Here is a 144,179-nt window from a genome sequence, read left to right as displayed (position 1 = left end):
CAGGAAGGTGAAGATGATTGCAGCTAAATGAAACCCCCCGGTGGAGAAATGTGGTACGGGTCAGGGTTGGAAAAAGAGTGTCAAAAAGCTGAACGCAGGTGGCAGAAAACTAAATTACAGGTTCATTACGACATCTATAAAGAAAGACTGAGCACAGAGCTGAGGAATGCAAGTCAATCATCATAATGCACATACCTTGTTCACTACTGTTCAAACAGTGGACCTGGAACGTCTGTCCAATCATGCCTACAAGTTTGTTTTTAAACTTATTTTTTGAATGCATCTATTTTTTTTATGTGAAGCACTTTAAGTTGTCCTGTACATGAAACTTGCGATATAAATAAATTTGCCTTGCCTACACTATGCCACATCATACCAGTACCATACACAATCATGCAATGTACTGCAGACGTTTTACCAGAAATATGCATTGTTAATGTTTAATCCGAACCCAAAAAAAAAGAGTTGTTCTGCCTATAAAACCAAGACCAAATATCACGTAAAAAGCAAAGGAGAGACATTGGACAGTTAGGACGTTTCAGAAAATCTTTGTCAACTGCTATTACTTTCAGTTGTAGACTTCATCAGTTGTTGTTATGGCATTATGTGTTATTTATTTGCATATTGTGGAAAATTTGCTATGTGTGTCACAGTGCCAGATTCAAATTAATTATTTAAAACTACATTTATATTTTTAGGCACATGTCCACACCATATACACTCATTTATAAGTTTTACACCAATTTGCAGATCGGGGGAAACCTTGGGTTCAGAATCTTTCCCAAGGACACTTAAACAAGTAGTAGGGAGAAGCTAGAGTCTGAACTGAATAAATTACCTAATTAGCATACAGCTGCAGTATTTCAGAAATGCTAATAAAAGTTACAAGAACAAAGGTGAGAACATTTCAGTTCCAAAGTAACACATAGCAGAACTTCAAGAACTTGGAAATGTTTTTGCGCCGTATCCCCAACAACAGCACAGTTTGCATCAACACAATAACTAGCGAGTTGTGAGAATAGTGTTGGAAATCTAATCGGAAGCTGACAAGCTGATGGAGGAAGAACACATTGTATTTAGAGAAGCAGCATTGGTTTAGGTTGACATACAGCTGAGAACAATGAAGATGAGACAGAACATAAGCAAGCTGGCAGGTAGCTGCTCTATGGAGATTCATTAGGCTTGTCAGAAACACTGCCTGAGAATATGCTTGCACAACCCCTTTGTGGGCACACACAAACATACACAGACATACTCACATTAGTGTGGACTGCTGCAGGTGTAAGGAGCTCTGTCTGCTGACAGGTAGCACAGTCGGGACAGAGGGATTTGGAATCACACTGTGAAGACAGCAGGTGGCATGTCTCCAAACGGCCTCCACAGGAATTAATGTATTCAGATCAGTCATGTGTTTTGCAGAACACAGAATCCCAAGTCTTAAATTAAATATAGATTTTATCTAAAGCACTGAATGTAAGAATTTTATGGAGATTTTAAAGAATGTTACAGCTTGTATTGTTTTAAAAACTGCACATCTGTGTGGTAATTCTTGACTGCATTTGATCATCTCAAATTCAAACTCTTATAGTGGTCAAACCTGAACTAATTAAATATACACTGAACAGATTCCTTAAAAGTTTATTTACTTTAATTTTATTTGTGAAGAAAAAAAACAAAACATACAGTGGAGTGTTTCAGTGTTATTTGGCATTATGACCACCTCAAAATAAACAAGTATAAATACCTCAATAAATGGACTAGTCATATCTGGATTGAAAAAAATCTTAGTGATTATAGATTCTTAAAACACATTTTTTGATTTGTACAATCTTTAGAATACTTTCTATGTGAAAATAAAAAACCAACAGGTATTTTTAGGTTTCCCACAAGTATTTGTTTTAGGACAGTTGAAATTTCTGAAAAAGCTTGCTCTATAATCTTCTCTGGCTTCCCAACTGGTTCTTAGTGGAAACAGGGTTTAAGGATCTGTAACAGCAAACACCTTGCTATATCACAGGTAAAAAACTGACCTGGAGAAAATGATTTGTACACAACACACACTGCTTCTTCTTACCCTCTCTGAATAAATCAGTGAGTATCTTGTATTTGTTTAAGGTGAAAAGCTTAGGATGAAAAATGACTAACAGATGATGAAACAATCTGAAACCTATGATGCAAGCTGTGCAAGCAGCAGAGTTCTTTGTGTGAAAGTGTGCACATGATTGCATGCATATGCATGTTCGCCTTGGCATGGAATACTGTGTGCCTGGGCTCTGGGCGGTGTGTAAATCCAAGCGTTTAGAAGGCAGACAGAATCGCCGTCTGATTCCACAGCTGTTCTCACAGCTCCTTCTCTGCCTTCCTGCTCACTCTGCACACCCAAGGACCTATGGAGACTTTAAGGCATAAGACACAAGCACACTGAGAGAGCTTTCCAGTGATGAATAGGAGGCTTTCTTTACAGGAAGAGGCCAGAAAGTGAAGAGGCAGCCCCCAGATGCAGCCTCTCATCCCAGAAAGCATCTCAGAGGGAGATTGAGAGAAGCCCCATACCAGCAGCTGGAAGCTTGATGACTGTTCCATGTGTTCATGTCTCACAAGAGATCCATAAAATTTGACCATGACAGCCTGGGGAGCCTTGTGTGTGTGTTTGTAAATGTATTCTGACAAAGTCAGAAAATAACAGAGAACAACATGCATGAACACATTTGTTTTAATACTGTATATCCTCTTCACCTACTTCTCTAATGAAAACTGAATAAAAATGGATATTACATCAGACCAAAAAAAGCTAAGTTTTTATTAGAGAAATGTGGGCTTCATGAAAAACATGTTTAAAACCAACTCATGGGCTGTTATTTTAAAAAGGTAATTTTAATCTGACCAACAAACCTCATTGGAACACCTATCTTAATTTATTGAATACCACTATATATGCAATTATTTAACTTGATAGACTACCACAAAGTGACACATGTTTGTGAAGTGCAAGGAGAGAGCATGTAGAGGATAGATCTGAGAAGCAGAATAGAAGAAAGTCATTGTTCAAAGAAAGCCACAAGAAGGCCAACTCAAAGATCACCAAAAGCCATATAGGGGACACAGCAAACATGTTGATGAGGAGAGCATTTATTTAAATGAAGGCAAACTAAAAAAGGAACAGGTGCACCCAAGACCAAAACAACAAACAAGGATGGCAGGAAGTCAGGAAAAATAGCAGGGAGGACTGCAGATGACAGAGAACATATGAATGTGATGAAAAGGTGAGGAAACTAAAAGGGTTTTAACAACTAGGATGGTTGATGAGTGGCATCAGAACCAGTTACTATTCAGAAGAATGTAAAGCAGCTGCAGAAGAGGCTAAGCAAGGATCTGAGAGAAGGTAACTAATAAAGAGAGAGGAAACTAAACAGGAAAAAAAAAAGATCTAATTAAACCAAAAGTTGGAAGCTAACATAAGAATTCAAAAGTTCTCTGACTGAGGTTGAGCTCTTTTGCATAGAAAAACTGGCAAAAATTTCAGTGTCTAGATGTGAAATAGTAATAAAGTCCAAAGAACTTGCAGCAGTAATATGAGATAGTGAGTCAGATTTGATCTGAAAGAATTCTGAAAACTATATGGACTTGAAAACCACTTCAGTTATGCGCTGTGCTGTGTGTTGGTCTAACACATAAAATCACAATTAAATAATTTATTCTTTGGGTTGTAACCTTACTAAATGTGAAATTGTTTAATAATGTTTTGTCTAATGCACTGTAGTTTCTTACTGCCACAGATGCACATTACACAGTCTTTATAATTAAGAGAGACATTTTACAAAAACTCATTCTGTTTTCACAGTGGAAGCTAACTTTATATTTTAACCTCATCTTTCTTTGAAATGATCCGGCTGGCACAGGGGCATTCCTCCCTCTTCCTGCTTCCAGAAGGGAACTCAGCTGTGGCTTGGGGATCATGGGACTATGTTTCCGTGACAACCAGACATCATCCCTGAATGGTTACGCTAAAATAACAGACTGAATAATTTAGACAGATCCCTTTTTAAACAGCATGTCAATTCACATGAGCGGCCACAGACACCACCATTGGCACCCTGCAGAGGCCCACCCAGGCTGGATGAAAGGTGCGGAAAAGTCGTTTAACAACAGTGTTACTGTTGGAGGCAGCGAGATCCTAATATGTCGATATTCAGTCCTGAGCTTTGTCTTTATTAGCAATACTCCAATCCCATTTGACAAAAAACAAATTCATGCTGAATTAGTGTCACAATTAAATTGGTAAAAAAAAAAAAAAGAGGCCAGCACATACAGCAGGGAACACCGACTAATTAATCTCAGCCCTGTTTGTTTGGTGTCTAAGGCAGATGAGAGAGGACCAGTTAAAAAGGATGAAGCACATGGATTCTGAACCAAATTCAAAAAATACCATCCATTAAAGGTAATCCTCGTGGTTGATTGTCTTCTTTTTTTTCCATTTAAAACCAAGCCAAGGAAACTGGCAACAATGACTGAACATTTATCAGCATGAGGCATCAAGCAAAATGATAATGAGCATGTTTAATTAATGTAGACAGATTTTTTCCAGAGGTTGCAGAAAGTACAGTCTGGAGAATATGAAAATTTAATAGCTGATCTGGCATGAAAGCACACTTTTATTTCTCTCATCTTTGTTTCTCCTCTATTTGACATCATTTATCTCTATTGTTGCATTAATAATGTAAGCCAACATCAGGATCAGGGAGGCAACTCAATGAAACAATGCTCATAAATCCATAGTTTTATATTTGCACAAAAAAAAAAAACGTGTCCAGAAAGCAAGAGACAAGCATGGGCAGACATCACAACTCCCGTCGATGGCTTGTTCATATGGAACCAAATATTTGCACACTTGATTCATCCTGATTTCCTCATGGCTCTGGTGTTGGGAAATACTCAGACACCATTGTGTCTGCATGCATTAATGTGTGGTTGTGGGTGGGGAGGTGCATGCGTGCATGCATGTGAGTGTGCTTTCCCAATATTTATGAGTTCCTACACAATCTCACACACACACACACACACACACACACACACCCAGTCACAAGAGGGCTAAACTAAATAATGTGGCAGGTTAGGGAAAGACCCTCACAGATGTCTAAGAATGTCTCTAACTAAATTAACCTATTTTGCAGTTTATTTTCGTTTCACCCTTTATATAGTTTTTATTTTACTTATGCCTTTAGGAACTGTTATAGCACATTAAATATGTAACAATGTAAGTATGTATCATTTTTAAGCAGAGATTATTGATTTAAGGAGTAAAACCTTCCACATTGTGCGTGAAAGCATTCAAAATAACACAGTCATGGGAGACAGAAATCTTTTTAGTTTTGTTTTTCTTGTTGAATAGAAAGTTAAATATTTATTTTAATGAAAAAGGCTAGGATAAAAAAGATCCTTAATTTATATTTATTTATTCATGCTTACAAAGGGCCTTCTAGCTGGCTAATTTACAGACTAAGTCCTTGGTTGAACTTTTCTGTTGAAAAAAACAATATGATACACAAAAATATGAGCCAAAAGGCTATACATTAACAAAATAAAACATTGAAATGTAAGGAGAAAAATATCATGCGTTTACAGAACTATTTGTCAGAGTAGACTGAACAAAAGCAATTACTTTACAAAATGTCACACCAAAACCAAGGAAATCATAAAATAACACTCAAAAAAGAAACTAGAAATAATTGTGCATATTTGCTGCTGAATAAAGTCTCATTAGATTTCCTAAAAAAAACAACATCTACAGTAGATTTTGAATAGGAAGGTGACCTGTTCCAGACTCTCCTGCTTTAACTGGGAAAGCTGTCTGGGCCGAAGATGTTTTACAGAATGGGAAAGTTACATTTTTACTTCTAGTTGCTTTAGTACATTTGCTCCAATTTTGTAGTTTCCTGACATATTAACAAAAACGTGGTGGCACAAGTCTTTCAACATCAACGAGGTTCACAAAAACTCAGTAGATGTTGATGTTTACTATCAGATAGTTTGCCCAACTCATCCTGAGCAAACTACTCAAGATGTTTCAGCTTTGAAAGGTGGGGTCTCCACACTGCAGCATTCCTTAGGTGTTAAAAGGATTAAAAGAAATGGGCTCTTCAAGCCCACAGTCCAATGTTTTTTTTCAGCAATGTTTGAGTGCTTTAGCTGTAAGTTTTGTATGTTTTTGTATGTTTTGAAGAGCCCCTGATCTGTAACTGAGTATGAGCCTTTGGACACTGGGCAGTGTTGTGTTCCAGGTAGTCTTCAGGCTTTGTTGTACCTGACACAGATTCAAGATTCCCTGATAGAGCAAAGCAGCCCCAAAACGAAACCGAGCCCCCTCCTGTAAACATGAAATTGACGTGACTGGTCAAAAAGTTTTGTTTCACCAGCTCTAGCAATATTCTCCTTACTAACATTGGGGCTTGTCAGCATACATTTAGCAAAATTTCATCCTGGCTGTATTGTATTTTTCTGTCAGGTGTGGAGCCCCCTCAAGTCTTCTTCAATAGAGACCATTATGGTTCAAAATGGAACATACGAACATGGGCTGATGTACTTTAACCTCGGTGACCTCAGAGTTCAGCCTGAATAGAGTTGGATGGTTTCTTTAGCTTTTTTCTACTATGTGCATGAACATTTACCTTTCATGTTGCTATACTGTCACAGTTTATGCTTAATGCTTTGATCTGATCATGTCTTTGCAATTACTGCAGTTTGTGGCTGTAGCCTTGCTCCTCTGCAGCTGATTAATTCATGGCTTGCATCAGCTGTCTAACCCTCATATATACTCTCTGTTCATTTGTAGCCTTTGGTCTCAGCATTCCAGTATTCATGTTTCAAAAGCTTTTTCTGCTTTCACATCAGCCTCTCATCCCTTATGGATTTAGTACCAAGAGGATAATCAAGTGTTTGCCTGCCTTGTTTCCACCTTCAGTCCTGCTCTCACCCAGTCTATGGAGGATTTATCTGTTTGACAGCTGCTTCCCCAAGAATGGGCCTACTGGGTTTTGGGTTATTTTGGATTATTCTCACAACATCACACTCTTGTATTGGTTTTTTTTTTTTATCTAGGTGTGTTAAAATCAACCTGCTCAAACTCTCTTATCATCACTTTAGTGTATGAATCCCCACTGACCAGCCTTGGAAGCACTCTCTTAACACCCAACGAACTATCTCCGAGTTGCTGCCCCTTTTTAAGGATCACCTTTAAAGAGAAGATCTCTTACCACTGTGATTCACACATAGAACCCAGTTGCAGAGATGAATGCAGCTTCTTACTTCAACCCACCACAGAATCTTTCAGCAATTCACTTTGTGAACTTATCTCGTAGAAAGTTAATTATTGAGTCTAACCAAACTAACTTGGTTCCTCACATATACACCTGATCTTGTAACTGCAGAGACCATTGGAGTAGAATTGACTTATTGTAAAGTTCAGAAAAGCAGTTTTAGAGGTTTTTAGCTGTGCTGGAAGTAGCCATTGGAAGATGGGCACTGTGGTCACAAACAGATAGACATGGTCAGTAAAAATACTCAGATAGGCTGATGTGTTTAAACAAAGCTCAGATGGTACTACAGGGACCGAAGTGTGTCAAATATCTCCCTTACTTTCACACAACCACCAGTTTGAAATGTTGACACAAGGCTAGATGGATCCCTGCTGTCACTTTGTTTGACCCTACTCTCTGAATTTTATGGCTAAAATCGAGACGCCTTGAACCAAACAATTGTCCGATCTGTTATTGTCTACCTTTGACAAGTCTGTGTAAATCATAGCTTTAGTTTCCTGCTCATGGGTGACAGCAATGGCATCCGGTGTGGTCGTCTGTTGCTGCAGCCCATCTGCTTCAAGGTTCAAGTGCTGTTCATTCAGAGATGGAGTTTTGCTCATCTTGACTGCAACAATTGGTTAAATGAGCTACTGTTGCCTTTCTAGAGAATTTCTTAACAAGTCTGTCCATTTTCCTGTGATCTCAGACAACAACTTGGCATTTTCAAGCATACAACTATGAATTACAACCAGTTGTCTTATATCCAACAGTTTGAAAGCAACAGAAGACAGGTCTATGGCAACAGATGATCTGATACTAATGGACAAAACAGAGAACTATTAATGCTGGGTAGTATGATCACTGGAATGTTACACAGGTGACTTAATTCGTGAATGAGAAACAGCTTAAGAGAGCATGGAGCTCAGGCACTGAGGAAAACGTACAAACAGAACATGAGTCAACACTATAACCAGAACACAAGAAATAACTGGAACACCACAAAAACAAAAACATTTGAAAACTAAACTTAAGCCTAAATGAGCATGATAAGCATGGGAAAATCCTAGTATATCATCAGTTTATTAAATACTTCCATTTTCTTCTCCATTCTGATGCTCAGCAAGTATGCTTCAACATATCTAGATGCCTAAATGAATTAAGTTGCCTAATAAAATGGAAAAGGAGAGCAGTTTGGACAGTTGCTTTAAGCAGCATCCCTTTTCAGACAAAATTAAAGAGCTGTTACAACAAACTATAAGGGAAACAGTAAAATTTGTCCACGTCTACACACAGGAATCTCCTATAACTGTACAGTTAAATTTGGTTAAAAGTTCTGGCTTCAGCCCTGCTGCCCCAATTTAATGGTGGTGGTTCTAATTTTAATGAAATACCCATGAGTTCTCTTTTTCCTTTTCTTCTTCTGACTCAATATTTGGAATTTGACCTCATTTCTTGTTCTGGGATTTTGGGAAAAGAATTCTCCTGACACACCCTGTCATCTCTTGGCTCACATATACTCCTCTCTCACCCCACCAACCTTCAGGCAATGCACCTGGGTACAACTCACGCATGCAAAGACACATAGATACCGACATCCCCCCCTGCATATAAAAAAATACTAAATGTATACCTTTACACACAAACTACACCACCTCGTTGATTAACAGCCGGCCAGACTTTGTGTTAACCCCTGAGTTTCCTCTTTACAGGTCCCAAACTGTCGTCAGGTGGTCTCCCATTAGGTGCTATAAAAGCTATAACACCATGGCCCCATGGGGAATGACATATACGCACACTCAACTTGAAAATCTCTGAGAGACACGCAGCGGGATTGATCTCCCTCTGCAGTATTGATTAGCCAACCCCCAACTCAGACCAGAAGATACCAGCTGTGTTGAACCATTTGGTTCCTGAAGCATCCCCCTCCTGAGAGGAAGATGAAAATAATGATGCCGCAGGCTTCTTCTTTCAGAGAAATTCTGCAGGCTGCAAAAGGGCAGGAAGTCCACAGGGACACCACTGAGGAAGGTCGCTCTAAGCTCTTTTTAACCTCAGCCCTCTGTCCTGCTTATGTATCATAGTGCTTTTTTGGTGCACTACATACAGTAATAAGGATCACTTGTGTCTTTTTGGTGTTTTCTCCAAATTTACTTTTGTTTCTAAGCATTTCAGAGCTCAATCTCCAATAACATCAAGGTCATACTGTTGGTTGGACAGTTTCATTATGTTTTATAACTCCAGAACAGAGCAGTTGTTTTCATTTTTTAATAAAAAAATAATTTTACTTTTTTATGCGAAGCTACAAGTTGAATCTCATCATAAGACTATATTGCAAAGCTATCTAATCTACACCACTATTAACTTTCCTTCACTGTTCAGGTTAATTACCAGCCTTTTATATTTTCTTTTATTCAATAAAATCTGAATATGTTGCCAAAGCTAAAACCAAAGTAAAATTATAAAGGGATGGTAAAGGAAATAGAAAATGTTTATTTTTATTTATTTTCAGAAAATCCAGATCTTAATGAGGCAAAGACAAATAAAACCAGTTATTGGCCATAGTCAGAAACTAGCATAGGCAAAAAAAAAAAAACAGACTGGGTGACAAACGTTTTTTTTATTAATGTCCTTATCAATATTTTATTGATTTTATTTTATTTTATTGAAATTTCTCACGATTAGTTATTTGCCACTACATGTCCCAGTTCAATACTTAAAAATATATTTTTTTTAAATCATGACCTAATGATGCTTGAAGGCCCAGTAGCTAGTGCAGAGAAATAACACACTATATTCTATCAGTAGGTATTGCATGTTCTAAATAAGTATTGTGACTGAGTTAACTCATCCATGTTCAAAATGCTGCTGGATCATTTTTTCTCTACAGGTATTTTGCCCAAATCGCAGATTCTACATGCCAGCCTCAATATGCCTCTCCAAAATTGGTTTAATTGTTAAAAAAGCTGCTGTTATATCCAGACAATGTATCACCTAGAAGGTGTAGTTTTGTTGTTTGTTTTTAAGATGTATCTTACTCAGCAAATACAGATACGGACTTCAATGAACTTCCTCACGCTGGTGATGTTGTCCTTATTGGCTGTTAGCTGAAGTTCTAGGCTGATGCTAGCATGTTTACTCTAAGTTTTGATGTTACTCATTGCTTCTAACATATTTAACAGCAGTCAGTTAATTGTTGGTGAACACATCTTAAAAAGCTTCTTAAACTAGTAGACACCTACCTCAACACATTGCACAAAGCAGGTTACATGACACAGAAAGACAGGAAGTTGTGGTCGTCTGTTGCTGCAGCCCATCTGCTTCAAGGTTCAAGTGCTGTTCATTCAGAGATGGAGTTTTGCTCATCTTGACTGCAACAATTGGTTAACTGAGCTACTGTTGCCTGTCTAGAGAATTTCTTAACAAGTCTGTCCATTTTCCTGTGATCTCAGACAACAACTTGGCATTTTCAAGCATACAACTATGAATTACAACCAGTTGTCTTATATCCAACAGTTTGAAAGCAACAGAAGACAAGTCTATGGCAACAGATGATCTGATACTAATGGACAAAACAGAGAACTATTAATGCTGGGTAGGATGATCACTGGAATGTTACACAGGTGACTTAATTCGTGAATGAGAAACAGCTTAAGAGAGCATGGAGCTCAGGCACTGAGGAAAACGTACAAACAGAACATGAGTCAACACTATAACCAGAACACAAGAAATAACTGGAACACCACAAAAACACAAACATTTGAAAACTAAACTTAGCGACCAATATAGTCTCTCTTTCATTATGAACATTTTTGTAACAAGTGAAAAATACTTAGATTGTTCAGGAAAACCATTTGTTAGAACAAAAAAAATTTAGCAAAATATAACGCAGTTTTAAAAGCCACACATGCAAAAACAGACAGTTCATAACAACAGGTAGTGGGTATTGAGTTATGTCAAGTAGGTATTCTTTACAAAAAAATGCGGTCATATTTGTGCATTTTTAAATGATACTGATCATTTAAAAATATCTTGATCAGGGATTGACACATCCTTTATTTTTTTCCATTGCTGCATGAGATAAATGCGAAAAGTCTGTAAATGCATACAGGAATGTTGGACAAAACCTAAATAGAAATAATGATACAGTTATATATTATTACTAATTAGTCATATGAAATTAATCAATAGTCAATTAAAGACATTTTCAAGGAATTTGCATACCCGTTTAGTCTGTATGCATTATTTATATTATATTTACATCTGACAGCCACTTGCAAATAATCTGACAAAGGCATGAATGTGTCTGATAGATATCATGCAGGAGAAGAATTCCTTCAATGTTTCTACTTCATAAAAAACAGCTTTAGCTTGAAATAAAATACAAGGAAATAAGGCCATATACAGAATATAGAACACATTCTCCTTTGGTATCACCACTGTGGATATCTAATGAGTATAAAAAGGCAATTAACACATCTTTTTATGATGAGTATGTCACCGTTTTAGTCAAATACAGTGAAAAGCAGAATTTGTGCATATGATGAATGAAAAAAAAACTGTAATCAAAGAACAAAAATAAAAACCAAGAGATTGGCATTCAATCTGGAAAAAGGAACTGGACAAAATGTAAGATTTAATATAAGGCTGGGATTGGACAAAATAAATTGGATAGAAAGTATATGCAAAGGTAAAAATAAACTAAAATGAAAAACAGGTGCAGAAGAAAGGGCAAACTGAAACTAGGTTTAGGAAAAAAGCCACAAACAAAATTATAAAAGTAGAAAATATTCCAAAGTAAAACAAGAAGTCAAACAGTATCCTAAAACCAATGTGTAAATAACAAAGTTCATATAAAAACAAAACCTAAAGCATGAGAGAACACGTGCAAAAACCCTGGATACAGAATTAGCAAGAATGCTTTTCACATGCGAAATTTGCTTTCTCTGTCCAGGTGCAGCTTCCTGTTCCACCTGAGCTCCTCAAACATCTGTCTGATCTGACAGACTCCTGCTTGGGTTTCAGACACCCATCCATTTCCTCTCACTGCTGCGCTGCAGAGTTTCTTTCTTCCCTTTGGCCTAGCTGTGTTTTTGACAAGCTAGCATGCTCAAAAGGCACTTTCAAGCCTTCAAACTTCATAAAATATAGAACCAGAAAAAGATATAGGGACAGTAATGGAGAAGGAAGAGAAGATGAATCGTGGGTATATGAGAGAAGTGTAAAAAAAAAAGAAGTAGAAAGACAGATTGAGAGCTTGAGAAGAGAGATATGAGCTCTCTGTGGTAAAAGACAATAAAGTGTGAAAGGTTCTTCCTTTGCAGGATGTCCACCCCTCAGGGGTTCTGTGACAGAGAGTGCTGCAGAGTCCTACTTAAAAAGCGCAAAATGACAGGAGCCATTTCTATCTTTCTCTCTCTGTGGCCCTTCAGGAAAAGATGAGTAAAGGGGTTTGTGTCAGAGAGCGACAGAGAGAAAGAAGGACAGGATGAAGCAAAAAGAAAAAGAAAGAGAGGGGAAGCCCCTGGGGTCAAGTAAATCATGCTTGCATTGAACAGGAGAGACCCAGAGGATCCTGAGTGGGAGGACAGGTGTCCATAGTACTCTGGGACAAAGGTTATTTTCAAGCACAGCTCATCCTACACAAACCACACACACACATGCTTGCACGCAAACACATGTGCAGACAGAGGTGGAGCTGAAATGACCCAGAAAAAACAGCTTTCTCCTGCAGTAGGCTACCTCATTACAATGTAACAGCTCTATTCTCAATATTCAGTCTACTTTTAAATGCAGAACACCGTAGTAACCAAATAATGGGAACAAGAGGCGAAGCGAGCTACGTTTATAAACAAAATACCTCTGATTATTCTGACACCTATTGTCTCTCACTGTGTTTTCTGTTCAACTCATAAAGAAGACAGGCAGCTGTCTCAATGCACTCCCCAACAACATTAGCATAGTAATAATTCAATGAACACAGTTATGCTGGAGAAATAAGACATTTCGGAGCTCACAGAGAAATTCTACCAAGACATTCAGGTATTACACATGAAAAATATGAAAAAGGGCAACATTTTATTCACAAATGTTTCAAGAAATCCCATTTAAGCCACCATCACTTTGGTGTCTGAGGGAGAATCAGCATGTGCTTGCTGTAGTATTTGATTAAAGTTGTAAATAAACAAGAGAAGGATAAAAAAGCATGCAAAGCAATGGTAATTAACCACAAATTTTTACATAAGGATTTTACACAAATACGTTTTTAAAAAGGGTACTTAAAAACAAAGTATTTGGTTAATATAGTTACACAAAGCAACAAGGGTTAACATAGAACTGAAAAAGTCCTTGAAAAACAGACAAAAAAAATCCTTAAGCACTTCACTCAGACTCAATGCATGGCTTTATTGTGCTTTGTTTAGATTTCATCATGCTGGTGTTCAACAACATCCCTCTGTTTACATTAGATGTTACAGATTAAAACAAATCATAAAAAACTTACAAGCCGAGAAAAGGATCTAGAATGTCCTAACTTTAGGAATGTATAAAACAAAAGACAAGCAATCATACTCTGTAGAAACTGAATTAGCTAAGTGCAATTCTGCAGCGTCAACAATGCAGATGGATGCAATTTCTGATTCTTAATATGGAAAATCCTATCTAAACCAACCTGCCCCTATGCGAAAAAATATAACTGCTTTGTTTCTTAAATCATAACTTTACTATGATTCACAACATGCTTAGTTCCATTCCATTAGCTAAACTCAGGCCTTGTTATTGTATTGTATTGTTATCAATGTGGGCTACATTGATAATTGGTGAACATTTTGGGGAAAACCTGGTTTGATCCGTAGAGACGGCATCCATCGCACTTTGGATGGAGCAGCTCTTCTTTCTAGAAATCTGGCTGAATTTATTAGTTCTCCAAACCTCTGACAACCCAGGGTTCAGACCAGGAAGCAGGGTCGTAGTTTAATACTCCTCTCTGCAGCTTATGTACTGCTACCCAGCCATTACCCTATTAAGACAGTGTCTCGCCCACGGCCAAAATTGAATGAATTAAAAAATAATCTAAAACGAGGAAATCAGGAAAATCTAATAAAAATAAACACAACTCAGACTAAAAATAAAAATAAAACAATTAAATGTGGCTTACTGAATATAAGATCTCTCTCTTCAAAGACTTTGCTAGTTAGTGACCTGATTTTTGACTATCAGATTGATTTATTTTGCTTCACAGAAACCTGGCTGCAGCAAGAGGATTATGTTACTATAAATGAGTCAACTCCTACTAATTATTTAAATTTTCACATTCCTCAAAATACTGGGCGAGGAGGAAGAGTAGCAACCATCTTTCAGTCCGATTTATTGACTGGTCCCAGACCAATCAATAGCTACAACTCTTTTGAATATTTAATCCTTAGTTTTCCTCATTCAAATTGCAAAGCACTAAAACCACTTCTATTTGTTGTTTTGTACCATCCACCAGGTCCTTACTCTCAATTTTTAGATCAGTTTTCAGACCTTTTATTTGATTTAGTGTTAAATACAGATAAGGTTATTATAGTAGGGGATTTTAACATTCATGTTGACACTGAAAGTGATAGCTTAAATATAGCCTTTAATGCTATCTTAGCCTCAAATGGCTTTGCTCAGAACATTAACAGACCTACCCACCTTTGTCTTCATTCTCTGGACCTTGTGCTGACATATGGCATTGAGTGTAAAGACATAACAATATTTTCTCATAACTCTTTCCTGTCTGACCATTTTATAATAACCTTTGAGTTTAATTTAACCGAGTACTCCACACATGAAAGAAAATTTCATTACAGTAGCTCATTATCAGACAATGCTGTAAGAACCTTTAAAAAATCTGTTCCACTTTTGATTTCCTCATTATCACAGAAAAGTAAAGTGGAGAGCAATAATTTTGTTTCTTCCCTTTCACAAATTGATTCTCTTGTTCATAGTGTGACTTCATCATTGCGTGGTGCATTAGACAATGCAGCCACCTTGAAAAAGAAGGTAATTATTCATAGGAGGCTAGCTCCCTGGTTTAATTCAGAGCTGCGTACTTTAAAGCACAATGTTAGACAATTGGAGAGAAAATGACGCTCTGCACACCTAGAGGATTCCTACTTAATCTGGAAAAATAGCTTACTGTTGTATAAAAAGACACTTCACCAAGCTAGAAGAGCTTATTTCTCATCATTGATAGAAGAGAACAAGAATAATCCTAGGTTTCTCTTTAGTACAGTTGCTAAACTTACACAGAGTCATAGCTCTGTTGAGCCATCCATTCCTTTAGCTCTCAGCAGTCATGACTTTATGGGATTCTTCTTAAATAAAATTGATTCTATTAAAAAGAAAATCTTTGACATACTCCCGAAGATGATTACTTCATCCTCAGCAAGTGAGACGACATTGGAAGTAACTGTAGAACCTGATCTGTGTTTGGACTGCTTTGATTCTGTGGAGCTTCCTGAGTTATCAGAAATATTACCTTCATCTAAACCTTCAACTTGTATGTTAGACCCAATCCCAACCAAATTATTAAAGAAAGTGTTCCCTCTGATTACCAGCCCCATTTTAGGTATGATTAACCTATCCTTAGTAAATGGATATGTACCACAGGCTTTTAAGGTAGCTGTAATTAAACCTTTACTTAAGAAACCTTCGCTTGATTGAGATGACTTGAAAAATTACAGACCTATATCCAATCTTCCATTCTTATCTAAATTCTTGAGAAAATAGTTGCTAATCAAATGTGTGAGCATTTACACAGCAATGACCTGTTTGAAGAGTTTCAGTCAGGCTTCAGAGCTCATCATAGCACTGAAACAGCTCTGCTGAAAGCCACTAATGATATTCTTATGGCCTCAGATAATGGACTTGTGTCTGTTCTGGTTCTGTTAGATCTCAGTGCTGCATTTGATACAGTCAATCACAATGTTATCTTAGAAAGGCTGGAATATGCTGTAGGGATCAGGGGAACAGCGCTAGGCTGGTTTAAATCTTATTTGTCTGACAGATTCCAGTTTGTTCATGTAAATGATAAATCATCTTTAAACTCCAGGGTTAATTGTGGAGTACCACAGGGTTCAGTACTTTCTCTTTACTAATATATATTCTCTTTACTATATATATGCTTCCAATAGGTAAAATTATCAGGCAGCATAGAATAAATTTTCACTGTTACGCTGATGACACTCAGCTTTACTTATCCATGAATCCTGATGAGCCCAACCTGTTAGATAGACTACAAGAATGTCTTGAAGACATAAAAAGTTGGATGACTTTACATTTTCTGCTTCTAAATTCAGACAAGATAGAAGTTGTCGTCTTTGGACCAGAGTCTTTAAAAAAGAAACTGCTTTGTCAATCACTTAACCTGGATGGCATTAAATTAACCTCCGATAATAAAGTAAAAAACCTTGGTGTTATTTTTGACCAAGACATGTCATTTAAATCCCATATTAAACAAGTTTCTAGTATTTCCTTCTTTCATCTCCAGAACATTGCCAAAGTTAGAAATATCCTGTCGAGGAGTGACGCTGAAAAACTAGTCCATGCATTCGTTACTTCAAGGCTGGACTATTGTAATTCTTTACTATCAGGATGTCCACAAAATGCAGTTAAAAGCCTTCAGCTGATTCAAAATGCTGCAGCAAGAGTTCTGATGAAAATTAAAAAGAGAGATCATATTTACCCTACTTTAGCTTCCCTTCATTGGCTCCCTGTTAAATCCAGAATAGAATTGAAAATTCTCCTCCTCACATATAAAGCCCTTAATGATTTAGCTCCATCATACATCAGAGATCTGATTGTTCCATACGTTCCTAACAGAGCACTTCGTTCTCAGACTGCAGGTTTACTGGTGGTTCCTAGAGTCTCTAGAAGTAGAATGGGAGGCAGATCTTTTAGTTATTAGGCTCCTCTCCTGTGGAACCAGCTCCCAGTTTTAGTCCATGAGGCAGACAACCTGTCTACTTTTAAGGCTAGGCTTAAAACTTTCCTTTTTGATAAAGCTTATAGTTAGAGTGGCTTAGGTTATACTGAGTTGTCTTCCTGATTTTTCACCTCCGTCTTCTTCCCTCAATGTTGGATGGAGTAAGGGGGAGTCAGGTTTAGGCTAAACCAGCTCAGTTATGGTTGAGGTGCAAACACACCCTCCATTTCTGCTACCTTTATGACCCCCTCTCTTTTCCAATGGTTATGGTCAATCTGACAGAGAGAGGTATCCCAATCGTTGTGGTTTTTAGTATAACAATGGCCATGAGTGGGCTCTAGATGGACAAACTGTGTACTTTTAAGGCTAGGCTTAAAACTTTCCTTTTTGATAAAGCTTATAGTTAGAGTGGCTTAGGTTATCCTGAGCTATCTCTGTAGTTATTCTGCTATAGGCTTAGGCTGCTGGACGACATAATGACCACTTTCACCCTCTTCGCTACATTCTCACACTACTCTCCAATTTTGCATTATTCGCTGTTATTTCAGCTTTTAACCTTGTTCTCTCTTTTTTCTTCCTAGAAGCTACACCTGGCCTGACTGTGTGTCTACCTGTGACACCTTTCTGGAGAGGGGCATCGTCCAAGCTTCTGCTGGCAACAACTTAATGCTCACCCTCTACCGATGATACACTTGGCCCTGTCTTTTAGTGTTTAACCCTTTCTCTCTCCTAGATATGGCAATTGAATGAGCTTTACTGTGGCTAACTCTGTGCTCTTTTTCAGACTCTGAAAACTGGCTCTGAGTTTATCTGTTCTTTCTTTCTAGGTGAAACGACTAAAGGAGCTACATCCATTAACATTTACTTTTCCTTCCCATAGAAAGGACCCCTGGATCAGTGCTTCTTTGTTCTCTTTGTATCTCTGCTCTGTTCTCTCAAACCCCCAGTCGTTCGTGGCAGATGGCCGCTCACACTGAGCCTGGTTCTGCTGGAGGTTTCTTCCTGTTAAAAGGGAGTTTTTCCTCTCCAATGTCGCTACATGCATGCTCAGTATGAGGGATTGCTGCAAAGTCAACGCCAGTGACTGTCCACTGTCTCTACATGCTCATCCGGGCGGAGAGAATGCTGCAAGTCACTGACTGGATGCAATCTGCTGGGTTTCCTGAGACAGAAAACCTTTACATCCAATTTGAATAAATAACTGAATCTGACTGCACTGTTCAATGATTAGGATTAATTGGAATGTATGTACCTGACTTTTGTGAAGTGCCTTGAGACAACATGTGTTGTGAATTGGGGCTATATAAATAAACTGAATTGAATTGAATTGAATTATAGCTTAATCTTTGGAATCAAGAAATCAGTTGAAAAGAGCCTCACAACATGAAATAGACTGAAACATCTCCAAAAGCAACACAGCATTCCCTGATCTAAAGAAATTCAAGAACAGATGAGAAACAAAGTCATTGATATCTATCAATCTGGAAATGGTTACCAAGCTACCGGTGAAATGGAGTGTGTGTAATTATCCACTAATGGAGAAAACGTAGAACAGCGGTACCTTTCTGGGAGTGGTCAGTCCACCAGAATTACTCCAAGAACACACTGACTTTTTGTTTTTCCACAGCAAATGATAACCTGACCATTTTGGGATTAAGGTTGAATGCTCTATAGACAGTTTATGAGCACCCCAGCGTGGTTAAATGTTTATTAGCTGAATTACACAAAAAGAAAATGGGTCAAACCGGCCTGCTGTTTGAGCCACTTCAAGCATGCTAAGGCGAGGGAAGCTCTCATGTGCAATGTAAAACAAACATGTGTACCATTGCTAAGTAATTATGAATAAAGCTGAATAGACCTCTGTCTCAAACCTCACCCAACATTAGTATTGCAAAATCTCACCCGATGCTACAGGAAGATTTGCTCACCAGGGGCCGTTGGATTTTCCAAACTGAAAGTGGAACTTAAGACTTCCCTCACTGTCTGATTTATTATATTCTAACTGTAACTATATTTGTGATTTGTCAGAATACTGAGCTCTGAATAATAACACTGAACCTTTACAATAATACTGCACAAAGCCACATTTATAACACTTAATTAGGTTATTGCTGCTGCACTATGTGTATTTTTTCTTTAATTGCATGCTGTTAGTTCTTTTTTTTTATACCAAGTCAAATGGTTCTTTTTATCTTAAGCATTTCATTGCAACGTGGACTTTGTTTTACCTCCATATGACACATAAAGCAAATAAATAAATAAATACAATGAATTACAGTGTTATAACAGCGTAGGGTGCCAGTAAAACTATAGGAATTGAGCAGCAATAATAAGTCACACACAGAAATTAAAGTTGAGAAGCAACTCTTACACTGATACACAGCAAAAAGAAAAATGGCCATGGCGTAATTCAGATTACCCCAAAAGTGGAAAAAAAAAAAAGGTGTTCACACACAATTTCCATTAAAACTGGGGCCCTTATTAAACAGGAGGTTATTGCAGGTGCACCTTCTTTGTAAAGTTTGTGCATATGGTCTGTGTCAGTATATCTGTGTGCACTTGTTTATCTCCCTCTCTGCGTATCTTCTCCAAGGTCCTCTTACTTCACCATCTGCCTCAATCAGGATCTCGTTGGGTCCTCCGTTTTTTTTACTATCCACTCATAACCCCCCCTATAGATAATACATCTATTGTTTTCTGTTCTTGGATCCATCATGATATGGTTCAATATCTGTCAAGTGTTCTAGTGACTTTGAGGTGCCCACACTTGAAGGACCAGTACCAGACTTCAGATTTCACTAAGTTTAACTTTATTTGACCAGTGCAGACGAAATAATGAAACAGGTGAAAAACTTTCAAAACAGAAACCACAGATAAGTTAATTTAAATGCAATGCAATTGATAAAGATAAATATTTCAACAAGATCATGTTAATACAATAGTATGTTTAATCTAAAACTGGATATGTTTTATTTCTAAGCAAAATATATTAAATTCTATAGGAAGTATATTTAATTTATAAAGAAAAATATATTTCTTTAAGTAAAGGTTTTTTCTGCACACACATTTTTAGCTAAATTTGATAAATTTTTATACATTTTACGAATTTTAACTAACGTTTAAAGATGAATTTGGGTTTCCACTTAATTTATACCAACCAGGTGAAAACTCAACTGATGTAGCATTTTTATCTCAACTGAATACTTATTTTATGGCCAAATACATATATATTTAAACCTTTACTCAGAACACAGCATTCAAACTTCAAATATTTCCCCAATAGAAAAATACAACTACATTTTTTTCACCCAAACAGAGATTCTAAAGTGCATTAAAAAAACCTTACCAATAGTCCTTTTAAAATCAAAGTCCTATTTTTCCTCGCAGTCTTTGTGCCCTTCTTGTACAGGAGTTGGACAATGAAACTGAAACACCTGGTTTTAAACCACAATAATTTATTAGTATGGTGTAGGGCCTACTTTTGCAGCCAATACAGCGTCAATTCGTCTTGGGAATTACATATACAAGTCCTGCACAGTGGTCAGAGGGATTTTAAGCCATTCTTCTTGCAGGATAGTGACCAGGTCACTACGTGATACTGGTGGAGGAAAATGTTTCCTGACTCGCTCCTCCAAAACACCCCAAAGTGGCTCAATAATATTTAGATCTGGTGACTGTGCAGGCCATGGGAGATGTTCAACTTCACTTTCATGTTCATCAAACCAATCTTTCACCAGTCTTGCTGTGTGTATTGGTGCATTGTCATCCTGATACACGGCACCGCCTTCAGGATACAATGTTTGAACCATTGGATGCTCATGGTCCTCAAGAATGGTTTGGTAGTCCTTGGCAGTGACGTGCCCATCTAGCACAAGTATTGGGCCAAGGGAATGCCATGATATGGCAGCCCAAACCATCACTGATCCACCCCCATGCTTCACTCTGGGCATGCAACAGTCTGGGTGGTACGCTTCTTTGGGGCTTCTCCACACTGTAACTCTCCTGGATGTGGGGAAAACAGTAAAGGTGGACTCATAAGAGAACAATACATGTTTCACATTGTCCACAGCCCAAGATTTGCGCTCCTTGCACCATTGAAACCGAAGTTTGGCATTGGCATGAGTGACCAAAGGTTTGGCTATAGCAGCCCAGCCGTGTATATTGACCCTGTGGAGCTCCCGACGGACAGTTCTGGTGGAAACAGGAGAGTTGAGGTGCACATTTAATTCTGCCGTGATTTGGGCAGCTGTGGTTTTATGTTTTTTGGATACAATCCGGGTTAGCACCTGAACATCCCTTTCAGACAGCTTCCTCTTACGTCCACAGTTAATCCTGTTGGATGTGGTTCGTCCTTCTTGGTGGTATGCTGACATTACCCTGGATACCGTGGCTCTTGATACATCACAAAGACTTGCTGTCTTGGACACAGATGCGCTAGCAAGACGTGCACCAACAATTTGTCCTCTTTTGAACTCTGGTATGTCACCCATAATGTTGTATGCATTTCAATATTTTGAGCAAAACTGTGCTCTTACCCTGCTAATTGAATCTTCACACTCTGCTCTTACTGGTGCAATGTGCAATCAATGAAGACAGGCTACCAGGCTGGTCCAATTTAGCCATGAAACCTCCCACACTAAAATGACAGGTGTTTCAGTTTCATTGTCCAACCCCTGTAGCTGCCATGTGCCATGGCCTTTAAATAGGAGCTGCTGATTGCCCAAATTCAGCACACCTGGTGGAGTGTTCATGGCACACTGCTGTGCAACTGCTTACAGCATGTGTGCTTGTATGATGGCACGTATTTCCATATAGATAAGAAGACCGGTCACCGCGACAATATTAAACACAAACACCTCATTCCTAAATCTTCAGTCATCAAAATGTGTTGTGAGGACTATGTATTCAAGTACTCCCATCACTTACTGCTCATGTTAACAGTGTTTTACACATTTACATTACTAAACAATAATATGATGGGTTATCATAATCATAAAATGCTGCCCTTTCCTTCACGTGTTAAAGTCAAATGAGAAAGCAAGCAGAGAGAATATCCCTCTACCTTGTCTCTGCGCTAATAGGCTGAGCATGACCTGCGTGGTCCCTGATTGGCTGTCTCACATACGCTTGTGTTGACTGAGTGGTTTGTTTAAATGCAGTGGAACGTCTTAAACATAGAGGACAAAATTCAAGAAAATAAAAACACTCCTTTTAGTCTGTTTTAATTAGTGGATTTTTTCAACCTGGGCTACATAACCAATTGGTGGCACTGAAATATAATTTTCCGATGGTAGGGAATCCTTTAATATGAAAGAATAAATTAAATTAGACAGTGGCATCAAGGAAAAGTAATGTACCTGGCCATACCGCAACAGAATACTACGTATTTCACCCCACAGATCTCCAGTACACAGAGAATATACAAAACAGGAGCGCATGAAAAGCAACACACATTTCATCACAGGATTTGATGTTCCTCAAAATCTCTTCATCTTCCTTGAGTTAAGACCTGGGTGGTTTTCAAAACATCAGCATAAAGGACAATATGGGAAGCATGACAGCAGCTTTACTAAAGGCATCGTATTAATGTTAGTTGTTGTTATGGTAACTTTAAAGAAGAAATTATTCTTAAGGTTCAGGTAAATATCTATCTGTGGCTTGGGGTTACAGATTTGGGAATATTGTGTGTCCCTCTTCTTCGTCCTCTATTTTACCCTCACCAATTCTGACAGTCAGACAGTCAAAGAGTGAAGGGTCCTGTGGAGTTCATCAGCTAGTGAATAATAAAAGCTCCACATTGGACTAGGCTGTCTATCTGCTCTAAGAATGGCTTGTCTGTGACATGAATATGATTTCTGCTGCATGTGTGTATGTGTCTGTGCATGCATGCAAATGTGTCTGAGTGTCCTCTCTATGGTAACGATATGAATTATTCACTGCTTACCGAAGAAGCATTTAGGCTCCCTGGAGTGGAGCTCAGAAGGATGCCTCACCTCTATCTTCAAGCTCTTTCAGTGTCTTCCACATTTCCTATTCACCTACTTTACACTTTCGTCATCATTCTCATCGATTTGGTTGTTGATGCTACCAAAATGCTTTTCTTTAAATATTCCTTTTGTAGAGCTTCTTTTATCTCTGTGTGTCTGATTCTGCTGAACTGGATGAAAAACCATGAGTCCAGCTGCATATGATAAGTTGAAGGTTGGGTTTCAGATCTTTCTCTTTGAAGCTACGATTGTTTAATTATCATCACTTCACTGACTGGACTCAGACGTTCACAAATACCCACACAAGCACAAATCCCTAAAAGGCAAATTAAATCTTCTTATGTGAATAGAAAATGTTGCATACAAACGCAGACACACATATTGGGTAAAACAGAGTTAATACACCCACTAATCAGACTCCCATTAGCAAGAGGGGGATTTCACACCTGGGGACAAAACTCCCTTCATCTAATTGGTCTGCTGAGAAAAAGGCTAAGCACTTCACATCTGCTGAGATACAACACACACACACACACACATTCACTATTACACACACATGCAATAACCCTAAACCAATTGCTGAGCTCCTTGGGCAGTGTGCACAGTACCATTCTTTCTTTATCCATCCTTTATCCCCTGGTTCATCCCTCGCTTTCAGCTCCATCGGTCCCAATTACCACAGCCAGGGACCCTGATCCTTGGAACACTACCCAAACACACCAGCACAGACGTTTACACACCTAAACACATGAATACAGTGTGCAAAGTGTGTGTGCTCTTTCCTCGCCATAACAACACCAAAGGTCAAAGCTGTTTTAGCCTATTCGTTTGAGCTCACAGTGTTTTGCTAAGTTTTTGTATGTGAGTTTTCGGAGGAGGGTAGTTTCCCATCCGGAGCAGCCGTTGGGTTGCATATTAAACAAAGCCTGTTCATAGCTACCCTAATCCTTTCCCATAGCCATCCCTGAATGCACACTCTCTCTCACACATGTTTTTGAACAGATGTTGGAGTCCAGTGCTCAGTGCCACATTTTGTCCTCTGATAAAAGAAAGAATTGAAGATAAAGCACACATACAGAAAAACACTGCTGCAAACACTAGTTTGCTGTTATCTTCAGTCCCAGATGGCAAGTTGCAGTCAGACCCTAAAAAGCCTTATCTAACTACCATGTAAATCTTTTCAATGTTATGTTTATTTTCACCCTATGAATAAAATTTTGATTGTAGTTGAATGGTTTGTGAACTGGGTTTGAAAAAAAAAGAAAACAAATCTGACAAGGACACAAAAACAGAAGAGGATTTTCCTGAGGTCACCAATGGGGTCCAATGTACCACAGGGCAGCACAGCTGTGAACATGACATGATAATGGCTTTCTGTAATAAAGATAGTAAGGAGGAGAATTACAGCCAGAATACCATGATTTGTTTGAAGGGTGTGATTAAGAGAATGTTAATATTGCTGTCTTCACACATGAGGGGGTGCAGCTGTGCATGTTTGAAACACAACAGTGGCAAGCTTAATCTGACTGAGCAGATGAAGGCTGTGGGGATCCAGATCAATATGACAGCATTATTATTTTAATTGATCATTTTTACTGATGCATAGTTATGTAAATAAACAGCATGGAGTCTTCTCAAACAGAGATGGTATTTGCTGCATGCTCCTAAACTCGACAGACAAAATTATAATTAGAGCAAATGAAGCCAATGTCATCCTTTTTCTAGGATTTTCATTCAGTAGTTAAGCTATTGCTTAATCAGCCCGTCAGTTGTTCACCTCTGTTTTTTAGACATTATCTCGTTTGCAAATAAAATGTCTAGCATTGTCTAGCTTCAGTGACATCCCTGCCCCTTTCATGTAGAACCAGCATCAAATCAGTACATGTGCCTCCATCTAAATGGATGTACATTGCCTTTTTTGACTGTAAGTAAACTGAGTGAGTGCAGAGAAGATAGATGCTCTGTAGAGCTGTTTCTGAAACAGATCTGCCTTTGTGCTGTTTCAGTATTAGAAAGACACACAAAGCACAGGAAACACTATTCTTAAATCAATTTAAGTTTTTTCTACCCTGATTTCTGAATTTTTGTTTAGCTTGGTAAAAGATGACGCATAATAGGGAGGTAAGTGAGAAATAAAGTTTTGGGTCATCTGTACACAAGCAAATGAAGTCACTGCAATCAATCGTTTAACTCTCTGTTTAAAAATAAGGAAGGTAAATAATAATAAGTATTACAGCTTGTGTTCGTAGCTGTTTCTCATCAAATTATGAATGAGCTGGAAAATTGTAAATTATTTATTGCTTTGCTATTGCTTACCTCAGGTTTATATGAGTATGACTGACCCCTTGTAGATTGATGCACCTTCACTGTCATGGAGGTCTGTGTGTCTGTGTGCGACACTGAGCAATAGCCATAATTACCTCAAAATAGGTCTGCACTCTCGAGTCATCACTTATTGAGATTATGTCCCCGAACAATTTTATGCATTAATACATGTACACACACATGAAAACACTCATGCTGAAACAGAAGAGATTTGTGAAGGGTTTGGAGCTTTTTAACATAGTGTTTCAGAAACTGAAAATAATTTCAATGCATTTCAATGAAGAGTCCTCAACAGGGACGCAGCTGCCAAGCGCAAAAACATACGTTACTCACTAACTCTAAAAGCTATCCATGAAATAAGTGTGTATTGTGTGCGTAGCAAAGAGTGGGGTCTACAAATTGCTACAGACATCTGTGCCAGACTTAGATGTTCCACACAGGCCTCCAAAACTGGGATCTGAGTGACCTTATAAGCATATGAAAGGGTGAGGATTGTAACATAAACAGAAAACAAGCACATTTTACCACAAATAGTCCGACAGATCAACAACAAAATCACCTTTCCACGAAGTTTCACAAATTCTTCAACTAAATCCAAAGCTCACATATTGCACCTACACAATGGCTAGTTTGTGAACTCTTTATCTGACCTAAACAATGACCAGAATCAGGACATTTTCAGTCAATGTAGTAACAAAAACTGATCTCTAAATGCACTGTAAAAAAAACACAACTTCCTTTTTTGGGATGAAAAACTATTTTCAGTTGTGAAAACCTGAGTGTGACATATTAGGGACAATATCTTAAGTCAGTCCAGTAAAGCAAGGTAGTTGTAATCTTTAACATTATTTAGTGAGTGGTCAGTACTTATATCTGTAAGTTGTAGGTCATTGCAAAGGGGGAATTTTGAGCTAACTTTTGTATTTTTGTTGTAAAATGCGAGTAAACTAACTTTTGGAGTTGACTTTTGAATTAGAGACTGAGTGTAATGTTCAGTTTTAACAATAACAATACTGCTAAAGAAATGCAGCCAAACAAAAATTCCTTGTACTTTCTGTATAATGATAGTAAAGCTTCCTATTTATTTAAGTTACTACAACTCTTTGTTAAATTAGCAGTAGTTTGTATTTCTAATTGTTAGATGGTGGCCCGAATAACATTTTCCAGTGGCAGTCTGGTAAGATGAGGCCTAATCACATAAGTCCATTAGTTTTAATGGGCCTTAAGTCTGAACACCATCATTAAGTCTCCCATCATGTAATGCGTCTAAAGCATGCATTATGATGTGCCAGCATTTTGCATAGTGTGTGTATTGTGATAAGGAGTGTGGAATTCACATGGTACTTTACTTTTCCATATTTAAGAATCAAGTCACTCAGTTTAATCCTCGCTCAATGCCCTCAAGTTATAAAAAAACAGTTGAAAGATTCAGAAAATTGGTTGGGTTGCCATTAATTGGAGCCACCTTGAGCATTCAATGTGTGGAAATGAGCGAATAGGTGCAGACAGAGTACCTGCATAGTGTACAATATCATTAAGTGATATAAATGGGTCGTTGCATTTGAGTAGCACTTGCATACATTTTACACCAGTGGCGTATATGTGGAGTAGGTATGGCGTCTCAAAGTTGTGACGATCATGTCACAACTTCAATGCCAGTCCTCCAGTCTGACATACTATAGTTGCGGATCACATTGTGTTTGCTGCCCTGTTCAAATGTGTAAGATGGCGATCCTTGTGCGATATTTACAAGGTGTGGTATATCTTTGCAAGGGAAATACTCTATGGTGTAATAGGGTTATTAGTTATAAAAAAAAATATCTACACGAACAATACTAGTGGGTTAACAAAGCTCTCCAAACTTTGCTCAACATTGGTTTTACTTACATTGACACTCTAGTGTTCAGTCACTCTGGCACAGTCTACACATAAAACAAAGAAGTCTTAAAGCGTCTGAGTTGAAGCATTTGGTGCCTGATTTTATAATAGGGGTCCCTTCAATCAATTTAGTTGCTTCAACACATTCCCGCTAGTTGGTAAGCTGGATATCAGTTTTTATTGTCACACAGTGTCTTGCTTTGCATTTTTCTACCTTTTTTGAAAGGTATATGTTTTCTGTATTCTTTACTATACTCACCTGTCCTGGATTCTGCTGATGAGTGCAGCCGGCATTTAAGCTCTGGGTTGTGATCCATTCCTCGCTGGATTATTCAGTGACACTGGTACTGAATAAGACAGCTGACAATTCTCCCTGGAGATCTTCTCGAGTAACCTTGTGTTTTGTGTTTCTGAAGGACACTTTGTGGAGTCTGGAACTCACCTGTTGCTGGAGCTTAAGGACCTGTGGATGTGGACTCACTCTCCTGGAAACTCTCACCCGAAGATCAACAATCCTCCGTCCTGCCACTCTCACTCTCCCTCGCGGACCTGGAACACAAACTTACCTCGAAGACGGAATCACTTTCCTCCTGGATATTCTTTGCCTCCTCCTCCGAAGCTTACCTCTCTCCCAAGAGCCTGTAAGAACGACAAATACATTCTCCTCTTCATTCTCACCCATTCTCCTGTGGATTACTCAAGTAACGTCATCCTATTCCCTTACAGGACGAATCTACTTCCACCCTTTGTAAATAAACTTCACTTAAACTTTTCATCGGTCTCTGCCTCAATGTTCTGGTTTTGCCTGTACTTGAGTACTCCTCCTGTTACAACTCAACATTATTTTATTCTGTTCTGGGTTTTTTCTGCATGACTGCATGGTAAAATCCCATTCAGACCAAAGGAATGCTTCAATATTGTTCTGGTGTCTGAGTCTGTACACAGAGACTTTGCTTTAAAAAAGGACAGCAGCTGGTATGTAATCACACAAAAAAGTAAAGCTGTTTTGGTGTAAGCCCTTACAAATTGGAGGCCTTTTGAAAAACCACCGTAGAGGAGTGACAAAGAAGAGATGTTACACCTCCTCCGCCAGCAACTCTCTTCCCCTTCCCCCATTGTTCAGTCTCAGACATCAAGGTCGGACCGTGTTTCCAATGAAGCTCTGTACCACCCAACTCCCATCCACTCCACACAACAACACACACCCACACAGGTTGATGAATGCCTGCTGCTGTGTCCAGCTTCTCACTGTGACATCATTAATACAACATTCTGTCCACAGTGACATTGTTAGCAAGTGCCAGGGTGCAGACTCCTCTCTAATGATCCTCTAAATTTGACAGGCTTGACGTGCTGTCATGCGGTTGTCTTGTGCTGGTGTGTGCGTGAGCATCTATGTGTTGAGCAGAGTAGCCTGTGCATACAGTGGCACCTGATTTACTCAACGGGCCGCTGTTCACAGGGTGCAAGCAAATATGCTCCAGAGATGACTCCCTGTCTTTTTTTTAGAGCAATTAGGATCACAATTTCTGTCTCATCCAGAGACATATCCTCACACAAACACACATCCACAGACTGGGCTGATCCCTTCCACCTCCCCCACTTCGATGACCTACACTGAGCTAAAGATGGATTGCAAATAATTAGGCAGATAATTCCCCAGGCTGGGGAGAAAGATCAATGACTGATCTTAAAGCCAGGTTTAGTGTGTTTTTAACACAGTGGAGAGGACTGAAAGTTGAAGGAGCAAATTTATAGATAAAGCTTTGTTGTTTAAAGTTGCCTTACAATACGATGCATATGCTGTCAGAACTTGAGGCAATGTTCTAAACAAAAGTTCTCCAAACGAAGCTGGAAAAAAGCAGCAGTGTTGTCAGCAAAGTGAAAATGGAAGAAAGTAATCATAAAAGACAACATTTCCAAGACTGAATGTTTCATCCTGTGTCTTTGTTTAGCCCAACATCTGTCGAAACAGACTTCCTTTTTTTTTGCTTGGCAGTGGGAAGAGATTAAAAAAACGCAAAGAGATGTAGAAGAGAGGAGAGAGTATGGCAGGTCAGGCTGCACCTGCTAAGCAACGGATATATAATGTCGCTAAAGCTTCGTCTCCCTCCTCCTGTCTCTCGCTCTGACACACAGACAGGCTCACAAATCTCTTGACAAAGACTCGATCAGAGCCTCCTGCTCTTTGTTCAACTTCCTGCAAAGCTGCATCTCTCTTGTGCTCCTGCTGCTCTCCTTCTGTGCTCCTCCTCTTCCCTCCTTCTTCAGACAAAGGTGAGCACATGCCAGACTGAAAATCAGAGCAGAGCTTGGAGGATGCATATAATTGGCACGTAGACACACAGGAATACAAAGACAGACATGCACAATAAGACGTCTTTCATGCCAGCTAGACACTAAAACCTTCACATTTGACCCAATCATATTTATCTGCAAGCAGAAACAAAGGTTGCTCCTGCTATTTAAGGCCTTTTTAATTTTTAAAGCATTTACTTATTTTACTGCAGATTATCAAGAGTAATTGCAAAACTTGCAGCAGACAGAGAGGATGATAATGAAGAGGAAGAAGAAGGGAAGTATGTCATGCATTTGTATTCAGGCCCTTTACTCTGATGCTCCTGAATAAAAATCAATTGCAAACAACTGTCCATACAGGTTACCTGATTAGAGTCCACCTGTTTACAATTTAATCTTAGTATACATCCAGCTGTTTTGTAAAGGCTTCAAATGTTTGTTAGAGAATAGTAGTGAACAAACAGCACCATAAAGACGAAACACTACAGCAGACAGATCACATAGAAAGTTGTGGAGAAGTTTAAATCACAGTCAGTTACAAAACAATATGACCTACTTTGAAGATTCTTACGGAGCACCTTTCAGTCCATCATCTGAAAAAAAGTGTGGCACAAATGCCAACCTACCAAAATGTCACCTGTCCATTTAACTGACAGGCTGGCCAAGGAGTGCAATGATCAGAGAAGGAGCCAAGAGCCCCACTGCAACTCTGAAGGAGCCACAGAGATCCACAGATCAGATGGGAAAATCTGTTAACAGAAAATCTAGTAGTTCTTTGTTCCAAAAACGTAGACTTTATTGAAGAGTGACATGAAAAGCCTACACTAAAAGAAAACCATGTAAAAATCTCATTTGCAATTTGCCACTTTACAGCCCTCCGTGTAGGAGGCACAGCATACATGTGGAAGAAGGCGCTCTTGGTCAGGTTAGACAAGGGGTCAGCAGCTCCACTGCTCGAGTGCCACTGTCCTGCAAATTTTGTATGCATCCCTGCTCCAACACACCTGAATCAAACATACCACTCCATGGTATGTCAGCAAGTTTATAGCCTTCCATTTGATTGTTTTTGTTTTGTACCCAAATCTAACAGAGTCTGATGTAAAACGTCAGACTGATGTTTACAAGCTTTTCATCAAATCTGATTGAGCTTTTTTTGGAAAAAAAATAATTTCAGCCTCTAAATATAGAAAGCTGGGGAAGACAACCCAAAAGACTTACAGCTGTAATTGCAGCAAGAGGTAGGTTGATTGATTGATTGATTGTTTTTTTTTTTTTTTTCATTTGTACAGGGAGAGTGCACAACAATACATTGACCTAAAATAGGAAATATGCATGGTGCCAGGTTATAGCAAAAGATGCTAATTTCCACCTGTAGTCCCTTGACTGGTTGATGTTAATCATACCACACAATCGTAACAGACCTCGCCCCTCAGTTACACCAGTTATTAAAGACTTCCAGGGATTTATCATTTCTCTATCACACGCTTGCACCTATACAATAAACATACCTATTTGTTCATACACACATACACTTTCGCACTCTTACATACTTTCCAAAAGAACCAATTATACTTTTATTTACACACATTCATCACTAATGAGTGCAGACCTGCTTTGATAAAATCCATTTCTTTGTCAAATGTGCAAACACGTTATAATCTCAGTTAGTAATGTATTCCACTGATTCATGGCAACAATAGAGAAGGCAGATTTAGCAAAAGATGTCTTACATTTTGGAATGCTGCACTCTCCTCTAGTCTGCAACCAATGACTCAAGGGGGGCTGAATACACATGCACAGCACACTTTTTGGATATATATATTTTAATTTGAAAACCAAGTATTATTTTCCTTCCACCTGAAAATGCTGCACTACTTTTTGATATTCACAGAAATCCCAGTAAAGCACATTGAAATTTGTGGTTGTAATGTGAAAGTGTACATTTTTTTTCCTACAAGTCGTTTGTAGAGCATATTATTGAGGATTATTAAAATACATGGAACAGACCCAAATGAAGGAACAGCCTAAAAAAGGAGGAGGAGAAGAGCATAATAAGAGAAATGTATTACACACACGAGGGGCAGCTGTGGATTCAACGTTGTAAGAGGTAGGCAATCACAGGTTGAAGCCTTTAGTCATCAGATACATCTCCATATGAAAAGGAGCTCTGTGGGCCTTTAAACACCATGCATGCATTTCTAATGTAACTCAAACACAGTCCTGTGAATTCATCTCATTTTCAGAAGCAGCTGCTCAGGGTACAAGAGATAATCAGTCTGAATTTGACCTGTCCTCCAACCACCTGCCACGCAACATATTGACCATCAGAAATAAAACAGTTATTTTTTTTTTTTTTTTTTATTGAGCCATTTCATACACACAAGGAGCTGTGATAGTGGGGTGCCCATCCTTGTAATTACACAATAAAGTAAGATTAAGTAGTGTCACTGTGACTTCTGCGTTTGCTTCTCACAGAATACCTCCAGCCCTACCTGAATAACAGAGCAAGTGAATTCCAAGCTGCGCAGACCGGTGTGCTTGTTGGTGGAACGAAGCTTACAGTAAAAGCTGGCATCTGACTGACAACGCAAGTCACAAAACATAAAATATGTTAGGTTAAGTTTAATGATTTGTTTAGTTTGGAGGCATGGATGTGTGTGCATTTGTCTGTGCGTGTTTATTTTGAGGCATAAGGGGCATTGATATTGAAACAGGGCTGGGTGGGAGGATGAATTCAGACACAATTAATGGGCCAACTTAGTTATTTGTGGGCAAACTTATTGACAGAGTCAGTTCTCAATCTGCTGCAAGAATGCAGAAGTTGGCCAGAAACTACATAAAGACAACTTGAGGGGTTGTTCAGGATGTTACTTCCTCTGTCCAAAAGTAGCACTTTCCTACAGCTTACAGGTGCACCTCAGTAAATTAGAATGCTAAAAAGTTTTTGTTTGTTTTGAGTAGTTTAATTCAGAGAGATGTAACTTTGAAGATTATGACTTTTGGTTAAGCAAAACTCCTCGTTTTATTCCTTTGATTAGTACATTACTTTGATTAGTACATTACTTTAGATGAATAAAAAAAATATGTATCAATACAGAAATGTTATGCTTTGCTGACTTGGCATTTTTCCCAGCAGGCAGTCATTGACACCTTTCACAAGCCACAAAATGACATTACTGAAGATGCTGGCTGTTCACAGTCAAGCACATTAATGGAAGCTTAGTGGAAGAAATAATTTTGGTAAAAGAAAAGTGCATACAACAGGGGTAAATTCAGTTCTGACATGATTGTAAAAATAAGCCCTGTTAGTCAGGTATTGAAGAGTTGTTGGAGGATCCAAACACCGCCAGGAACCATGGAGTTGCATTTTAAGGTGATTTATCAAGGTAGACCATAAAAGTCCCGGAAGAGCAGTAGACAAGAAAGCAACTGAAAAATCACTAGGGAGGAACACATGGGGAATAACAGGCTTGTCAACGAAAAGCAGGCTGGATGATGGAATAATCTAAAAAAAAGCTATCTCAATAGAGACGTTTATAAATGGTAGGAGGTGAATAATAGAATGCCACACAGGTCATCAACAGAATCTATAGAAGCTGTGTGGCGACATAAATCAGTGCTACTATGGGAGAACAAAAATAAACACAGAATGAATACACCGGAGTCTTGCAACGCAAATATAACAATAAACACCAAGACAATTAGCGGCAAAAATTCCACAAGAATGAAAACCCAAATGGCAGCTAAAAGATTCAAGAGTTTGTGGGCGGGAGTTTGTGATTTAGGATCCACCATCCAGACTTATCCAGGATATGTGCTACAACTGTCACATTCCTTGTGTTAAGCCACTCCTAAGTCAGAGGATATCAAAAACTTCTTACTTGGGAAAAACTGTACTGGACTGTATTTCAGTGGTCCAAAGTCCTCTTTTCACATGAAAGTAAATTTAGTGTTTTATTTGCCTTATCTGCTGGTGTTGGTCCACAGGGTTGTGCCAAGGTCAAAGTGAGTGCAGTCGCCTACCTAAGAGCATTTTTGATTCCCTCTATTGACAAGATTTATAGGGATGCTGATTTAATTTTGAAGCATGGCATGGTACCTGTCCACACTGCCAAAGGTACCAATAACTACTTTAATGACAATCATATCACTATGCTGGATTGGTGAGAAAACTACCCTGACCTAAACACCATAGAGAATCTAGAGTATTGTTAAGAGGAAGGTCAGACATAACAGAGCGAACAATGCAAGCAAGCTGAACCCGGGCTTAAAGCAAAATGGGTTCCCTCAACAGAGCCACAGTAAAATACATCACTCTTTGTGCAACAAATCTATATAATACAGGACATTCTCATTCTTAATTGAATTAGTGAAATAAAATAACATTTTGGATTATATTGTATTTTAAAGACATGTACCTGTGCAAATACACCTCCATCAAAATGTTGCGGGGGAGAACAAGTCTGTCTGCAACAAACAGAGTACAGCTACAGCAGGCAAATTATCATAAACTGTTTCCTGGGGAGTTTTATTTTACTCTGCTTATAAGATATGTCGACCTGAAACATTTTCTCCAAAGTAACATAGCTGAGATTAAACCATTACAGTAGTATCTCTGCAAACTCTATCAGACTTCATGGAGAAAATAGCTATGTCAGTAGCAGAGTTCACCGACAACTGTGTGCAACCAAAAGTAGTAACAACACGCTGTGACAAAAATGAGAAACAACACCATTATGCCTTCTCAGCAGAACACAGAGCGCCATAATGGAATAATCTGCTAAACACATTAACTAAACATTACACTGTCACATGATGGTTGATGTACTATTAACAACTGGTACTGTTACTGAGCTGCAGGGGTGGAGTGATCATCTATAGGATTGTTGCTTGTGCAGATGTAACATTCCTCATGGGTTTCTAAATACGTACACCTGCATGCTCTGCACTGCACTTTATTGTCTGCTCGTGTTTTTTCCTGTTTCTCTTTATAAACAGATCTGACAGGAGAACAGAACACGACAGTCTGGTAAATCCAGTTACCCTCCATCCACAGAGGAAATGACCCAGCTCAGGCCATCTGTGATTGGAAGTGTGTGCATGTGTTTGTGTTTTTGAAGAGAATACTTTTGCCATGCTCATGTTTTATTCATGAGAACAAAGAGAATTTCTGGAATAAAAGCCTTTTTTAAGCAAAGGAGAGCCCAGTGATGTAAAGCAGGAGAAGGAAACAGTGAGGCAAAAAGTATGACTTCACTTGTTTTTTTGCTATTTTATCTCCCTCCCCTCCATCTTTCACTTTGTCCTTTGTTTCCATTCAGAGGCTTTCAAACAGAGGAAGCCAACATAAGGGACTGAAAGAGTCCTTGTAGAGAAGAGAAGAGCAGTGGAGGAAAGTGTAGCACACTCAGGAAAACTTGAGGAGAATAAAAAGGAACGGAAATAAAAGGATAAGATAGAATATTGTGGCGTAAGGAAGTAAAGGAATAGAAAAGATAGGAAAGGAAAGGAATATAGGAAATGTATTACTATATACAAAATAAGAAAGGAATAAAAGAAAAGGAAAACAATATGATCAAAAAAGAAAGCCATAAAAGGAAAGGAAAAGGAAAGAAAGTTGTGCAAATATTAATATGCAAAGATAAAAGACAGTAGTTGCAAACAAACCAGGTCTAACCACAGCCACAGATTCATTTTTCATTCGTGGGCAGCGGCTTTAACATTAATAATGTCATGGACCAATGAGCAATGATGCCATTTTCTTAAAACGAACGTTATTTTAAAGTTTATCTTGTGGCCTTTCTGAGCTCCTTTTTTGAAAAAGTGCAATTAATTAAAATCTCATTAAATTTGCAGCAGCTGATTTTTTTCATCTCTGTAATGGAATTTTTAATTGCAATAATTGGTCCCAAGTGATTGCTCCAGGGCATATGCTTGTGATAAAAGTTCTTATTAACGCTTTTTCCACACCGGAAAACACTCAGTGATCAGATGCACAATCATGTTCAATTACGGCTAAGACCAAAATATGTTCTAAAGCAATTTTAACTTCAAATTTGTCTGAGTTTAATCTTTAAAGTTAGTGATTATGACTCTTGTAATATTTTCACTGTAAAAAATCTGAACAAAGCTTTTAGATGTACTGTATTACCAAAAGTATTTGTAGTCCATCTTCCAACAAACATTAAATTTAGTGAGATCCCTTTCCTAATCTGTCGGGTTTAATATGATGTCAGTCCACCCATTGCAGCTACAAAAGCTTCAACTCCTCTAGGAAGGCTTTCCACCAAGGTTAGAAGTGTTTTCATTGGAATTTAAAATTCTTGCCTCAAAGTTGGAAACATACTGTAACTGCCCAAAATGTCAATATTTGCTGTAGCATTAAAAGTTTCTTTATCTGGGACTAAGGGGCCAAGCCCAACCGCTGAAAAACAGGCCCACACCATTATACTCTCTGTACCAAACATTACACTTGACACAGTTCACTCAGGCAAGTGCTGTTCTCCTGGCAACTGCCAAACCCAGACTTGTCCATTGGAGTGCCAGATAGAGAGGCATGATTCATCGCTCCAGATAACATGTCTCCACAGCCCTAGAGTCCAGTGGTGGCCTGTTTTACACCACTGCATTGGATGCTTTGCATTGCACTTGGTGATGTAAGGCTTGTTTGCAACTACTCGGTTATGAAATCCCATTCCAAGAAGCTTCGTTCTTGAGCTAATCAGAAGGCCACATGACGTTTTGAGGGTCAGGGGCTGTTGACTCTGCAAAAAATTGACAGCCTCTGTGCACTAAGTGTCTCAGCATAGGCTCAACCCCTTTGTAATTTTAGGAGACCTACCACTTTGTGGCTGAGTTGCCATCGTTCCCAATTGCTTCCACTTTGTTATAATACAACCAACAGAGTCCTGTTGCACATGCTATCACTGTACCACACTGGAACCACTGGAACCGCTGAGCTCCCGGAAGCAACCCATTCTTTTCCACATATGCCCCTGTACTGGTTTTTATGCACCTGTGGCCACTGAAGTGATTGAAACATCACAATTTAATGATTAGGATGGGTGAGAAAATACGTTTTGGCAATATAGTGCAGCTTCACATGATGAAATGAAATAATACACTCTTACAAAGGAGCTTTAGATAATTGTAAATTAACTTTAAATGCCTCACATTTAGAAAGGCATTGCATAATTTTGTCTTAAAAATAATATGTTAGTTTGCACATTTTCCTCTTTTTTCCTTTGTGAGAGAAAATTAGATCTGATTTCTCTCTACCATAATATAACCAAGACACAACAATTCTTTATTCCTCCAATCAAACTGATATTTTTGTTTTGACGTTATGTTAATAAAACGTTTTGACTGTATTAGTCACCTATTACATCACTGGCAGACATTTCTGTTGTCCAGGTCTGGTTTAAAAGCACATGCATTTTTTTTTTTTTTGTTCACCTATTAATAATATCAATAAAAAAACATAATTTATCCATATGTATGCACGTCGGCCGACAGCTGTAAATGTGCAGCAAACAGCAAAATATGGATAATTTATGAATGATACTAACTCCATCATTTATAAATGGTGCTAACTCCAAAATACACAAACATGAAAAACAATGCAACAGAAACGTACTGCGAAAGAAAAATGCTGCAGTCACATAAATACACAGAAGCAAAAGGGGAAAATGCTGCAATTAGCAAAAACAACAGTGAGTTAAGAAAATCTGCAAACTCGCTCCACAAAACGGAAGTGCACCAGACCACTAGGGGAGTGGACCACCACATAACAGGGGACCAGACCCTCAGTACAGACATTCAGTGGATGCCCAGAAGAAACTTGGAGAAGAGGAAGAAAATGTATGTTTTCCTTAATGTCTTTTTAAGTAAGCGGTTGTAATATTTCACAATATTATAGAACAGCAGCAGTCAAACGCTTGATAGACAGTGAGCTCTAAACTGCAATTCCCCTGTAGAATGTGACCACCCTGCACATACAGTGTGTAGAGTGGGTGCACCAACTTTAAATGTCCCAGAATTCCATATTGGAGATACAGTACAGACCAAAAGTTTGGACACACCTTCACATTCAAAGAGTTGTCTTTATTTTCAAGACTATGAATATTGTAGCTTCACACTGAAGGCATCAAAACTATGAATTAACACATGTGGAATTATATACTGAACAAAAAAGTGTGAAACAACTGAAAATATGTCTTATATTCTAGGTTCTTCAAAGTTGCCACCTTTTGCTTTGATTACTGCTCCACACACTCTTGGCATTCTGTTGATGAGCTTCAAGAGGTAGTCACCTGAAATGGTTTTCCAACAGTCTTGAAGGAGTTCCCAGAGATGCTTAGCACTTGTTGGCCCTTTTGCCTTCACTCTGCGGTCCAGCTCACCCCAAACCATCTCGATTGGGTTCAGGTCCAGTGACTGTGGAGGCCAGGTCATCTGGTGCAGCACCCCATCACTCTCCTTCTTGGTCAAATAGCCCTTACACAGCCTGGAGGTGTGTTTGGGGTCATTGTCCTGTTCAAAAATAAATGGTCCAACTAAATGCAAACCGGATGGAATAGCATGCCACTGCAAGATGCTGTGGTAGCCATGCTGGTTCAGTATGCCTTCAATTTTGAATAAATCCCCAACAGTATCACCAGCAAAGCACCCCCACACCATCACACCTCCATGCTTCACGGTGGGAACCAGGCATGTAGAGTCCATCCGTTCACCTCTTCTGCGCCGCACAAAGACACGGTGGTTGGAACCAAAGATCTCAAACTTGGACTCATCAGACCAAAGCACAGATTTCCACTGGTCTAATGTCCATTCCTTGTGTTCTTTAGCCCAAACAAGTCTCTTCTGCTTGTTGCCTGTCCTCAGCAGTGGTTTCCTAGCAGCTATTTAACCATGAAGGCCTGATTCACACAGTCTCCTCTTAACAGTTGTTCTAGAGATGTGTCTGCTGCTAGAACTCTGTGTGGCATTGACCTGTTCTCTAATCTGAGCTGCTGTTAACCTGCGATTTCTGAGGCTTGTGACTCGGATGAACTTATTGTCCGCAGCAGAGGTGACTCTTGGTCTTCCTTTCCTGGGGCGGTCCTCATGTGAGCCAGTGTCTTTGTAGCGCTTGATGGTTTTTGCGACTGCACTTGGGGACACTTTCAAAGTTTTCCCAATTGTTCGGACTGACTGACCTTCATTTCTTAAAGTAATGATGGCCATTAATTTCTCTTTACTCAGCTCCTTTTTTCTTGCCATAATACAAATTCTAACAATCTATTCAGTAGGACTATCAGCTGTGTACTGTATCCCCCTCTGACACAACACAACTGATGGTCCCAACCCCATTTATAAGGCTTGAAATCCCACTTATTAAACCTGACAGGGCACACCTGTGAAGTGAAAACCATTTCAGGTGGCTACCTCTTGAAGCTCATCAACAGAATGCCAAGAGTGTGTGGAGCAGTAATCAAAGCAAAAGGTGGCTACTTTGAAGAACCTAGAATATAAGACATATTTTCAGTTGTTTCACACTTTTTTGTTCAGTATATAATTCCACATGTGTTAATTCATAGTTTTGATGCGTTCACTGTGAAGCTACAATATTCATAGTCATGAAAATAAAGACAACTCTTTGAATGAGAAGGTGTGTCCAAACCTTTGGTCTGTACTGTACAATGAAACACAAAGCACTGTTTTGGTGTGTATGCTTGCAAATTAATACATTTTTAACAACAGAAACATAACAGTAAGTATTGAGGCAGCTTAAAATTAATTTCCATTTTTAAAACATTAAATGGCAAATGTTTCTCATTCTTTCAGACACTCTTTTGTTTATGGTAAATGGCCTGCAATGATTTGGCACTTTATCAACTCCCCAGAGACCCCAAAGCGCTTTACACAACAATCAGTCATATGTGAATCCAAAACTAACAGATCATTTATTGTCATGTTTGAGCCTGATTGTAATGAAAATGCATAAAAGCAACAGAGCTCTCAGAGTCTGTAAGATTGAATGAGGGGACCTGTTTGCACAAATAACCTAAAATGCACGGCTTGAGGCAGCATGGGCTATTTTTCCATTTCACTACTAACAAATGGATGCATTAAAACCTGGGGCACAGCGAGAGTGCGTCTGTGAGGTCAGGCCCATAAAATGTGCAACAGCAGGTGCCTGCTGCACTGCTTCGCACAGAATTATGCATTCAGTCATACACAGACACGACTGAGGAGGCACATCCAGACGTCTGACTCCAGGTTGCAGCGCTACCCGTTTCTTACCATCATCAAAAAGCAGGGTATCCTTGATTGTTTGATTTTTCAGATAAAAAAATGTGTTGCATTTGCCATTAGGGTCTCTGTAACAGATATGAACAGTAGTCATAAAAGCCCAGAGGTTGAACAGATACATGTAGAGCTGCAGATTCACTGTGCAGATGTCTGTCTGATTTAGATGATACACTGTTATGTTGTGTGCTGCTGCCAAGGGGTTCTGTTGAGGCCTACACTGCAAGCCCTGTGATTGGCCGGCCTCTGGGTGACCTGCAGCTGATGTGAGTCTCAAGATAACTCCATGGAGAGCTGCACATGGAGCATGATTTTCCGAGGTTAGTGGAACGTTGTTTGGGTCCGTGTTGATGGTTTCCGTTGACATGCCAGAAAATGGGTCAAGAACCTGTATGTGGTTGTTTGGTTAAAGTTTGTCATTGTGATTCCTGCAGTAATAAAAATGTGGAACTTTTGCTGTGCAATTAGGTGAATCAGTCCTGCTTTTTCCCATCCTGAATGATTCATTTGCTGCCCTTCGTCTTCTCAGTCAATATACTATGACAGTCAACCATTAACTCAGCTACAGTCATGAAAAAAAAAACGTATTTAGACATTACGAACATTTTATTTAAATTTTAACACTGAAAAGGTCAAATAATACAATAGCATCATAAGAAATCTGGATCAAAACTTATTGTAAAATGGAATAAAACAATGCACATTCTGGTGAGGAACGAATGAGGACACTGCCATATTTATTCCAGCCTAAAATGGCTAAAATTACACATCTGTATGACATTAAGTGCAGATGATGAGAACATGATTACTCAGCATTTTGAAGGAGTTTTGCCCTACTTAAACCTTAGAGCCGATGTGAGCTGAGGTGAGCAATGTGGTGAGATTGATAGAGCTGTCTGAGGCCTTCAGACAGAAGATTGTAGCCTGATAAAGAATTTAAAAAGTTCTCAAAAGAATCCGATATCAGTGGAAAAGTCTACAAGGGGAAGATATTCAAAACAACTGACATTCTGGCCGGGCCTGGCCGTCCAAGCAAGTTCACCCTGAAAGCAAACCGCAAGATACTAAAATAAGTCTAAAAAATGTCATCAGGTGACCTTCAGCTATAGCTGTTGTGAAATTGAATATTTCTACAATCAGAAAGAGACTGCACTTGTTTAACTCAGTGAATACACAGGTGTATACAGGGAGGTGCAGGCCAGCTGTATACACAGCAGCATAATGGCTTTTTGCGCAAAAGATAGAAATGAGACTTAAAGAGTGTTTACTAGAGACAGACAATTAGCAATTATAGAATATTAATCCTGTTTTACGACAACAAGCTGGAGCTCCCAGCTTGTTGTCGTAGACACCCCTGCCACACCTCGTTACCAACCCTATCTCTGTGTTTCCTTGGAATATGCACTGGTTTGGTAATTTTCTGTCTCCATCTTGCATTAGGGCCCCAGTTTCCTTCTGCCTTGACAGCTGTTTTATGTCACTTAATCACTCACCTGTTCCTTGTTCAATCACCTCCCCAGTATTTATATTTCTGGTTTGTTCACGGTTATTGCCTGTTTCTCCTGTTAAGCTCTGCATGTCTCATTTCGTCTTCTGTCTAGTGAGTTTGTTTTTTGGTTCATTAAATCACTCAGTGTGTGCCTGCCTCCTGCATTAACATTGTCACTCTGCGTATATTTCCTTTTTTCAGTTGCTCGAATTTATCAACTGTGTCAACACAGCAGATATCCCTGGTCCGTGTTTTAACTTGCCATTTAATGCCAAAGTGAAGCAGGACGTTTAAACTTGACAATGGACTGTTATGACCAGACTCACTGGAATGCAAAATAAATGATGTCTGAACAAACCAGCTTCTTCTTAATGGGGATTGAAAGTAAAAATCTATACAAAATGCGACCCATCTATACATGCCTTCACATGTGCAGTCAATAAATCCAAATAGGATAACAATGCTGCTGTAAAACCAATGGAGATGCAGAGGAGCACTTCACTCTCCAAAATGACTCTGTCTAGAGATGACAGTCATGTCAAAATATAACTTTTATGTCATGGTTGAGGTGAAAGGACCCAAATGTAGGCAAAAGAAAGGCAGTGTCAAGGTGAAAGAACAATTTGATGAAACAACAAAAGGTCTAAAACATTGGTGTCCAAACTTTTACTGGCAGGCTGGGGTGGTGGTCCCCCTTCAAAAGAAAGGTGACTGGAGGGTGTGTTCCAACTACAGGGGGATCACACTCCTCATCCTCTCTGGTAAGGCCTACGCCAGGGTATTAGAGAGGAGAGTCCGCCCGATAGTCGAACCTCGGCTTCAGGAGGAGCAGTGTGGTTTTCGTCCCGGCTGTGTGAGGAGTTCAAGTATCTCGTGGTCTTGTTCACGAGTGAGGGAAAAATGGAGCGGGAGGTCAACAGACGGATTGGTGCAGCTGCCGCAGTAACGGGGACACTGTGCCGGTCCGTTGTGGTGAAGAGAGAGTTGAGCCGAAAAGCGAAGCTCTCGATTTACCGGTCGGTCTACGTTCCTATCCTCACCTATGGCCATGAACTCTGGGTCATGACCGAAAGAACGAGATCCCGGATACAAGCGGCTGAAATGAGCTTCCTCCGTAGGGTGGCTGGGCACTCCCTTAGAGATAGGGTGAGGAGCTCGGCCATCTGGGAGGAACTCGGAGTAGAGCCACTGCTCCACCACATCGAGAGGAGCCAGTTGAGGTGGATTGGGCATCCATATCGGATGCCCCCTGGACGCCTTCCTCGGGAGGTGTTCCAGGCACGTCCCACCGGGAGGAGGCCAAGGGGACGGCCCAGGACATGCTGGAGGGACTATGTCTCTCGGCTGGCCTGGGAACGCTTGGGCTCCCCCCAGAGGAGCTGGAGGAGGTGTCTGGGGAGAGGGACGTCTGGGTGTCTCTGCTGAGTCTGCTGCCCACACGACGGAAGACGAGCAAAACGATGAGTATGAGTATGAATAATCTTTTGTTCTTACGAGAAAGAACAAAAGGTCTACAACAGTGGTGTCCAAACCTTTAGCCACATGGGCCAAAATCATTTATGTAAAAATACTTATGGGTCACAGAAATTCAAATTCTTCAAAAATTGAAATAGTAATTAATTTTGCTTTACCTGTTCAACACCAACAGAATACTTTGATCAAAAAACAACAAAGTAGCCTGATTTTTTTTAGGAAAGGGATCTGTATTATCATCATGCTAGATTAAATACTCTATGTGCATTGTGTTGCTCAAGTACAGTATTAGCAGCTTAATTCAAAGATTTAGTAAACATTTCTGACCAAAATAAGTTTCATCGCACTTTTTATTTTCGAAAGTAATGTGGAGAATTATAAAAGCACTTTTGATTCCCATACAGGTGCATCTCAAACATTCCCACAATCCGTCCACTCATCCACACAGAAAGCTGCTCTCTTCTGGGAGCAGCTTGGCTGCCTCCTGTAGCCTTCAGACATGTTTTAATGGTGAGCCTGAACCTTTGGCTCCTCTGGTTCTCCTGAGATGTACACACACACTCAAAAGAACTGAGTGGCATATACATCAGCACTAGTCACACAACCAATGCCTCTATCTCATTTGTATTCTTCTGCTGTTGCTTATCATCCATATTTTTATTGAAAACCCATTTTTTTTCTCATAACAAGTCTCGTACTGCCCATAAATTCAAGTTATTTTTCTCTCCTCTTTGGTCATGTGCTCTCCTTTGTTCCTCATCTTTCTCTGCACCTATTCTGTCCTTGTGTTTCTTTTACCTCAACATCACTCCACCTCGTCTTTTTCTCTATTTTTTATATTTCCTCACTTTCTGAGGAAAATGTCATCCTGCCCGCATTCAGGAGTCTTTGTGATTACATGTGAGAACACAATGTTTCTTTCTAAAAAAAAAAAGAGAGGAGGAAGTTAACTGTGATCAGAGCAGATGGAAGGACACCTGCTCAGTAATAATGTTTTGTTGCACACTTTGTCTCTTTTATGGCCAGTGGCTCAAACACACACACACATGTACCTCAGGGAGAGAAAAATGGGCTCAACATGAAGGGACAGCCTCCTTCTCCCATTTGGGCTGCAGTGACTGATGGGATGGGGATGAGAGTCGGATAAAAGAACAATGAGGAGGCATGGAGGCAGGTCTGACGGGAAAAGAGGAAAGTGAGAGATGGAGAGTGACAAAGGACAGACAGGGTGTGGCCACACATTTGGAGAGAGAAACCAGCAATAATTAGTCCTTTAGACTGATAATGTCTGTGTTGAGATTTGTGCTTGCCAGAGAGACTTTTGGTGACAGCCCAGATCTGTCTAGCTGCAGGACTGAGAGAGACTCTTAAGTTAACCAAGGTGGCTGAGGCTGGTTCTTAACCTGGTCTGCATTTGGTTACCTTGGATAGTTAGGGTGTTTTGAATAATAGCTTCCAGAAATAAATAAAAAATGGTAAATGTTTATTACTATTCAGACCTTGGAAAGTAACGCAAAAGATGATTAAAATAATGTTTATTCACAAAGCAAGGAAGAAAATTAGAAGTGCAGAATCTTGAGGTTCTTTGACTCTCTGTTCAAGGGAGGCATCTTGAAAAAGTGAGACTTGGTGACAATTGTATAATTAATAGTTAGAGTAATGTTTGTAGTTGTATCTCATACTGACGAGAGAGGCGGGCTTCAGTAATGTTACTGGTCCATGTGGTGCAGGCAGGTCAATTTAAGAAAGGATTGTTAATTTGAAACAACACAAGCTGCTCTGAGGAGTCTTGGAGTGGTGGGGTTCACAAATCTATGCAAGGCTTTGAGCAGAGTGAAGCTGGCTTGACAAGGAAAGGCTTAATCTTAAAGATTTTCTCAAGAACTCAGTAAAAGTTTCCCTGTCGCTAAGGGAACACAGAAAACATACAAGGGGAGTCCAAGGAATCATCGAATGAGGAAACTGAGAGAAAGAGCTTGATTAAACCACATAATCAAGATTACTTAATGATGTCTTTTAGGCATGTAATACTTGTTACTATGCTGTCTTAGTTCTGCTTACCTAACTGTTGTCTTTGACACTGTGGACCACAACATTTTAATATCAAGTTTAAATCACTTAGTGGGCATTCAGAACACACCACCTGATTGGTTTAAATCTTATCTGGTTAATTGGTCTTTCTGTGTCAACATTTTAGACTCGAATCCTGTGTTTCTGTGGGGTCCCGTAGGGCTTAGTTCCAGGACTATTGCTTTTTTCCCTGTATCTTTTAAAGATTTTAAAGTTTTAAAGATTGGCTGACCCTAAACTTCCTAAGGAAAAATCGGGCATGAAAATGGGTAGTGTAACGGGAGGATCTGGCGGAGAACAATGACCAACAGAGAACCTAAATACTTAGGAACAAATAGAGAATGACATTGGATGTCAGTGTGTTAATCAAAAGAGGATGAGGAGCAGCTGGCAGAAGGTAAGCTGGGAAACTGAGAAAGAGAGACTAATTAACAAAGAGGAAATGAATGAAGATACACAGAAACACTAAATTCAGGGGAAAAGACAAACATTAACCCAAGGGGAAGAGACTACAATACCCAGGGAACGGAACACAGCAATAAACTCAGAAAATAAGGCAAGAATATAGAACATAATAGGCAACAGGCAAATGATCATAAGGACCCTAAGGATCATAGCAATGAGTCACAAACTGCTAGAAGTACAAATGAACAGCTTCCTAAAGAAATTAACACTTTATTTTAGACAAACAACAGTCGTGTTAGAATATGAGGTCAGGTTTGGTTAAAAATAGTATACATTTAATGTCAGAAATATGTCTTAAGGGTACAATCCAGTTGTTTTTTCTGATTTCAAACTGAAAAATGTTGACTTCTGAAACAGACTTCTGACAGTCTAGACATGAACAAATATTGCACAGGACAGCTGATAAAATTACTCTGCAAAAAACAAATCTACCTTTTTTTTTGTTTTTTTGTTTTAATCAGTAATTAATACAGGTTGTCGCAAGTAAAATTGCCATAGGTGTATTTTAATTGGCACTAGCTTATAAAATTAGTTTAGTCCACAGTCAAATATGAGAAGAGGGGTAAACAATGCATGAGTTTTCAGAGACAGAGCAGTACAGCCTGGCAAGCAAGCAAACAGAGCAGAGCCTGTAACCAGCGGTACAAATGAGGTTCTTGGGACTATGCATGTCAATGAGTAGAAGATGAAGCCCAAGTGGGTAAAAACACACACAAGCAGCCACTCTCTGAACACAACCAGTGAGAGCAAAACATCATGAGGAGTGTCACCAAGAAAGTCTACTAACTCTAATACCAACAAACACATGCACACCTCTCTATCTCATTTCATTCACTTATAAGCAGATTCACCATGACATAGCCTGCAGATGTCATTAACATTTCAAACATGTAAAATTATGCAAACAGTCCACGTGCTGCAATGGCGAGCAGCTCCGCTCATTTAATCCGGTCGTCTAGCCACTGAGGCAAACTGTTTTCTCATCTTTCAATGATCCGAAAAAACAAACAACTTGTCAACATCGTGCACTTTCACATTTACATCACCATACATACCAAACATCGGGGGGGCTGAAAAATAGCTCGACTGATGCTTCTACAAAAAACCAATTTCAGAGAAAACATACAAGTCGGCATCTCGCACATGAAAGATGGTATCAATGAACACTTTCTGCTCCCATCATCTCTTCTGACCTGTTTCGATAGACTGTCCAACCTGGTCGCCTGCAAAAGCAATCTACTCTTATTTTATTTCATCCCAATCAATTCGTGCTTGGATGAACTGACCATAGTGTGTGTGGGTGTACATGTGTTAGCGTCCATCTCGCCTGGTAGAGGTCTTGGTGCAGGTTCTCAGAATATTAGGTGATCAATCATTTCATACAGCTTTAGATTAGAGCCCCATCGATCTGGTCTCAGCTCTGACAGTCTGACTCAGAACACATCTACCTGGACATGACACACACACACACACACACAGACACACACACACGTACATGCATACAGAGTCTTTTCTTCTGCTGCATTTCATGTAGTGCCTCCCAGAAGCATACAGTACCACATACACACATACCTGGTATATTTACTGAGAACCGCAGTCTCACACAGTGCGGAACCCTGTGCAGTAAACATCCAAGGTGGGAAGAGTTTTTACCCTGTGGGTGGCTGCTCATTTGTATGCCCCTTTCACTTTGGGTCAGCTCTCCTGCCCCCGGTTCAGAAAAGTAGACATACACTGTCACAGCTTGATGTTCTCGTCATAATTTTCAACTGACAAAGGAATGTCAGACATTTTTCTACCTGTGTGAGTATGTGCACTGCATTTCACTTATTAATGCTGCGTATCGTCCCAGTCGATGGTGATGTGTGATGAAGGTCCTTGCCTGAGGGTAGAAAGACCAAACGGTGAAAGCTCAGAGGTGTGCACTGTTTGCACAATCACTAAGTCCAAGTTCCTGCCTTTATGTTTGTAATGTTTCCTATGTGCGTGCATGTGTGTATGCATGTGTGTATTCACTGAGTTTAGCCTGAAATCATTAACACTAGATATGCAGTGAGGATGTCATCGTGTTATCCGTGTATTGTTTGAAGATCTCAAGTTGTCTGTTTTGTAGAGCAGCATTTGGAAATATCAGAGCAATGAACATCTAAAGCTTGTCAGCCTGCTCTTGGTTATGTATGGGTGACTTCTCCAACCACTGCAGAGTAGAGACATAAACACAGGTTACAGCTGAAAAAAAAAAAATTTTTTAACACCTCTTATTTACATAAACTGAAACGTTTGGTGAGCAGTGCAGAATTACTGGGAAATACGTAGGTCTATGAATTACTTGAAACTTGTTTCTCAGAGGCCGAAAGGAAAAGGTTTTATGGCCTAATTCTGAATTACGTCATCCAACTTTGATCTTAGACAGTAATGTTGGGAATGGAGATGGAGTCAGTTCTCAGAACCACCTTTGTGATCAGTCAACTTTGTCAGCACAAGACAGCTAATGCCGTAAAAATAAAGAAAATAGCACCTTGCCTGGAGTCAGACACGTTGCTGTTTGAACTCACATAGAACTGATCTTGGTTTCTGTGGCTGTGCCAGGCGGGTTGAGTCTCAGCACAAACAGCTATGGGATCAGTGTGGGGTCACTCTGAAGTGGTAAGGCAGCCCAGTCGCTTCTAAGGATCGAAGGCACTTTATTTTGACTCAGGCCATTGGATGTACAAATGGCACCCACTTTGTGTCACGATAGAACTGATTTGCTAATACGAAGAGGAACACAACCTAAGTAAGGTCACCGGGTAAAGGTAAGCACATCCACTGTGTGGACAAAAATAATCTTACACCAATTTCACAAAGAATATGCAAACAAAATGTATGATGCTGACAAAAAGAACATTTAACACAGCCAAACTGTGAAATAAATGATCGGCCCCTTACCTGTGTCAAATGAGAAGGCTTTCAGACGAGACATGCATTGAGTTCAATGACATCAACACGTAGACAAGTCGTCCTCAACTCCCGTTAAGAACTGGGAAACAGAAGAATTGAGACCTTCCTTCCTCAGTGTATAAAAAAACTGCAGGACCATACCATGCTGCATGGGGCTGGTGGTTTTGGGACTGGAGGTGAAGCTCTAGGAATGACAAAGCACCAACTACTTACAATGATGGCCTTGGAGTAGTTACAAGGGACGCTGAAGGCCTGTGATGAGGCACTGATTCAATTATTGATTCCCCGGTGCCTCGAGATAAGGTGGACATGACTGGATGAGGCATTGGCACGTGCTGAGGCTGCGGCTGGGGAAGGGTGCAAAGAAATCTCTGAGGGCTCTTCTGTGGTCCATCTCCACCTCATCAAGCAGTCCTACAAGGCTGAGAGAGAGAAGAAAAGATGTACACTTCTGTACCACATCCATGCAGTCTGCTGCAACCCTCAGTTGCCTCCACATTGTGCAGGGCCAAGTAATTTCTCTGCTGGGTCCTTATTGTCAGATCCTTCGATTGTAGAGGATACAAATGCAGAGGAGACGCAGCAAGGCTCATGATAAATAAGGACTTTGATCATGGAAAAAGTCAACCTGGATATTGGCTTAGGACAACTGCAGAGGATAAGAAGGCTGACTGATTGAAGCAAGGAGTTTCAGTAAAATGAGAAAGCATAGTTCGCGGGATGGTGACAAATATATCACAAATATATCACTTTAGCCATAATATTTATACACATTCAGTCATCATCCACATTGGATAAGACACATCATTAATCTTTATATTTAAATTGAGGCTTAATTCTAAATTATTTCAAAGGATTTTGCGTGGGTTCTCACCGGGTACTCCGGCTTCCTCCCACAGTCCAAAGACATGCCTGTTAGGTTAATTGGTCTCTCTAAATTGCCCTTAGGTGTATGAATGAGTGTGTGCATGGTTGCTTGTGTGTTGCCCTGCGATGGACTGACGACCTGTCCAGGGTGTACCCCGCCTCTCGCCCATAGACTGCTGGAGATAGGCACCAGCTCCCCCGCGACCCACTATGGAATAAGCGGTAGAAAATGACTGACTGACTGACTGATTTTGAAATTAAAAAATATAAAATTACGGGGCACCAACCCTAGAGACCTATGCTGCATGTTTTCTCCCTCTCTCCATCCCACAAATAAAGGCCAGTAGTGGCATAATAAAAAAAAAAAATTATAATGCTCAGTCTCATCAAAGAGAAACTCCCCTGTGTGTCTAATGGCACACTAGAGTCTAAACAAACTGCACAAAGCCAACCAGTAAGGTTATAGACTACTTATATATTTAAAATAGTTTGCTTTCACTAAATCTGTGGTCCTACAAGGCCATTAGAAGTAACTTGAAAAAGGATAGTTTTGTTAAAGTTTGCATCAAATATTGGATTTGGTATACTTTATACAAATATGGAAAACTAACCATTTCTGAGTGGTGACCATGGAAATTACCCAAGAAGACCTTTTTACTGTTTATTTTGATGTGTTAAAACCTCTTGCTTCACTGAGAGTTACTTCTTCTATTAATGTTTTTACAGTCTTAAGGGAAAACTTTCATTTGTATCCTGTTGCAATGCAGCTAAGCAGTGAGTGTTACTGGGGTAGACAAGTGACCAACTGAGATATACTGAAGGAGGGCAGTTTGACCAATGAGAGAGCTGGTCCTATTGTAAGTGATTTACGCTACTGACATCTTTAACCAAATTACCCAGCATCCTCTGCACTGAGATTACTGTGATGTAGAGTCACTGCTTGTGTGTAAAGTGTGTGTTAGTGTGTTATTATCCTTTTCCCTGAGCTGCAGCTTATGGAGAACTGCAAGAGGAATTTGGAGAAGGGGGATTTAAAACTAAATAGAAAATGTGTCTACTTTGGGGGATCTTCTATAATCAGTTTTTACATTATCGTGCAGTTATTGTACCCGCTGTTCAAAAGGACAGGCTTAAACAAGATGTTCTGGGTTTATTATAATTGATTATGAGTCTGAATTATTGTTGGGACACCCAACAAGCTTCTTGGTACTTTTCATAAATCCATATGAACTGTAACACACACGGACTAATGCAAGCTATGGTAGAAAACAAAAAAATAAAGAATGCTCACATGCATTGGATTACCTGACTTCCCAACAACTAAACAACTAGGTAAAGTATTTTAAACTGAGAGGGGTTAAGTCTCACTTATCAGCTATAATTTGTCTCCAAACAATATGTAAGCAACAATACAACAGATACTACATGTGTTAATTTCTGCATCTTTCCACTGAGACTAACATAGACTGTATAACTGAATAAGGCAAGACCTAAAGAACGCTAATAAACAGCAAGGAAAAAGTCAAAACACAACCCCAAAAGAAAACACAAACCAAACATCTGTGAATCGTGATAAAAACTGTCACAGGGGTTGTCTCTGGGAGTAAGGACCAACTGCGGACAGGCGGGAAGCAGCAGAAGATGGTAAAAAGGGTTTAATAAATAAACAAAAACTTATAGGAGGGCAGGAAGCAGCAATAGTAGCAGTAGTAAACCCAAAAGCACTATGAACTGAAAACATCCACAAGAAAACAAATCTAAACAACTACAGCACCACCTCTAAAACAATAAACAGAAAGAGATTTCAAAACTCCAATGTGAGAACAAAATGAGAAAAACCCAAAACCAATCACCCCCAAATCATAACATAAATCACCTTAAAGGCCCAACTAACTGCAGGGAGCTGGGTAGAGTAGTCAAAAATTGTGCTCAAGAGTAGCATTACTTTAAAAAAATAATAGTCATGTAAAAGAAAAAAGTATGGTGCAGTAAAACAACTCCTTAATGTAAATGTAACAAGTTGCTACCTTCTTCTGCCATATGATCCATTATTTAATTTTAGCTGCTGCTCTCTTGGCCTTTAAAGACAGATAGTGGAAGGCTGTCTCATTTCACGCTTGCAATATTTAATGCTATTAAACTAGACACACAGAATTATTCAAATGCACAGCCCTACTGATATATGTGCAAATACATAGCAGCAAGATGAGGGAACTATCTGATGGCCTGAGTAACTTCTGTAAATAGGAGCAGCCTTCCTGTAGCAGTGGCATGCAGTCATGCTCTGTGCCTATATGTATGAGGACACATTTATACCTTTGGTGTGACAGATGTTTGACCAATCCCTAGTGATCCCATTACAAGACCCGAGGAGCAAGGCATATGAGTGTGTGCGTGTTTGATGGAGAAGATAATCTCAGGACTGTAGTTATTTAGCAGCACTCTCTATCACTGTGGCATGTTATTATCTGGCTAGGGTCTAAGTCACATCACTCATACTTACACACAAATAAACAGCATACACTCTCACAGAAACACAAATCTGTATTGGTTTTTCTGTGTTTTCATTCTTCACCATCAAGCAGCAACCTCCAGGTCTAAAAAAGCTGCAGATCTTAAAAAAGGGCTGCACAACAAATAGAATAAACAATTTTACAGAAAGGTATAAAAATAATATAAATAAAATAAATAACGACTATAGGGGTAAAATTATACATCCAACTCATCAGAACGAGATGGCACAAGATTGTATTAGTATTTCTGGGGAGGAAAGTAAAAAATGTTTCTTTTACCAGAAATCAATTGTTTATTAAAGATTCTGTAATAATTATAGAGTATTCCAGACAAGGTTAAACTAGTCAATTTGTTCCTATATGCTTGGATAGTACAAGGTGGTCCTAGCCCCAAAAAGGCAAACATTGAAAAGGCTAACCTTTTTTGTTTTCCTCTAAAGATTTTATGAATCTCAAATTGTGTTCTATTTAGCGTAGAACAGGGGTGTAAAACTCCAGTCTTAGAGGGCAAGTCTCCTGCTAGTTTTAGATTTGTCCTTGGTCCAACACACCTGAATTACCTCCTCAGTACAAAGTCAAGTTCTACAGAGTCCTGCTAATGACATAATTTGTGTGATTCAAGGGGTGTTGAAGTAGAGGCACTTCGAAAGGTTGCAGGACACCGGCCTTCGAGGAGTGGAGTTTGACACCTGTGGTGTATGAAGACGTTCAGGTTTAGAGCTAATATCACCTAATAAAGTGACTGGCTAACTATTTGTGATTGTCTTACCATTAAGAGCTAATGGTTAGCTGCTGATTTTTAGCTACTAACCGATTGGAGAACCACCAATTTTTCTTCCACCACAGTTTGAGAACCATGGGTTTGGACAAAGACAAACCAGTTAACACTGATGTGCATTATATCGCAAAGTTTTCACTGGTCTAGTACATTTCATGCTTTCAGAGAACTTTATGCTTCCTTCTGCTGACAAACTTTGTGAGGATGCTGATTTCATTATGCTGTGGGATGTAGGATTGTCACGAGGAAGATAAGAGATGATCAGAACCAACAATGCAGATGACCTGAAGGCAGCTATCAAAGCAACATGGGCTTTACACCTCAGCAGAACCATAGGCTGGTCATTGATGCAGTAATTCATGCAAAAGGAGGCCAAAAAAGAATTGAGTGCAGTAAAATGAATATACTTTTCAGAAGCTTGACATTTCTGTTTAAAATATTGTTTTTTATTTGATTGTATGTAATATTCAAATATTCTGAGACACTGAACTTTGGGTTTTTCATTATCTTTGAGCTATAATAATTAAAATTACAAGAAAAAATGCTTGAAATATTTCACTCTATATGTAATAAATCTATTTAATATATGAGTTCCAATTATCCAATTTGAATAAATAACTAACTCTGACTGCACTGTTCAATGATTAGGATTAATTGGAATGTATGTACCTGACTTTTGTGAAGTGCCTCGAGACGACAAGTGTTGTGAATTGGCGCTATATAAATAAACTGAATTGAATTGAATTGAGTTTCACTTTCTGTAATGGGTGACAAAATATATTGAACTTTTTCACGATACTCTTAAGTTTTTGAGCTGTAAAGATGCAGTGTAGTTGTCTTTAAAGCCATAGTAAAAGACCACTGTCTAAATTTTTAACAGTATTAGAAATAGTTGTTTTTTTTGACCCGAGCAGCGTTATTCCAGATGGTTTGATTGTAGGTGATGATCACACTTGGCTGAGATTAAATGACAAAATGAATTGCCCTTGTTAACTTGTCATTTAAATAGTTTAATCACCATAAAAAAGAAACATACACCCTGTAAAGCTTGCCAACTTGACTTCAAGGGAATCGAGCATTGCATAGCAAGTCAGTTCAGCGCATGGCTGTAAACTTACACCCAACTGCAAACACACTGATACATCTATACTCACAATATGCTACATTTTGAGTGGTTTGTGCATATAACATTTCCTGTACACGTCATAATGTACCATGCATATTTATGCCAATTTTGATGACAAAACTCAAATAATGTCACTTATACTGGCAAAAACCTAAAAAAAATTCACAGGTAATACCGGTGATTTGTGAAAGCTATCTGGTTTATTATGAGGCTGATCAAAGCTGTTCATGCTTGCAAGCTTTTAAATGTTTATAGAGCTCAACCTGAAAGAGAGATACAGAGATAACAAAGGCCATCTTGCACAGGTGCCTATGTGTGTCTTTGTGTATCAGTGTCTTGCAGAAGTTTATGCTTCCCCCTGCTCATATTATCCTCAGGCCCCTCGTTTACAAGCCTCTTGTACCGGCACCTGAGAGCAGATTATTGTTTAGAAGACTGGCAGCAGAGCAGGCAGAGAAAGTGGATCCCATCTCCTCTTTTCTAATCTAATCAAATTTGATGTTTCCAAACACACAGCGGCAGGCTGAAGGCACTGTGATGATAACCCAGGAACAAAGCCCACGCTTGTTGCTGCAGACTTACCTAAGCTTCTCCAATTCCTGCCTCAATTTAGCATTCTCCCCCCGAGGCTTAGAGCTGGAAAACAACATGAAAGCAATTTAACCGGGTGACACCGCATACGTGTGCTGTGCTTAGTGTGTGTGTGTGTGTGTGTGTGTGTGTGTGTGTGTGTCTGTGTGTGTGTGTTTGTGTGGGTGTGTGTGTGTGTGTGTGCGTGTGTGTATGATATTTTTGGTGGAGCAGACTGTTGGGTTATGGGGGCATTTCCTCTATGTCACCACTTTATAACAAAGAGACATAGAAATCAAAGCTGAAATCCACAAACATCCCTGCAGCTTCTCCATAAAAACTTCATTTTTTTAAAAACAGCTGTCACGCCCATAGACTGCTGGAGATAGGCACCAGCTCCCCCACGACCTACTATGGAATAAGCGGTAGAAAATGACTGACTGACTGACTGACAACTTCATGCTTTTATAGTATGTTTTTTTTTCAGTTATTTTTAAATACAGTGTTCTAAGAATATTCATACCCCATAAACTTTTTTCACATTTTGTCCTGTTATAAGCACAAACTTCAATGTATTTTGTTTGTATTTTATGGGATATCTTTGTGGGCCAAAGAGTTAAATTTTGATCTCATCTGACCAGAGCACTTTCTCCCACATGTTTGATGTGTTCCCTACATGACCTGTAGCAAACTTTAACTGGGCCTTCTTCTGGCTTTCTTTTAACAATGGCCTCCTTTTTGCTTCTCTTCCATAAAGACCAGATTTGTGGAGTACATGACTAATAGTTGTCATGTCAACAGATTCTCCCATCTGGGCTGTGGATCTCTGCAGCTCCTACAGAGTAACCAAGGGCCTCTTGGCTGCTACACTGGTGGATGGCCATGTCTTTGTAGCATAGCAGTTGTGCCATAATCCTTCCATTTGCAGATGATGGATTGAACATTGCTTTATTTGTAAAACATTTTTAAAACCATATATAATTTTCAATTCAGGTTACCATTATCCACTACTTTGTGGTATTCGGTTATAGAGAATCCGAATAAAATACAATGAAGTTCATTGAGCATAAATACTTTAGTAAGGTTGTATGTCCTGGTTGTCAGTACAGCATGACAGTAGATATTTCACTACTTTAAAGCTTTTTTACATTATTAAAGCATTACAGAGTTTTTTAAAGTCAATGTGGTAATATGGGGGAGGGCTGACTGCTTTGATATACTATGTGTGCATCAGATGTAGCGATTCCCTCAGTCAGTGCTGCAGAGATCCTTTCATCACTTTGACCTGCCCTACTCTCACTTTCATCTCACACCAACAAGGGGCTCATTAATTTCTTATCAAAGGAGGCTGATTCACTGCAGGTCTGTGGACAATATTCAACCATTTATGCAGAGAAAAGGGACGTTCCAAACAATATGGAACAGTGAGAGCGACAATAAACACACAAAGTGGAGCTAAATCCAATTTTTCACTCCCCTTGGCCAAATTTTAATCTACCTGGAGATGAAGACTGGAAACAAAGCTGCTCAGAGCTGAAGCATAGTAAAAAGCTTTTTTTCAGCACACTTGGAAAGAAGACACTCACTGCTTGAGTGTGCATAGGTCTGTGTGCACATGCATGCAGGAATGGCTGTTTTGCCACGTTCCAGATAATTCCACACACGGGCGGGGCCCCGTTCTCCCTGTGTACCACCAGCACACCGTTCTGCTCTACCCTGGGTCTGAGAAACAGGCGACTGAGCCTCGGTGTGTGCCTGTGTCAGAGGCTGCAAAACATAAGTTTTTGCATCAAAACTTTATTTCTGCATTAGCTGAGGGGTGAGACTTCTTTCTTGCATATTAAAGAATCAATCAAATTTCTGTCTTGATGGAAAGAAACAGAAAAGTAAGATGCTTTACTGTTTTGTGTTGCCAAAGGCCCATCTGGGGATGTGCATTGCAAATGAGCGAAGGCTGTAAAGGGTTCAGTATTTGTTTATACTTAATGCTTGTCCCAATGCAAATAAACAATAAAGAAAGGAAGAACACTGATGAGAAATTGAGTTAGAGGATGGTATGATGATTCAATCTGAATCAGACGTGGCCTCTAATTACTTGCAGCCAATCAAGTTAGAGAATTATCATGTGATCCAGCTTCCTATGAAATGAGAGACAAAACTATTGGAAATTAGAAATGAGGCAAACAGGAAAACATAGTTATAAATACTTCAGAGCACAGAGAAATCAACAAAAAGAAAAGCTTTCTAACAAGTTTATTTAAAAAAAAGTGTAAAAGGAGCAAAATAGCCCTAGTAATCTTTGCATGATATTCATCTAATATGAGATTACAGGTGATGTTCTCACTTTTTAGCTTCTGAACAACAAAATAGCTCTGACTGAGCTGTGAAAACTGAGAGAATTAAACAAGAGGACATGAACCACCATGTTCCACAAATATTGCAAAATCTTGTTTTTCAAATCGGTTTGATTACAGAAAAACCTTATGAAGACACTCCAACCCCCACCTCCTCCATCGCTCAAATTGGGCTCAATCCCATTAGCAATGGTAGTCCAAATAACAGTATTTGAAATTACCACTAAACAACAAGCATAACCTAATTTAGGACTGAACTGCATTGAAAAATAATACAGTGTTAAAAAAATGTTTGTTGATCTCTAAAAACGTGCGTAATAAAGCAGCAATATTTAGGACAAAAGCAACATTCATATGATTCTTGTTGTGTTACAGTGCCATCTAGCTTCAAAGTGAAGAGTTTCGCACTATCTGCTATCTGTACATACAAGATCTGTACATATTTCCTTTAAGCCTGAACATGTTTTTAAGTTACAGTTGCTGATTGTATGTTTTCAATCTATCAAAAGTTGGATGGCTGATAACTTTCTCCAACTTAATGATGAAAAAACTGAAGTCCTTGTTTGTGCCCCTGATAGATTTATACCGAGGATAATGGAAGCTCTTGGTCCTCTTGGCAAATTTGCTAAATCTTCCATCAGGAACCTTGGTGTAACCTTTGACTCTGCTTTCTCCTTAGATACCCACATCAAATCTCTGGTTCACTCTTGTTTTTATCATTTACGTAACCTTGCTAAGTTAAGTCCCATTGTGTCACGTTCTGAACTTGAGATTACTATCCATGCATTCATTTCCTCACGTTTGGATTACTGTAATGCTTTATTTACCTGTCTTAGCAAAAACTCCCTGGAACGTCTCCAGGTTGTTCAGAACGCTGCTGCTAGACTTCTGACAAAATCTTCTAAGTATTCCCACTCCACACCGTTACTCATCCAGCTGCACTGGCTCCCCATTAAATTCAGAGCTCAGTTTAAGATTCTGGTCCTGACTTATAGAGGTCTTCATGGTCAAGCCCCAACTTATATCAGTGAACTCTTATATCCGTACAATCCCCCCAGGTCTCTGAGGTCATGCGATAAAGTCCTACTGGCTGTACATCACACAAAGCTGAAAACTAAGGGTGATAGAGCTTTTGCAACAGTAGCTCCCCGACTCTGGAACTCTATCCCCTTGTGTATAAGGACTGCGGATTCGGTGGTGTCTTTTAAAAAACAGCTAAAAACTCATCTTTTTAGGCTTGCGTTTGGTTAGTTTATTTTTGATTTTATCTTATCTTCTATTTTACATTTATAAATATATTATTCCAATTGTGTCTTGTATTAGTGTTGTGAAGCACTTTGTGATCTGTGTCTTGAGAGGTGCTATATAAATAAAATGTTACTTACTTACTTACTTACTTACAAGATGATGACCCGTTTAAAAATCATTTATCTCAACCCTCCACTAGTTGTTCTCTACATACTGTATCAGGTTTTTGAATTTTGGATTAAATAATCATCTTTGCAATCTTAAACACCCTGTGGCCATGTACTGGCACATAATCATTCAGTACAAAATCAAGTGATGCTGCAAAAGTAATGTAGGTAAGTAATAGTGCTGTTGTGGTTTTGTGGTTTTACACAGTTATGGTGAAGGCTGCTGACTACACAGTATCCCTTCAGCTGTTTTCAAGCATATTAATAGAAGTTTAGTGGAAGGAAAAAGTTTGGTAGAAGAAGGTGCACACACACAAATGTATCAAGGACATGGGCTGCAGCAGTCACATTCATTGTGTTAACCTCTCCTGAGCGTCAGACAAAATGAGAAGCATCGTATCTGGACTAAAGGGAAAGTAAATTTTACATTTCATATGGACATTAAGATTCCAGAGTCTGGAGGGAAGGTGGAGAAGTGCAGAATCCGAGTGGCTTGAGGTCCAGTGTGAAGATTTCACAGTAACTGATGATTCTGGGACCCATGTCACCTGCTAATATTGGTCCACTGTGGGTGTTTTTTCAAGTCCAAAGTCAGCACACCAGTCTGCCAGGATATTTAAGAGCATTATATGCTAGACTTTGCAACACCCCACACTACCAAAACTACCAATACCTGGTTTAATGACCAAGGTACCACTATGTTGGATTGGTCAGAAAGCTCACCTCGCCTAAACCCTATAGAGAATCTAATAATTTAGATAATATTTTCAGGAAGAAGATGAGGAGCTTCAGACCAAACAATGCAGAGGATCTGAAGGTTGTTTTCAAAACAACATGGGCTTCCTTAACACTTCACAGCAGGACCACAGGCTAACCTCAAAGCCACGCTGCACTGATGCAGTAATTCATGCAAAATAAACTCCAAGTACTGAGTGAAAATACATTAGAGTATCTGGACATACTTGTTGGTTGACATTTCTGTATTAGATTTTTTTTGGTCTTATATAGTGTTATAAGTTTTTGAGTAAGTGAATTTTAGGTTTTCATCACTTGTAAGCCATAATCATCTAAATTAACAAACAAAATGCACTTGAAATACATCCCTCTGTTAGTCTGTGTGTGTAAGAAATCCATATACGCATCTTTTTAGTGACTAGTTAGCAAACTAGACAGAAGCAGTAAGACAAAATGTGATTGGCTAAAGAAACAAGCACCCCCGTCACCTGTGTGCAACTTAAGCTTTAACCCATGTAATTTTCTCACTCTCGCTCACCACACGCTTATGGGATTGCTGCAGTTAATAAACTTTCAATGTTTGGAAAGAAAGTCAGAAACATAAAAGCCAAAGCTATGCGCGAGATAGAAAGTGTACTCAAGAGTGTGCTTTCAGAGACAAGCAGTCACTGTACTCCCACCAAAACACACACTCACACAGTGTTTGGACTACCTGCCTCTGGAATGTACAGAATCCAGCTGCTGTGGCAGGAGAAAGTGGCCGGTTACTCTGTTAAACACCCTCGATATGCCTTCCTCATAAACACACACACATATCTGGCTTTAAAATATCATCTGACTAATGGAGTGCTCCTTATAGTGTCATTTTAGCTACAGTACATCTGTTTTATTATCTTGCATGGTACTGTTTATTTTATCGCCCCCACTGGAAAGCTTCTATTGTGATGATCCATCAGTGTTGCAGGATTCTGGAAAACTGCAGAGATATTAGTAGAGCAGAGAACCATTAGCTGAAAATATTTCATACATCAGTGGAGTCCCTTATGATATAAAACAGGTTTATACATCATCACACCAACTTGTTGTAGGTAAATAGAACAAGAAAATATGTGATGTAACTAATGACACTAGGAATTTGTTCTCTCCAGAGTTAGTTCAGTTCAGTTAAGTGTCAAAATAAATATTAAATATCTGAAATGCTTTATATGTTAGGGCACAAAATTCAGGCTCAGGTCCTGGTTTTAGGAAGCCGAATACCTAAGTAAAAAAAAAACTAAGTATAACCTAAAAAGTTAAATATAACAGTAAATAGACTAAATGTAAGAATAAAAAAAGACTAAATATATAGTAAGACAATAAAAAAAGCTAAGTATAACAATAGAGTAAAAATATATGCAGCAAAGAGCAAAGCATATACGCAGTTAAATAGTGAAGCTGAAATTAGCTTCGCAAAGTATTAAATACATATGTAAAAGCACAAGGTAGTCCTTAATATTTTTTACCCTTTTCTTCTTTTCCCGAGCTTCCATCTTGTCAATTTTTTTTTTTTTTTGTGGAGTTGTGAGGGACAAGGTACTAATAATCGATTGATGTTCTGGTGTTGGATGTTTTAAGTCTGGAAAATGATCATGCAACCAATATATTTTATGGGAAATATTTCAGGCATCAAGCCATCTGCAAAACAGAAACATATCAGTGTCTCTCTTTTGGATCCCTACACAGGAAAGTGTCACGATGGGGTTTTGGGGTGGACCAAAGTGCAGACAAGAGCTTGGAAGCAGCATTTTGAATTAGTCTTCAGTTTTATTTAGCGATTTCAAATGTAGCAAAATACACTGCAGGTTCAAGTATGAGAACAATGAAAAACTTATATGAGTTCTCTCACTGCAGGCACGTAGCAAAACACAGAACTTAATTAGGGTTTTGAACAGAGGAACCAGCGAGGAAACTGAGAACAAGACCAACTAAAATAGGGAGAACAAAGGCAGGTAATCCAAGGAAGACAGGGAGACAGGGAGGCTGAAGGGACAGGTGGAACTAATTAACAATAAAGAGAAACATAGAACTAAGCAAAACTATAGACTACGATAAAATAACCAAAAGCATAAGAAATCTAGAATAACCAAGAACTAAAGGAAACAGAGAAACTGGAGGGAACAGAAGAACAACAACAACAACCTAAGGCCTAAACAAAATAGAAACCATAAGGGAACCCAGACTACAAAAGTAAACAAACCTAAAGCAACACTAAGGGAACAAACTGAGAATGGAAAGGAGGAAACGAGGACTGGAATAAACGTAAAAAATAAGTAGAGCTAACTTAAAAAGGAAGGCTGAATTTATAGAAACAAAGCTGAGGACTAAACCGAGAGGGAGAGAACAAATACCTAACAGAAATACTAAATGAGAAACTAAACCAAAAGAATCAAAGGAGAACAAAGAACCATAATAATAATTATAACAATAATACTAATACCATACAAAGTAATAAGGAAACAACCATAAAGGGAACTTAAGGGAAGAAAACAACAAAACACCAGAAGGCGGTAGAGGGAGCAAAACAAACTAATAAACAAGATACAAAAACCAAAATAGAAACATCTAGACAAAATAAACCATCACAAGAGATCATAAAACAAAGTCCAATATGTCACAGCGTGACAGAAGGTATAAATGGCAATAAAGAAGAAGATATGTTCTCCCCACCCAGAGGGCAATTTAGAATAACCAAGTAACTTAATATGCCTGTTTTTGGACTTTGGTGGAATTCAGAGATAACCTAAGCATACTGTGGATTTGGCAACATGCAAGGTTAACACAGAAAGGCATCAGCAGGGAGTTAAACCCATGCTCTTCTCTCAGTAAGGTAACAAGGAAATGTAATAAATATACCTATCAGATCCCTTAATAAAAACAGGAATCAAATCAATGGTTATACACAATATACAAAGGTCTGTGAACAGCACTAAGACCCTTTAGAATAAAGCAAATCATTCTGGTAACAGTCCAGTTTAGGGCAAGAATTGCCAGTAGAAAATAGTCATAAGCTAGCTAAGAATACACATAGCTAAAGGAAACACACCTCATAAAAGGAGAACACTTCCACTTGGTCTAAAAAAAAAAAAGACTTGCCTATGCAGATGAGAAAAAAGCTTGACATTACTCTGGGAAACCTAGTTAAGGATACCTCTCCAACTATACTGAGTTTACTCATTATGGACAAAGAAAAAGCATGACTGACATTAAAATTAAGTAAATATGTCTTACTTTCAAGTACTCCAGTACAGTAGGTGGCGTAATGCACTCATGAGATGGTTGCCAACCGCCGCTGCGGAAAAAGAAGAAGAATGTCCGCCTTTCACGTGTGTTTACTAAAACTGTGTTCAGTGTACTGGTGGTAAAGAATCTGTTATAGTATTAGTCCATCCACATCATTAGGTGTAATATGGGGAAGCTCAATGTTATTATGCTGAGATATTTATCTCGAGATGATTTCCGGGTTCTCACTGCTGTAAGTAACAAATTAACCGCTTCGTTTGCTTTTATAAAGAGTTAGCATGAGTTAGCTTAGCCCCGTTTGTGAGGATATCTAACCCACAATGAGCTAATGTTTTAAAAACACTGTTACTGATGTTGCCATCTTAAATGACTTGCCTAAAGTCTAAATGATTTATTTCCAACTTTGATTACACTTGTCGTTTATGTCATTCAGTCGGACTGAATAAATAAATTCAATGAGAGAAGAATTTGATTCATTAACAGAATAATAAGAGAAATTACCATTAGAGACAATAGTACCCTCCAACACTAATTACATGTCTCTCTAACCAGTAACATCTACTGGTTACTACAGGTTTTTATATGGTCATCCAGAGATCGTTTTCTTAAAGAAACTTTATTGTAGGTAGTATTGATGATAGGAAGTATTGATGATAGTAAAATCCATCTTTTACTTTAAATTAACAGGGAAAGTGAGTAACAAAGCATGGAAAGCAGTTAGAATCACAGTTAGTTAGATGAAGATACTGTTTTAATCCCCGAAAAGTACAGCTTAGTTTCAGTGCAATTATTTGTTTTGTAAAATCCCTTAATTTGTGCAAAGGCTCCAAATATTTTTATAATATTCATTGCTCAAACTGAAAGACGGTATGAGCATACGCTACCCAAATAATCTGTATACTACGTTTTGTTTATACAATTCTAAATGCAATCAAGACATTTTAACTATTGTTAGCATTAGGGGTGCACCGATGGATCGGCCCTGATTTCCTTAATTTTGGGAGGTCTGTGATCGGCCACTTCTTACATGTGAAACTGATGTTATCCACCGATCTTATCTACTTGTCTAACCGGTTGTCCAAGTCTTGTTTCTTTTTAAAATTTTAACAATTAAAGACCAAACAAACTACAATGTTCCAAACTTTTCATTTATATTTGAGCACAGCCTCATGTGCAGTTAAAAGAAGTTTGTATTATTTCACAGGTATTGTTCAATGTTTCTCAATAAAACGTTGAAGGTGTGTTGTGACCTTATAACACCTACACCCGACAGTGTCAGTTTAAAAAAAAAAAGAAGAAAAATCGATATCAGCCAAAATCTGAATCGGCAGGTCAGGCTTTTTAAAGATCGGTGAATGGCCAGAAAACTGCAATTGGTGCTACGATAGCATATTTTTCAGCTGCTCAGCTACAAAAGAAGGTATTGATAAGAGTGAAAGTGTCATAAATAATATGAATAAATGGTTGCTAAAGTTGCCAGTAGTAGTTTCTATGCAACCATCTAATTACCCACTCTGATGGTAACTTTCTGCTTCTCTAAATTCTTCTCTCACAGGTCGAGATGGGGATGAAGAACCATGAAATTGTTCCAGTGAGTCTTCTGTCATCCATTGCCAGCCTCAAACATGGTGGCTGCAACAAGATCCTCAAAGAACTCGTGAAACACAAACTTGTGGTTTACGAACACTCCAAAAGTAAGATTTTACATTTTTGTTTCCCCTATAATGGTGGAGATGTTTACATGTGGGTCATTTATTCCTATGTGCACCGTGTGTCGGTTTTAGCCGTGCAGGGCTACAAGTTGAACTACGGAGGATATGATTACTTGGCTTTAAAGACTTTGTGCTCCAGAGAAGTGATTCTGTCAGTTGGCAACCAGATGGGCGTGGGCAAAGAGTCAGGTGAGAAAAAAATAACAATTATGTCTGTTAGTTATTATATTACCAAGAATTAAGTTTTGCTGTAGTGATTTTGTGGAATTCAGTTATTCAGATTAAAAAATACTTTATTCATCCCAAAGGGAGATTAAATTGTAAATTGTTACACAGCTCATTTATTTATTTATTTTTTTTTTAATATATATTTTATTTTAACACTTTTCATATTTCTGTATACTGTAAATGGAAAACAAATCTTACATAATCATAGTTTTTGTGAGAAGTATTTTGTAAACTCTTATCTACACATTAAAATTAATTTTAAAAAACAATCTAAACTTTTAGTCAAGGAAATGAAAAAAAATGTATTGCATCTTTTCTACAACCTAAATGAATGAAAGAATTTTCCTTCCTCTTGTTTCCGTTTACTCTGTGTAGATATTTATATTGTTGCAAGTTCAAATGGGGACCAGTATGCTCTGAAGCTGCACAGGCTTGGTCGTACCTCGTTCAGGAACCTAAAAAACAAAAGGGATTACCACAAACACAGGAGGAATATGTCCTGGCTTTACCTCTCACGCCTTTCTGCCATGAAGGAGTTTGCCTACATGAAGGTAATGGGATGAATCAGAGGAAGGTGGAGTGGAAGAAATGAAAATGTGAAAAAACAGCAACTTGAATTATTTTCCTCTCCTTTTCCAGGCGCTGTATGACCGAGGCTTTCCTGTTCCCAAACCTGTGGATTACAACAGACATGCTGTAGTGATGGAGCTCATTAATGGCTATCCTCTGTGCGTAAAATGACTAGCCTCGACTTTCTTCTGCGTACAACAATAATTATGATATAATTACCTGTGTGTTCTTCTCCTTTCCCTTTGTTGCAGATGTCAGGTGCATGAGCTGCAGGATCCGTCAGCGCTGTACAGCGAGTTCATGGAGCTTATTGTCAAAATGGCCAATCACGGCCTGATTCACGGAGACTTCAATGAGTTCAACCTCATGCTGGACGACCAGGACCACATAACTTTGATTGACTTCCCTCAGATGGTGTCTACATCTCATACCAATGCTGAATGGTGTGTCTCTGTTCCTGAAGATTAAGATTAATTGTCAAAGGATAAAGTTGGTTCACATTCCCAACCTTTTTCTGCAGGTACTTTGACCGTGACGTGAAATGCATCAGAGATTTCTTTGCAAAAAGATTTAATTATGAAAGTGAACTCTTTCCAACTTTCAAAGATATCAGGTAAGTCCCCATATTTCACCAGTTAACTCATTTAACAACCTTCATCTGAATTTCGCTGGAAATTCACAGAATATTTATAGTTTAGGTTGAAGTAAGGCTGCACAATACATTACAAATATAAAGAGTAAGTGAATATTATTGCGTTCAATATCAACAGGACTGTTCGGAATGCAACATTGGTTTATTATGTTCAAAGTGTCCCTCTTTATTCATTCCTAATCCCATTTTGATGCGTGTTTGGGATTTTGTCCTTTTGGACACCCAACTGTGTCCGAGTTTCAGCCATCTAGCCCTTGATTTAGAGGGAAGTTGACAAATTTGGAGGTCCTCCTTTATTATTCTGTAGACTTTATGCAAAGCAAACCCCTCAGCTTGATGCTGCCACTGCCATGCTTAACAACAGGTACAGTGTTCCTAGGTTTGAAAGCATTTTGTTTAGCTCAACCTTTAACCCCCTTTTCCCATTATGGTTCTGCAATAAACAAACAAGCACAAATCCTCCATTGTGGATTACTTTGTCCTTTCAAATTATACAAGGCAATCTGCCGAGATCGTGGGCCCTGTGAGTTTTCAAATGATTCTCCTCCTATTGTGGAATCACAGGGGAATGGCTTACAACTTCCAGCCTTCATCTGTGTAAGGGGCTGTTCCCCAGGACTGAGCTCTGTGTTGGTCCTCATTCAGTCTGTCCAAATGTATTCGGTTTTTGACCTGCAGGCAAAGTTGTTGCACACCAACCTGAGCCTGTTATCTTAATCAGGTTCTACTGATCAACATATTTGTCAGATCAGACGGACACTGGAGCACGATACGATGTGTTTCTTCTGTGCGCACCAGCAGACTAAACACCTTCTGCTGATGTCTTTGTTTTTGTACCACGTCTCACTAGTTACACAATCCAGTATTTCATAGTGGTTGCAGGTTTATGGCTACCTTCTGAGGTGGATCAGTGTGTATTATCGATTGGTCAATTTCCACGTCAGATCCAGGTTAGGACCTTTCAGTTGATCACAGGGTGTAAAAACAACGTGTAGATCACTGAACCAAAGGATGATCTTGTTGTCTCAAACAGCAACGCTTTTGTCCAGAAGTCTTTTGTCTTGCCCATGTGGGCAGCTTCAAATTTCACTGGATCTTTACGGTGTCTGGAGAAGGTGCTCCTTACTCGCCACTATCTAGGCCCATGTCGACATAATCCTGGCTATACTGCGAACAATGGAACTGGAGTTTTAGCATTTTCTAGCTCAATAAATGCTTGAGCTACTATGGTACATGGGTTGTTTTTAAACACATTGGCCAGTTTCCCTTCAGCTGAGGGGCACAGTTTGGGTCTGGTGGTTGAATTCAGGCACAGCGAGGTTTTCTAAATGGGACATTGATCCCAAACACAGATCAGAACTGGTTTTCAAATGGATAACCCCATCTAGTAAGCATGTGGAATGCTTAAAAATAAAATCTTCGGTGGAGTTTTTTTATAATTATTTACACCACAAAAATGATCCAACACTAATATGGCATTGCTATGATGAGGGTAAGGAAATGTATTTATTGTGAAAATTGTCCAGCCTGTGCTGAGTATGGGTAGCAAGGTACAAAGTAAGTAGTTGTTACTGAAGCTTGGTTTATTTCCTCAGGCGCTCCTATTCTCTCGATGTTGAAGTGTCAGCCAGCGGCTTTTCCAAAGATTTAGAGACTAATTCTGAATTACTACATCCAGCCGGACCGGAAGAAGAAGAACTGGAGGATGATGATGAAGAAGCAGCATCGGAGGAGGAGGAAGAAAAGGGGGAAGAGGGTTTTGACATGGATGAATATAAACAGGCAATGCTGGAACTAGAGGGACTGAAAGTCAATGAAACATCTGCAGGGACACAAGATCAGGAGGAGGAAAGGATAGAGGAATCAAAAGAAGACATTCCAGAGGTGGTGACCACAGCTGGAGGCCACAAGGACATGGGAAGAGAAATTGAGAATGAGCTGAAGGAAGCAGATGATGATTGTCCAGAGCTGGCTGAGCTTTCTCCCTCCAACAAAGAGTTCAAACCATTCAGGTAAGTGCAGTTATATGCTGAAAAAAATCACACATTTGACATGAAATACCTCTTGGATAGAGACCTGATGTTATTAATAAAGTTTGGAGTGCCAGCTTATATATCTTAAAATACTCTAAAATACATTAACTATTAAAATATTCCCAATACTTAATGCTTAAATATATCAGCTCTAGAGTTACAGTTTCAGTTTTTACTAAAAGTTGCTCTTAGTTGTAGTTTCCTGCTGAAGGTAAAGCAACTCTTCCACCCAAACTGTTGCAGATGGAAAGCTGAGGTAAAAAAGATCTGTGAAATGGATTTCCAAACAGTGTTAATATGTATATTCGCTGACCCAGTTACATATTTACTGTATTATTTCATACTGTCCAAATTTATTTAGACTTAAATTTAAGCGTTCCTTTAGCGTTTGTTTTAACAACCATGATTTTGACTTTGAAAACGAGGGACAGAAAAGCCTGAAACAACTGTCTGCTTTTCCATAAAATACATTATTTTCGTTGTCAAGAGAATATGGACACGTTCGCTTGATTGATTTTAGTCTAATCAATTTCTTAGGATCATCTGAGGAAATCCCTAGTGCAAAGTAAACAGGCAGAATATAAAACAACCTTTTTTTGCTTGCAGGGACTCAGACAGTCTTCAACAGATTGCAGAACATAGAAGAAAGAGAACCGACAGCGAAGCCACCGTGGGCAGCATCGGGAGCTGTTCTACCATTCCTCCAGTAAGTAAAGAGTCCCACTGAGGTCTGCAGGTTTTTAGAGAAATCAGTGTAGCTACAAACACTCCTCCTGATTGTTGTACTGAAGAAACAGTTTTGCCCGGATTAATTGTAATAATCAATGCATCAACAGTAAAGAGCTTTAGGAAAAATCTCTTTGTTCTTCAGGTTTTGCTACAGAGTCATCTTATTATGTTGCAGTTTTTCATACATATTGCTTTGTTTTATGTGTGGATACACACTGGGACAACAGTATCGCAATAACCTGCTTGTTTGTGCTGCAGGACGTTGTCCGTCAGAAAGTGCGGCAGCAGCTCACCAAACAGCAGAAGGCAGCACAGAGGAGACGTCTGCAGAAGGGCGAGGCTAACGTGGTCACCAAATCCAGGAGGGAGAACCAAAATAACATCAAGTCCAGCATGGAGAGCGCCTCCTTCTGGGGATAATGTGGACTGCATGAACCGGCAAACAGAATTTCTGTCAACATCTGTCTTATTTTGTCCATATTCTAGGTTCTTCTGCCCCTTCAGCTAAGGAACTGTAAATTTATTATAATGGATGGAGAAAAGGACACCAGGAGAGCAACTTGAGCTTTTATACTATTAATAGTAATGAAAACGTAATCACACAATAAAAATATATCTGTCTCAGAACAGGTCCTTTTTCTGCTTAAACATCATTTCTACTTTATTCAACTGTAAACATCTTATTTTTCAGATGCAATGTGAGTTACGGTTAAATCCAAGATGACAGGTGTGACATCTGAAAGTTTTATAAGTCAGAGCGTTGGGTTGTATAAAACTAACAGTATTTAAGTGGAAAACTTGTGTTACGTCCTAAACAAGCGTGATGTACAACTTTTCAAAATGGCCGCAAAAGATTGAGTGGTTGTAAATACATTTATTGATAGAACAACTGATTTGTTTGGGTTCTCTGTTTTCTTAAAGTTGCGGTTAGTACACCTGCTATACTTAAAACCTACTGAGTTACTTTAAAGAAAAACTTGGTAGCTAAGAAACCGCTTTCTGTCAGATTTGGCTAATTTATATGCAAGCATCTTTTATAAAGAGGGTGAATTCACACTTGGAACAAAAGCCATTCATATTGAAGGGGTTGAATGAAGTTCAGAAACAAGACTTTGTGGGTTTAAATTTGAGTGTGAAGTCAAAAATGTCCCACCCCACACATTGTTGCTGATCAAGGGGAAGAACTGTCCCTCTGATGCCAGTTTTTTCCTATACAATTAAGAAATCTACTGGATCTGTAATATTTAGCTAAGACTTGGTTTTTCTATGAGAATAGGGCAGCGTGATTCCTCAGCAAATCTGTGCAGGTCTTAAGCTGTCCGGTTCTGTTCAGGGATTAGCCAGCTAAACAGCCCGGAGGGGAGGGGCCCAGCATTCCTGCCCTGCACCTCTGTGTCCAAGTGGTGAGGGACTGAGGGGCCCTCTGAGCTAATTGGTGCAGAGAGTGACAAAAGTAGTCTGCTTCAAAAGAGAAACCCTGGTGGGATGTACACAGTGGAGAGGAGGTTTCAGAGTGGTGGAAACTGCGGTATATTCAGATTTCTCCTTATAACGTCGCTGTTCTGCATTGAGATGTTTACAGTGGGTGCCAGATTTTACTTTTGATGGTTAGATGGACCGTTTAAACATGAAAACATGGACCGACTGTTTTAGAGGGAGCAGCAGAACTAAACCTTGGATGAAGATGAGCTACATGCAACTGGAGGAGAATATCATGTCATACCTATCACAGAGTGAAACGGATGACATCCCTAAAGACTGTGAGTAACTTTTAGTCGAAGAGAAAACTTGCATGTTAAAGCTACCGTCCTGGCCTGTTTTTGTAAAATCAATCTAGCTTTAGATAATAGTTTTTCATTAATGGAACAAATGTTGTGATTTTGTTGCTGTGTTACTTATTCCAGATAAACTGTATTATTTTTAATATAATCTCTCCTTTATTGGTGTTTACTTGTATTAAGTACAACTGCAGATCGTTTGAACTCTAATTGCGGACACTGCAGAGATTTCAAGACAATTTTACAAAAATTAAACAAATTGAAAGCAGTTTGTGTTAGAACCAAAGTACACTGGCCAGATTTTCTTAGAAAAGATCTGTGTCAGACATTTTACCAAAGGTTTTTATCAAAACTATATAGTCTGATCCATTCAATAAGATAAGTTTCAAGTTCTAATGATTTTTCCTGTTAAACAGTTCTGCTTCTGGCTTAAACAGCACCCTGGGTGAGTCTTTTCGGTGGTTCAACAACCTAAGGTGGTCCTAATGACAAAAAATGTTGAAAATGTGTAGGTGTTTTTACAAATGGAATAAAAGTTCCATAAATCTCACACTGTTCTTCAAAGAAACTCTGTGCTAAGCCTTATAGATTTTGAGGTAGAGATGATCAGTTTTATTCTTTTGACTTAATAAATGGCTAATTAGCCTTTTGCTGAAAGGCCAAATGAAAAGCTACAACTTTAACCGGAAAAGAAATGTCTGGTTCTTGGGCTGCTCCCAACACTGTATCTTCCTGAGCATAAAGCCATTTTGCCCATATCACAAAATACCATTGGCTGCATCACCTGAAGTTCCATCAGAAATGACGCCCAGGCAGAAAGATTTTTCCTGTCAGTTGGCCTCACCTCCAGTACATTGCCCTTTTTCCTTTCAAAACCAGAGGGAAGAAATAAGACCAAAAACATCCATCTCTCTGCAGTCAGAAAAAGAGATCCAGGTAACTCAAAGTTGTACATTTGGGCTGTGTGTGGTGGGACTCAATTTACAAGTGACTAAAATGCACAGAAAATTCAAACGAGAACACAAATATTGATGTGTACCAGTTTAAGCTCTGAAGACGATCGTTGTCTTTGTAACCATTTTCTTCATCTTTCCCATCCATCATGGCTTGGCGGTGAACAGAGTTGACCTCTGACTCATAAAACATGAGGTTGAACCTCTTGCAAATCAAATGAACTTTGACTAGCTCAGAATCTATTTTCCATCAGAAGTTGCTTGTCCACTCCAATGTCTGCTATTGCCAGCTCATCAATTCAGTTCTTGTGCCTCTTGTTATCTCAAGCACACACAAAGTCAAGTCAAGTTCATTTATATAGCGCTTTTCAGCAACAAGGCACTCAAAGCGCTGTACATGAGGAAAAACATTACAATGATACAGAAAGTCAAACACAGAAAATCAAATGACACTAATAATCCTTGGGAGTTTACTGGTAAGAGCTGGTTCTAATCCAATCTTTCTAATAGAACTAATTAGCTCATTGAGTCCTGTGTGGAAAGGAATTCATCCGGTGCTAGAAGAAAAATGATAATATTAATCCTTGAGGTCGTTGGTATGAGGCAGTTGTGGTCCCATCATTCAAATAAGCTGGGTCACTGGTATAAAACAGTTTTAGTCCGAACTTTTTAAATACTAATAATGTTTGGCTATCACTGGTATGATATAGTTGTAATACAATCTTTTTAAGAAATCTAAAATTCTCTGGTCATTGGTGTAAAAATAGCTTTAGTCCAAATTTTCAAATACTAATAATATTTGGCTTTCGCTGGTAATCCTTCTGAGAAATCTGAAAATCTATGAAAAGTAATGAAATCACACACTTAGGTAGATGAGAAAAGAGACCACATTAAAGTATAACTATGTGTTTCTGTTTTCTCTGGACATCTAAATGTTAGCTTCAAAACTCGTCTGTATAGTATGTTAACTGTAGTCACAGGCTTTCAAATGAGTGGATTAAAAACCTGAACTGCTGCTACAAACTGAACTGCAGTGACCTGTGCTGCACAAAAAGAAAGATACTGGACCATTAAAACTGGGTCAGAATATCTGCAGTAAAACATGGTGGTGTTTGTTCCTCTTGAGCTTCTACCTTTACTTAAATAAACATAGGCAGGTAGGCAGCCATGTTAAATAGTTCTGCTTTGTATATTTAGATTAAGTACTCATCCGCTGAAGGATAAAAAATGTAATTTTGTTAAACTTATGATCACAGAGTAATGCGTTTGATTTTACTGAATCCCTTCAGGAATGATTTTTACATTTTGACATCCATCTGTGTGCAGTTAATGTGGTGAGCACTCTACATAACTTCTGGGAGCAGAAGCAGACGGCTCAGTCTAATGATTCCTCCACCGAGTCGCACAGGTTTTGTGGGAAATCTGGCAGCCACACAGACAGCCTGCTGTTGTACGAGTCAGCACCGTCCCCTGGTCCCCCTTACATCTGCTACGTCACACTGCCAGGAGGAAGCTGCTTTGGCAACTATAAGGTGATGTCATTCCTGCTTTCTTATACAAAATACATTTACTTTTAGATGTTTTTATAGCAGAAAGACTCATATTGACCAAATTCTACAGCAGGACATATGTTGTGTTTTAAGGGATGTTGATGTTTTGATTATTCAGATTAAACTGGAAAAAGAGAAATTGTAATATTTACTGGTATCAAAGTTAAGACTGTTGGTAATGACATTTGTCAAATGTGCTAAAATGCTTTATTCATTCTCTTTAAACACATTTACTGGCTTGGGCATATCATTCTACAAATAGACTGCAGATTATTGTTAAAACATCTAATAAAATAGTGTGCAGAGAGGTGGCCTGACAAGCCTACACAAGACAATGGTTTCAGCTGCTTTTCATATGGCAGGAGATGCAGCATATGGAGGACAAACAGAAATAAAAAATCTTTACTCCCATCTATAATCTCTCTCCTAATAGGTAGCATTTTTAAAACTATTTTTAATGTTATCTTATAGTATTTTATTATTTATTTATTTATTTATTATTTCATTGTTTTTTATTAGAATTTTGATTTGATTATTTTTGGTGGTGTAAACTGTAGACAAAAAAAAAAAACAAAGAGCGACTGTCTGAGAACTTGGTATATGGATCAATTGAAGAATGGCAAATCTCTCTGATCCTGTTTCAGGTCTAAGCAGGATTTTCTTTCTTATTTGCCAAAGGTGTGATTTTCAGATATGGTTGATCTGCTGTAGACAGCTTCCTAGGTCTGACACTTGTTATTTGTGTCATCCACTTCTCCATTTTTTATCACACATTGCTCAATGTGCTTATTATCATAATTAGGTACAAATACAGAAATGGAGCTAAAAAGCATTCAGAAGTCCAAACAAAACCTGAAAATCCTTTAGAAAGCCTGAGAACTGTTGACGTATTTCTAGAAAATGAGGTTCTTTGGAGCATGAAGAAAGTGGAGTGATTTAATACTTCTTCACAGTATGTGTGGATCATAATTTCCAATACTGATCTGATCCTATTTTGCTTCTCAGTGACCTTATTGTGAACCAGCCTCCATCTCAGAGAAAGTCTGGTGATTGACTATGGTTGAATCCCTGTAATGTTCTAATCTTAACATTGGTTTTAGATCTGATCCCATGATAATGTCAATGTTTAAGATCTCCCTGAAACTTTAGCTTGAAGAGACTTTTCTCTTGTTATCACATGATAAATTACAATTTTTTAAATTACATCTCAAGCTTTTTATTGCCTCCTCAGGTGTGTGACACTCAAGCAGAGGCACGCAGGGATGCAGCTCGTGTGGCTCTAATGAACTCACTGGTGAACTCGCTGCCGTGTCGGCGCATCACTGCTGAGTTCATCACTCACAGTTTGAATCAAGCCGCCACAGAGAGTGCTGTGAGTGTTTGCAGCTACAACTTCATTCGCTAACGATGAACATTAACCTGTCCTGACATCTCTGTGTAAAGGTCCCTATGGAGGATGCATGTGACTCAAGCACCAGCATAGGAACCTACAGTTTGCTGCTTCAGTCTTACATGGGAAGGACCATGCTGGAGTTCCAGGTAAAACTAAAAGCCGTTGTGCAAAAACATGTTTTTTCAGCTGTGCTTATAAATCATTAAGGTTCATGTGGTTCATATTCAAATAACTAATCAGTATATGCTTTTCTTTTTTGTAAAAATAGGTATAGGCAAAGGAAATGGGTTATTTATTATTATTATCATTATTACACCCACATGACCATACACTAACATCTGGTCACACCTACGACGTCAAGTTGACACCACGCCCTTTATATATTTTATACATCCAGTCAGTGGAAGATGGGTCACATATGTTACATGTTACAACAAAGACTTTAGCCTCAGATAAATTAAATCTAATGTTTTGCATCTGTGTCTCATTAAAGCAGTTTAATGTACAGACTCAGTGTTTAACACTAATGTTCCTGCCTGTTAATGTATGGCAGCTGTTCAGCCAGGTGCTGTTTTATAAATCAGGGTCAAACCTGTGCTTTGTGACATCTTGTTGGACCAATCACCCACAGTGTTAGGTATAATTTAAGCTGAAATGTTAACGTTTTATTCTTGGTATGTATTTAAATGGAATTTTATGCAATAGACCAACACAATGTAGTGTATAAATGTGGGTTTAAAGGATTTTTACAAATAAAAATCTAAAATTATGTGTGACTTCCCGCAAGGGTCAAAATTTAGTAGAACCATATTTTGTTGCAATTAGAGATGTAAGCCTTTTGGAAAGAGGACTCTGTTTACTAATTAGAAAACTTATAAATATGACTGGTTGCACAGGACTTATATGTAGCAGAATAAAGGCAGCTTATTAAAATTACCTTTAAGATTATTAGATTTTTACTCATTAGAACTGTTAAAAACCATGTATTGTTTTCCTTCTGCTTCAAAGTACTTTGTACTGGTTTATCACAAAAATTCCCAATAAAACACATTGAAGTTTGTGTTGCCGAAGTAAAAAAAATGTGAAAATGTTTAAGTGAATACTTTTACATTCACTGATTTGGAAGTTTGCTTTGTTAAAAAGAAAACTGATGTTTCACCCTCATGCTCCTCTTTTTTCAGGAGATGATGACAGTTTTCCAATTGTTGCACTGGAACGGGACACTGAAGGCACTGAGGGAAAAACAGTTTTCTCGACAGGTAAAAGATCTACCAAACAGCAATGGTGGAGCCAAGGAACGGCGAGTGGCTGCTTGGATGTCAATGAGATAAGCCCAATAGTAAAATATTTTAAGCAGTGACTCAGTAGATTAGTTTAGGTACCTTGGTGTTGTCATAAAAACAGTTTTAATGATTTGGACTAGTTAATTAGATTGTATTCATATAGCTCTGTTTACTGAATACACAATAAATGCAGTTGAATAGTAAAAATAATGTTTCAAAATGTTAAATTTTAAAAAGTAACACATTTTAGGAATATTTTCTGAATTTTACTTTGTGTTTAGTCAGCTTGATTATCCTTTAATTTATTTCACCCCTACATATTTTTCTCCCTTTTGTCCCAGAGTGTGATTGCCTACTACACCCAGCAAGGGCTTGATGAGTGCATGCGAAGCAACATGGCTCTGGATTGGCTCGGACAGGAGCAGAAGTCACCTGGACTCCTGGCAGTGGAGCTGCAAAAGGCTCATAGGGAGCTGGTTTTGGCGCGGCGTCGAGGCATAGAGTTGCGCTTCTACAAAGAAAAAACTGAGATCCTCAGCCTGGCCCTCAGTCAAGCATATATTCACCACACACCTGAAGTCTTCAGCCCATCTCCAAGTCATATAGGCCAGCAGGAACAGCTCCCTTTGCACATATTGTACAGCCTGAATACAAATGTCCAGATGTCCCCGCAAACTCTGTATAATAACACGATGCGAACTTCAAACACAGACATTCTCTCTAACAGTCCCTCACTATTTTCACAGTGTGTCTTTATGCCTTTAAATAACCCTGAATACAGTGAATAAGAAATTATAGAATATGCATCATATAATCTTGTGAATAGTGTCATGTTGGAGACATCAGAACATATGACGCGTTAGTGATTATCATGTTTATTAAGTTCCTTTATTATGGAGTTCAACAATGATAAAGGAACAGAGACTTTAAATCTGTATTATTGACCCTATGAAACCCATCATTGTTGAAAGTCAAATGTATGATATGATAACACTTTTGTATTGTGCTTTTGTTCAGAATAGCAGGTTGACATTTACAAGATCAGTGTTTCCCAAACGTTTCAGCTTCAGATGGGAAATTTTGACTGTGGAAAAGATTCTGAACCCTGCATGTGTATTCACACTCCCCTTTACTCTGATACCCCTAAATAAAATCCTGTGCAACCAATCAGCTTCAAAAGTCACATATTTAGTAAATAGAGTTCACCAGTGTGTAATTTAATCTTAGTATAAATCCAGCTGTTCTTTAAAGGCCTCAGAATTGTTAGAGAACATCAGTGAAAAAACAACATCATGAAGACCAAGGAACACAGCACTCAGGTCTGGGATGAGGTTGTGGAGAAGTAGGGTTAAGGTCAAACACTCCAAAACCCACCTTTATTAAAAGATGGGCGGAAAAAACATTGATGAAAGAAATCAAAGAGAAGTCACAAAATGCCCATATTAAAGTTTGCCGCAAGTCGTGTAAGAAACACAACAAATGTGTGGAAGAAGGTCCTCAAGTCAGATAAGACCAAAACTTACTTTTTTGCCTACAAGCAAAAACACTTAGTGTGGTGAATCTCCAGCACTGCACACTACATTATACACCATTCCCATACTGAAACATGGAGGTGGCAGTGCCATGGTGTGGGAAGGTTTTTCTTTACAGGGAAGCTGGTCTGAGTTTGTGGGGAGATGGATGGAGGTTAATACAGGGAAGTACTGGATGAAAGACTATTAAATGCTGCAAAAGAATTGAGACTGGGGTGGAGGTTCACCTTCTAGGTCAAAATGGTCCTACACACATGTAGCTAAAGTTACAACACAATGGTTTAGGTCAAACTATTTTTATTGTAAGTCCATTACAACGGCTTAGTTCAAGATCTAGATTCTATCATAAATCAGTGGTAAAACTTTTAAATTGATTTGAATTGCTCTACTTCCATCTGACTAAGCTTGATCTACACTATATTGCCAAAAGCACAAATCAGTACAAATCAATGAATTCCAGTCTTACAATCACTTCCATGGCTGCAGGTGTATAAAGTTTGGTGTGGAGAAACTTGACTGGCCTGCACAGAGTCCTGACCACAACCTTCTTGAATTAGAGCAAAGGCTGCAGTTCTGGTTTTCTCATCTAAACATGAACACACTCCTAAATCTTCTGGAAGATGTTTACAGAATAGTTAAAAGTTGCTATTGATGGCAATGGTGGGCCCAGCAACACATGGACCTTATAGATTAGGAATTGGATGTCATCAAAGTTAATGTACATGTAAAAGTAGACAAAAACGTGGTTGTAGAAAGTATTTACCTAGACTGAATACAAATGCACACCATACTTTTGAAATACTTTTATTTGTAAAACATTTACACAACAGCGTGTGGTTTCCCGTTAACTTCATGTACTATTTATTGTTGGTCTATCACACTAAATCCTGATAACATAAAAGTGTTTTTGTCAACTGGCCATTTCCTGTGTTTGGATTATCCCTGTTTGTTTTAGAATATGACCTTAAAACTCAGTTTTTTTGTTTAGACATGGAACTTTTCTGTAATTTTATGATGCAATTTTTTTGTTACGGTTTCATATTTTTCTGTCGTCTTAATTTGTCTTATTTTGCTTGTTTCTTTAATTTCTTAGCTTTTTTGCTTTATCAATCTGTAACACTGTTTAAAACGTAATTTTTAGACAGGACGGCGTTTGCGTTTGGTAACGCTTGGCTGCTCTCGATTGCCGTAGAGAGGTGGAGTTGTCACGTGTTCACAGATAGCGATCTTATAGTTCCTGGAGCAAACAAAACACAACAAATGACAGTTGGCCAGCAGACTGGGTTTGCCGTCGCATGACACTTTATTTTAGAGGATGAATTTTTATTTTAATGATGTGAAGAACTAGCGGACAGACACAGGGCCGTGTGGGGAGACATAAATGAGCATAAATCCATCGTTACGGACGAAGATCTGGGGATTAGCCTAGCTTAGCAAAAATAGGTTTTATCAACAGACACTGGTTTTGCTTTCCTAAAAGCTCTGTGGATACCATGTTTACCCTATAAGACATTCAGATGGCTACTTGACTGAACCCATTTTCTAACAGGAAATATATTAAACGCTTTTTTATATGTGTAAAGGGTCGTTTTTATCTTGGCAGCACAGACGGGACTTAACTCGCTGTTCAGCTGCTGCTTGTTTATCTTGAAAACGGAAGATGACCTGTTGTTTTAAGGTGATCGTTGTTTCCACCGGGACGCTCCTCGGAGGACTGTGTGCGACTGTAGTCTGAGCTGATGGGATCAGGCCGCTGAAATGGAGGCTGTGAGACCAAAGAAAACAAAAACCAGCGGGAAATCTCAGGTGATTCCTCCAAACACAGCCCTGTCATCTCCAAAGCCTTTTCTTCACGTCATTAAGAGCCAGTTCCTACAAGTCCCGAGTTACAAAGGACATTTGTTTGCATCCATCACCAGATGAAAAGGCTTCATACTGCTTTGTTAAATTGGGAGCCCAGTTATAATCTGATAAAATACAGAAGCACTTTTATAAAAACGCGACGTCAGTAAAAACAGTTTATGGTTATTTTAGCTGTCGATGTTGAAAAAGCATACTTGTTTAACCACATAAATGGAAAAAACCATGCAGCAATAACTATTTTTGCCCGAATTTTGTATTATTGCAAAAAACGAAGTTGTGTTGACAAGGGAAATGCATAATAACACACATTTTGGTTAAATGTTCTTCAGCAAGTTGGACCTAGATCACAAGAATGTTGTTGTATTAATAATAATAATTTCTTTATTAATCTATTCTTGGTAGAGTTGGTAGAGCCTAATCACTAAGTGGTTAGGTGCTTATAGTTGAGCTCAGGGATTTCCAGAAGTTTGAAGTTAGCCTCTTTATCCATTCCAAACCAGTTTTGATCATTGTCCTGTTGGCACATTCAAATGTGTCCAAGTTCAACCAAACTGTTGATCTGAGGTAAATGCAAAGAATCTGGAGGTAGTCATCTGTTTTTAGTATGCCGCACACTTTTTGCAGTACACCAGTACCACTTACAGTGAAACATACCCTCAGCAACATGGTTAGTTGTTACTGTTCTTTTGTTTAAAAGCCTCACATTGAGTCCTCCTAACATATTTACTGTCAGATAGCTCAATCTGAATAAACTCTCCCATAGCTCTCCCAAGGGTTTTGCTCTGTCTGTGTGACAAACTTTAAATTTTAATCAAGCTTAAGGGCATCAGTTTTAGAGCAGGTGCTTCTTTCTTGTTTAGCACCCTCTCAGTCAATATTGATATTAAACTGGCTTCACTGTTGACAGCTGTGTTTCTGCAGCTTTCAGTTTATGGCAGGCTTGAGCCTCGGTGGTTCCTGGATTGTTCCTGATCTTAATAATTAATTTAATATCAATGTAAAGAATATGTTTAATACCTAAAAGACACTGCACATTGTAACTCAGTGCACTGGTTTGGATTTGTCTGTAAAATTAGTATTTTGGTGTAATGTGCCAGACATGCACACCACAGAGTTTCTAACATGAAAACAAATCTTTATTTTCTCAGTTGGGCAAGAAGCAGAAGCAAGATGAAGATAAAAAATCACAAACTCCATCTGATGTCTGCTTTGAGGCATCCACCTCTGGCTTCACTGAGATCCCTCTCAGTCTGCCCCCTTGTCCACCTCAGGAGGCCAAAGAGGAGCAGCAGAATCCTGTCCAAACCATCGACACAGCAGCACAGCCATCAGAACTGACCAGAGAGAAACAAGAGACCTCCGAAGCACAGACTGAAAATATATCAGAGTTGACTGAGACTCTAGAGTTAGGTCTGAATCTGTCAGCAGAGGTGCCAAACAGGGAAGAAAAGGAAGACGATAGGGTGGAAGGTCAGGGTCCTGAGCTCGAAGCTGCATCACAAACCAAGAAGTCAGAAAAAGACGTGCAGGTGTGGAAACAACCTTTTGTGACTGCTCAGTTTGGCAACCCAAGTGCTCCAGCGCTGTACCCATCCCTTCCAGCTCTGGAGGAGGATTCTGTGATGCAGATCTATGAGAAAGCTGTGAAAAACTGTGCGAGGGAACCTGCAGTGTTGGCACTACCGGAGCAAGAATCCTCTCCCCTGAGTTTGCAGCCTGTGAAGTCTGTAGCTGAGCTTTCAAAGAGCAAACTGTACCCAGAATTGCCCAAAACAGCCCCAGAGATGCAGGTAATTTCATGGACCATAAGGTGACATTCATACTGCACTCAGACCTATCTAGGGTCATAACATTAAATCATAATTTTAATGTTTCTATAATTTTAACTTTGACTCAACCTGAGGGATCCTGATTGGTGCATCCTTATCAGGGTTGCCCAACTCCAGTACCTGAGACCTACTATCCTGCAACCTTTAGATGTTTCCCTGCTCCAACAGAATGTTGTTTAAAACAAAATGATTAATGCAAGAATTGTTGGCACCTATTACTAACCCAATAGGTAATGGATAATCCAGATCTGGTACAGAGGCCTAATTCTGTTAGACATAAACTAGGACAGACAAAAGAACGTATCATTCAAGGGAGGCAGATTTGTGTTGATATTCAAAATGAGAAAATGACTTATCTAGATGTGCCCAATATCTAGAGCAAGAGGAATAAATTTGTTGTTAAATTTGTTTTTCCACTATGCATATTAGATGGATGGTAAGGGAGGTAAAAACCATCTTCAAAGCTCACTGTCAGAGAGGCCGCATAGATTGGCATCTTGGAGTCAACAAATCTCCATAACAACCTTTTATTTAAGGCTTTTTATACAAGTTTAACAGGGGTGCTAATAATTCTCATCCGCATATTTTATAATTTAAACAACATCAAACTAGAAGAGGATCTATGCAAAGAAAAAATGTTTCACACAGGCATCAGAAAAAACATGATTAATTTGAAAGTTCTGAATATGATTTGACAGATATGATTTTAGTCATTTCAATGCCCTGTTTAACAGATTTTAGTCTGTGACTAATTTTTGGCATGGTCTTGTATATTCTTTGTGTTACTCGTTTTTGTTTTTTCTTCGACAGGCGTTTTCATTGGAGCAGCTGAGTGTGTGGGAGCCAGGCAAAGGGCTGCAAACTTGGCTCGAAGGTGTTGAGGTTTGTGCTGCCCAGTTCTGTGCTCTGGCCCATCAGGAGAACCATGAACTGACAGAACTGCTGCAGAACTACTGGCGCTGCCGCAGACAGCTGAACCAGTCGCACACGCAGCTCCACACTCAGTCTTCTGACTGCAAGAGCACACAGAATCGCCTCTGGAGCTTCAGAGATGAACAGCTCACTCTTCAGGTGTCTTATTATTGTTATACTTTTGCACCAATGAGAGAAAACTATTATGAGCTGCTGTTTCAGTGCCTGTTGCCTCCATTCCTACAGGGTGTGTGTGCAGACCAGAATAAGGTTTGTGGGTACCATCGTTTCCAGCAGGCAGAGTTTAGTCAGAGTGTTCTGGCAGAGCTGCGGGTGCTGTTTGATGTTTGCAGTGAGCTCCTCCACCAGAAGGTGGTGCTGCATGCCTATACTGCTCTGCTGTCCCGGCTGCAGGTCGAATCCTATTTGTATCGCCTACTAAAAGGTGAGACTTTTAAAAGTTTTCTCAACTCAGAGTAATTTTAACGTGATGGTTCCAAACATAACTTCGCTCATACTACTAATGTGAACTGGAGATAAAGTCGTTTTCTATTTTTTAGATTGCTCTGAAAACCAAACCCAGCCTTGTTCTCTCCAGCCTCTAAAAGAGGCCATCAGCGTCCTTTTTAGCTTCACACGTAGAGTCCTTGATGACGCACAGTTCCAGACAGATATCCATCAGTGGCTGGAGAGGCTGGTAAACACATTTTTGCACCACTTTTACAAGCTGAAATCATTTGTTTTTGACATTCCTCATGGTTGTTTCTGATCAACCATCTGCCAGGTTGTTGTCCTGTTGCGTATTGGAAGGGCTGGGGAGCACCTTTACCTGCTGTGCCATCTTCTCTGCTGTCCTGCTGGGGTGGGAAAGTGGGCGGCACCATTCCTTCAGGTAAATTAAGGACACACATTTGTTTGTTTTTTAACCTACCGGTGTTTTCATGAAGCGTTGAGTTTTCTTTCTTTTTATTTGCACCAGATTCAAGTTTTGGGGAACATTGCTGGAGTGCAACATTTTATGCAAGCCTTAGCCATCTTAATGTCGCCTGCCAGGTAAATATGAGCTTCAATAGCAGTTCTTATCCACCTAGGTATACATTGCCATCCACATTTAGTAGCCTGGCTGGTAAAGATGTGCAGAAACCCCTTGCTATTCCATTCTTAGAGAATCTAACATAAAAAATTTAGAAATATTCAACCTTTGTACAAGTACATGTTTTTCAGGTTTGGAAATAATCGTTTTTAGCAAACTCAGTGGCCACAGTTATTGGCATTGCAGATTATATTATATTTTGTACAACCTCCTTTTCCTAATTATCCTGTAAGATTTCACAAGGTTGGAGCACACAGAGAAATAGGAAAAAAAAACGATCTACAGCATGTTGGCAGACTGAACTTTCAATTAATCAAACTTATTTGTAGAGCACCTTTCATACAAATAGGTGTAATACAAAGTGGTGTAAAGAGTTTAAAAACTAACATAAAAAGACACTAAAAATGATCAGTCTAAGGGAAATAATAAAAAAGATGAATTGAACAATTATAGAGGGTGAAGAAATTAGGAAAACTCAATTGTGTAGTGAAGCATCACTGGAAATATATGTAAAGGTATATAAAACAATAACATTTAGAAAAACTGAACCATAGATAGTAAACATAGAAATAAATACTTTAGATTAAAATATTTGTAACAAATAGTAAAGGTTTCCACACTTTTCAGTCAACCTTTGTTTCACAGGAGACCAGTCTGGTGTATTTGTTGCAGAAATTCTGCATTTTGGACCCATATGACCAAAACACGTTGTCCCAGTAGCTTTATCAAACTCCACAGGTTTATGATTATGATGGTAGGACAAAAGGATTTTTTGTCTTGGCATCACTCCCAAACAACCAGCTGTTATGTATATTGCCCTAAAACCCTTTTTTTGGTGACCCCTATATGTTAGTCTTTGCATTAGTTCTCTAACAATGAGCTTAGGAGGAATTGTTTTGACCTTTCCTCCCATCCTCCTCTATGGCAGCAAAGTAAACTTGACTCCCTGCCCAGCCTGCTGGCCAGTGGCTAAAACTAACAGACCTCGGCGTCACATCTTATTTATACCACAAGGAAACAGAAACGTATGGATTACTAAGTAGGGGTGGGCATTTTTCCTATAGTTTATCTCAAAAAATTTCTAATGATAAGAATTTTGAATTATTCTGACAACAATAAATTCCTATTGATGAAGTTTGAAACCTTAAATAACTGGCTGTGTTGCTGGGATTGTTATTTTGACTATTTTCTCCTCTGTTTCATGAGAGCAACAATAAATTCGAAAATATGATTAAATGCAGTTACTGTGTGCAGTTTAGTGATGAAAATCACCCTTATTCATGTAACTGGTGTCCTGAAGAAGCCAATTTCAAAATGGGTATTTTATTCAAGAGCAGTATTTGTATCGCAATGGCAGCTGGGACATGCAGTCACAGCCATACAGTTAACTAAAACAGACTGAAAAGAAGTAATACATAAAAACTTTATCATCACTTTTATTGTTATCACATTTGTGCCACAAAATATAAGTTCCTAGAAACTTTGATCAGCATAAAACAATCAACTTATATATAAAATAGCTGCAGTTACATTTGTTTCAGAGGAATTATTAGCAGTGCAGATAAGAAAGGCAACGATTTTGGTAAAAGCTTTTATTTCTTAAAGCAGGATTTTTACCCCTACTAAATAAATGTGTTGAAATTAGAGATTGGATTTTTTTCTGTATGAAACAATGTTACTGCATAATCGCTCTGACAATTATACTCCTCTGATCACTCCTCTGTTTTTATTTTTTAATTTTGCAGGCACCGTGCAGAGTTTCTGGGTCATATGAAGCCCTGTGAGAGCCAAAGTTCTGCAGCTTCAGGACCTGGGTCTAGCAACTGGACCCTGGTTGATGAAGGTGGAGAGGAGGTAACTGTCCGTCTTCTCCTCAAATATAAAACAATTAAAATATTATATCTGAAAAGGATAGCAGTCTCAATATGTAACAGTATGTTATTAATTCATTTTATGGGAACAATGTTCTTTACACTGATTTCATTTAATTTATGTATTATGTATTTTTAACATATTATGATACAGTTACTGACTGCTTGTGTTTGATTTTATCTGTTTATTTATTTCTATGTTTTATTTTTTACATTTACACAGCTATTCGCACATTAAAGAAAAGGGAGGACCCCATACTTTTCTTCTTACTTTGAAAAAATAAACGGATCAAGCGTCAGATGAAGCTTCTCCAGATCATTCACAAAGAAATGAACTATGTGGTTTCTGATTTTTTACTTTGATGGTGTTCAGGACGAGGATCCAGAGAGCAGCTGGCTGCTGCTCTGTGAGGAAGATCTGATCTCCCTGCTGAGCCAGTTCCCCTTCCAGCAGCTCTACTCACACATGCTGGGAATGAGCAAACAGGGTATGAAGTTCAACACAGACAGGACTCTGTGTCGTAGTTGTACAGCTACAAAACAGATACTTTATCACCTACACGTATCATGAGTACGAATGTCGTGTTAATTTGGGGCTTTTACCAATACGTTTTAACTGATACTCTATTTGACTCAGGCTTAGTTGAACAAAGGAGGATTTTATTTCAACCAACTTGGCTTGTCACTTGTTTTACGATAAGATGTGACAAAGATTAAGCTTTTGGAGGAGCTGTGGTGAGACTTTCAAACCTTTGAACACTGTACCAGCAGTAAAGCATGGCGTTGGCCGTATCATGCTGTAAATCTCTGGTACTGTTTCACTGCAGACGTTTGACAAGAGCTAGATGGTTGAACCTTGACACAGTTGCGTGTTCCAACAGGAGAATGGTCCAAACCATCATCTAACTAACTAATTGGATAAAGTAGGCTAGCTTTAACCTTTTGTAATGGCTTTAGCAAAGACACAACCTCAAACCTGTTGAAAATGTGGGGACAATGATTGGAAACCGGATGTGTGCCAGGAATCCAACTAGTTTCAATAAGCTCCAACAATTCTGACAAGAAGAGTGGTAAAATAACTTGTTTTTGGCTACAAAAGACATTTGCTCAATGCGCAACTTGCTAAGACACCTATCTAAATGTGATTGGGGGTCTAGGTATATATTTGAGCATGTATGTATTGTATTATCTGTGGATTGAAGAAAACAGTAAATTCAAAATTGTGCAGCCAGTTAAAAAAGAAACAAGCCTTGAAGTTGTTTGTTGGATTTTCAACCAAATTAGTAAAAGCTCAAAATGAATATGCAGATGATGCCAGAACTGTTACCACTGATCACACGAGCTGAAACACCGCTCTGCCTCCAGGTTTGTACGAGCCTCAGGCCTGCTCCAGTCAGAAGATGATGCGTGTCTTTGCCTTTGCCTCCTCGCTCATTGAAATTCTCGCCCTTGGCCTCCAAACCTACAACAGAGCGCGTTACAGGCAACTCGTCAAACGAATAGGACGCATCATCCGGTCAGTGAGTCACAGGAGCAAATTCTACACGTTCGCTCTCCTTGTTGTAAGAATTGGTGTCACAAATTACGATGACTAAAATGTTTTACGTCCCTTGTGTCCTTCAGAATGACGGTGTGTTACGTCAGTGACCACTGGGCCCAGTATGTGAGTGTGACCGGTGCTGGTGGATCCAGCTCTCATGTTTACTCCTTAACTCTGGAAAAACTGCAGCTGGAATACGATCATCTCTTCTTTAGAGCTGTTTTACACGTTCTAAGAAACAAAAGGTGAGAGAAGCAGTGCTTTAGATTTTTGTCCCAGCTTGGAAATGGTTATTTAGGATTTATTTCTTATCTTTTCCCTCTCACAGGTTGGGCATATGGTTGTTTATGTCTGAAATGCCCTACGGGACTTTGTCCAGCTCTATGCTTTGGAAGGTCCTTTATGTCATGCAGTGTGCAGAAACAGCAGGACTAGAAACTCTCAACACTATTGGTGACACACAATCCTGCATTCAGGCTCTCAGAGGTATTATTATATACACAGCTCAAGATGTGACCTCTCCAAACCCCGCCATCTTTAAATACAACACGCTTTGTACTAATGCGTTGGCACAGCCACACAGTTTCCATGTCAAACTTAACTTTGAATACATTTTGAACTTCTCCTGCTGTAGGACCTGAAGGGATGTGATCTGTGTCGGCATGAATTGTCATTGTGATGTTTTTGTGTGTATTCCAGACCTGAAGCACCAGGAGAGATTTGAGGGGTGGTTGTGTGAAGTGAACAGCTCTGATGGCATCTCCCTCCTCACTGCACTGGCACACATGGCGACACCCACTCAGCACTTTGACCCTGCATTCATCACAACCTTAACTTTGCTTATCTACCAGGTATGGGAAGGGGATTCATAATGAAATGACCCATTTTGAAGAAGAACAAGTTGATTTTTCATGAACAGATGTGAATACATGCAGTGCCTCTCAAAAGTAATAAGAGCCCTTAAACCCGTCCACATTTTGTCGACTTACTTCCACAAACGTCAGGAAATTTAATTAGCATTTATTGTGATAGACCAGCACAAAGTAATGCACAAGTGCTTTGTACTTTTGCTGCAGTTACAGCTCCAAGTCTTTCAGGCTGGATGTATCCATCTGCTTTGTACATCTTTAGACCAAAATCTCTGCTTATTCTTTTTTGGAGAGCAACTCAATCTCCAGCCACATTAATTGGAGAACAGGATTTCGAGGATGACTCTGTATTTAGCACAATTTATCTTCCCAGTAACTCTGACCAGCTGAAAGAAAAACATTCCCACATCATGATGCTGCCACCACCATGTGATGTGTTCAGGTGATGTGCAGTGGTAGTTTCCCACCACACATGGAGTTTTCTTCATGTCTTACGGCAAACTACAAACAAGACTTAGAAGACTTTCTTTGAGCAATGACTTTCTTCTTGCCAAATTTATGGATCCCACCTGAGCTGTGGATCTCCACAGCTCCTCCAGAGTTACCCTGGGCCTCTTGGATGCAGGTTCTTCAATGATTAATCCTCCTACGTTGCCTGGCCTGTCCTTCCACGTCAAATTATGCACTACTTTGTATTGGTTTATCACATAAAAGTTAAATAAAATGCATAAAACTTTAAGATTATAACATGATAAAAATAAAAACATTCAAGGCTTATGAAAACCCTTGACTGAAAAAACAGATCTCTTCGTGCTTATTAAATATTAATTTATTCTTTTTCCAAGAATATCTAAAATGATTTTTCTTATCTATTTTCATAAACAGTGAGCCTCTTATCTGTTCTACTTGCATTCAGTACAACTGATAAAATTTAGTCTAAACTGCATACATAACTCTGGTTAATGATTATCTCTTCTCATTTAAGAAGCAACAAGAGCAATATCTTCCTTTAAACTTACCTTTTCTTGGTTTTTCTCAGGTGTCCTATGTTAGTATGTCCACCAGAGAAACTTACTCTAAGGTGGGGAGGGAGCTGCTGGCTGCCATAGCAACAGCCCATCCCTATATCATGTCTGTGCTCCTGGGGAGATTGAGAGACACCATCCAGACTGTGGGAATGGTTAGCTACTCTATTATTTAACTGCAAATGCAAGATTAATGATTATTTGTTTCAATTTAATTCTGTCATAATTGACGATTTGTAAAATTTCTCAGATGTTACATTTACTAGTTTTGGTTTTATGTGTTTTAGATGGCACTGTACCTTTGTAAGGAACTTCCTCTGAGTTTGTGGAAGCCGCAGCGAGAGGAAATATCCATGATTGGAGCCTGGCTGCTCCAGAACCCGCTTTCTGCAGTGGAGAACAGACTGGCTTGTGTTATCCTGGAGGGTCTGAACTGGGGTTACGCTCAGGTGGTCCCACGTGCACTGAATTGTTTTTTAAGTATTTTTGAGAACCTGTTGGGAGTGTTGAAATGTCTACAATTTTTTCGGACTTTGCAGGACGGTTCTTTGGCGCTGGCTTCTGTCCTCCACAGTGAGGTAGCTCTGCTGGTGGCTGAATCCTATCAGAAATACCTCACAGACAAACCATACAGTGGCCTCATATCCGAGGGAATTAAACAGGTGACACGTCCCTCTTTTTTTACAAACCGCTTCTTCACTAAATTCATTTCCTATTTCCAAAATGTTCTCCTTTTTTCCTGCCTTTAGGTGTCTTATCTAGCCAGCGTTCTTCGCCTGGGCGTGTCTCAAGAAGCATCCTTTAGTCAGTGGGCTTGGCAGCTGTTGCTGAGGCTGAAGCTCCATGGTAACGCCCAGACCCCCAAAGGAGGCTGGACGGTCCCAGCCTTGGCTTCCAACCCACCTCCAGAACTTACTCATGCTCCCAGCATGCACTCTGTTCTCAGGGCTGTAAAAGCTGGCCTCCCGATTGGTTGCTACCTGTCACTTGCCATGACAACAGTAGGACACAGGTTTGTTTCCACCCAAAGGTGTTGTGAGATTTACTTTCAGGGGCTGAATTAATTGTAATTTGTATTCTTTATTGTTCCAGTCTGGAAAATTTCTGCACGGATGGAGTTGAGTTGTTAAAAAGTCTGATTCAGTCTCGCTACCTAAGAGCAGCTGTGCGTCTGCTGGATAACATCCTGCCACCAACCTACCCTCTGAGCTTCTACCTCCTGAACAACTCTCAGTAAGTCAGGAAAATCTTTCATGCACCATGTGGAGGCTGCAGCTGCATCTTCTCCCAAACTAACATCCTTTCCTACAACTGTCGTCTTCTCCCAGCTTTGTCAGCTGCATCCAGCTGTTCTTGCAGTACGACAGTGTATGTCCTCAAGGTGTGACGCAGCAGGTCACACACCGGGTGGCGCCGCTGCTCACAGGAACCAACTACGGGGACAATGTCCGTCTGCTCAACAGCGTTATTCAGGTACATCTTTATGGATCTGAAGTTGTCAAGAAAATGCAATGTTTAGTTCCAGTCATACATTTACATACGTTTACCAATCACCACAGGCATGATTGTCATTAATTTTCGGGTTTTAATTATGGTTTGGAACCATTGTTTTTCTGGAGTAAACCAATGATACGGAAAACAACTTCAATGATTTTTAAAAAAGGAATTTGGTGTACAACTTCACATTTTAGGGTCTAATCTACATTGGGTCAAAATTATTCAGTCATGCCTATATTTATAGCCCTCTACTAATATTGCTCTCATTGTGTCTTTTAACAAGTCGCACCTGGACCAGATGCTTTTTGTGGCTATTAAAAACCATCTAGCATATTTGACCACTTTTTCTTGTAGAACTGGTAGCGTTCATTTGAACTGGTTGGTTTCCTGCCGCAGACCTGGTTTTTAAGCATAAACCAAACATTTTCCAGAAGCTTAACATTAGCATGCTTGGTCCAATCTAAAACTACAGAGTTGAATCTTTACACAATGGTTCATTTTAACAGGACATGGAAAACACATCAAAACTGGTTCTGGTTTTGGAATGAATAAAATACAAATTATTAAGCGTCAACTTCAGCTATCATGAAAATGTGTGGACTATGCTTAAAATCCAGGTATGTGTCAGGAAACCAACTTAGTAAAAGCTCTGCCACTTCTGACAAGAGAAATCGTCTAAGATCCAGCCATAATCATACTAGAAGCTTGTTGGTGTCTTCAGAAAGGGTGTGGTGGTGCCAACAGGCATTTATCCAAACAATACTCGATGTTTAGGTATAATATTTGAGCCTATATGTAAATCTTTACCATTTGTAGATTAGAGAAGATCCAGAATAGATTCACATAAGCAACCCAAATAAATGATCATAAGCTTGAAATATGACATTCATGCCCTTGATGAAAATAACTGTGCATAGAGTGAGTGAATTATTTGCACTGGTTCTGGGTAGATGTTAGTAATGTCTTATGCTATTAAACACAAGCTTTAGGTTTTATGGTCTTGATTTTTCCTCGGATTTTTTATTTAATTATAACAAGGATATTGGAGATTTAAGAAAAATGCTTTTTTATCTGTAAGACGTTGAAGACATTTATTTGTTATTTTTCTATCAGAGTCACGTGGTGGAGAGTTCCCGGCCCGATCGTGTTGGCGCCGCCGCCGTGTTGGAGTTTTGGGTGGGAATTTTGACTCAGCAGAATCTGTGGTATCGTGACAAAACGGTCCTGTTCCTCATGGATCAGATCTGCTGTGCTGCCTTTATTCACCACCAGCAAGAATGTGTGCAGAAGCTGATGTACCAGCAGTATAAGGTATTTGCAGTGTTTACATAATAATTACATAATTCATAGTTTCTTGAGTGGTGGAGATGAATGTATTGCTATAAACCACGCTTAGCTAGTGTGGTGGTGAAGGATCTTTGAATATTCTCTCTTTATATGCTTAATGCAGAATGCTTTGGGTTACCATGGAGATCGGGGTCTGCTCTCCTCCCTGGTTGGCTGGATTGCTGGAAATGCCACGCCATCCTTCATCGACGGCCAGTCCCTGAGTGGAGAAGTAAGGATTCCCAAAGCAACAATCCCTGCAGGTGCTGTAAATGGTCATTTGTCACAGTCCTGACCACGCTGCTGTTCACTGCAGGTTTGGTTTGCGTGGCTCGTCCTGAACACGGAGGGCATGTTTGAGGAAGAGTCTCAGCTGAGACGCTGTGTTGAGAATGAGCTGCTGTCTGAGCCCAGCATCTCCCCTGATCAAGCCTTAAAGGTAGATGCACACTGAAAAGTTCCAGTGAAATGTTTATTCTCAAACTAGTATTTGTAGTTTACTTTAGTTGTGGTTCACTTTACACTCCAACACTACTAACACAACACTACAGTTTGAACATTAAATATGTTGTCTTTGTAGTGTAATTAATTGCATATAGGTTGAACAGGATTTGCATATCATTGTGTTCTGTTTTTTTTACGTTTTGCACAACATCCCGACTTCATTTGAAGTGGGGTTGTACTTCTGGCTGGATACACAATCACTCCTCTTATCAGCAATGGTAGAGCTCATGTCACCGGATGTTTTCCTACCATGGACCTGGCTTTCAATCGTACCCCATTTTCTTTAGGGTTAGGTTGTCGCCATTCAAGAACTATTTCAAAACCAGTTTTGATGTGTATTTGCATTTATTGTACGTTAAAACACCCAACTGTGTTCAAGTATTTGCTGAATTGAGGTTTAGTTAAAGAATTTTGAGGTACTCGGAACATTTTCTGCTGATAATTAATAAGCTACAATTCTTTCTTGTTTTTTACCCTCTCCATGTTGATGTTGTTGTTTAACTTGCTTCAGTGAGGACAATGACACTGGTGTTCCAGGATATTCCAGTTTTATGATGAGCTACTGCCCTGCTTTCCTAGGTTGGTTCTGATCCAAACCAGTTTCCTTTCATCTGAGGTTGACAGTTTGGTTTAAGTGATTTAAACTTGAAAACACCTAACACTGGATTTGGAATGCTTAAAGCAGATAAACATTAACTTTCTGTGGTTACCCCAGCTATATAGAAATGTTTCAGCTATGTTTAAAATATTGGTCTGTGCCTGAAAACCCAAACATTTTAATTAAACACTGCTATTTCTGATAAGTAGAGCGGTCAAATATCCAGCCTGAATAATGCCAGTGATGGCAACAGAAAGCCTTTGGTTTCTCAACAGTCAATTGAGATTCAACAAAGTATTAGTATGTGTATATACACTCACCAGCCACTTTATTAGGTATACCTTGCTAGTACCGGGTTGGACCCCCTTTTGCCTTCAGAACTGCCTTAATCCTTCGTGGCATAGATTCAACAAGATACTGGAAACATTCCTCAGAGAGTTTGGTCCATATTGACATGATAGCATCACACAGATGCTGCAGATTTGTCGGCTGCACATCCATGATGCAAATCTCCCGTTCCACCACACCCCAAAGGTGCTCTATTAGATTGAGATCTGGTGACTGTGGAGGCCATTTGAGTCCAGTGAACTCATTGTCATGTTCAAGAAACCAGTCTGAGATGATTTATGCTTTATGACATGGCGCGTTATTCTGCTGGAAGTAACCATCAGAAGATGGGTACACTGTGGTCATAAAGGGATGGACATGGTCAGCAACAATACTCAGGTAGGCTGTGGCGTTGACACGATGCTCAATTGGTACTAAGGGGCCCAAATTGTGCCAAGAAAATATCCCCCACATCATTAAACCACCACCACCAGCCTGAACTGTTGATACAAGTCCAGATGGATCCATGCTTTCATGTTGTTGACGCCAAATTCTGACCCTACCATCCGAATGTTGCAGCAGAAATCGAGACTCATCAGACTAGGCAACGTTTTTCCAATCTTCTATTGTCTAATTTTGGTGAGCCTGTGCAAATTGTAGCCTCAGTTTCCTGTTCTTAGCTGACAGGAGTGGCACCCGGTGTGGTCTTCTGCTGCTGTAGCCCATCCACCTCAAGGTTCAACGTGTTGTGCGTTCAGAGATGCTCTTCTGCATGCCTTGGTTGTAACGAGTGGTTATTTGAGTTACTGTTGCCTTTCTGTCAGCTGGAACCAGTCTGGCCATTCTCCTCTGACCTCTGGCATCAACAAGGCATTTGCTCCCACAGAACTGCCGCTCACTAGATATTTCCTCTTTTTCGGACCATTCTCTGTAAACCCTAGGGATGGTAGTGCGTGAAAATCCCAGTAGATCAGCTGTTTCTGAAATACTCAGACCAGTCCGTCTGGCAGCAACAACCATCCCACGTTCAAAGTCACTTAAATCGCCTTTCTTCCCCATTCTGATGCTCGGTTTGAACTGCAGCAGATCGTCTTGACCACGTCTACATGCCTAAATCCATTAAGTTGCTGCCATGTGATTGGCTGATTAGAAATTTGCGTTAACAAGCAATTGGACAGGTGTACCTAATAAAGTGGCCAGTGAGCGTATATTGAACTTGTGCACCTAGTTTAGCAAAATAGTCACTTCACACTGACAAAAAAAACAACTATTCAAATTAACCATTACACAACCAAAATGAATGAGATTTATGACCATAATTAACAGAAGTAAACGTTTGACCCGGACTAATAACATTCAAAGATACAGAAATTTTGCAGAAGTTTTATAACAGACTTATTTGTGGTCTCTTGAGCTGATCCCGACCTATAGAACTGGACTACAGATACCTGAAAAAGCAGACAAAGTCAAAAGAACTTTGAAAGCTTTTCAGAAAACTTGAAAATCTCTTGATCAAGACCACTTAAAATATTAGCTCTAATGTTTGGCTACTCAAATGCAAAATATTAACATAATGGAGATATTTACTGTACTAGTTGTACTAGAGAAGGTAAGTGGGTTAATGTGTCCTAAACCTGTGATACATAACAATGGTGTTCTGTGTCTGAGCTAGAAGGCGCAGCAGAAACTGAAGTTGCCTGTAGCCCCGTCTCTGCAGCGCCTCCAGGTGTATCGATGGGCTTGTCAAGCCTTGGCCACACCACCAGACCACCCCCTTCTTCCCCTCATCTGGCAGAAATTCCTGCAACTCTATCTCAGACAGCCTGGACCAGAATACGGGTAAGATGAGTTTCCATATGGAAAAAAAACCGTACAAGAAGGAAAAAAGAGAAATAAAAAACAAACATTTCTGTTTCCTGGTTCCCAACCAGACTGGCTGCTGGGGGCTGCATTGGCAGAAGGTTTTTCCAGGCTTCTTCTCAGGTTGCTTTGCTAAAAGATCTGAGGCAGAGAATACAAGAGGTGTCTGATTTCCACCATATAGCCAGCCAGGCTCTCAGGGTACATCCATCACCACCTACACCTTCATCAGAGAGCCAGGACGATGAAAGCCCCAATAATCCCCAACCACCTTACCTCACCTCTCCTCAGCTCCACTCAGAACTTGTTAGGTAAGTTCCAGATGATATAACCACAGTATAACCACTGTTGTTTAAAGCTGTTATTCTACTGACTGTTCGCCTGCAGGCTGTTTGGTGTGTTTGCTTTGTGGTTGGATGATGAGACTCTGCAAAAGCAGGAGGTGTACCTTCCCTCTCTTCCACCAGAGTATGAGCCTCACAGACTGGCACAGGTCATGCAGCAGCAGCAGGTCAGTGAGTCCTCATTCAGGTTGAAAAAAACCCCAACAACAGCAGTGCAAAACCTATAATGGCTCATGGCTCAACCTAACAGGATGTTATGTTGTAGGAACTGTGGCTTGAGTACCTGGACCAGGAGCGTCTGCAGTATGATGAGCGAGAGGTGTTGTCTCTATGGGAGAAGGTGCAAAGTGAGCCAATGTTCCTGCAGACCCAGAACCTGGGCTTCACTGACTACACCAGCCTGAGCAACGGTATGAATCTGTGTGATAGTATTTCAAAAACATTTCCACCTATGCATTGTTGTATCTGTCCATCTATCCATCCATCCATTTATTCACACATTTATTTAAGCCTGGTTCTGTCAGTCTTATCTGCCCGTTCATCCATTCTTCCATCCATTCATATATATATATATATGTGTCTGTATATACTAAAACATTCTTAAATGAAATCTGTTTAACATCTATGTTCTGTTTATCTGTAAATCCAGCACGACAGCGCATCATGTCCAACCTGGAGAAGCACACTGTTCCCCTTCCAGCTCCTGAGCTCCAGGAGCTTCAGGCTCCAGTGGCTGAGGTTCCCCCTTCCTGCCTCACTGACTCTAAAGCTTCTGCTAAACTTGTACAACAGGACCTCAGGGTTTTACAGGACCAGGCCAGGTAAGTACATATCAAAAACATTTAGGCATGTTTTTGCACTCTCTTGCAATTTGTTGTATTAAGAAATTTACGTGTCTAAATCTTTTCACTTTGTTGTAAGGGTTGCAGTTGCACGTGAAGCACAGCAGGTGGCAATGGAGCAAGAACTGTTGGAGGGCCTTCCTTTGCTCTTCAAGAACCGACCAGAGCAAGTTAACATGGCCCTGGAGTGTAAAGGAAAGGGCGGGCAGCTGTGTCAGGGAGCCGCAAACATCACTGTCACTGTACAACTCATCTCAGTGTGCAAAATAACATGTTAGAGGATAAGTCTGCAAAGTTTTACTGATATATGTGTGTGTATCTGTGTAGTGTGAGCGTGTCCAGAGACAGGAGGCGGTGCACAACCAGATAACATCACTGCGTAGAGACATCAAGATGCTGCAGACTGATGCTATGGCTCCTCCACCTCAGAGCCTGGCCCAAGCGGCAGTCCACACTGAGAACTTCATCACGTCAGTAAAAATACACCTTCCTACTTCACACAATATTAACAATACTTTAAGGACCATTGGATTTAAAGAGCAACTTATTTAATTTAAAATAGATGTTTTAACTTCTTTTCTCAGGGCTCTGGTGAATATTTATACAGTACAGCAATCTCCAGCGGTGCTGCAAGTTGGTGTGTCCGCCTTTTACCAGGTGGTCTCTTTTGTGTGTGAGGACACCCTTCGACACCCTCCAACACGGCAATATCTCTCATCATGTGTGGAGATACTTGGACAGGTGTGAACACTCCCCAAACACCCGCAGACACCAGTAAGACCAGCAAGACTTGTCTATTCAAGTACAAATCCACCCTACATTGAGTTTATTAACCTAAGTGGGTAATTTGCTAAGGTGTTTTCAATAAATGATTTTCAAGAACAAAGGTTAGTAAGCCTGTAATTTGCCAAAAAGGGAATCCAATAGCTTGGGAAGAAAAACATGGCTCCCCAGTCCTTCCCTACAAGGACAGAAATGGAAAAAATCGAGTAATTCTGTTAACTTTCCTCCTGAAATTTCCTTATGAGTTTAAATTGTAATTTTGATGTGCAGGTTTTTATCCAGGGCAATGCAAAAGAGTGTGGTCGTGTCCTGAAAACCATCCTCGAGCAGAGGCTCCTTTGTCCCCTCATTTCCCCTTTCTTCACTCCAAACGCAGCCCCTGATCAGTTTGTCTTCCTCTACCAAGACGTGGTGACGTCCCTTCACCTCGACACTGCTGATGTCATTTTCATGCTACTCACTAAGGTTTGCTCACATACGTAGGCATAGAAAAACATGAGAAATGGACTACATATATACAACACTTCAGCTCATCCATCCTCTCCTGTAGTTCGACTTGTCCCACTGGTTAAACGAGGCTCATCCTGTGTTTTCGGAGAGGACTCGTTTGCTGGAGCTTGTCCACGGAGCTCTGTGTGTCTGCGGCCGAGACCCTGAGCCAGAACTTCTCACGCCTTTGCACCTCTTTGCCAAACACTGGACCTTGCTTTTACGCCACCATTTTCCCGACCATTACAGTGACTGTCTGCGTCTGCTAATGACCAGTAAGTTTCATTAAACCCATAAATTGATTTAGTTTGGTTTTATTTAGTTATATTTGCATGCTTGTCCCCATGCAAAATAAATCTTTTGTACTTATATAAAGCATAGCGCAGTTGTTCAGATGCAGAACATGATTAGTTTCTATTTCCAATATGTAATTTGTTAGGGTTTACAGTGCTTTGCAAAAGCATGAAAACTTCAAGTTTTTTGCATTACAAACACAAACGTTAGTGTGTTTTATTGGGATTTTACGTGATAAATCACCACAAAGTTTTGCCTCATTGGTGGAGAAAAAAGAATGCATCATTTTCAAATGCCTTCCATAAATACAAGTCTGAAAGGGTGTGGGTTCTGTATGTAATTTAAAAGAAAAGCCAGCCTGAAAATGCATGTAAATGTCAGTTTATCTTCACAGACAACCTGTATTCATTTCTTGTTTGTGATGTTTGATATTACCAATCCATTAGTCTTCCTTCCTTCCATGCAGAAACCTGTATTTATCCCACTGAAATTATGCCTCCCACTCATTTTCTTACCAACTAAAAGATTAAACTGATAAATAAGACGGAGTTTGAATCATTCTGAGGAGTCAGACTGTTCAAGTGTTTGTCTTTGGATAAAATCATGAAGATGAATTGAATAGCTGCAGCCTTCATTATCTTTTATGTCAGTGTTTGATGTGTAGTTTCTTTAGTAAAAGCATATCACAATTTCATCAGGTTCTGCAGACCAGCTGCTGAGTCCAGAGTGCTGGAAAGTGACGCTGCGAGTGCTGGGCTGCTTACCTCCATCCCGCAGCACTAAGAGCAAACCTGAACAGTCGTTCAGCTCTGCAGTCGGAGCCCCAGCTTCTCCTCATAGATCCCCCATTAGCCTCTCTCCTCAGCAGGTAACTCATGTCGGTGGTTTTATTTAAACTTTCCTTTTCACTGGAAAATATGTTTTAGATGTCAAATTGCTTCCGGTTCAATCCCCAAATTTTGTAATAATCTTCTGGTTGCCAAAAGATGGAGGAGACAGTCAACTGGCTGAGTGACTACTTTTTGCGAAGTCGCCTCAGTAAGGCCGACCTCCGCAGCTTTGGCCTCTACTCTGCCTGGGTTCCCTACATGAGCGAGGTTGTTACCTTCTGGGAACATCTGATAGGTTGCCTTATAAACACACAGGTCAGCAGCTGCACCAGAGAGCCAGTAGGCGGCAGCAAAGTAATCAAAGGTAAACATGTAAAATACTGTAATGTCACTAGAGAGAGAGAACAGTACACAATCTTTTAGTTGTTTACAGATCCTGTTTTCTGTAATTATGAAAGTAAAATGTGTCATTCCTCCCACAGCCCTGCAGGATTTGCACAGTAAGCTTGTGAAGTTGTTTAAGCCGTGGATCTTTCCTCTGGACACGACTGATGGAGGGTAAGTGTGTTACAACATCTGCTCTTATGTTGCTTTAAGAAGAGGTGAGCTTTGTGTGAAACCGGACAGGCTGCAGAGACAACAAAACATGAACACTTTACAGTCCTATTCTTTGAATCTGTAGTGCATTAGTTATACGTTATGTATCGAACATCTAGTGGAGGTAAGAGGTAAGTAGATCTCCTGATTCTAAACTTTTACATATCAGCATACAGTACAGACCAAAAGTTTGGACACACCTTCTCATTCAAAGAGTTTTCTTTATTTTCATAACTATGAATATTGTAGCTTCACACTGAAGGCATCAAAACTATGAATTAACACATGTGGAATTATATACTGAACAAAAAAGTGTGAAACAACTGAAAATATGTCTTATATTCTAGGTTCTTCAAAGTAGCCACCTTTTGCTTTGATTACTGCTCCGCACACTCTTGGTATTCTGTTGATGAGCTTCAAGAGGTAGTCACCTGAAATGGTTTTCCAACAGTCTTGAAGGAGTTTCCAGAGATGCTTATCACTTGTTGGCCCTTTTGCCTTCACTTTGCAGTCCAGCTCACCCCAAACCATCTCGATTGGGTTCAGGTCCAGTGACTGTGGAGGCCAGGTCATCTGGCGCAGCACCCCATCACTCTCCTTCTTGGTCAAATAGCCCTTACACAGCCTGGAGGTGTGTTTGGGGTCATTGTCCTGTTGAAAAATACAGGTCCTTCTCAAAATATTAGCATATTGTGAAAAAGTTCATTATTTTCCATAATGTCATGATGAAAATTTAACATTCATATATTTTAGATTCATTGCACACTAACTGAAATATTTCAGGTCTTTTATTGTCTTAATACGGATGATTTTGGCATACAGCTCATGAAAACCCAAAATTCCTATCTCACAAAATTAGCATATCATTAAAAGGTTCTCTAAACGAGCTATGAACCTAATCATCTGAATCAACGAGTTAACTCTAAACACCTGCAAAAGATTCCTGAGGCCTTTAAAACTCCCAGCCTGGTTCATCACTCAAAACCCCAATCATGGGTAAGACTGCCGACCTGACTGCTGTCCAGAAGGCCACTATTGACACCATCAAGCAAGAGGGTAAGACACAGAAAGAAATTTCTGAACAAATAGGCTGTTCCCAGAGTGCTGTATCAAGGCACCTCAGTGGGAAGTCTGTGGGAAGGAAAAAGTGTGGCAGAAAACGCTGCACAACGAGAAGAGGTGACCGGACCCTGAGGAAGATTGGGGAGAAGGGCCGATTCCAGACCTTGGGGGACCTGCGGAAGCAGTGGACTGAGTCTGGAGTAGAAACATCCAGAGCCACCGTGCACAGGTGTGTGCAGGAAATGGGCTACAGGTGCCGCATTCCCCAGGTCAAGCCACTTTTGAACCAGAAACAGCGGCAGAAGCGCCTGACTTGGGCTACAGAGAAGCAGCACTGGACTGTTGCTCAGTGGTCCAAAGTACTTTTTTCGGATGAAAGCAAATTCTGCATGTCATTCGGAAATCAAGGTGCCAGAGTCTGGAGGAAGACTGGGGAGAAGGAAATGCCAAAATGCCAGAAGTCCAGTGTCAAGTACCCACAGTCAGTGATGGTCTTGGGTGCCGTGTCAGCTGCTGGTGTTGGTCCACTGTGTTTTATCAAGGGCAGGGTCAATGCAGCTAGCTATCAGGAGATTTTGGAGCACTTCATGCTTCCATCTGCTGAAAAGCTTTATGGAGATGAAGATTTCATTTTTCAGCACGACCTGGCACCTGCTCACAGTGCCAAAATCACTGGTAAATGGTTTACTGACCATGGTATCACTGTGCTCAATTGGCCTGCCAACTCTCCTGACCTGAACCCCATAGAGAATCTGTGGGATATTGTGAAGAGAACGTTGAGAGACTCAAGACCCAACACTCTGGATGAGCTAAAGGCCGCTATCGAAGCATCCTGGGCCTCCATAAGACCTCAGCAGTGCCACAGGCTGATTGCCTCCATGCCACGCCGCATTGAAGCAGTCATTTCTGCAAAAGAATTCCCGACCAAGTATTGAGTGCATAACTGTACATGATTATTTGAAGGTTGACGTTTTTTGTATTAAAAACACTTTTCTTTTATTGGTCGGATGAAATATGCTAATTTTGTGAGATAGGAATTTTGGGTTTTCATGAGCTGTATGCCAAAATCATCCGTATTAAGACAATAAAAGACCTGAAATATTTCAGTTAGTGTGCAATGAATCTAAAAGATATGAATGTTAAATTTTCATCATGACATTATGGAAAATAATTAACTTTATCACAATATGCTAATATTTTGAGAAGGACCTGTAAATGATGGTCCAACTAAACACAAACCAGATGGAATAGCATGCCGCTGCAAGATGCTGTGGTAGTCATGCTGGTTCAGTATGCCTTCAATTTTGAATAAATCCTCAACAGTGTCACCAGCAAAGCACCCCCACACCATCACACCTCCTCCTCCATGCTTCACGGTGGGAACCAGGCATGTAGAGTCCATCCGTTCACCTCTTCTGCGCCGCACAAAGACACGGTGGTTGGAACCAAAGATCTCAAACTTGGACTCATCTGACCAAAGCACAGATTTCCACTGGTCTAATGTCCATTCCTTGTGTTCTTTAGCCCAAACAAGTCTCTTCTGCTTGTTGCCTGTCCTCAGCAGTGGTTTCCTAGCAGCTATTTTACCATGAAGGCCTGATTCACACAGTCTCCTCTTAACAGTTGTTCTAGAGATGTGTCTGCTGCTAGAACTCTGTGTGGCATTGACCTGTTCTCTAATCTGAGCTGCTGTTGACCAGCCATTTCTGAGGCTTGTGACTCGGATGAACTTATTGTCCGCAGCAGAGGTGACTCTTGGTCTTCCTTTCCTGGGGCGGTCCTCATGTGAGCCAGTGTCTTTGTAGCGCTTGATGGTTTTTGCGACTGCACTTGGGGACACTTTCAAAGTTTTCCCAATTGTTCGGACTGACTGACCTTCATTTCTTAAAGTAATGATGGCCATTAATTTCTCTTTACTCAGCTCCTTTTTTCTTGCCATAATACAAATTCTAACAATCTATTCAGTAGGACTATCAGCTGTGTACTGTATCCCCCTCTGACACAACACTACTGATGGTCCCAACCCCATTTATAAGGCTTGAAATCCCACTTATTAAACCTGACAGGGCACACCTGTGAAGTGAAAACCATTTCAGGTGACTACCTCTTGAAGCTCATCAACAGAATGCCAAGAGTGTGCGGAGCAGTAATCAAAGCAAAAAGTGGCTACTTTGAAGAACCTAGAATATAAGACATATTTTCAGTTGTTTCACACTTTTTTGTTCAGTATATAATTCCACATGTGTTAATTCATAGTTTTGATGCCTTCAGTGTGAAGCTACAATATTCATAGTCATGAAAATAAAGAAAACTCTTTGAATGAGAAGGTTTGCCCAAACTTTTGGTCTGTACTGTACATGAAAAATCCATCCCTCTTTCCAGGTCTCAGATATTAAAATAAATTACACATTTCTGAGGTTCATGACTATACATGAGAACTTTGCTGCATGATTTACATTTGCAAAGTTGTTGCTGAACAGATTTAAAGACCTTTGAAGAAATGGACCTTGGACATATGAAATAAACTGCAAATAAACTGCACGCTTTTTACAAATATATATTCATAAAATGAAATAAAAATTAAAACCCAGTTTTTGACCGAAAAACTTTTCTCAGGCTTCATAAACTATCTTAGAAAAGCATGGAATTGACTTCTAGGTTTATATTTCTGTGTACTAAGTGTGCCCAAGACATTCCTCTTTTACCTTTTCAAAAATAAGTAAATGAAGGATTTCTCTTTAAAATTGCTCGTATAAGCAGTAAGCTTTTCAAATATCTATAAATAAAGTGGCTGTGCACAAATATACCATAATTGCAATATTAATGTTCGTGAATTCACACTTTGCAGACTCATATGATACGCAGCCAGTTTGATGGAGTGCCCCTGCAATAGATGCCCGAGTTAATGAGAAAGACAGGAGCGAGGAAAATGCAAACTTATTGTAGCTGATTTCATCATAGCAGTATTCGTCAACAAAAATGCTCACTGCATGATTTCACCAGTTTCTTCAGCCATATTGCCGATATTGGAGCATGATGCACAGCACCATGTTTAAAGCAGTATAAACAAAACAAATAAACATAAACAGCTGACTCCAGCTGTCGAGCAAAGTGGTAGAGGGGTCATGATTGGGGCTTGTTTTGCAGTTACAAGGTCTCCACGCCTTGTAGGTGTTGGCTCTCCCATAAAAAAAAGTATTAGAGAAGAGTGATATGAGCCTAAAATTTTATCACACTGTTTACTTTCTATTTCAATTCAATTCAGTTTTATTTATATAGCACCAATTCACAACACATGTCGTCTCAAGGCACTTCACAACAGTCAGGTACATACATTCCAATTAATCCTAACCATTGAACAGTGCAGTCGGAGTTAGCTTTTTATTCAAATTGGATAAAAGGTTTTTCTGTCTAAGGAAACCCAGCAGATTGCATCCAGTCAGTGACTTGCAGCATTCACTCCTCCTGGATGATCATGTAGTGACAGTGGAGAGGAAAAACTCCCTTTTAACAGGAAGAAACCTCCACCAGAAACAGGCTCAGTGTGAGCGGCCATCTGCCACGACCGAATGGGGGTTTGAGAGAACAGAGCAGAGACACAAAGAGAACAAAGAAGCACTGATCCAGGAGTCCTTTCTATGGGGAGGAAAAGTAAATGTTAATGGATGTAGCTCCTTTAGTCGTTTCACCTAGAAAGAAAGAACAGATAAACTCTGATCCAGTTTTCAAGGTTAGAGTCTGAAAGAGAGCACATAGAATTAGTCACAGTAAAGCTCAGTCAATTGCCATGTCTAGGAGAGAGAAAGGGTTAAACACTTAAAGACAGGGCTATGTGGATCATCAATAGAGGGTGAGCATTAAGTTGTTGCCAGCAGAAGCTCGGACGATTCCCCTCTCCAGAAAGGTGTCACAGGTAGACACAGAGTCAGGCCAGGTGTAGCTTCTAGGAAGAGAAAAGAGAGAACAAGGTTAAAAACTGAAATAACAGCAAATAATGCAAAATTGGAGAGTAGTATGAGAATGTAGCAAAGAGGGTGAAAGTGGTCATTATGTCCTCCAGCAGCCTAAGTCTATAGCAACATAACTAGACAGATAGTTTAAGTTCAGATTATTTAGTTAAACGGCGCTTATTTACAACAATGTCGTCTCAAGGCACCTCACAAAGGGTCCCACTGATGGTCATTGTTATACTAAAAACCACAAGGATTGGGGTACCTCTCTCTGTCAGACTGATTATAACCATTGGAAAAGAGAAGGGGTCAGACAGGTAGCAGAAATGGAGGGTGTGTTTGCACCTCAACCATAATGTGATAAAAGGAAAAGTGATGATAAAGAGTTTTTTTAAAATGTATCAGTTTTTTTGGTAATGGTATCTATCACTGCATACAGTTAGAACCTCACAAACACAAGCACTGGTCTCACAACTTAATGTAACAGTAGTTTCATTAAGTTGTGTAATTAATTACAGCGAAACACCACAGTATCTGCGTTCAGTCATGTTTTGATGCTCTTGTGAAACCAACAGTAAAAAAAATAGTTCAAACTGTGAAAGTAATAAGCCCAACCATACTAGTTTTCAAAAATGATTAGTTATAGTTTAGAAACATAAATAGAGAAAACAAAATTGTATAGTTAATTTTGTAGTCATTTTGCACACTTAGTTTCTCCCATATGACTTTGCTTTTGTAAAATAAATAGCCTTGCTGTACTATAATGTGTTCTTAAACTTAGATTGGTCTAATTTTAAATTTTTAAGAGTTTTTAACTTTTTAAGAGTTTTTTGTTTACGTTATACTATGTAAAACATTAAAGCTTAAAAGTGAACTTAATGACTGTCATGAGAAAATTCTTCCTACAATAAAAAGTAGAAATAAAGAGAAGGCCAAATTTAATATGTTTATTACCTAGTAACGCGAGGTGTTACCCCTGGCTGGAGACCGATGCAAGTGCAGCAGGATGTCTGGTCAGTCTGTACGTTCAGCTCACAGAAACACTTCATCAGAAATTCAGGGGTACGTCTTTCACTCGTCTTTTTAAACTGAAACTACTGGCTAAATAACTCCAAACATTTTCTCTTTTAATTTTTTATTTTCTTAAATCTTACCCCCTGTCTTTGTGCCCGTTCATTTTTCAGAGCGCCTGCTGCCTGGTCAGAGAGGTGCTCTGTGGCTTTGTTTAATGCAGTACTGTGAGAGCTGCACCTCCCCCCGTACACCTGAGTATCTGCTGTACCTGTACCACACACACCTCCGCAGCCTGCCCTGGAGACACCTGCATCCTGACACTAAGCTCATGGAGCATCTTTTCAATGTGAGATGTAGTCTGACCCCTGCGCCGGCTGATAAGCTTGGCACAGCAGAACTTGTTAATATTACACTTTGAGACATCTTCTAATATTTGCAAGAGATCCTAAAATGTACCAACTTTATTTAGCTATTAAACAAAAGAAAGGCAATAATCCAGTGACCCTGTTTTCTGCTGAAAAAAGTTCAGTGATAAAACATATGTAAATACTTAATATGACTGCCCTATTATTCAGCACCTAATCTAACTTCAAACGGATGCAAATTACTTCTTGCTGTTTTGGGCCCTCTGTTATGACTCCACACATCTTCTTATGGTATCTGCCATTTGTATTACTATATTAGGGGACACAAGTGAACCTACAAATACAGGTGAACCTACAAATGAGCAACCATGTGATTATTAGACATAAATCTTGCTTTAGATAATAATTCAATATTTAAGAGTATTGATACAGATGTGGATGTATTAGTTAAACAGATCTTTAAATCCTTTATTGCAACACTGGAAAATGTAGAAAATCTAATCTTTAATTTTTGTACCATTTTATTCCATGAAGGAAGATAAGAAATAGTTGCTTTTAAAAAAATCACCTGTGGACTAATATCGGTGCATTCATATTTTCTAAAACATTTGATGTGTGTTGTCGGTTCTCACTAATATTTGACACAGTTGGAGCATATAGAGAGGGATCTTTCACCATTGCTCTTTGCACAATCTCTAGACCATTTAGTTCTGGGTCTTCTCTTATAATCACTTCTCTTCGGCTTACTCGGCAGATTTTCTGGGGTCTGTGATGGCCATGGAAGAAAGTTGATTCTGTGTCCGGTGAATCATATCTCTGTTGATTTGAGGATAGGCTTTTGATCATTATTCTGTTAAAAGATCTAATGATGACACATTTTTAGTTTACTGGTGAAGTCCACCAATTTGTTTATTAAAAATGATCTGCTGTTGATAGCATGATAGCAAGGGTTCATGATAGCATGAACTTTTAACAAGCCTCATTTGGAAGAAAGACGACCCACAGCATCTTAGATCCCCCACCGTTCTTAATAGAGGGAATTAAGTGTTGATTCATATATTCATCCTTTTTTCCTGCCACATCACCTAAAGTGTTTGTTTCCATAAAGTCCAGTTTAAGTCTCATCTGACCAAATCTCACATTTCCAGTTAATGTCCCAGCAGAGTGTAGCAAGCTACATGTTTATGTTTGAAATGGTAGGTTAGAAAAGGCTTTTTCTGCTCTTCTGTCATCAGTACCTGAAAACAGAAAAGTGCATTTAGATGGCATCTAAAGGGTGATTTGGAGACTTGGAGTGGTTTGGAGTGAAATCTCAAGATCCCACTCTTTGCCATGCTGTTCACTTTGTGTGAGCAGAAAATTAAAGATCGCTAGTTTAAAGTTTCTTTATAAAAAGGGAAAGTAAAACTAGGGATTGTGAGATTTTTGTAAAAAAAAAGGATTCCCCCCCCCCTACTTTGAAATAAATAATAACTTTATTTTAGTCTTTTTTGCAGATGTTTTACTTGTTATGGTACCGAATTTGTTTGCATCTTTACTTGAATAAAGTCCACCATAGCTCTACTGCTTACATGTTTGTTGGTGTGTTTTGACAGAGAGGATTTTCATTAAGCTTTATGTCTTCAGGTGGAGAGAGGAAGTCCCAAGAGCTGCTTCCTTTTTATGGGTGAACTGATGTGTGAAGTAAACTGGATCAGTGTTTTAAGCAACCACTTAGAAACGCCTCCCAGCGCTACAGCATACCCGGCTCTGTCAGGTGTGGTCATGCAGAAGGACTTGCACACCATGTTGGTCTATGTGTTATACATGCTGGTGTTTCTGACCAAAGAAGATGAGCTCCTCAGTAAACAAGTGAGTCCAGACGTCTTCAGGTCAGTGTCAGAGATCTTATTATTTACTGAGTTTGTGTTTTCCTCCTAAACTTCCAGGACTCCCCTCTGCTCAGTCTGCTGGTTCAGTGCACCTCTCTGCCCTGGTACCAACTGGATCTGTCTTCGTACCAAGGCATTCTGGAATATGTAGCCACCCACTATCCACCATCTCTGGTGCTCAGTGCTGATTCTGCCCCACAGCTGCTCCTGAAATTACTTCGTAGTGCTGCGGGGCTCCATCCACATCCCAGTGAGGCTCCTCACCAGGTCTGACAAAATAAGGCTTTTTATTTCCTAATTAACATCATCAGATATTTTAAAGCACCGGGCAAGATTTTTGCTTTTTGCAATTTTTTAGTTGGGATAAATATGGGAAAGATGAAAGCACTCATTAAAATAATTGCATTATCTGACTCTTCTCTGTGTTCAAACACATAAAAGCCTTCTTAAAATTTAATTTCTCAAACAAGTGGAGTAATATTCTGACTGATTACACAGTCCAGTTCAAGAAACAGTATATTGCCAAAAATATTCGCTCACCTGCCTTGACTTGCATATGATCTTAATTGACCTCCCAGGGTCCATTGTGACATTGGTCCAGCCTTTGCGGCTATAACAACTTTAAGTCTGCTGGGAGAGCTATCCACATGGTTTAGTAACGTGTTCATGGGAATTTCTGACCATTCATCCAGAAGCACATTTGTGAGGTCATAGACTGATGTTGGACAAGAAGGCCTGGCTCTCAGTCTCTGATCTAATTCATCCCAAAGGTGTTCTATCAGGTTGAGGTCAGGACTCTGTGCAGGTCAGTCAAGCTCATCCACACCAGACTCTTTCATCCATGTCTTTATGGTCCTTGCTTTGTGCACTGGTGCAGTCATGTTGGAAGAGGAAGAGGACATCTCCAAACTGTTCCCACAAAGTTGGGAGCATGAAATTATCCAAAAATCTCTTGGTTTGCTGAAGCATTCAGAGTTCCTTTCACTGGAACTAAGGGACCAAGTCCAGCTCCTAAAACACAACCCCACATCATAATCCTTCCTCCACCAAACTTTAATTTTGGCACAATACAGTCAGACAAATACCGTTCTCCTGGCAACCATCAAACCCAAACTCATCCATCAGATTGCCGGATGGAGAAGCGTGATTCGTCACTCCAGAGAATCTGCCTCCATTTCTCTAGAATCCAGTCGTGTCGTGCTTTATACCACTGCATCCAACTCTTTGCATTCCACCTAGTGATGTATGGCCTGGTTGTAGATACTCAACAATGGAAACCAATTCCATGAAGCTCTATATGCAATGTTTGTGAGCTAACCTGAAGGCCACGTGAAGTTTAGGGGTTTGTAGCAGCTGAGTCTGCAGAAAGACAGCAACCTCCGTGCGCTATGTGCATCAGCATTTGCTGCCCCCGCTCCTTCAGATCTTGTGGCCTACCACTTTGTGGCTGAGTTGCTGTCGTTTCCACTTTCTTAAAATACCTCTGACAGTTGACAGTGGAATATTTAGGAGCGGGGTAATTTCAGGACTGGACTTTTAGCACAGGTGGCGTCCTATCACAACACCACAGTGGAATTCACTAAGCTCCTGAGAGCGACCCGTTTACATGTCTAGGGGCTTGATTTTATACACCTGTGGCCATGGAAGTGATTGGGACACCTGATTTTAATTATTTGGATGGGTGAACATATGCTTTGGCAATATAGTACAGCTCTACTTGGTGTGATTCAATTTAGTGTAAATCTCAAGATCTCATTGATCTCATTGTTTCATGAAATAGACCTAGTGTTGTGGGATTAGTGGGATTATAGTGCAAACGTTGGTTGTTCTTTTGCATCCAGTTTTTAAGTTTAAGATCACTGGCATGACACTTGGAAATTCTGTAACAGAAATGCATTCATCCATGATTTAAGTTTGAACCAGCTAACAAGCATCAATGTCACTGGTACTGATCTGCTATCTCAAGAATTTAGCATTAGATGTATGAATAAAAGAAGATTATTAAACGCGTATCTCAAGAAACCAAGCTCAAGGTCCCAAGGTATTAAGAAAATGAAGGTGTTATCACTAGAAAATAAGCGTGAGATATAAAATAGAGATGCACCAAACAATCAGCCAGAGAGCGTACTCTGGCAGTTTTTTTCCCCAGATCAGTAAAATCGGTCAAATACCAGTCATATTAAATGCATTAAAGGTAAGAACTTCCATGATTTTCAGCCAATAAATCATCAACCAACACCATATACTTTCGTTGCACCTTTTCTGAGTTTGTCAGGGAAAGGTTAGGGACATACTACATACTTTGATGCATAAATAGGGATAATCTTGTGATTCCTTCATTTTCTGTTGAATTCAAAACTTCTGCCTCAATCAAAGAACCTGCTGCACATTATTTCTCTATGTATTTTCCAAATCCTTGAACAAAAATTGTAATCAGTGGGTCAAAAAAAAAAAACATGAAATAGGCATTGGCCAGGAAAAGCCTGACTGGTGCATCTCTTCATCAAAATGATCCAGATAAAACCAGTTCATCATGTTATCTGGGCGTGAATTGTTATCCCAAAAGGAAAATCAGCTTTAGTTCTCAAAACCTTTATTTACTACAAACAAGATCACATTATTTCGAGATAAAAAAAATTGCTACCATGAAAAGAAGAACTTGAGGAATCATCTGAAGATAAAAACCTAGTATAACTCTTGTCACTATAAACCGAGCTTTTGATCTCCGGATCATAAAATAATTAGGTTATGAAATTGTTGGGACAAAAAAAGCTTGAGGTCTCATTTTCTCAACATAAAGAGATTATAAAATTTCTATCAAGCTCAAGATCCTGTGAAGATGTATTTAGTAATTGAGAATTGTTTCAGCTGAAATCAGGAAGAAATGGACCCTCTGTTTTCCTCTCTCCTTCAGGAGGAGACTCTGAAGGCCGGATGCTACGTCTCATGGTCTGTGAAGTCACTGGTGACACTGGAACAAGGAGGTGGGATCAATCTTAGCAGCCTGGAGGCTCAGCTAGAGACACTTCTGGAAACCGTTGTTACATTCAACCCACCAGGTGAGCTGTATAGTCTAGCAATCTTTCGCACTGATAGCATCAACCACCTTTATGAAATTTTCCCATTGCCTTGGGTTCACTTTTCCCTCTGCAGAGGTGGGTTTAGAGCAGAGGCACATGGCGTTCTGCGGTCTTTTCAGCAACGCCTTGACTTTGCTCAATGGAGTGGGGGTGTCAGCAGGTGAGGCGCTGGCTGCTTACGTCATTACCTGGCTGGACAGGAAGGGGAGGGGCTGTCCGATTCTGCCTTTGCTCACAGCCTGCTCCCAGTGTCTTGCATCAGTGCGACACATGACGCGCATCATGGAGGCATGCATTACAGCATACTTCAACCATGGTAGGCTTGAGTTTGTTTTACCTATTTTTCATTTAAACAGTTCTGTACATAAATGTGTTGCATAAAAGATACAGTCGCTCTCAAAAGTATTAATTCTCCTTTAACTTTTGCACATTTTCTCACATTCTAAACACAAATTTCAATTAATGTTTCGGGCATTTTATGTAAAAGATCAACACAAACTAAGACATAATTGTGAAATTGAAGAAAATTCTTTTTTTTGTTTGGGGTTTTTTTCACAAAAGCCTAAAAAATGTGCAATGCATTTTTACCCTACTACCCCTAAATAGACTCCAGTGCCCCCAGTGGTATTCAGACGTTAGTTAAACAGTCAATATAGTCCACCACTGTGTAATTTAATCTCAGTATAAATGCAACTGTTCTGTGAAACCTAGCAGACAGGTCAAGAAGGAAGGTGTGTAGACGTTTAAAGCAGTGTTAGCTTGGCACGCCTGCAATTCAACATGGCAATTTTATGGAAGAAAAAGATAAGTTCTGTGGAAACAGGCCTTTGTCATTCCTCTACTTAAGTCAGGTAATCCCGCAGATATGAACGACAGACCTATTTCCAATCGTTGGGTTCTAGCATGTGTTTGAGTCATTGGTGTCTTTCTATGTCAAACAGACTTAAAACTAACAATATTCTTAATATTCTTTTCAATCTGGCTTTAGGGCAGGACACAATACAATCGCAACAACCTTAAATATAATAGATGATGTTAAAACACCACTTGAAAGTAAACATGTTTGTTTAGCTTTGCTTACTGACATAAAGCATTTGACTCTGTGGAGCCCTCTCACCTAATCAATGTTATACAAATGCTTGGCTTTAGTACAAACATGGTTAGTTTGATAAAAAGCTATTTGATAAAGCGCATTCAGTTTTTTCAGTTTGACTCAGATTTGAGGGATCCAGTCACACTGAATAAGGGGGTCCGACAAGGGTCTACTTTAGAGCCCTTGGTCTTTATATTCTATATTAATCGAATCTGTGATCAGCTTTAATTCTTCTCTTGCCATAATTATGCAGCCGTCTTTAGATGCAGTACGCTTAAATTTTGAGACCGATTTCATTACCTTACAAAATGCTCTCCTTGAGTTAAATGTAGTCCAAATGTTAGCAAACTGAAGTTATGGTGTTTTCCCATATCTTTGCAGCAGCCATTCTCCTATTAAAACACTAGATGTAGATTGTAGATTCTCACCAAATTTGATCTCTTGGCTTTCTCTCCAGGAGCTTCATGAGGTGGTCACCTGAAATGGTTTTCCAAACAGTCTTGAAAGAACTTCCCAGAGGTTCAATGAAATAAGGGCAAAGGTTAATATTCCAGTCATTACATCAAAGGGTTGCTACTTTAAGAAATATAAAATGTAAAACATATTTAAAGTTCTTTTACAATTTTTCACTAGCTACATCATTCCATAGGTGTATGTACAATGTAAATAGTCATAAACGTAAAGCAAACTATTAAATAAAGAGAATGACATTCTAAAACTCTCGACCGGTAGTGTAAATATCTTGGTATTTGGCTTGATAAAGATCTTAATTTTAAACATCGCATCACATTTCTTCTTTCTTCTTTCAATTTCTTCCCCCAAGCGACTTGTAACCAGCTTGTTTTTATCACAGTTTGACTTCAGTGACACCATTTAAAGATTTGCCTGTCCAACGACTGGGCCCAATTTACCATTAACCTCTAAGGTATATAACAGTCTCACCGTTTAGGATTTACCATTGTATTTTATTTAACTTTGCTGGATTTACCTCACTTAATGCTCCTACGATGACGCATTGGTATATTTTCATATACAAACCCATTTTAGGAAAATTGCCCTCATATATCTCCTTCAAGTTCACTGTACTCCAAAAACACACACAGTCTCAGATCCAGCAGTTGGCCTGCGGTTCAAGGTGCCCTTTGTGCGCACAGTCAGGGAAGATGAGTCTGTCCTGTTTTGGACCATAATGTTGGAATGATCTGCAGCTCAGGTTGAGGTTGAAGTCTCTCATCTCTTTATATAGTTTTGAATAAAAACTTTCTGAGGTTTCAGTCACATCTTGCATCTGTAACATCTAAGTGTTGTTATATTTGAAATAATTTAATAGTACTGTTAGTGATACTTTGTGTATGTCACAGCTTGTTTGCTTTTTGTATGTTGTGCTGCTTTTTACTTATACTTCTAAAAAGTATTGACTCGGGCAGGCTGAGTGCAAATGCTGACCACACTATTCAGATTTTTATTTTGAAAGAAAACATGAAAAAAATCTTTCTCCTTTCAGTTCAATATTGAGTGGTGTATATATATATATGGATTGATTTTGTTTCTTCCCCACTGTCACATAAGCTGGTTTCCCTCAAAATCACTAATCAGTTTAATTCCTGAATCTCTTCCTTGTCATGTTTGTTCAAGCTGAGGAAGAGTCTGTAGGTTGGGGCCCTGTGTTGGTGTCGCTACAGGTGCCTGAGCTCACAATGGATGACTTCCTCTCTGAAAGCCAATCAGGAGGCAGCTTCCTGACGCTCTATGCCTTCATCTTGCAACGCCTCAATAGCGAATACACAGCAGCCAATGAGAGGAGGATCCTGGCTCTCATTAACACATGGACCATGCAGGTCTTCCCCAGGTTTGACTTTAATTCATTTTAAGTGCTCTGTAACCTGCAGCCCTATTAGAGATGTTAATATGAAAGTTCTGGTCTGTCCCCAGCGGTCCAGGTGATGAAGCTAAGCTGTTCCTTTGGTGGCACAAAGCTCTGAACCTGTCTGTGGAGCAGCTGCAGCCGCAGGCAGGAAACACTGAAGTGTCAGGGGTCGTCATGGGACTGTTGCGGCTCCAGAACAGACTGCTTCAGCTGGGAGAAGATAGACTGAACTCTGGGCTGCTTGGAGCCATAGGCCTTGGGAAGAGATCCCCTGTTTCTAATAAGTGAGCTGTTGCATTATCAAATAAAAAACCTTAGTCTGTACTGATTTGCACGGTTTTGGCAAAGTCTTAAAAGTTCATAAAAAGTATTAATCGTTTTGGACCTTAAAAGTCTTAAATATGCCCAGATTTTTAATACCAGACCTTAAATTATATTTAGGTTAACCTTAAATTATATTTACGTTTATACTATATATACCTTTGTAAGTATTTTAAATAAATTTAGATAAAAACAAATGTAGAATATGAATAAATAAATACATTTTATTCATGCAAATCAAATCTTCTCTGGCTTGAAAACACTGTTGTCAGTAATTTATTAAAACTAAATATTAAGGTGTCCTAGGTTCAAAGGCACTCGATTCACATGTGGAAAACACCAATTTATCTTGATATAGCCATATTTAACATGCTTTGGTAATCAAACGAGTTTGAAATAAGCTGTTATGTAACCAGGTTTTAACCTATTTTTCATCATTTGTATTGACCTTGAATTTAAACCAGAATGGTCTTAAAAAGGTCTTTAAAAGTCTTACATTTTACTTACAGAAAGGTACAGAAACCCTGATTTGACACTGCCGATGAATTGTTCATTTCTGTTTAGATTCAGGGTGGTGGTCCGCTGCCTGGCAGCATTCCTGTCCATCCAGGTGCCATCAGAGAGCGAGCTTCGACTCCAACCCACCACAGACTTACAGCTTTCTGTAAAAGCACAACAGGTATGCACAATAACAGCTTTTTTTATGCTGCTCTGCAATAACTTGCTAAAATTAGTTTTGATTTCTTGTTTTTCCCCATGTGGATGCAGATGTTGGGGATGCTGGAGACCATGTCTGGCAATAAGCAGTACGCTGAGGTACAGGAGGCTTTAAATAAAGCAATCCAGTTCATCCGTTACCCAGGGCACTGTTTCAAAGATGGACCCCGCCTCCTGGCCCTGGTGGTCAACCTTCTGTACTGGGACCTCAGATATCTGCACGTCATCCGTTTACCTTGACTTTTCACTCTGGCAAGCAGGCAAAATGTAAAGGACTTTAGGCTCCTGCTGCTAAAACAGCGAGAGTAAACATCTGGGGAGACAAAAAGAACATGGAGCAAGTTTTCAAGTAGTGGCACTGATCTTGAGGATCTCTGTTATTCTGTCAATGAGGGCTGTGCAGGACGAATTATAAAGCTAGACAGAAATCCAAACATTTTCATTCGTCCCAATCTCTAACATTTTAGCACTTTACTTTTTTGTCCCCTATGTTCATGCCTCATCAGTTTGCTTTCAGCAGCATGTATCCTTCATGAGTTAGAGAGGATATGGCGTATATTTATTGAAGCAGCATTCAGCGCCTGGCTGCAGGTGTGAGTTTAACACCAACATGTGGAATCTCAGCAGAGAAAAAGATGAAGGCCCCAGAGATTACTGGAAGGATAGATCTAACAGTTCTTAAAATGGACTTGGTAACCTGCAGGGAAAGCTTCACAGTTTTTATTTCCTGATGGATGTATTTTACTGTTGATCAGTCTCAAATCTCTCAGCTCTTGGGAATGAACGCATCCTGAAGCATCAGTTTTGTTCATCCTTAGCCAAAAGTGCTCTACCTGCATTTGCCAAAGAGAAGTTTTTGTTTTTTCTTTGCTCATTACTCCAAGCCCTGGTTTCATCCATCATCCCCCCCAAGTACCACGATGTACCCAACCCCTTGGCTTCCTTATAAAGTAGTGTGTGCACAATGTTATTCAGATAACTCATGCTCCAGGTATTTCTCAGAGAGAGAGAGAGTGAGAGGGATGTGAAGACGTCTGTGTTTTCATGTAATTTGACGTTCACAAACCTGCCGTTTTTAAATCTTAGCAACTGTTTTAATGTTTTATTACTCTCCTTCCTGTTGCTCTGTGCCATCTCAAGAACAATCAAGCTGCACTTTAGCAGTCTGGAGCTTGCTCTGTCACCCATGTCGGTGTTATATGGGGACTGTTAATGTTGAAAGCTTTTCTTTTTTTTTCTTTTAATGAGTCACTGATCGAGAAATGTTCTGCTGAAAGGTTGCACAGAATGGATGGAGCTTCAGAGCCAAGCTGTACAATGAACTAAATAAAGTTGACTGCTGAATTGAATGTATCACTGCTATGTTTAGATGTTTAACATGCTGTTTTAACACAATACCTGTATTGTTATGGTATGAAACTTCTGTGACTGATGGAAAAAAACATCTAAGGGAGTAAATGAGCTTACAACCTATAAAATAAAGATTATTTGCTACTTTACTATGTTTAACTGCTCAAACATCACCGGTAAATTAGTCATTCAAGGACATAATAAGAAAAGATGGTGCCCGTGAAAAGTTAACATACATTTACCGTGGGGATGGATGTTTCTTTTTTAGTGGGGAAAGAAGTTTAGAATTTTTCTCTTATCTTCAAATTTATACATACAGGCTCAAATATTTACACAAACCCCCATTAATATTTGGTTAATTGTTTCTTAGGAAGTTGCAGAGAAACAACACACTTGTAGCCATCAGTAAGTTTCTGCCACAATAGAGGCCGGATATTTGACCGCGCCTTTTTATCATTGAGTTCATTTGTATTGGTTGGTTTCTTAGAGCAGACCTGGCTTTAAGCTTAATTTCCAGTTGGCGAGAGTTCAAGACACTGGGAAGAAACCTTTCCAGAAGCCTGCTTTGTCTCTTTTACAACCAGTTTTGATGTGTTTTGGATCATGGGTCCAAGCCTCAAAAGTTTTATTTGTTCATTTGAAGTTAAGTTGAAGAATTTGGAGGTAGCTCTGCTTTGTTAATCGACCTACAATGCATTGCAAAAGTATTCACCCCTTAGTTTTTATACCTATTTTACAGTCCAGCCTGTAATTTAAATGCTATTTAAAGTTATTTTATGTGATGGATCTGCACAAAATAGTCTTAAGTTGATTAAATAAAATGAGGAAAAATATATCTCAAGAAAGAATTAAAAGAAAAAACTGAAAAATTAACATGCACATATGTCCACTGCCTTTGATGTGAAGCCCCTAAAAAGTTCTGGTGCAACCAATTACACTCAGAAGTCCAAAAGAAATGATGTCCACCTGTCTGCAGTCTAAGTGCAAGGAGATCTTAAATCAGAGAGGCAGCACAAAGACCAAAGGTAACACTGAAGGAGTTGCAGAGTTTCATAGCAGAGACTGGAGTATCTGTCCATAAGGAAGGTGCTCCGGTCAGATGAGACTAAATTTTAACTTTTCAGCCACCAAGGACAACACTATGACGCAAACTGAACACATCCCATCACCTCATGAACACAATCCCCATAGTGAAACATGAGGGTGGCATCATCATGCTGTGGAGATGCTTTTCAGCAGCAGGAAGCAACACTTGAGTGGTTTAAGGGAAACACTTAAAGTGTTGGTATGGCCTAGTCAAAGTCCAGACCTCAATCCAATTGAGAATATGTGGTAGGACTTGAAGATCACTGTTCACAAGCGAAAACCATCCAACACGAGGGAGCGATTCTGCCTTGAGGAATGGGCAAAAATCCCAGTGGCAAGATGTGGCTCATAGAGACTTATCTAAAGTGACTTGCAGCTGTATTTGCAGCAAAAGGTGGCTCTACAACGTACTGACTTTAGGGGGGATGAGTCGTCATGAACCCTGACGTTTTCTGTTATTTTGTCCTGTTTGTTTTTTTGCTTCACAATAAAAAAATATCACATTTTCAAAGTTGTAGGCATGTTCTATAAATAAAAATGTGGCAACCACTCAATCAATTTTAAGTTTGTGAGGCAACAAAACATGAAAATGCCAAGGCAGGTGGATACTTTGGAAGACACTTTACATTGAGAATGCACTGAAGTTCTTATGAGAAAGCTACCCTACAGCATGATGCTGCCACCACCATGCTTGACAATTACATAACAATATAAAATGAATTGCATATGCAGAAGTGATTTAGCCAAGCAGCGAGTGTTTTGACCCTTCCTTCATGTCCCAGAGTATGAATGGTGGCTGGTGGGGTGTTAATGCCAGAAAATAATCACTTTGCTCATGATCTATCAGGCAAACAAATTTTCAGTTGAACATCCCAATTCTTTACTGGGTGTATTAAGTAAATCAGTTTAACAACAAAACAACTCCAAACACACATTCCTTATATAGCGAGAGTTATGATCGGGGTCTGGATCATCTCAAGCAGGGAATATGGGGGTTTCTTTGGGTGGATGATGGGCACGGATAACCTGAGGAAGATTCCCTCATCTCTGGGTGTGCTGTTGACACTTTGTGGTGATTTTATCTGAGTTCAACTTCTTAGACGACTCCTTTGTCCCAGCCAAATTGGGGATTTTCTTTGTTTTTTTCTTTACTTTTTTACCACCCTCAGTGCTCTTTTAGCGTTTTACAGCTCACAGTAAAATTTATTTTTCAGTGTCAAATCTTTCTGTTGTCTATGCAACCATTACAGCTTCCTTCTCTGACGAGCATTAATGTGACTAGCTTTCACATGCTGTTATTGTTCCTGAGGTACAGTATGTGTCCTTAATTTAAAAAGAGAGCTTTCACAGGAAAATCAGGGGGCTGTCTCTAAATGGAGCTATGTGCTTTTGTGTGCATACTTCCATCCAGCATCCATCCTTATTTGACACCAACACGTGTCCCAGAGAGAAACCTCTGCTCAGGCTCCAGTGGTCTCTATGGTTACAGGATGGCTGAAGTGAGAGGGGAGATGGTATGGGAAGAAGAGAGGAAGAGGAGGAGGTAGAAGATGCTTACAGACACTCATTCTTGTCTCTTCTTGCGTCTCAAAAATAGCCTCGGTGTGTACTGTCTGTTGTCTCTCACTGCTTATTCCACCGTCTGTTCTGTCGTCTCACAGCTCTGCTGGTGAAGTACTCTGAAGCAGTTTGTATCCAAGTAAAACCTTGTTCTTAAGTATTAGCCTCATAGGATGTGTCGCACACACTGTGTACATATGCACACTCTCAGAGGAACCATTGCTGAGATTCTTGGCAGACACATGACTGTCTGGCAGATTCCTCTGTCAGCATGCAAACCCTGCGTTGGGTCAGGAATAACTGTTCCCAGGCTGTTTTAGTGCACACTCAGCATCAGCGCTGCATTTGAATGAACTCACATCAGTCATCACTAGTAATGGGACACAGAAAACACGATTTCATTCCCTGAAAGATGATCAGTTATGCAAGAACGTCTGCCATTAATGACTCAGAGAAGGTGATCTATGACTGGTGTGACATCTTTCCTTGGTTAGCAAGACCTGTTTTGTTTCTTGCTTTTGCTGCTTTCAGTTCCAGTCAGACACTTACATGCACTCATCATTTATATAGATTCCATATTAATTTTGTCTAATAATTATCCATTTAAGATGTTCTATTTCCTGTGTGGAAGTTCTGTGTGGGCTATTTCTTAAATCCACACAGTCAGAGTTATACATACAGGCTCAACTACAGTCCTGTAAAAACATTAGAATATCTTACAACTTATGTCATTTTTTTAACATATAGGTAAATATGAATATTTACCATTTTAATATGGACATTTATTCCCACTGAAAATGGCTAAAAAGACCCACAGCTGTGTCGAATTAGTACATGGTGAGAACGTCGTTATTATGATCATGCTAGAAGTTTTCTAAAACTTGTTTTAGCTTTTCCTTCCTGCGGTCTGCGTTCAGGGTTGAACTTGCCTGGAAGGCCAGATCTGGGTATGTTGGAGTTCTTTTGAACGTTTACATTTGTAGCCTATTTTCCAGACACTAAAATGGCTGATTTCAAATTAATTTCAGACCTGTTTAAATCCCTTACTCATAACCTGCTTCTGTCTTCTTTTTGAAGCCCTCAGTATACTTTTTGGATCTTACCTTAATGTTTGCTCTCACTTCATCAGTCAGGAGCTCACTGCTGTAAATATCTGAGGTTTAAACAGGACAAACCTTTTCACAATGCCGAGTAATGATATTTTCATAAAGCCCAAGTGTGTGATCTTAGCTGCTTTAAGTGCTACTAAATATTGGGGTGTCCTAATTTATTCCTCACCCAAAATCAAATGTTTTTTTCTTTAGTTTGTATTGTTTATTTATTTTACTTGAATTCCTCCATATTGTAACAGTTGATGTTAGATATGCATATGTCCGAATATGTTTGAATGCATACAGGCTGTCATAAGGTGTCCTAACTTCTGACAAGTGACTGTATGTAAACCTCTGACATTAACTGTTGGTGGGATTAACTGGGAGCACCTGAACAGTCCAGTTGGCCCTGAAGCCTGCCTGTGGCCCCTCATTCTTTGGTTCTTGTTTGTACCATGGTTTGTTCAGCTGTTTTTCCTCTTGTTGTTTGTACATGAACAACACCCCACTATCCATTTGCTTATATACTGATTTTACTGATTTTCACATTTCTCATAATTAAAGGAAATTTCATGAATTTTACAATTCTTCCACTTTTGACCAAAACCAGTGTCTCTGTGGGTTTAGTTCATGGCCTCTAAGACAGTTCGTTTACACTTTCTACAGACTAACTGAAATGTCATGACAATTCCCTGATTGCATTTCAGCCTCACAGACTGAACTGAGGCTGCATGAATCAAACTCTGCTGCTAAACAGCTGCTTCTCTGTGACAGCTGCAATGATCAGAAGTCCCTCCCTGCTGCCGAAACACAGGGACTCTTCAGCTGGACCCACAGGAATGTTTCTGAATGTCCCTCTGGACAGCAGCGTCTCTACGTGTGTGTGTGTGTGTGTGTGTGTGTGTGTGTGTGTGTGTGTGTGTTCCTGTGTGTGTGTGTGTGTGTGTGTGTGTGTGTGTGTGTGTGTTTGTTCACTCCAGCATATCTGAGTGTGTCAGACAGACTCCTCCATTCAGACGCCCACCTTTCTCACACCTCCGTGCCTCGCCAGTGACTCAAACTTAAACGAGGCTTTATTTCTCTCCCCGGTTCTTCCTCTGGCATCGACCAATCAGAGCAGAAGTGCTTCATCCTGCTGAGCGTACCTTCATGAGCACTTAATGATAAAAGTCATCAACAATGACTCAGACCTTCACCGGTGTTGTTCTAATGTGATGTTTTTCTGAGTGGGGGACAGGCTGGTGGTTATTTTTATCAGGACTGAGCCAAAGGGAAATGTTAACATTTTTTGCCCTTGAGATGTTTCTGATTTTACTTTGTTCCAAAGAGCAAGTCTTTCAATTATAACCAAGCAAGAAAATCCTCTGATCAGGGAACATTTTGCTCAGAAAGCCTGTGTTGACTCATTTCTAGATAAGGGGACTGGTGAGTCAGACGCTCAGTATAAAAGTAAGGTGTCATATTTAGCTAAAATTAGTCACAGACTAAGGCAGGACCGATTACAGCCAAACACTTTGGACCTCCACTGGGCCAGCAGGTCAGTTTCTATAGGTCAGCTGTTTTGGTTTGGGACATATTCAGTTTTTAGGTTTTGTTTTTTATATGGTGTGGTTTTACAGAAACATTCCTCAAAAACTAACAAAATACTTAAAAATTCAGAAATGATATTCAGTGTCATGTATATGATGCACTGTATTATATTATGATTACTGATTAGTTTTTACATAAACCAAAATGCTGCTTCATTTCTAACTGTTCTGAACTTTATATAAACCTCCCATTTAAAAAAAAATATTTGTTTTTAACCATTAACAATACGAATATTTTGCAACATGGGGCTCACACCGCCAACGTTACCCTTTAGTTATCTCCAATAACATTTCACAAGCTTGGATTACATAGAGAGAGGAATATTCAATTATTTATTTTTGCACAGTCTCTATGGATTGTCCGGACTCCTTGGTCCTCGCCTGTGCTCTCCTCTCCTCAACTCACCACAGAGGTCTCAACTCACCACAGAGGTTTTCTATTGGATTTAGTTTTGGAGACGGAGATGATCAACGGTTGTGGAAGACAACTGATTTTGAATCTGATAAACCATTTTTGTGTTGTTTTGGCCATTTGACATTACTATCCTGTTTAAAAACAATTTGCTAACCCATTTGAATGTTTCTGACAGAGTCCACTATATTTCTGTTTAAAATATTCCAACATTTCAAGGAGTTTAAAATGCCACACACTCTAACAAGCTTCCCTGGCCCACAAGATCACAAATATTTAACAATACTTCACACTGTATATTATGTGCTTTTTCACATTTTCCTCCTTTGGTCCACTGGTGCAGTCAGAACTACCTTGAACTCAACCCACTCAAGACTGTGGAAATGGTGGTGGACTTTCAGAGAACACCACCCTCATACACCCCCCTCACCATCCTCAACAACACTGTATCGGCCGTGGACCACTTCAGGTTCCTAGGAACCACCATCTCTGAGGACCTGAGATGATCTTCACACATAGACACTGTTCGAAAGAAGGCCCAGCAGAGACTGTACTTCCTGAGGCAACTCAAGAAGTTCAACCTTCCACAGGAGCTGCTGGTCATCTTCTACACTGCCATCATTCAATCTGTCCTGTCTTCATCCATCTCAGTGTGGTTTGGCTCATCCACAAAACAGGACAGGTCCAGACTGCAATGAATAATCAGGACTGCAGAGAGAATAATCAGGGCTGACCTTCCCTCCATCCAGGACTTATACAGGTCAAGGGTCAGGAAAAGAGCTGCTAAAATCTCTGCAGACCCCACACACCCTGCACATAAACTGTTTAGAGCTTTACCTTCAGGCCGCCGCTACAGAGCATTGTTCACTAAAACCAGCCGCCACAGAGACAGTTTCTTCCCCCAGGCTGTTTCTCTGTAGAACATTTAATAGAGTACATAACAACAGCATACAGATGTTGCAAATGCACCTTTTTATTTATATATGTGTACAATATACATTGTAAATATGTATATTCTGTAATACAAAAACAAAACCAAAGAGCAAAGTGTACCAGAGTCAAATTCCTTGTTTGTATGTTTGTATGTACAAACTTGGCAATAAAGTTGATTCTGATTCTGATTCTGATTTGTTTCACAACAGTGTTTGTTTCTGAAAAGCTCAACCTTAGTATAATCTGACCAAAACACGTGATTCCAGTTAAAGTCCCTGCAAACTTTCCATGGTAATTTGACTAAAAAGGCTTTTTTTGCATCACAACCAAATAGATGGTAGGCATAACATATAGATAGTGTTGCATGATTGTTATTGGAGAACTGGTCGCCCTAAGATGCTATTCTTTGCTGCAGCACTCCAACAGAGAGCTTTAGAAAGTTTCTTACCTTCCTATCACTCCTCGCTGTGTGTGATGGTAGGATAAATGTGGCTTGTTATCCAGCCTTGTGGCCAGTGGCTAAAAAATGGGCCTCTGTGTCAGATTTACTCCCCCATGAAAGCAAAGTAAAGGATCACTAATTTAACAGTCCTAGACACCTGGTCAAAACACTAAGGTATAACTCAATAAGCTTCAGCTTCGTCTATTTTAATTAACTTAATAGAAATTCCAACAACTGTGCCCCTGGTGATTGTGTTAAAAACAATTATTCTTCTATATGATTTTTCCCCTCAACTAAATAAATGTACTCCAGTTGTTCTGTTTGTGTGAGGTTGTGCTACTGCAATAAATAATTTATTTTGTGAATTTGTATACATCTTTACCAAGAGTTGCCCTGGTAGCACCCTTGTTATGTAAATGGTGTTAAATATCATTTGCATTATGTTCTGTGTTTTGTGAAGAAAACTGTTTTGTGAAAAAAGTCAGTGTAAAGTAAAACTTTTATACAAGAGATATAGTGAAGAATTGTTGAAAAGACACAAGGTGTAACTTTTGAAACTCTGCAGCCTTCCGCAGAAGTGTGTCAGGATCTGTGCCTTGTCTGTTTGTGTTGTGGTGTTTACTGTGCTTAGCCTCTAGATGGCGTGGAACCTGGAGGAGAGGTACAGGTGTTCTCTATCCCCCTGATTACCTGCTGGGGAATATTTAAGGAGGAGGATGCCAGCAACTCACTGCCAGAGTGTTGCCCTTAGTGATACAGCTCAAGCCACATTATCTTTGTTTTGACCTTGCCTTGTACTTTTGGTAATTTTGTATTTGTTACCTTGCAGGTTTACCTGAACCTGACTTTGCCTTCTGCATTGAACCCTGCCTGGATTACCATCTTCAGGAAAGAAGCTATCCAGCTCCATGAACAAAGACTCAAGCCTCTTATTACTTTGTTGGATCACACTGGCTGGCAGCCTCCTGATTCCTTCGTTCCTCCTTCTACGAACCCTGTCCACCCTCCTCCGTCCACTGCTCCAACTTCAGAAACTCTTGGTCCTACTAAACATCCTGGCACACCAGTATTCACTATCTTCTGTCTCACAGGTAAACAACCCCTTGGTCTCTCCACCCACCTCTGGCAGATCTCTCCATCAATCCAGTAAGACAGAATTATTTAAGAATTTAGATCCAAAGTTATCACTTGCTTACCGTTCTGTTTATTTTACAGTTGGTATCCCGGTTCCAGTTCCCTGCACATTTCATTACACTGTAAATAAACTCATTACCGTTAAACTCAGTCTCCTGAATTGCTTTCTGCATGTGGGTCAAATCTGTTCGAAACAATATGACAAAGTGCTTGAACAACTTTTCAAAAAATTCATTTTTAATTGTTTCCCTGATTTTTATTGTTGACCGGTATATTTATTAAAGAGTCCTGACACAAGCGTCTTTTTTTAAGGTCCCTCCTAAGGGGCAAGGCATGGATATTTTAGCAGAGCTGTCTAAACTTAGATTTTAAGTGAGGGCTTCAAGCTTTACTGTTGCGCCTATGTAGGTCATTCTTGGTTTTGATTTCAAGAGGTTGGTTGTTAGCAGAATTTTATTTGGGGGGGCCACCTTCAGTAAGGTTCAAACAGTGCCACGGACCTCCTTCATATGTTATCCACAGTTGATCGTTTTTACATTTTGTTTTTAACACAGCTTGTTTTACAGTTAAATACTTTTTACCATGAATTAAATTAGGTTTGCAGCAGATTGTGTGTTCCTTGATGATAAAATCAGTTATTTCTAGTTATTAAAAATATAATAGTTGGAGTAAAGATCTTGGTAATATTCAACAATTTATGTATGAAGTATTTTCCAATCTCAGACAAAAGAAGCAGAAATTGTTTCAGTCATCAGTCAGTCATTTTCTACCGCTTATTCCATAATAATGGCAGAGTACACCCTGGACAGGTCACCAGTCCATCACAGGGCAACACACATACAACCATACGCACACTCGTTCATACATTTAGATTGACCAATTAACCTAGCAGGCATGTTTTTGGACTGTGGGAGGAAGCCGGAGTACCCGGTGAGAACCCACGCATGCATGGGGAGAACATGCAAACTCCATGCAGAAAGACCCCAGGCTGGGAATTGAACCCAGGACCTTCTTGCTGCAAGGCAACAGTGCTACCAACTGCGCCACCATGCAGCCAATTGTTTCAATTACTTTAAATTATAACTAAATGTTTTTCTTAGTATTGGAACAGCAGGTGACTAGTTGTTGTTATGGGTCCAATGGCTCAGTACCAAGGGCATAAGAGCTGGTCCATTCAAGTTCTTTTGGAGGGTGAGGCTGTAAGCGGTTGCAAAGTACGCTACTGCATCGGGCTGGCACTGATTTTGAAGTTAGTGCCGGAAATACAGATTGTTTGGATTAAATGCATGAGAGGAAAGTAAGTGGGAGTTACAATGGGGTAATTTGGTGGCTCAGTGCTGTGATTTGATGATTGTTGCCTTCACAGAGATAGAAAGTGAAGATGCGGGTGTGAGTGGAATCATCTCATGACTCAGATCAGACACGAAGCAGGGCTGTACCACCGCGCATGGACACGCACACCCACATTTTTTTAAAATCAGGATCCAAACAGGACTCTGTTTCTGCTCAGTGAACTTACAACAATTATCTGGCCGATCAAATGAAAGCGGAAAATGAGAAAAATACATGGATTCGGCTTCTTTGTGAAAACTTAATTTTGAGTTTTTGAGAGCGGACCGAAGAGCTCCAGGAAAAAAAAACAAAAAAAAACGACTCCTGTAGGACCGGCTGAGGGGGCTGGGTCTGATCTGGTCTGGTCTCCAGCCCGTTTTTCAGGCACAAGTCCAAGAACGGACACAGCAGACGCAGCAAGGTCGGTAAGAATATTTTAAAATACAGTTTATGCTCTTAAATGATCCCTCAGTTTATAAATGAGCTTAATTTTCCAAACCATCACCGGGAAATCAAGTTATTTACGCATTTAAATACAACCAGAGACATCGATTAAGACACATTTCTCCCCTTGTTCCTTGGGACCAGTCTGCTTCAGCTCCCCCAGCATCACAGCACTGGTACAGATTTGGCTCGGAGGTTTTCCGCCCAGACGTCAGGCAGGCAGGCGGTGGACCTCAGCATTTGATCACTGGTTATTTCAGAGCCTGTGATCCCCGCCGGTCGGTGCTGCGTCCTGACGTCAGCTTATTATAAGGAGGCAACGGAACCGGAGCGGCGGGGCAGACAGCCGGGCTGAAGGGGAGAAAGGTGCGGAGAAACAGGCTGGAGGAGCCGGACCATGCTGATCTGATTCCTCATTGACAGGGCATTCTGGTAGGGCTTTGTCTACAATTATTTACATAGTCTGTTTGCCTACATGTAAGCATGTATTTGTGGGAAAACATGCGGAAACCTTAAGCTACATTTTTGGCATTACTTCGCAAATTAGAAATGTATCTTTAAGTAGAGGTGCAGGCAAAAATTTCCTCCTCATTTTGCTCTCTGGAGGCTGCTTTGCCCAGTTCTCAGGCACTGCAGTGAGGGGGGTCTCTCCTGCCCAGGCTGGCTGAACACAATAGAGATGCAGGCAGTTTATCAGCATGGTCTGCAGTTGGCTGAATCCTTCTATTTTTACTGCAGGAAAATCTCCAATATAAGAATGTGCTGAAGAGAAATTATTTTAGAGCTACCAGGCAGAGTTGATGAGGAGATGCCCTCTTGGTTACAGTAAGATGAGGGGGATTCCTCTGCTCCCCATCTCAGACTACATCAGCACCATATCACCATGGCAACAGTTGGTGAAACCAGCACTCTCTGTTCCCATTATACCACTTAATGGATCTCCAAAGGAGATATTTGGAGGGTGGATGTCAGATCCAGAGCTGGCCTAAGGTTGTCTGAGGTCCTGAGCAGAATTTCATTTGGGGGCCCACTTCCAGCTGAGCCCATTAAAATTATTACAGACTTGGGAGATTAGGGAAGAAGGGATGGAGTTTAATGTTTGTTCATAATTAATTTTTCCAAGTCAAGTCTTGTGTTCAATAGCTAAAAGTAAAATTCTTACATTAGATGCATGCCAACAAGGTTGTCAATGGCACTGCAATGTTCTAGGTTATGAATTTAAATCATAAAGTTTTATTCTTATGCCTAAATTAACTCAACACATAAAAATGTCTTTTTTTCAGAAAACTTTATTTAACACATAGAAATTTAATGAACTACTACAAATTATTTTGAAACGTAATTGGGTGTAATATTTACCATATTACAGATGTAAATTTCCATTTAAGCTTAAAGAAACAGTAGAAATTGAAGCAAACATGAGGTGCTTTTATTTTGAAGAACCACACATGTCTTTTTGTAATGACGTAAAATGTTTCAAAACAACTGCTCAAATAATCCTGGTTCTTTCTCAATTGCTTGCAAATTAGTACAGGGGCAACTGTGGCTCCATGGGTAGAGTAGTCGCCTTTCGATCCAAAAGTTGTGGGTTTGATTCCTGCCACATGTTGATGTGCCCCTGGGCAACGCACCTAACCCCAAGTTGCCTGCTTATCTGTGCATTGGTATTTGAGTGTGTGTGTGTTTGTGAAAAAAAAATGTAATGGCCAATAAGAAAGTATATTTAATACAGAAATGTGGGCCCAAAGGCAATCAATCTGAGGCACTGCAGAGGTATTAAGGAAGCCCAGGTTGCTTTTATAGGAATCTTCAGCTCAACTACATTTTTGGGATGGTCGTCTCTAATCTTCCTCTTGACAATATTCCATATATTATCTATTGAGTTCAGGTCAGGCCAGTTTTGCGACCAATCAGGCACATTGTTAACATGGTGATTAAGGTGATTGTTGGTACCTTTGTGAGTTTGGTACCAAGTCCTGCTGGAATATGAGATCAGGATCTCCATAAACCTTGTCAGCAGAGGGAAGGTTAAAGTGCTCCATTAGTTGCTGGTAGATGGCTGCGTTAACTGTGGACTTCAGAAAACACAGTGGGTCAACACCATCAGATGACATGGCATCCCGAATCATCACCGACTTTAGAAACTTCCCACTGGACTTAAGGAAAGTGGATTCTTTGCATCGCCACTCCTCCTCCAGACTGGGATATTGATATTAAAATGACATGCTGAATTTCATTTAATCTAAAAAGAGGACTTTTTAGTCCAGTTAAGATGCTTTAGACATTGTCTCTTGTCCAGGAGTGGTTTAACACAGGGAATTTGACCTTTTCTAGGCTATGTCCTGGATATGTCTGTGTGTGGTGACCCTTAAAGCTTTCACTCCAGCTCCAGCCTTGTAAATCTCCCCTGAACTCTTGAAAGGGCTATGCTTCATGGTTCTCTAAACAGTGTAGTTATTTCTGTTACATCTTTTTCTATCATATGTTTTCCCTCCATTTAACATTTATTGGTCCTATTCTATACGCTAATTGTGTGAAAAACTAAATTGTGGGTTTTCATTAGCTGTAAACCATAATGAACACTTAAAATATAACACTCTGAGTTTAATACATTTATTTGAGTTGAACGTTTTGAATTAAATTAGTGAAATCATTTAACTTTTTTAATAATATTGTAAGTTACTGAGATGAATCTGTGTATCATTCTGGGCAGCATCTGTCTAGATGAATTTTGTTAAACTTTTATTCTGTCCTTGTGAATCACCATTGACAGAGCACAGTCTGAGCTGAAGAGAGGGGCTTCTGAGTCCTGAGAGGTGCAGGTATGGGGAAGGACTACTACAAGACCCTTGGGATCCCCAAGAGTTCCAACGAGGACGAGATCAAGAAGGCCTACCGCCGCATGGCACTGCGCTTCCATCCAGACAAGAACACAGATCCAAACGCTGAGGAGAAATTCAAGGAAATCGCAGAGGCCTATGAGGTACTCAGTGACCCGAAGAAAAGGGTTGTCTACGACCAGCTGGGAGAGGAAGGTGAGGAGAAAATGGGTGTGGTTTTTCTCTAGGTTTGGTCACTGAAGGAAAACTTTCAGAGAGCATGCAGAAAAGCCTGTCGGCCTTCCTCCATCTGAGAAGCCAACAGGCATTACGACTGAGATAACTCAGGCACAGATCTAATATCGCATATGTGGTTCAGTCATTGAAGTAATAATTCTGTCTTCTCCATGTTTTTGTGTGTGTGATTGTTGGTTATTATAGAGTCAACAACCCTCACCATGTCCAATAACTTACAGTCCACCTCAGCTGCTAGTGTGGTGTGTGTATGAATTTGTGTGTTCGTATTTCCTGACAGACAGATGGGCTGAGATCATAGTGTTGTTGAGATATGAATAGCAGCAACTGTTGTAGTTTGTATTTGTGGGAGTGCGGTGCATGCATGTGTGTATTTGTGTGAGTTTGTTGTTTGCAGTGACCTCGTATTTCAGTCCACCAGCAGTACTGCTGGAAGATCGGTGATGCTGTGGGAATTTTCCCGCCCACGCTGGTTTGTTCTCTTAGCTGTTACCTATTGTCCGTGTGCTTTTTGAGCAGGGCCCTCTGTCTGCCCATCTGACATGGTGCAGACGTCCTAAACATCTTTTTATTATTTTAAAACCAGATCCTTTTTATTCCACCAGCAGAGATGTGATATGGCATCCATTTTTTCATTGCCCTCTAAACTTTGCATCATCAATAACACAGTAATACTGAAAGCTGACAATATCTGGGGAAAAGAGGCAGGAATACTCCCTCGCTGCACATTTTATCACCATGCATACAAGGTTTAAGGACCACAGGCCTGGGTAAACCTGAATTTAAAGGCATCTAAAGTCCAAAAAGTTGCACAACTGCATTTGTATTAAATCTGTGTGTCAAAAACCAAAAGACTGATGGGTGAAATGTTAAAATAAAGGTGTGATTGGAAAAATAAAAGCTAAAGAATGTAATTTAAATGTAAAAAAATATTTAACAAAATATACTAAAATATACTAAAAACAAATTTGACATTTAGAAAACTCTTTTCATTCTTAATTTCTTTTTTTTGTACTTATCCCGACCTAGGAAACAGTAATAGAAATATCATTATTTTCTAGGCTGTTTAATACAGGGGAAAAAAGCCTTGTATGTGTTCAGAGGTCCATGGTGTTTTAATGTGTGCTTCTGCGGTCAAGCATTTCTTAGTCCTCTGCTCTGTTGCAGGTTTGAAGACAGGAGGCAGCAGCTCTTCAGGTGCTCCTGGCAGCTCAACGCACCACTACACTTTCCATGGAGACCCCCATGCCACCTTCGCCTCTTTCTTTGGGGGCTCCAACCCCTTCGACATGTTCTTTGGCTCCAGCCGCAGCCACAGCCGCTCCAATGGTTTCCCCTTCCACCACGATCACAGCAACGGGGCCGAGCAGGACACAGAAATGGATGAGGACGACCCCTTTGCTCATTTTGGGAGACAGTTTGGCTTTCCGGGAGGAATGAACAATGGCTTTCCAGGGGAGGGCCGCAGGAGGAGGGGGGCAGCTCCGTCAGAGCGTTTGGGGACCAATCGAAAACACCAGGATGCTCCGGTGGTCCATGAGCTGAAGGTCTCGCTGGAGGAGATCTTCCACGGCTGCACCAAGCGCATGAAGATCACTCGCCGCAGGCTGAATCCAGACGGGCGGAGCATGAGGACAGAGGACAAGATCCTCAACATTGTCATCAAGAAGGGCTGGAAGGAGGGGACCAAGATTACTTTCCCAAAGGAGGGGGACGAGACCCCAGAGAACATTCCTGCTGACATAGTGTTTGTGCTTAAAGACAAAGGGCATGTCCACTTCAAAAGAGATGGTTCCAATGTCATTTATAACTGCAAGATAACCCTAAAAGAGGTATGTCCAACTTTTTTCATCTTTGTTTATCTTCTTATGTAGCAGTTCTTCCCACAGATTAGTTGCTAATCCTTTAGAGAGTGGGAGTTTGATTCCCAGTGGACCCAGCCAGGCAGAAATTTACTGCAACAGTGCAGTTTGGGAGATTAGGAACTATATGCAAAAATGACTCATACAGTGACTTTCAAAAGTATTCAAAACCATTTAACTTTTTTCACATTTGATCATATTACAGCCACACACTTTTGTGTATTTTATTGGGATTTCATGTGATATACCAACAAATATGAATACATAAATGGGAAGTTAGGGGAATAGATAAATGTTTTTCAATATTTTTGTATACACAAAAATTACCATTTAGGTTAGGTATGTTTTAGCAGGAAAATATCTAAAACATGCAGGACACTGGCCCTCGATGATTGAAGTTGCCCATCTCTGTTATAAAACAATATCCCCAGGCTTTGAACAGCTCAATGAAAATAGAAACCGTATGACACAGCTATAAACCTACCAAAACATGGGCATCCACCTAAGCTGATTGGCCAGAAAAGGCGAACATTAGTCAGAGAAGAAGCCAAAAAGTCCTTGGTAACTCTGGAGGAGCTGCAGAGATCCCCAGGTGTAAAAATATAAGGTAGCTGCAATATATGGTTTAAGATCCCCATCAAGGTCTAGAAAACCAGCAGCTGTAATTGCAGTAAAATAGAGTTCCAGAAACTGCTGACTTAAGAATACTGAATACAAGTGCAATCCACTTTTTAGATTTTTATTTGGTAAAAATTTGAAAGCCATGTTTGATTTTTGTTTTCTCCAAAATGATGCACTGATTTGGTGATTTTTTTTGTTGGTCTATCACACAATATGTAAATAAAACTTTACATTTGTGATTGTAATCTGGGAAAATGTAAAAGCATTCAAGGTGTATGAATACTTTTGCAATGCAGTTTATTCTGCTCCTTTTCTTTGTATCATTAAGTTCTAATGAGGTGGTTATAGATGTGTATACATATGTGGTTATTGCTGGAGGTCAGGATCAGTTGGAGCAGAGTTTCTGCCACCATGGTGTGAGAGAAGCAGCAGGAATATGGTGTCCTGGTGTGACAGGCATCGAACCTTCATCCTCATTTGTTATGTGCATCAGCATGAAATCATATGCAAACACCTAATACAGAACACAAGTATCCATCTCCTGGAAACACATTCAGTTAAAGATGGATTGTGTTGTTACAGTGGTGATAATCCCAGCTGCTATTATTGCAACTGGCAGGATATTTAATTGGCCACTCCTACAGTTTCGAGGGCAGCGGGTGCACCATGGCTTTAGTGTTTCCATTAAGGTTGCCTGGTCAGCAGTGTACATAGTCAAACTTATGGCAGGTGCTCTCAGAACCCCAGGGATGTCAGTGCAGTTCTTTCTACTCAGCCTAAGCCAATTTTAACAGTTTTCTTGTAAAAGATTCTGCAATGTTTGCAAATGACCACTGAGTAATGCAGCTCTGGGCTCACAGCCACTCTGCACAGACTAAAGCACATTTGAGCTGGATATGTTGTTTAAACTAACCTGCAAGCGATTAAGTTTGCCCTTCACAACTCCCACAGCTAAAACATTTTCATCTTTCCACAGGCAGATATGAGACTTAAGTCTGATGGAGTTAAACATGAGATGAGGCAGAGTAGGGGAAATGTGTCTGAGGTGGGGGCTGCATCCTGGGAAGTAGGTCAGATGATTTCGTTTCCAAACCAAAAAGGAGCTCATATACCATTCCTCCTTCTGCTGTGATTTCTTCAAAAATGCTGAGGAATGCTGCAGTGAAAACCCAGCATCAAATGTACACTACACATTCAACAGTCTGTCAAAACTGGGAAATATGTCATGCAACACATCAAATAAGCTCTGTCACATGGATAATTGCTGCCATAAATAAAAGCCAGCTTGTTAGTTCTAAGGAACAAAACAGAACTGTTAGGATGTGTTGATGTTCGGAATATGAGTATTAAATATTATGTCAGACTTTGACTGCTGGATTCTTTCCTAGCTATGAGGTTGCTCGGTTTTGTTTTCTGCCAGAAGCATGCCTCAGTAGACAGCCTTAGTTTAGTGCTGCCAAGCTTTCTCTACCATGCTGTGAGACTCATGGGAGACTTTCAGCCCTGCAGTGTCTTCACTGTGACAGCAGTCCCAATGTGGCAATATTAATCACTCAATGTGGTCCAATCAAAGTGGATGTCTTTTTTCCAACAGTATTATAACCACTAATGCAGATGCTAACTCTCTGAAAATGTGACATCACATGCTTTTTTAGTGATATTTGTGCTTAAATACACAGTTCACAATTTTTGAAGTGAGATTTTGTTAAACTCTTACCTGCAGTAAATAACTCTCAATTAGTTGGATCCAGAGGCAGAAGCTAAGTAAATCTCTACCATCTTGAAGCAATTCCAGTATCAAAATAGTCATAGCGGTTGATGCAAATGGTAGATATGGTGGGTCCATTGATCTTCCTGTATGAAACTGTATTGGGATAACTTATTTCTGTCAGATGTCCGAAACAATTTCTTTAGCTTGTTGAAAATCTTCAAAGCATTGCAGAGCTCTTGCAGGAAAACCTAAGAATTTAAAGCTAAGCAAAATCAAAAGGTAGGGCATTGTGATAGCTCTGGATAGCATAATTAAAGAAGTGACAGGTTTTATTGTATCTCCATGCAAGTAAGAGACAAAAACCAACATATTCCTCTACATAAATAGTATTCAGTTCGCCACAGGCTTCATCAGGCTTCATCCTTTTAGTTTGGTAGATCTTTTTCTCCTTTTTTAAAGTCGTTTTGGAGTAGTCAGCCGATAAAGCCACTTTTCTACTCCTGTAGTAGAATTGGGCCAAGAAATGACCACCCCAACACATGCATGTCAAATGTGCAGAATCTTATAATTTTTTGCATGATTTATGGTATCTTTCTGCTTCAGACGGTCTCCGACACAGTTCACAGAGAGTTAGAACTCAAGTCAAACTCAAGTCATGTCGCAGGGAATCTCTGTATGATTTAGTGATTATATTTCAATGTTTTTAGCAGTTATGGACTTCAAATGTTATCAAAATATTTTGTGTATTTATTGTAATGAAACGAAAAGTGATAATAAAATGTATTTGTTGTACATTTCATCACAATCTATTTGACAATACATCTTTCTCTGCATACAGCCTGAGCCTCACAAACATGAATATTGCTTCAAAAATAGAAAACTGACATTCTTTATCAAATAAACTCCTTCAGTACCCCATTTACATCAAGCAGTAATGTATCACTAAACAACAAACAATAAATTAATTCAATCATTTTCAAATACATTTATATTTATTGATGACATCATAATACCAGCAATGGAGAGCAGTATAAATCCCAACCATACCGTGAGTTTTTGGTGTTTGCAAACATTTAAATTGATCAAAATAAATCACAATTCTTAATAATATTTTTCCCCTAAATAAATTATATGATAATTACCCAAAGCATGTGCATGTTGGACTCCGGCAGGGCTGCCCTTTATCACCGGTCCTGTTCATAACTTTTATGGACAGGATTTCTAGGCGCAGCCAAGGGCCGGAGGGGGTCTGGTTTGGGGACCAGAGGATTTCGTCTCTTCTTTTTGCAGATGACGTGGTCCTGCTGGTCCCCTCTAGTAAAGACCTACAGCATGCGCTGGGACGGTTTGCAGCCGAGTGTGAAGCGGCCGGGATAAAGATCACCTCCTCCAAGTCCAAGGCCATGGTTCTCGACCAGAAAAGGATGGCTTGTCCTCTTCAGGTTGGAGGGGAGTTCCTGCCTCAAGTGGAGGAGTTCAAGTATCTCGGGGCCTTGTTCACGAGTGAGGAAAGAATGGAGCGGGAGATCGACAGACGGATCGGTGTGGCTGCCGCAGTAATGGGGGCGCTGTGCCGGTCCGTTGTGGTGAAGAGAGAGCTGAGCCGAAAAGCGAAGCTCTCGATTTACTGGTCGGTCTACGTTCCTACCCTCACCTATGGCCATGAACTTTGGGTTATGACCGAAAGAACGAGATCCCGAATACAAGCGGCTGAAATGAACTTCCTCCGTAGGGTGGCCGGGCACTGCCTTAGAGATAGGGTGAGGAGCTCGGCCATCCGGGAGGGGCTCGGAGTAGAGCTACTGCTCCTCCACATCGAGAGGAACCAGTTGAGGTGGCTCGGGCATCTATACCGGATGCCTCCTGGACGCCTTCCTCGGGAGGTGTTCCAGGCACGTCCCACCGGGAGGAGGCCCAGAGGACGGCCCAGGACACGCTGGAGGGACTATGTCTCTCGGCTGGCCTGGGAATGCCTTGGGCTCCCCCGGAGGAACTGGAGGAGGTGTCTGGGGAGAGGGACGTCTGGGCGTCTCTGCTGAGTCTGCTGCCCCCGCGACTCGGGATAAAGCGGAAGACGACGAGTACGAATACGATAATTTCCCAAAGATACTTTACTAATACTTTACAGACTTAGTGACATTAATTATTACTTAAATTGTCAACATTACTCATACTTTTACTTTTTGTGTTTACTGCTTTAACATTTTTGAGATTGGAGTTGCTGCAGAATGGTAGAGGTCTGCTTTGGTCTTGGTCTCTCTCAGACTAGAATCAGAATCATCTTGATTTGCCAAGTTTGTGCACACCAACAAGGAATTTGGGTTTGGTTCCAATTGCTCTCAATAAGGAAATGTCTCTCAAAAATATAAAAGAAAAATATAATAGCTGTTAGCTTCAGCCTCTAGGACCAACTAATCTGAAGTTATATTTACTGGGGACTCCAATATTTATCTACTGCAGGTAAGATATTGACTGCTTATAAACTTCATAAAAAACCTCCTATTAAAATTCCTTAACTATGTCTTTAAATCCAGTCAGTTATCACTGACAGACAGCTTTTCAGTCCATACTTTTGTGAGGACACCTTAGATTATAAGGACACTTTTAGGTTGCATCCTAAAGAAAAACCAAAACAGACTTTTTAAGTTTAAGCATGTAAAGATAACCATCATCGTGAATATTTGGCTCTTTCTAAAACAGGAAAAAGTGTCAGTGTTTGTTTGTTTGTTTGTGCAAGTCTCTGTGGTATTGTTGCCTGATCAGAGTCTTATGCAATCACTGATCAGATGGCAGTGTGTGTGTTCAGTGCCATGGCAATCTGTCTCTGTGAGTATGATCTACGGTAGTGAATGAAAGTGTTCAGAACTGGAGGATGAGCCTCTAAAACAGACAACAGTCCAAGTCCAAGGGTAAAGTATGAAGTGGGTGACAGGACTGGAAAAATGTCTGTGCTCTGAGACAGCTGCTCCGCTTGACCCGAAAGTCAACTGTCCATATTTACATCCCATCAGACGGTACAAGAACACCCACCAATGTTCCTAATAGAACATTTACCAAGAACAGACATAGATGTGCTCAGAGATTAAGCCTGTGAAAATGTACAGTTAGCTGGTGGAACAGTGAACAGGCAGCTTCCTTAGCAGTGACCTTTTGTGGCTTATAACTTTCTGCAGAACAACTGTCACATCTTCCCCATGACCAGAATATAAAATTTATGTGTTAAATATTTATAAGTTAATGGTCTTATATAATATTCAAGTTTTCTGATAAATTGAACTTAAAATGTTTATTAACTGTAAGCTATAATCTTCAAACTTAACAGAAATAAACACTTGGAATATATAATTTTGTGTATAATGAATCTATAGGTTTCATTTTTTAGATTTAATCACTAAATTAAATGAACTTTTTATGTTATAATTTGTTGAAATGTGTTCCACTAATTCACAATGAATGTGATTACAAACAGATTTAATTTATATCTGATATATATAATCCAAAATATAGTCTAAATTCAATTCAAATAAATGCAGTTCCTTGGTGTGCAATCCGGTCATATAGTCAGATTCAGACACCATTACTTGCAATACAGTTCAAACCTAATTATAATGCATTACAATATTATCATATGATGCAATTATGTTAAAAAAGTCTATACTTCTTTCAAACTCCTTGCACATATTTAGATTTTTTTATTGTTATACGTCTGTTTCTTTCTTTAAATTTCCATGTTACTATTTTGTTTATTTTCTCTTACTCTCCTGACCCAAACTTTTGCATTTTGTAACGGTGTGGTCATCTCGAATGGCTCTCCATCTGTCTCTTCACACCTGACTTTATTATTTTACTGCTTTTCTTTGTAACAGTTGCTTCTAAGCGTTATATAAAGTCTGTTGCTCATTCAGATATTTACTCACGGAGTTAAAATTGTTGTTTCTGTTCAGCCTAAAGATGCCCACCGTAAAGCCTGTGAAGTCGTTAAAACCCACAGGTCTCTGGATTCATGGTGCATTATGATAAGGAGATGAGGCTTATGTGTGTGTGTGTTCTTGCAAGCATTGCTGTGTGGATCTGACGAGTCCTCCTACTATTTACGAGCTCAGCCGATTCCTACCTCACTTCATTAGCCCAAGCTATGAGGGTGCTGCTAAAATTAGTCCCCAGTGCAATGCTGACACACTTGTGCACTCACACAACACACAAAGACCTAAAAACTTTTCCAGTGGAAAAAAAGTTGTTATTTTCTGTTCTCCAGACCCTACAGTGCTGTAGTAGTCAATGCTAGACGATCTTTAAAGGATACTCCTGTTTTTCACACACACACACTGCACAGAAAACACAACAGTGTTTGGCCTGTGATGACATGTTGGAGGGAAGATACACTCCAGTTTTGCCTCATGTAAACATTAGGTAATTAGGATATTTGTGGCTCTGGAATTCGTTTCTTTCTGAAAACATTAACCCTTTGTGTTTCCTCTCTCTTTCCAGGCACTGTGTGGCTGCACTGTTAGTATTCCCACAATAGAAAACCGTGTCCTCTCGCTCCCTTGCCACGACATCATCAAGCCAGGAACGTTGAAGCGGGTCAGAGGGGAAGGCCTGCCTTTCCCTAAGAACCCGTCACAGCGCGGTGACCTTATCGTGGAGTTTTCTGTCCGTTTTCCCGACCGGATCCCCCCTCAGTCCCGAGAGATAATCAGACAGCACCTCCCCCAGTCTTAGGAGGACCCCTCTGAGCTCTCCACCGACAAACAAAACTACCCATCATACAGCCTTGTTTGCTCATCCCATATTTGGCAGTCAATGTTTTAATATCTTGTGTTGATGCACACATCTTATAGAGACTTTCCAGCTGAGAGACAAAGAATGCGGACAGTGCTGGCAGGATTAGGTTTTAATTTTGTGTTGTACATGTTGTCTTTTGGTCCAAGCACACACACAAGTACCCAGATAGTAAAGCGGTGCTGAGGATGGCCTGTGCACAACTGTGGCTTCTACCTGACCTTCTTTTCTTAACTGTTTTTTTACAGATTTATTAGTGGTTTTATAAGCGGTCCTCCACTCAGATCCTTGTCTTTTTGTGAAAGGATAAAGTTTGAGGTATTTTTTTTAAAAGAAACCTTGTTGTTCTCCAAAATGTTTAAATGGGATTTTGTTGGTTAGTTTTACCTCGAGTGTGCCAGCAGCTTGAGTGTTTGTTTAGAACAAAGCCTCGTTTTAACATAACTTCAAAAAAAGGTCTTCAGTCTGTAGGTTATGGTCGACCTTCCCCAAAATAATCTGTTAGGCCAAATTTTACATGAAGTTCCATATTGCATTGCAGTTCAGACTTGGCATGGGCCGGTTTCTGGCCTCAAGGTTTTAAAAGGTTAGGGTTTCAAAACCCCTAAACATTTCCTTCATACCGATCGTAAAGTTTAAAGTATTTTTATAAAGATACATAAAAAGTGCCAGTATTAACAACACATTTTTCTAGCTGTAAAGTAGAGTAAAACAAAGCTGCCACTCCTTTATTTGTTGCTGTGCACTGTTGGCCAGTTGTCTGAAAGTTGTCTACTACTCTTTTTTTATTGTTTATAAGAAAGGGAAATTCACCTGTTTGGAAATATTTTTGATATAAGAAAACAAAGACTGTCAAAATGTAGAAATGAAAGAGCTTCACCATGACTCTTATCAAGCTGTCACACTATTCTAAAACTACATCTGGAAAGCTTCAAGCTGCATGCCTCTTAGGCATCCAACTGCTTTCCTTGCCCAAGAGGATAGCCCAACTAAAAATCACATATCATTAGGCTATACTCTTGTGCTACTCATCTGTGATGGCCTGCTCCTGTGTATTAGCATCTGTTACTTCCAGATCTATGCTGCAGCATCAGGAAGCAGACTGCACTGACAGGGACACATGGGCCCAGTTTCTCAGCTTTAAGAGCCACACATCTTCTTTATTTCAGGGGAGCTCTTATCTCCCACTTAAAGGAATTAGGTTTGGATCTTGCCTAGGGTTATTTTGGCAAGGTATGAGTGTGCGTGCATGGATCGTTGTTTGTCCTGTGTGTTTCTGTGGTGCGCTGTGATGGACTGCAAACCTGGCTATAGCGCACTCCACTTCTTGGCCAGTGATAGCTGAAGATAGGCACCGGCACCCTTTCTGAAAGGTTAAGTGGGTATAGATGATGGATGAATGAATCTAACATCCTATTGCATTAATACCCCTGTAAAACCATGCATTGCTATCTATTGTTTCAGTGAAAAAAAATTCAAAGCATGCATTCTGTAGTTCTCACTGCCCTGAGTCACAGGTCTGTGGATTCTGCTACAGAATCCACAGACCTGTGACTCAGATATCACAGCAATAATAACATCAATTCATCTCACACTAAACTATACGGATGCCTTATTCAAGTCTACATCCTGGAGGCTTGGGCACGGCGCTGGTGGTGTAGGGGTTAAGAGAGCGTCCATGTATAGAGGCTATAGTCCTCGATGCAGCTGTCCCAGGTTCGAGTCTGGGACCTGGCAAACTTTGCTGAATGTCTGCCCCTCTTTCCTGACTGCCTACTGTTGAAAAATAAAGGCCTCTAGTACCTAAAAAAATATCTTCCTGGATGGAAAAAAAAACATCCTGGATGCTTGAGACTGAAAGTGAATCTGACAGCAGGACCTACTTTCTGAGTAATTCTGTTAAACATTGTCTGACCATCAAATTCCATTTCAAGATTGTCGGTTGATCCTAAAATATAAAAAAAGATGGCCATGTTATGGCAAAAGTAAAATTTGCCTACCTGACACTGTAGAACACTGTGAATTCCACACTCTTGATCCCAATACACATGCACCTTTTAGAACGTGAGCACATACAAACTTAAAAAATGTAACAGGATATGCAGCTGCACAAAATACCTTTAATTTCCTCATATTTAGATCCATGTAATTTGTTTTTCAATATGAAAAGCTAAGTATCAGATCTGAAGAAGCCTCTGACTGTTGTGGTACAACAGTCTCATGAAGAGGATGCTCAGGCTTCTCCATAATGTTCTTTATTTTATGAAGAATCATTCTTTGCACAATGATCTCCAGAGGTTCCAGAGGAGTCCCCAGAACAGAGCCAGCCTTCTTTATCAGCTTGTTGAGCTTTTTTAAGTCCCTGGCTCTGATGCTGCTACCCCAGCAGATGATGGCAGAAGAGATCACACTTTCCACAACAGACTTATAGAAGATATGCAGCACCTTGCTGCAAACAATGAAGGTCCTAAGCTTCCTCAAGAAGTACAGTCTGCTCTGTCCCTTCTTGTAGATGGCTTCACAGTTGCATCTCCACTCCAGTCAGTTGTCCGGGTGAACACGAGGTATTTATACTCCTCCACCACCTCCACTTCTTCTCCCATGATAGAAATAGTGTTTCTCTTAAAATCTACAATCATCTCCTTTGTTTTATTCACATTCAAGATGAGATGATTGTTTCCACACCATGCCACAAAGCGGTCCACCACCTTCCTGTACTCAGCTTCTTGTCCATCTCTGATCCACCCCAGGACTGCAAAATCATCCGAGTATTTCTGCAGATGACAGGAGTCTGTCTTGTACTGGAAGTCTGAGGTGTACAGAGTGAAAAGGAATGGTGAGAGTACAGTCCCCTGTGGTGCTCCTGTGCTGCTGACTACCTGGTTAGACTCACAACCCTTCAGTCTCACAAACTGGGGTATGTTTGTCAGGTAGTCTTTAATCCAGGAGATTGTTGAGGCCTCCACCTGAGTCTTCTGGAGTTTCTGACAAAGCAAATCAGGTTGAATTGTGTTAAATGCACTGGAGAAATCAAAGAACATGATCCTCACAGTGCTGCTGGCTTTGTCCAGATGACAGTGGGCTTGTTGAAGCAGGTGTATGATGGCATCTTCAACTCCAACTCCACAGCGATAAGCAAACTGAAGGGGGTCCTGATGGTTTACTGTTTGCTTACTCAGGTGGGCCAACAGGAGTCTCTCTAGGACCTTCATGATGTGGGATGTCAGGGCAACAGGTCTATAGTCATTGAGGACTGATGGGTGAGTTTTCAACACTGGAACCTTCTTCTGGGCCAGGCTAAGGTTGAAGAGGTGCTGCAGTATCCCACAGCACTGCTCTGCACCGGCCTCCAGGATTCTGGGGCTGACACGATCTGGACCTGCATCCTCTTTCTGAGTCTTTCCAATTGTCTCTTCACCTGACTTCTTGAGACATACAGGTGGAAGGGGGAGGCAAGGGGAGCATCAGCATCTTCTGATTTGGTTGAAGGCAAACATGTAGAAGCAGAAGGGTCCGTGGCTGAGGTGAAAGATAAAACATTTGAGGTCTAACAGGAAAGCTGTGGGTCAAAGGATGGTGGGATGTCTGATTGGTTGTGGGCAGGGGAGGAGGATGCTGAGCTTGTTTCTGAACTGAACCTATTGAAAAATGTGTTAAGTTCATTGGCTTTGTCCAGACATTCATCTGTCTGATCGTCCTGCTTGAAGCCTGTGATGATCTTCATCACACATCTCTGATATTGTTTTACTGGAGCTTGTTCTCCAGTTTCTTCCTGTACACCTCCTTGCTATCTCTTGCCTTGGCTTTAAGTTGCTTCTGTATACTCCTCAGTAATTTCTTGTCTCCCTCTCTGAAGGCACTTTTTTCTTGTTAAGCAGGTCTTTCAGGTCACTGGTGATCCAGGGTTTGTTACTGGGGAAGCATCTCACGGTTCTGGTGGGGATGGTGTTATCCACACAGAAGTTTACATAGTCCATCACACACTCAGTCATGGCATCAATGTCCTCTCCATGTGGCTGGCACAGTGCGTCCCAGTCTGTAGCCTCAAAGCAACCTTGCAGAGCTTCTTCAGCTTCCAGTGACCATTTTCCCACAGTCTTCTTTATTACAGGTTGCCTCTGAACAAGGAGGTTGTATTTCTAGCAGAGAAAAACAAGATTGTGATCTGACTTACTTAGAGAAGGTATTGCTTTAGAGATGTATGAGTCCTTGACATAAAAATAAATCCAATGTTTTGTTTTCTCAGGTAGAGCAGCTGACAAACTTATTGAAATGTTGGAAGTGGAGCAGAGAGGGAAGCATGGTTAAAATCACCAGATATGGCTACAAACGCATTGGGGTGTTTTGTCTGTAGCTTAGCAACAACTGGGCTGATGACATCACATGTAGTGTCTGCAACAGCTAAAGGTGGAACGTATACTGTTGCCAAAATAACACTGGTGAACTCTTTGGCTAAATATTATGGACAAAAACTTACTGCCAACAGTTCAATATCTGAATTGGAGAGACGACACTTCACAGTAACATGTCCTGGATTACACCATCTGTTGTTCACAAGTACTGCCAGTCCACCTCCTTTGCGTTTGCCGCTCCTTAAACCTCTGTCTTCTCGTATGGTCAGAAAGCCTGGCAGAGAGATGCTGGAGTCAGGGATATGATCCTGCAGCCATGTCTCAGTAAAACACATAATACTGCATTCCCGATACTCTGGCTGGGTCCTTTGTAGGGCTTGGAGTTCACCCAACTTGTTTCCCAGCAATCTCACGTTGCCCATCATATACGATGAAAGAGATGGTTTGAACCTTTTCCTTCTCGCTCTTCCTTTTTGCACCCGCTTTGCATCCACGGTGCCTCCTTTTCAACTCATCAGGGATTTGGAGTTGTAGTTGAAGTATTATTTGAGATAACAAATGCCCAAGAGTAAAACAAGCATCAGAAAAAATACTTCCAGCTGCACAGCATCTGACACTGGAGAGGACAGTCGTCCAAAAAAATTTATCTTCATCCACCACAACCTACTCCCACTCTGAGTGCCGCAATTCTAGAATAAAGGATAATATTCTGCACATTAAGTACGATTACTTATTTAATTTATCAGATTTTATGTAAGAAAACCATTGTACCAATAAATACATTTAATAGATAACTTTGCCTTTAATAATCAATATATAATAGTATTTTAGAAGCACTGGGAATAACTGTTGTTTTCCTGATTTAAATAAAAGCAATTACATAATTTTATGCATTTTGTTTTTTAGCATTTCTTGTAAATACCGTGATATTTTGCTTAAAGTTATCATACCATGAGGATTACATACCGGCCCATGCCTAGTTCAGATTAGCCTATCTTGGTCGAATTGAAATGACAATCACAACCTGCAATTGCAGCGTGAGCTTTGATATACAGTAACAGTCTGCTTGTAAAAAGGGTGCTTTCCTTCCTGCTGAGCTGTGTGGCTGCTCATAACCAATTAGCTGGCTCACATTCTAAGGGACATACAGGTGCCTTAGCCCAGTGTCAAACCAGTAACACAGGCCACACTGTAATATATACAAAAAGCCATGAGTGCACAACAGATGATGCCCTATGCTGTGTTAGACATAACCATCTGGAGGTGGTAAAAACATAAGTAAGCAATGTAAAGTTTATACAGTACTGTAAGCCAAAATGTTTTTAGGGAGAAATTTGATATGAGACTAAGGATTTTTGTAAGTAAATTAATGCAAAGTGCCAAACAAGTACAGGTGGGATTTTCTGAGGGAATAAATGAAGGTTATTCTGGCAGCCCCCTGCTTTGTTATGTATTCTGTCTTTGTTCTCTTGTGGCTTTTGAAGGCCATGTCTTGGTGCTAAAGTGAGCAGGGCCAGCAATAAACAACACTGGTGTCTGCTTCGTGATTTGATAATGCTTCTGTATTTTCTATATGTAGAGCTAGTAAAACACCCTGTTTAGGAAACAGGCTCTGGAACAGATGTTCTCTTTCTCAACTGCAGGGGGCACTGAAACCTCCTCAGCTCCTCCTCATTTTGTATTTTACATCAGTGATGTAAAGATAGACGTTTGTATGAGCATGGGTTATGCAGGAAGTTGTTGTTGGTCTTACATTTAACGTTTTCACCCTGGGATGTTTAGATACATTGTAAATGCACTTTTATATTGTAAAAATATTGTGGAAACAATAAAAGGATGGAAGAGGTATGAATGTCTAAATATGCGACTTTTCATCCTGCCTCTTAAATTCTCAATGGGCACTAAAGTGTGGCTGCAACCAGAGGGCACATGTACCGCTGCTGAAAGACTTGCCATCACTGCTCATTTGCATTAGACAATACGGTATTTATAACTTTTAATAATGTAACAAATAAACCAAATGTGTGAAATTAGGCTTGTGTCATTATTTTATTGTGTTTCAGCTTCACATTGAACTGAAGGTGTACAGGTCCTTCTCAAAATATTAGCATATTGTGATAAAGTTCATTATTTTCCATAATGTCATGATTAAAATTTAACATTCATATATTTTAGATTCATTGCACACTAACTGAAATATTTCAGGTCTTTTATTGTCTTAATACGGATGATTTTGGCATACAGCTCATGAAAACCCAAAATTCCTATCTCACAAAATTAGCATATCATTAAAAGGGTCTCTAAACGAGCTATGAACCTAATCATCTGAATCAACGAGTTAACTCTAAACACCTGCAAAAGATTCCTGAGGCCTTTAAAACTCCCAGCCTGGTTCATCACTCAAAACCCCAATCATGGGTAAGACTGCCGACCTGACTGCTGTCCAGAAGGCCACTATTGACACCCTCAAGCAAGAGGGTAAGACACAGAAAGAAATTTCTGAACGAATAGGCTGTTCCCAGAGTGCTGTATCAAGGCACCTCAGTGGGAAGTCTGTGGGAAGGAAAAAGTGTGGCAGAAAACGCTGCACAACGAGAAGAGGTGACCGGACCCTGAGGAAGATTGTGGAGAAGGGCCGATTCCAGACCTTGGGGGACCTGCGGAAGCAGTGGACTGAGTCTGGAGTAGAAACATCCAGAGCCACCGTGCACAGGCGTGTGCAGGAAATGGGCTACAGGTGCCGCATTCCCCAGGTCAAGCCACTTTTGAACCAGAAACAGCGGCAGAAGCGCCTGACCTGGGCTACAGAGAAGCAGCACTGGACTGTTGCTCAGTAGTCCAAAGTACTTTTTTCGGATGAAAGCAATTTCTGCATGTCATTCGGAAATCAAGGTGCCAGTCTGGAGGAAGACTGGGGAGAAGGAAATGCCAAAATGCCAGAAGTCCAGTGTCAAGTACCCACAGTCAGTGATGGTCTGGGGTGCCGTGTCAGCTGCTGGTGTTGGTCCACTGTGTTTTATCAAGGGCAGGGTCAATGCAGTTAGCTATCAGGAGATTTTGGAGCACTTTATGCTTCCATTTGCTGAAAAGCTTTATGGGGATGAAGATTTCATTTTTCAGCACGACCTGGCACCTGCTCACAGTGCCAAAATCATTGGTAGATGGTTTACTGACCATGGTATCACTGTGCTCAATTGGCCTGCCAACTCTCCTGACCTGAACCCCATAGAGAATCTGTGGGATATTGTGAAGAGAACGTTGA

The 144,179-nt window shown here is 39.8% G+C and overlaps 4 protein-coding genes and 1 long non-coding RNA gene across 6 annotated transcripts; all 5 read left to right on the top strand.

Moving 5' to 3' along the window:
• Positions 1–27,933: 27,933 nt before the first annotated feature.
• LOC124878502 lies at positions 27,934–28,207 on the top strand. Its single transcript, XR_007040799.1, has 2 exons — positions 27,934–28,075; positions 28,161–28,207. It is a non-coding gene; the product is annotated as an uncharacterized LOC124878502 (long non-coding RNA).
• A 33,930-nt stretch (positions 28,208–62,137) lies between these two features.
• riok2 (RIO kinase 2 (yeast)) lies at positions 62,138–68,647 on the top strand. The gene is made up of 10 exons (XM_047381775.1): positions 62,138–62,328; positions 63,652–63,790; positions 63,881–63,997; positions 64,412–64,587; positions 64,676–64,764; positions 64,858–65,049; positions 65,127–65,219; positions 66,854–67,270; positions 67,898–67,997; positions 68,279–68,647. The coding sequence occupies exons 1-10, from the start codon at positions 62,263–62,265 to the stop codon at positions 68,438–68,440; spliced, it is 1,551 nt and encodes a 516-aa protein (XP_047237731.1). The 5' UTR covers positions 62,138–62,262; the 3' UTR covers positions 68,441–68,647.
• Positions 68,648–69,374: 727 nt separating this feature from the next.
• Positions 69,375–76,144, top strand: LOC124878271 (protein limb expression 1 homolog). The gene is made up of 6 exons (XM_047382136.1): positions 69,375–69,780; positions 72,078–72,283; positions 73,533–73,673; positions 73,745–73,840; positions 74,876–74,953; positions 75,319–76,144. The coding sequence occupies exons 1-6, from the start codon at positions 69,633–69,635 to the stop codon at positions 75,763–75,765; spliced, it is 1,116 nt and encodes a 371-aa protein (XP_047238092.1). The 5' UTR covers positions 69,375–69,632; the 3' UTR covers positions 75,766–76,144.
• A 1,614-nt stretch (positions 76,145–77,758) lies between these two features.
• On the top strand, positions 77,759–114,641 carry epg5 (ectopic P-granules autophagy protein 5 homolog (C. elegans)). Its single transcript, XM_047381355.1, has 45 exons — positions 77,759–78,315; positions 79,521–80,162; positions 81,012–81,272; positions 81,360–81,558; positions 81,674–81,810; positions 81,898–82,005; positions 82,093–82,166; positions 83,952–84,060; positions 84,451–84,565; positions 85,443–85,593; positions 85,701–85,862; positions 85,946–86,103; positions 86,317–86,468; positions 87,526–87,666; positions 87,799–87,960; positions 88,051–88,173; positions 88,261–88,523; positions 88,604–88,744; positions 88,840–88,984; positions 90,122–90,319; positions 90,459–90,566; positions 90,651–90,773; positions 93,436–93,602; positions 93,695–93,934; positions 94,011–94,134; positions 94,233–94,377; positions 94,617–94,788; positions 94,889–95,051; positions 95,137–95,279; positions 95,394–95,550; positions 95,863–96,057; positions 96,143–96,356; positions 97,074–97,243; positions 97,362–97,569; positions 97,688–97,763; positions 103,773–103,876; positions 103,999–104,174; positions 105,820–106,044; positions 106,122–106,331; positions 108,979–109,123; positions 109,218–109,460; positions 111,873–112,086; positions 112,170–112,388; positions 112,990–113,104; positions 113,194–114,641. The coding sequence occupies exons 1-45, from the start codon at positions 78,268–78,270 to the stop codon at positions 113,380–113,382; spliced, it is 7,734 nt and encodes a 2,577-aa protein (XP_047237311.1). The 5' UTR covers positions 77,759–78,267; the 3' UTR covers positions 113,383–114,641.
• Positions 114,642–124,206: 9,565 nt separating this feature from the next.
• On the top strand, positions 124,207–136,768 carry dnajb5 (DnaJ heat shock protein family (Hsp40) member B5). 2 transcript variants are annotated; one of them, XM_047380605.1, is made up of 5 exons: positions 124,207–124,492; positions 124,660–124,947; positions 127,289–127,550; positions 128,757–129,421; positions 136,272–136,768. In XM_047380605.1, the coding sequence occupies exons 3-5, from the start codon at positions 127,340–127,342 to the stop codon at positions 136,503–136,505; spliced, it is 1,110 nt and encodes a 369-aa protein (XP_047236561.1). In that variant the 5' UTR covers positions 124,207–124,492; positions 124,660–124,947; positions 127,289–127,339; the 3' UTR covers positions 136,506–136,768. The 2 variants fall into 2 exon arrangements, with proteins under 2 accessions (XP_047236561.1, XP_047236560.1); XM_047380604.1 differs by having other exon boundaries at positions 124,207–124,947.
• Positions 136,769–144,179: the final 7,411 nt, after the last annotated feature.

Source organism: Girardinichthys multiradiatus, chromosome 12 (assembly GCF_021462225.1).
Source record: "Girardinichthys multiradiatus isolate DD_20200921_A chromosome 12, DD_fGirMul_XY1, whole genome shotgun sequence".
NCBI lineage: Eukaryota > Metazoa > Chordata > Actinopteri > Cyprinodontiformes > Goodeidae > Girardinichthys > Girardinichthys multiradiatus.
Note: the sequence above shows the minus strand (reverse complement) of the source record. Positions and strands in the feature narration are given on the sequence as shown.

What these genes read in the sequence shown, in the direction of transcription:
- riok2 (XM_047381775.1), top strand. Translation starts at nt 62,263, where the DNA reads ATGGGGAAGCTCAATGTTATTATGCTGAGATATTTATCTCGAGATGAT. An exon ending in ATTTCCGGGTTCTCACTGCT is followed by an intron (nt 62,329 to 63,651) that starts GTAAGTAACAAA and finishes CTTCTCTCACAG; the next exon opens with GTCGAGATGGGGATGAAGAA. An exon ending in GCTGTTCTACCATTCCTCCA is followed by an intron (nt 67,998 to 68,278) that starts GTAAGTAAAGAG and finishes TTTGTGCTGCAG; the next exon opens with GACGTTGTCCGTCAGAAAGT.
- LOC124878271 (XM_047382136.1), top strand. Translation starts at nt 69,633, where the DNA reads ATGGACCGTTTAAACATGAAAACATGGACCGACTGTTTTAGAGGGAGC. An exon ending in GCTGCTTTGGCAACTATAAG is followed by an intron (nt 72,284 to 73,532) that starts GTGATGTCATTC and finishes TTGCCTCCTCAG; the next exon opens with GTGTGTGACACTCAAGCAGA. An exon ending in AAGCCGCCACAGAGAGTGCT is followed by an intron (nt 73,674 to 73,744) that starts GTGAGTGTTTGC and finishes CTCTGTGTAAAG; the next exon opens with GTCCCTATGGAGGATGCATG.
- epg5 (XM_047381355.1), top strand. Translation starts at nt 78,268, where the DNA reads ATGGAGGCTGTGAGACCAAAGAAAACAAAAACCAGCGGGAAATCTCAG. An exon ending in ATCTTAATGTCGCCTGCCAG is followed by an intron (nt 82,167 to 83,951) that starts GTAAATATGAGC and finishes TTAATTTTGCAG; the next exon opens with GCACCGTGCAGAGTTTCTGG. An exon ending in TTAGCCTCTCTCCTCAGCAG is followed by an intron (nt 97,244 to 97,361) that starts GTAACTCATGTC and finishes GGTTGCCAAAAG; the next exon opens with ATGGAGGAGACAGTCAACTG.
- dnajb5 (XM_047380605.1), top strand. Translation starts at nt 127,340, where the DNA reads ATGGGGAAGGACTACTACAAGACCCTTGGGATCCCCAAGAGTTCCAAC. An exon ending in CGACCAGCTGGGAGAGGAAG is followed by an intron (nt 127,551 to 128,756) that starts GTGAGGAGAAAA and finishes GCTCTGTTGCAG; the next exon opens with GTTTGAAGACAGGAGGCAGC. An exon ending in GCAAGATAACCCTAAAAGAG is followed by an intron (nt 129,422 to 136,271) that starts GTATGTCCAACT and finishes CTCTCTTTCCAG; the next exon opens with GCACTGTGTGGCTGCACTGT.